Source organism: Haemaphysalis longicornis, unplaced genomic scaffold (assembly GCF_048455015.1).
Source record: "Haemaphysalis longicornis isolate Haplotype H1 unplaced genomic scaffold, Haemaphysalis longicornis Haplotype H1 scaffold_7, whole genome shotgun sequence".
Classification (NCBI taxonomy): domain Eukaryota; kingdom Metazoa; phylum Arthropoda; class Arachnida; order Ixodida; family Ixodidae; genus Haemaphysalis; species Haemaphysalis longicornis.
The window spans coordinates 99,638,628-99,742,355 of record NW_027526422.1 but is presented as its reverse complement, the minus strand read 5'-3'; the positions used below and the strand labels follow the sequence as shown (position 1 = coordinate 99,742,355).

The following is a 103,728-nucleotide window of genomic DNA, read 5'->3' as shown; positions in this document are numbered from 1 at the left end:
AATCACCTCTCCATGCCTTCCCTCACCCCTGTCCTCTCCCACTATTCGTTTCCCGGACCATTTCGCAATCCTAACTTGCCCTCGCCACCCCTCTCTTCTCTATCTTAGGTCCTCCAACTTTGGCACACCTTGTTCTCTTCTCTCCCACGCCACCGGCTCCTCCGATTCCGCTCGTCAGTTCACCCCACATATTTTCCTTTACCCTGTGGCGGCGCACGGGTAGCCCCAAGAGTGATATGGTGCTGGGGCTGAGCCACCATTCATGAGTGCTGGCCGCGCGCAGCTAGTGCGGTGCGAGCCACGAGCCAGAAATAAACGGGGACTCCAGTTTAGGTTCACGTCGGACGAGAGCGTTCGGACGTGTTCCGCCTCGTCTCTCGTCGGCAACCGCGACAACCCAATCGGGCACCTCCGTACGCCTCGCCCACCTATCTCTTCTTTATCACCCCCTTTCTCCTCTCTAATCTTTATATCCCCTCCTCTCCCTCCCCACCGCACTGGGTTGTATCAAAGTCCTTGAATGCTTTGAAGGGACTCTGGTTGTATGCAGGTGAGCCCCCAGTTGGGCTCAATAATATCCCCAGTGCACCTCCTTTCCTTTTCACCCGAACCACATAGTAGTAGTAGCCTCGTCATCTCCATCTCACAATCTAGCTCCCCTTATCCTCAGCCCATGCATTTCTAGACTAGAGGGTGTTGCCCCAGCCCATTTCGCTCCATCTTACAGTGCAGGGGCGCGCTGCCTGACACATCCTGTTCGTCGCACGTAAATTTTCGTGTCTGGCAGTGCGCCTGTGGTCCTCTGCACTTTACGATGTTGAAACACCACCAAATAGCCCCACTTCCAAGCCTTGCATGCTGAATCATTTCGCTCCCTTCGCCTGCCACTCTATATTTACACCACCCCAGCTTAATTACCCCGCCAATCTTTTACTGCTGTTCCTATCCCTGTTCCCCTCCCTCTAGTCTCTTCCTCCCCCTAGATCTATTCCCACACTTTCTATCCTACGACCGGGCTAGAGCGGCGACAGCGCGCGCCTCCGCTCTAGCCCGGCCGTGAGTGAGTGATTTGAATAGGAAGTGGAAAATAAGTGGACTGAGCATATTGAACTCGTCTGACAGCTGGCCGTGACTCAACAGTCCGCTCTTCCGTGCACTTTCTCCTTTCTCTCCGTTTACACTTTGCACTCCCTCTTCCCTGCCAAACACGGCCAGCTCCCCTCCCCAACATGCCGGTCATGCGACCTACCGGTGACGCCTAAGAGGAAGTGCAATATGACATCCCGTTTTGGCCGGGACACTCCCGTTTTTGAGGTCCGCTTCTGCCTTTCCTCGTTTTTGCCCACATAAACAATCATGTACTGTTTTCTCAGGACTGCATGCATAGTTTCAAAATTGGCGCGAAGTGTACGTTGATCTCAACCAAAAGTGTGCCGATTCGCTACAAGTATATTTTACAAGTATGCGTACTAAAACATTTGCCATGACCGAAGAACGCTTTGAATTTCTTGCCAAATTTCTGCTTTGAAGAGGCGTTATTTCACCAGTCGGCCATTGTCAAGCAAAACTTTAAAGAGAAGCTATAGAAGAGTGGGACTCTTCAGGTATTTTAGTATCTGAGATATGGGTGAAAGTTTTTAAAGTGATCCCAACAGGGGATTTACGCAGCGATGAGATTTCTCGCGTCAAACTGGCCCTGTATTTTTTCTGGAATCACGGCGCTGATAGACCGTGAACTCGACGTTTCATTGTGAGCTCGACGTGGACATCAACCATGCTGTCAACATTGCGTGCAATGTTACTTGTGCGCATGCTTGTGCTGTTCGGGTGAACTTTTGCTGAAAGTGCGAACAGTTTTACAATCCAGCCTTGCGCGATAAAGTCCTGCTTAAAAAATGCAATCGGGGTCAAAATACATGTGCACCGAAGCGGGACCTTCGAAATGAACTGCGAGTGGTATTGCTCCCTCCGCCTGAGTATTGCTCCCTCCCCTCCGCTTAGCGCAAAATGTTACGTTCCGAATAAAAGCAGTCGTCGCATTGATGTTTTTTTTTTTGCACCAAATCGGAATTTTCTGTATTTTCTACGCCCCCCCCCCCCTCCGCATCCCCCCCCCCCTCCCCGCTGATGTGCCCCGTTTCCTACCTCCAGGAATATGGCCACAAGCTACGTGCAGCCCTGTGGAGGCTACATTGTTGTCAACAGGGGTGCCTAACGCACCATGAAGGAGGCCCTGAAAGGATATTTCCCTCTCCCCTTTGTGCAGGTGGAACCGCAAAGCCTCGGCGCCTTTTGTCGCTCCCTTCGCGGTGAGTTAGGCGTCCTGAGAGGGCGGACTGCTGACAACAATGCAGCCTCCACAGTGCTGCACGAAGCTCGTGGTATGAACTATAGATATAGGAAGCGAGGATAACAGATGGAGAGGGGGCATATATAATGGAAAAATTGTAGCGGTGAGGGGAGAACTCGGAAGGGAATGGCGATGGGAAAGGGTGAGGCGCGGGCGGGAGATGCAGCATGAGGGGACTAAAGGTGGAAGAGAGGAGTGTAGCAGAAGCGAAGGGGAGAGAGAGGGGATACCGAGATAGAAGCCTGAAGCAAGGCGAGAAGGATAAAATATGTGCAGGGGGAAGGGAGGGGAGATGGGAAAGAGTGTAGGTAAGGGGAGGACTCGGCAAACGAGTAATGTGAACAGGGCCGAGTGATTGCGATTGGAGGGTATGTGGAGGTGAGGATGGAAGAAAGGAAAGAAAATTGGTGACGGCGGGATGAGGGTATGGGAAGAAGTGGGGTTGAGAGAAAGGAAGGCAGGAGGACGAACAAAGAATTGCGGGAGGCGGTGAGTCGTGGAGGAGGTTGGAGCTCGTGGTTGGGTGGGAATGGATGAGAGGAAATTGTGAGGTGGAAGAGGATGTGGGAGAGAAAGGGAAATACGCGGCGATGAATAAATGTAACAAATGAAGGAAGTTCACACTAACGCGTACGAGGTAGGGAAGCGGTGCGCAGCCTTCACGACTGTTGGCCACGCTGAACGGAGACGTTTTTTCGAACTAGCGAATCGCGGCACGTTACACACTCGCATCTCCTCGTGCTCTTCCGGCGCGTCCGGGAAGATCACACGTACGGAGCACTCGAAGGCCCTGCGTGTATTTCTCGTGGTTGCGAATGATTTCATCACCATTATATTAGCGTCAAACCACAGCCTATCGCACACTCGGCACGAAGGTCCAAACTCGACTGAGAGAAACTGACGGTTGAACCTCGCCGTCCCCGCGCGCGCATGCGCAGCCTTGTAGCGATAACCCGCCGCCGTAACGTTAGCGTACGCTAGCCGCTATGCTAAAAGTGTTTATTGTCCAACACGTCCCGTGACGAATTAAACCCAGGCAAAGCTCCCTGCTTTTCAATAAAGATCCTTCTCTTAATGCCTTTCGACTGCACGCTCTAGGCGCGAAAATGGAGCTTCAGTCCTACAAACTCGGTTAAACCGCGTTCAACGACATCAAAATTTTCACCAATTGTTTATTTCTTCACCCGCGCTATTGAAGGTGCCTAACAGCGGGCGAGGATCGAGTTCCGGTCGGTGCTCTTGTTTACGCCCCCCCCCCCCCCCCTACTCCCACCTTGGGGTTGCGTCTAGTTCCGTAGCAACCGCTGAGGCACTCCTCGATAAAATGTCTTATCGAGACAGAAGCGCACCGATAACATTGTACAAACGGGGCTCGTGTGTACCTCGCCAGCGCCGATCGGTTCCCATGCGGCCTCTTTTTCCGCTCAAACGACCAGACGTTGCCTCCCGACTCATCTCTGGAAGTGCGAATTGTAGATCTGTTTCCCAGCAGCCAGAAAAAGGGCTATGACGCGACGAAAAGCGGCTAGTATTTGTGGCGTCGTCCTGACGTTTCTCGCTGTGATCATTCGTGTGACGGCGGGGGCCACGCCGTGCGAGATTGACGGCGGATACAACTACAAGAATCTCTTCACGTGAGTACTCCGGGCGCTTTTCTGATGTTCGTGCGACTCAACTACCTATGGATTTATGGCTCATTATCATTTGTGCAAGTTCAAATAATATCTAAATTCCGTTACTTAGGGTGCGTTCCCATTCGCAGACGACGTGAATAACTGGTTGGGAACGGTATAGAAGGCAAAGCTTGCAAATACTGTAACTGCTTGAAATTCTGGGAATTTAGGGGAAATAGTTGCAGTCACGTGGAATTATGCGCGTTACTTTTAACTGCAAGTGAAAAGAGTATCATGGTGATGGCTCTGACAATATATGTGCGTGAGTGCACACGTGTATGTGTCGTTTGCAAGTCTTGTAACATGATTTTGTTTACTCATTGAATTGAGGTACATGTGGTACCCAGTATGGCAATTCAGTATTCGGTATGGTACCCGCCATCCGTTTCAGTAATATTTGACAGGCCTGCATACATATTCTACCAATATTTTTTTACGATGTCCGCACTGCTGACTTCAGCTCGGTGTCCAGGGCGTTCGTGCTATCTAAACTGAGTATACCGATATCAACTTCATTTATAAAAAGGGAGTCAATGAGCATGACCTCACATGAACGTCATTACAACTTTTTTCGACCTGTTGCGCTGCCCACTTCCTAAAAATATGATTTGCCACCGTGCGGAACTCGCCTCTTTCCGTTTGGGGGTTCGTCATTTTCGTGCCCATCTGCTTTGTATACAATGTGTCCCCCTTGCCGATAATATATCTCGCCCGAGCTAAATTGAACAGGGATGCTGCAGCCGTGAGGTCACCACAAATATTGCGGCACTGCAGCTCACGGAAAGTAACCAAAGTGATCAAACAAACCGTATATGCACACAATACAACGAAAACTGGCAGCTCCAACCTACTCTTTCGAATGCTCTAACGCCAGTAGTTCGCTCTCGTTTGGTAACAAAATACGATTTCCAAAGGTGCCCACCCAAGTGAAAAGAATTTTTTTTTTTTAGCTGGATTACGACGGCATTCCCTGTAGTCGTATTTTTGGTATGTTATCTTCCAAAATCTTGATGCACTACATGAAATGCCTCTTAAATAAGAGTACAGCGGCTACCAAAACCGTTTTTAAAACAATGAATAAAACTCACACCAAGATGCTCACGAAAATAAACTCAGAACATCCCTTTTGATGCACCTCCTCACGCTTCACGCCGGAAATATTAGCGGCCAGGACCATTAACAAAAACTCGAGCCCAGCCCGTGCCCACGGTCTCTCGAGCTCGAGCCTGGCCTGGGCCAGCCGGTAAATGCTTCGAGCGGCCCGGCCCGAACTTTCGGGTCATCCCCAGCCCGTGCAGTGCTCTAATGCAGGGTCCACATGATACATAAGACAAAACGAACATGTGGAACGCTCAATGCATTAAAAGAAATACCAGTGTGTTCAAGTGCGTGCTACCACAAACAGGACGGGAAACAACATATGTGTTAAAAAAGCAACAAAAACAACACGAATTGGAATCTCATTTGAACAAAAAACAAGTGAAGTTTTTTTTTTTTTTTTTTCAAATGTAGATAGAGAGGTGGAGACAATGCGTACGATGCCTTTGCAGGTTGTCCCAATTACCATTCCTCACTTATACGATTCCCCGTAATCTTTTCGGTTCTGTTGGGAAACGAAACATTTTCACCCACGTCTGCTGTGGTATGTGCACAGCAGCACGCGACAACATAGCCTTTTGAGACGCCCACGCCGCCAGACAGCTACTCAAAATCAACACGTGTGGCCGCTGTACAGTGAGTGCGAACAGCAGGGCGAATGACGGCCGACGGCCCCAAAAACCGGTCGGGGCGAGTTGGCGCCTGCATAGAGTTTCATACAATTATTATTGTACGCAACTCCATGGGCCCCTGCAAAGGATGTCTTCACTCTCCTCGGAGCGGGGGTGAAAAAGAACATACAGGCTTACAAGAAAGCCAGTGGGAGCACGAGGACACAAGGCACATTCAATCGCTGTGCTTTGTAGCTGCGCGTGATGAGCAGCTCCATGAGCGTCGCCGTAGGGCCGCCGAAGGGCCTGCGGGCGTCGTCCTCTGGCGTTGTCACGTGCGTCTTCGTCCCGTTCAAGTGGCCGGATGTGGTTAACGCTCCTCATTGCGACCGGGAATGCACGGCTCCCCGTTCGCTCTTCAGGTTAAGCGAGAGCTGCAGATGAGGTGGAGCCACAGTCGTTTGGGAGAAGATGGATCCCTCTTATAACGCAACTTCACAAAGGAGCTGAATATCGTCGTTCTGCTACTCGTTGCTGAGAAGCAGGAAGGCGTACTGCCGCCTGTTATTCAACCCCCGCTCCGTTTACCCAACCCTCCCACTACGTGGCTGGAGGCGACCGGGAGCTCCTTGCAGGAGCTACTGACCGCCACTAAGGCTCAGGATTACCTGGCACGCCTCCCTCACCTGAGGGACACTCGCTAGGACTGAGCCTCGCCATAAATAAAGTTATCTCTCTCTCTCCCACGTTCACGGTGTTGGCGATGAACTGGATGAAGCGCCAGTTGCAGATGATAAGAAAGCAGTGTATTATATGATCCCGCTCCTCAATGCGTTCTTAAGAAGCGGGGTTTTAGTTTTAACATCTGCACTTCACACTTCCTGTTCATGTCCTTCCCCCTCCCTGCTCCACCTTTTTTGGCCAATCGTACCGAAAAGGTATGAGCCCTATCATTTTGGGGCCAGCACATTGGGTTTTCTCCTGCCTCATTGACTTGAATACGGAAATGGCGGTTGTGTGAACGCTATTAATTTTCAATTCTTAAGGCCAGTCTAACTAAGTAGACAGACCTGAAGCCATGGCCAGTCACACTCAGTTCTATTATTACTAAATGGAGAAGAAGAAGAAAAAAAAAGAAGAAGAATGAAGAAATGGAGGCGGCTAGAAAACTGTTTTTGAAGGACCCTATTCAGGGTTTGGGAGTTGGGGTAAAAAATTCGGTGTATCAAAAAAGGGATATATATATTTTCACGAAGCCAATGACGACGCAGTTGTCTTGAAGGAGAAACAAGTTTATTGGAGCGAACTTCTGCTCCCCTAACAACTCAAAAGAATACAGAGGCGGCGAGCAGCGGTAAACAAAGTGACTTGCACAGGCGAGTGTCGTCGAATCGAATGCCGCGGCGTCTGCTCTGCAGGCTTTTATCTTTCGGCGCAAGTGTTTCTGGAACCGTCGATTCACATCCAGAACATTGTAGATCACAGAAGATTATTCTGGGCTAGTGACGTTAGGGCGAAACAGTCTGCTTATCTGAATGTGATAGCCCGTGCGGCCTAAAAGTAAAGAATGTAAGACGCACTTCGTTTGGAACGCAGATAACACAGCCGGGCGTGGTCCGGCAGTAAATACAAACAATAAATAAACAAACCCATACATGGTTCGCGGCAATATAACTGCATTCAAGCTCTCCTTTCCGCTTCAGGTTGCTTGAATTGCTGAGGGGTACTAATTAGTGGGTAATTGCGCTTTTAACCGTAACAAACTCATTTCACGGTGTCTTTCTTTCCGGAAACACTTATTATTTTGAGGTCCTCGCTTATTTAAATAAGCGATTAGCCATGGCCAACCACCGGGTGGGTACGTTTCAAAAAGTTTGAGGCAATCATCACCATCGTCATCAAGTAGAAGAAGAAGCACGTGCCGGTTTTGTCTCCGCCATGTTCTGCGTGCCTTGCCCTCGTCCGATTCGACACACTGGTCTTCGTAGCCCCACAATGGAGGAAGATGGCATCCGCGACAGCGCTACCCGTTCGTCGCTGGAACCATCCAAGAACTCCACGCATCGGGTGCTCTCGACTGAGTTCTCAGGGGCGGATATTTGGCCGATGCCCAACGCATCAATGAGCTCGGTGAGCCTGGAAAGCGGAGCGGGGAGTGTCTCTGATCTCGGTGCAACCGGCGGGCCCACCCGGTCCAGCGCAGTGGGAAAAGGGCTGCCGATGGCGCATCCAGAAAGCTTCAGCAAAGCGGGCAGCTTTGTCGTCTCGGATGATGCCCTGTCGTCCCGCAGCACTGAAGGAGGAGAACTTTCCCTGGTCTCCACCCCTGAGATAAGCTCGAAGGGTGGACCGGGTGGCACCTTCTTCTCGGAGGCAGCCATTGGTCAGGTCCTGTATCCTGGGTACGAAGAAAAGGTGCATCGGGGAATGGACGACAGGTTCACCCCGGTGGAGCTGAGGGCGACGGGCACGCCGGGACGCGGCAAGATCGTTGGGGATCTGAGTGGCGAGGGCGGGCTCGCGTACACCAACGACCACGCGTTCAAAAACAGGAGCTTGTCGCTGGCCCTGGATAGCCCTGCCCCTGCTACCGACCCGAAAGAAAAGACGCCCTCGAGTTTCCACGAGGCCATGCCTGATGACCTGAGGCTGACCAGCACGCCTGTCCGCGGTCGCATCGTGGGCGACGTGGGAAGCGGGCGCGGACACCTGTACAGCAAAGACCTGGAGGAGAAAACAAGCGGGTTGGCCGATCTGTGCAGCCCGGTCCTGACGCAACTTGACTTTGACATTGAGCTCATCCCTGGTGCACACATGGAGGCCTGCCTGTACGCCGGTGCTAGGTCGCATTATGGGGCTCCTGGCTGGGAGCGCAGCCACACCAACGGCCACGCGAAGGATTGCAGCCGATGCGATCAGTCGGACCCCCTCCGGGTAACAAATAAAGGACGTTCGTGCTTTGTTCGCAAGTTGATTTTTTGTCGGGAGAATACAACCAGGACTGTGTAAAAATCGAACCCAGGACCTCCGGAATGCGAGGCGGGCACGTATCCTCGACACCACTATAGTTTTTTACATCTCATTGTATAGTTAGTACACGAATGTGAGATGATAATTATATACTAAAACCTCTTTGTAAGTCACAGTGCTTAGAACACAAAGGGAAATTGGAAAGGTGGAATCACGCTGGCCAATTAAACATTGATACTCTTAGTAAAGTCTAAGGGGCAATGATGACCAGCGAAACCGAATCGGATATGAATCAGCCGTGGAATCATTTTGGCCACAGCAACTTTTAAGGTGAATGATCATTTAACTAAAGTGAGACCTGCATGATACCATTGGTTAAACGTGCCTGTCGAACGTCTGGATTTAAACGCCGTGGTGGCTCAGTGGCTAAGGCGTTGTGCTACTGATCCCGAGGTCGTGGCTTCGGTTCCCAGCCGCGGCGGCCGCTTTTCTGATGGAGGCGAAAAGCAAATGCGCCCATGTATACGAGATTTCAGCGCACGTTGAAGATCCCCAGGGGGTCAAAATTATTCCGGAGCCCTACACTGCGGCGCCCCTAATCGCCAGCGTTGCGTCGGCGCGTTAAACCCAACAATCAATCAATCAATCAATCAATCAATCAATCAATCAATCAATCAATCAATCAATCAATCAATCAATCAATCAATCAATCAATCAATCAATCAACGTGCCCGTTTCTTTTTCATAAAATATTTAGGGCCCTCAATTAAAAAAAAATGTCGTAAGGCCCATCATCGCAAGAAGCTACAAGGTGTCGCAGGCTATGGGGTCTCAAGTCAAAGTACTTTTTGGGGTGTCCTTTGGCCATTATGCCAGAACAGTATAGCTTCTTTGCAGTCAATAAAAAGGTTGTTTCCGGAACACCACTAAGCCGGCAATTCACGGAAGACAAGAAAATATTTCTATTATGCAGTCACGTCTTAATGGGAGGGATGGAGATGAGCTGGGGCCCAGTCGTTTCAGAGAAGATGGATCCCGCTGATAACGCTCTCACGTTGCAGGCGAGGGGATTGACGAAGCAACCTCAAGAAGGAGCTCGGTGTAGTCGTTCTTTTTCTCGTTGCTGAGAAGCAGGATGACGTACTGCCGCCTGTTATTCCCGCGTTCACTGTATTGACGGGGAAGTGGATTAAGCGCCAGTTCCATATGATGAGCAAGGAGTTTGTTGGATGATATTGCTCCTCATTCATTCCTGAGAAGCAGGGTAATTTATTTATAACATCTGGACTTCACCTTTCCTGTTGGTGTCATTTGGGCATCCGGCCACCCTTCCCGTTGTACCTTTTTTGGCCAATCGTACCGCCAAGGTACGAGCCGTATCATTTTGCGGCCACCACAATGGGTTTTCTCGTGCCACTTTGACTTGAGTACAGAAAATACGGCTGCGTGAACGTCATCTGTTACCAATTATAAAGAACATTTGAACTAATTAGACAAACCTCAAGCCATAGCCAATCACCCGCAGTTGGTACGTGCCGTTATTATTGAATGAAGAAGAAGAAGAAGAAGAGGAGGAAGACGAGGCAGCTAGACAACTTCTTTTATAGGAATCTATTGAGCAATTGGGGGTGGGCTCTATTTTATCCCCTTAAAGTACCTGTTGGGGCAACAAATAGGAGGTTTGCAAAAATGACTATAATAATTGCATTCAAGCTTTTCTTCTGCTTCAGGTCGTTTGAATTACTGAACGGTACTAATTAATAGGAAATGGGGGTTTTAATCATTACGAACTTTCATTTCACAGTCTCTTTCTTTCCGGAAATAAATTAGTATTTTGAGGTTCTCACGAATTTCAATGAGTGATTTAGTCCTGGCCAATTCTTCCCGTGTGGGTACGTACCATAAACTTTGAGGGCATCATCATCAATATCAAGAAGAAGAAGAAGCACGTGCCGGTTTTTCGCGTCAGCTTCTGACATACACGAACTGTATGTATTAATGCAGTCATATCTGAATTCTTTAGATTCCTGGTTAGATAGCATCTCTCTCACAATAAATGCCAGCAAATGCTCTGTGCTAGCTTTTCAGTCCACTTTTTCCTTTAATATCACTCTCTGTTACCGTAAGCACATCATACCCCAGATTGATTCTTTAAAATACCTTGGGGTAGTATACACCAGCCAACTTGACTGGAGTCCACATATAGAGCGTATAGCTACTAAAGGAGCACGTGCTGTTGGCATATTGAGGCGCCTCAGCCATAGAAAGAGGGGAATGCGCCGTGAATCTCTTCTGATGATATACCGTATGTACGTGCGGCCTATTTTAGAGTTCGGGTGTGTTCTATTCTCGGGTGCTGCTACGTATAAGCTCCATCGTCTAGTTCTTCTGGAACGCCAGGCTCTTCGCTGCTGTTTAGGGCTACCTAAAAATGCATCTAATGCGTTACTTTATTTGGAAGCCCGAGTTCCCCCTCTGATACGCCGATTTAGAATACTCACTGTGGATACTTTCCTGAGAGCCTATGGCGCGAGGGTTAACAGGGCACAATTTATCTTTGTAGCTGAGCCAGCTGTGTTTTTGGCGGCCCAGTGGCCCAGGTCCTATCGACCGCAAGTTACTCTAGCACAAAGCTTGGTGTCTCCATTAGGCGTTGCGCTCAATAACGTACTTCCATCTCTTGATAGGGGTCATACGATAACGGTCAACTTCCGGAACATCTTTCCCCAAAATGCTAAAATGCTACCTGCCAGACTGCTCAATAGTATCCTACAAGATCATTTGGCCTCAATTCAGCAAGGTACTATCATATATCCAGATGCTTCTCAACGAGATGAAAAATCCGGAGTAGGTATAGTTTCACCTTCCCTAAATTGGTACTTTTCGGTTCGTCTGGTGGATTTTATCCCTATATTCTATGCGGAATTCTTGGCAATTGTCTCGGCAATACGAAAGCTTGACATATCGGTGTCGTCTCCACTTATAATTACAGATTCCCTATCCGCAGGCTTAGCCCTTTCTTCTCCGAAAGACTCACCTCATCTACGGACGTTTCGATCCCTTCTACCACCTCATATTACTAAAATTGACCTTCTTTGGGTCCCTGGGCATGCGGGAATCACCTTTAATGAAACCGCAGACTCACTGGCAAGGGTAGCACTCTCCGAGCCTGTTGTCGATGTCATTGAGACAACGCCTTTATTAGCCGCTGTAAGATTCCGTAGATTGTTGAAGCTGCAAGGGCAGCACGAATCAGTCTTATTGTCAATGCGAGATTTTTCTCATCTAAAATTCTCCTGGAACCCGAATTGGTGCCCCTCACGCGACCTGGAGGCGATTGTAACGAGCCTTCGATGTCGTGTGCCCCAGTTGAACAGATACCTCCACAGGTCTCGTCTGGCGCAGACTGCCATGTGCAGTTACTGTAATGAAGAAGAGTCTGTCGACCATTTCCTTTTGTCATGTCGGCGATTTTCAAGCCTCAGACGTCAGCTCCTTGAGGTGCCACTTCATCGCCTGGGGTTGGTATTATCAGTGCCGGCTCTTTTATCATTTGGGGCTTCAGAAACGGGATATTGCCGCCGGGATGTTTGTTCTGCTCTTCTGCGCTTCATAGAAAATTCGAAAAAATTTACAACCTAATTCGTATCTTGTTCTGGCTCCTCACCTGAGCCCTCCAAAAGCATCCATTTCTGATTTTTTTTAATTCTCCTCCTCTCCCTCCTTCTTCTTCCTCTTCTTATTTTTCTTTATTTAATTATTTATTTAGTTATTTCCTTTTTTTTCAATATTAACCAAATTCCAAACTCAATTCCTCCAACACAAGAAAAAGAAAAGCTTCCAGATTTTTATAATCTTCTTTGAATCATTCTAATTTTCCAATTTTCTTTGAATCTCATTCGAATTAACGACTGATGTTTGGCCGATCCCCTGATTGGGTATGCGCCAATATACAAAGGAACAACAACAACAACAACAACATTTTGAGTCCGCCATTTTTTCCGTGTCTTGCCCTCGTCCGATTCCACGCACTACTCTTGGTAGCCCGATAATGGCGGGAGATGGCAGCCTCGACAGCGCCAGCCGTTCGTCACTGGAACCATCCAAGAACTCTACGCATCGGGGGCTCTCGAGCTAGTTCTTGAGGGCAGACATTTGGTCAATGCCCAACGCATTGACGACGTCGGTAAGCCTGTAAAGCAGAGCGGGGAATGCAATCGCCTCAGATCTCGGGGCGACCGGCGGGCCCACCCGGTCCGGCGGAGTGGAAAAGGAGTCGCCGATGCGGCGTTCAGAAAGCTTCAGCAAAGCGGGGAGCTTTGTCGTTTCGGAGGATGCCCCGTCCCGCAGCACCGAAGAACGACATTTTTCCATGGGCTCCACACCTGAGGTAAGCTCCAAGAGTGGACCTGGTGACAGCTCCTTTTCAGAAGCACCCATCGATGAGGCACTGTCTCCCGGGTACGAAGAGAAGGTGCACCGGGACATGGACGACAGGTTCACCCCGGAGGAGCTGAGCGCGACGGGCACGCCGAGACGTGGCGAGATCGTTAGGGATCTGAGTGGCGAGGGCAGGCTGGTGTACACCAACGACCCGGCGTTCAAGAACAGGAGCTTGGCGTTGGCCCTGCATAGCCCCGCCCCTGCTACCGACCAGAAAGAAAAGACGCTTTCGAGCTTGTTGAGCTGAGGCTAACCAGCGGGCCTGTTCGCGGTCGCATCGTGGGCGATCTGGGAGGCGGGCGCGGACACCTCTACAGCAAAGACTTGGAGGCGAAAACAAGTGAGTCGGCCGATCCGTGCAGCCCAGTCCTGATGTACCTTGACTTTGACACCGAGCTCACCCCTGGTGGCGAGAGGGAGGCCTGCCTATACGCCGGTGCGGAGTCGTATCGTTGAGGGCCCTTACTGGGAGCGCGCCGCAGCAACGGCCACCCGAAGGTTTGCAGCCGATGCGATCAGTCCGACCGCATCTCTGTAACAAACAATAAACGGTATTCGTGCTTTGCCGACGAGTTGATTTTATGTCGGGAGTATGCAACGTGGACTGGGTAAGAATCGGACCCAGGATCTCCGGATTGCGAGGCGCGTACGCATCCTCCAAAACCACTATAGTTTTCTTCTTTCATGTTATAGTTACTACACGACTGTGGGATAATGGTATACCAAAACCTCTTTGTAAGTATTGTACCTCTGGGTCCTCCAGCTGCAGCGCGATGCTCAGGAAGCGGAGCGACACGTCTTAATGCGATTAGGTTTTATTCGAATCTGATAAAAGAAGTGGCGCGAGCCGGTACAGCAACATGAGCATGCGGCAGCTCGTGACAAGCGTAATGAACGATGATGATTTGCGTAGTCTGCTACAAGGAATGACAAAGAGGAAGTCACAACAGTAAGCACAGTGCTTAGCACACGAAGTGAAATAGGAAAGCTGGAATCACGCAAAGCAATTCACGATTCATACTCTATGTAAAGTATAAGGGGGCAATGATGAGCAAAGAAACAGAACAAGATAAGAATGATGTGTATAAGTTTGGGCACAGCAACTTTCCAGATGAATTATCATTTAACTAAACTGAGACCTGCAGGATACCATTGGTTGAACGTGTCTGTCGAACGTGTCAGTTTAAACGCCGCGGTGGCTCGGTGGGTAAGCAATAAAGAAAAATAAGAGTGGTTTGGTGGCTAAGGCGTTGTGCTGCTGAGCACGAGGTCGTGGTTTTGGTTCCCAGACGGGGTGGCTGCTTTCCTGATGGAGGCGAAAAGCAAAAGCGCCCATGTGTACGATATTTCGGTGCACGTTAAAAGTCCCCAGGTGGTCAAAATTGATCCGTAGCCCTACACTGCACGCGCCTCACCGTCTGTATTGCGTCGGCGCGTTAAAACCTACAATCAATCAATCCATGTGCGTGTTTTTTGTTCGTAAAATATGTAGCACCCCCAATTAAAAAAAGGTCGTAAGGCACATAATCGCATGAAGCTACAAGGTGACGCAGGCTAGGGGGTGTCAAGTCAAAGTACTTCTGGAGGTTCTTTTGAAGGTTATCCAAGAACCGCATAGCTTCTTTGCATTCAATAAAAAATGTTTAGTTGTTTCCGGGGCACCACAAAACGGGGGTGCACGGAAGACCCGAAAACATTTCTATTATGCAGTCACGTCCTAACGGGTGAGGTTTCAGCATGCAGCTTGAAAAATAAAGTTTGGTAAACAGAGGCATTTTACAAGCTCCCGGATGAATGTCTGGGTAGACCATTGTAAAGAGATGGAGAGATCGTTCAGGAGGTGCAGGAAAGGAAATTGATATTAAATCCCTGTAGAGCGTTTTCTGTGACGCCCCGCCATGGGGAAAAGTGAGCCAACAAAAATTTCACAGAATTGCATACCTTGAGCATGAATCCGTATGAACATGGCCTTGAAGAAAAGTGACAAGAAAATATAATACTACGGAAAGCATCTACGAAATAATTGACAAAAAGCTCTAGCAACAGGACGAAATCAGTCACGGAAAAATGCAGAGACAATCAAAATGAAAAAAAATTCCCCCGCACCTCCCCGAAGGGAATCGTGCAGAAATGCGAACGCATTGGGTGCACCGATGAGTGTGTTGCGAGTAATGGCGTAATTAATGACGAAAGTGTGAACGTAATCATTTATTCATCAGCACCTGTTTGTGTTATCGTTGTACCTGACGGCCACAATCACTGCCTTGTGATCGCTAAAGTGCACGGTCAAAGGGTCTTTGAGAAGCATACGCACGTCACAGTTTCGCGTAAAGACCAGATCAATGCAACTCCCGTGAATGGTAGTGGGGCACGTGTCGAAGCCGGCAGAGAGACAATGCATAGAGTGCCTGGTCTGCATGTACTCGACCAGCCACTCGCCACTCTTCTTGCGCACGTCAACGTTGAAGTCGCCAACCAAGACTATGGGGTCAGAGGGTTTGGAGCGCACGCGCACACTTTCCATAGCCGCGTCCAGCTGCGCGGCAACGGCGTCTCGAGCGAGGTTGGGCGCGAGGTACACGGTCACCACAAAGACTCCGTCTCCGGTGTAGGCAAGGGTGTACAAGTCCTTGTACGGAGACGTGTCTCGAACGGGAGACGTGGCAACGGCGTGCGATATCAAGTTCCCATACACGTTAGACACGAGACTAACACCGCAGTACTCGCCGTCCTTGCCGCTTCGAGCAAACTAGTGCAGCTCGCTTCAAGCGCATGCGTTCGGCTTTGAGCGCGGAGAGATAACACCTGCGGGCGCACGCCGACGGAGCACGACAACCCCCGACTAAGAAATGCATTCGCATGTACGACGACGACGACGACGAAGGCAGAACTACGAGGCGCGCGCTCACGTGCGCTCGCACTGGAGGAATGCAGGCGCACGCCGCTCGATGGACGCAAGACAACCCCCGACTAATAAATGCATTCGCATTTAAAACAAGTAGATTTCACTTCGAGCTGTGCGATCCTAATGGTAGGTCTTTCGTGATTATGTCTTCTTCTGTCGCGACGAACCTTCGTCATCAGAGCGATATACGTCTGCCGAGTAATCTTCGCGTCCTAACGGTTGCGTTCGTGTTGGCTGGGGATGCTTTCAGCTGCACCGATCGCCTGCCTCTTCGCTGGCCGCGTGGCACTTCTGTGTCCCCTCGTACTTTCTTCTCAGGCGGGTTTGCTGTCTGTAGGCGACCACGTTTCAGAGCTGCTGCGGAGGAATAGACGCAGCAAAGTCCATCGCAGTAAGTACAGCACAGACATACATAAAGAGAGAGAAATTGGCTGGCGAGTACGATACTTCCTAATGCGAAATTTGGGCGCAGCAGCAGTGCGCTGAGGCAGCACGCACTCATGGGTTCTCTCGATGGGGGATATACACGGCAGGCGAGGCGGAAATGTGTCGCTATGTCGTGATAGCTGAGTAGGCTATCTCTAGCTGATCTGGCACCGTGCGAGGGGACGAGGCTGGGGCCGGCTCAGCAGCAGAATGGGCCGCCTCATTACCTCCTAACCCGGCGTGAGCAGGGGTCCAGATCAGCTCCACCTCAGTAGAACTGATCTGGACCCCTGCTCACGCCGGGTTAGGAGGTAATGAGGCGGCCCATTCTGCTGCTCGAGCGTTCACTTTCCGAGCCGGCCCCAGCCTCGTCCCCTCGCACGGTGCCAGATCAGCTAGAGATAGCCTACTCAGCTATCACGACTTAGCGACACATTTCCACCTCGCCCGCCGTGTATATCCCCCTACTCACGTCAGTCTCGACAACGTGCAAGAACGCACGTGGCGCCTTCTGCAGACAGGCAGCCTCCCCTGTCGCGCGCTGCTCCATCGCATTCACCCATCCTTATTTCCCTCCCCGAACTGCCCATCATGCGGCCTTCCCTCCACCTTATCCCACACCATGTGGGCTTGTCCCAGTGATCCTTTTCCCTCCATCACCTGCGATGAGCACTGGGAGAGGGCGCTGGGCAGCTCTAATCCGGAGGTTCAAGCCTCCCTGACGAATCGGGCTGCCATTGTCGCCGCCAGGCTAAAGCCAGCGGCCACCACGCCCCCGTAACAGAGCTTGACTAAATAAAGTTTACCTCCTCCTCCTCGCGATGGCAGCGATGATGAGAATCTGCGCCGGCGGCGCCAAGTGCGTCTCAGGAAGCGACCGCGAACTGCGTCTTAGGAAGCCAACGCACATCATCGTCACGCGCACGCCCCCCTCACGTTTCCCCGAGCATCGCGCCCTCGAGCGCCCCGTGCGGGCACAGCATACTACCCCCTTTCCTCCCCCACCACCCGACCCAGACACAACCTGCAGGACCTGCTGTTCCCGACGGGTCCTGCCAGCTCCCGTCGTCAAGTGTTCAGCCACCTCCTGGCATTCCTCGAGGCCACTGGACTAACCCAGCGCCTGTAGCTGAGGCTACTGAACAAACACTCGCGCCGAACACTCCTGCCGCTGTCGCCTATGTAATTCCCCTCCCCCCCCCCCTCTTTTCTTTTCTTCTCTCTCTCTCTCTCTCTCTCTCTCTCTCTCTCTCTCTCTCTCTCTCTCTCTCGTTTCTTCCTGTCTTTCTCTTTCACACCTTTTCTATTCCACCCCTAACCTCCTCCCAAGTCTTTTATCCCCTCTTCCCCCCCACCGCACTGGGTTGTATGCAGGTGAGCTCCCTACTGAGCTCAATAATATCCCCAGTGCACTTTCCTTTCCTTTCTTCCACCAAATCACTTCTCTCTCTCCCCCACCACTCACTTTCGGAGAGCGCTGGCTCGCACCGCCACGGCGACCCGTTTTACATCCAAATTTCGCGACACTCTCCTCCTTTGCTTTCTTTCACTCGTCGGTCTTGCCTTCGTTCACCCGGCTACGCCGACAACGCGGCTCACCCCAGAGACGGCCGCCAAAGGCCTGCGCCCGAAAACATTATTTTCTCAACAGCCCTAGTCCGGGCCGCAGTGCCACAGTATGAAGAGAGGCGCGTCCAGTGGTGCGATCGTATACGCCTCGAGCTTTGCGATCGCTGCGCCGCCTGTCGCCGCTTCTCTGCGGAGTTGACGGGATTAGCGCTCCGCGGCCCATAGGGGTTCATGCAGTGTTCTGGTTCTCTTTCGCTTCTTTTTGCCGTTCCAATTAAGTGCTAAAAAAGTTATGGTGACGTCTGTAAGTAAACAGTACGTTTAGCCAACAATAGCTATCCGGGAACGCGGCTCTGCGTCCTTTTCGGCCGCTGTTACGGGCGTCGGCGACGGCAGCAGCATACCACCTCCGTCACCTCCAAATACGTCCGGCACAAGTGAATTTTATTGTCGCCTCGTTTAAACCTGATACTGGCACAGTGAGAGGTGTGTTTTGTTTTGTAGCGCGGACAACAAATGCGGCCTCATTACGAATATATACGTCGTAGAAAAATATATTTCGGGGATGCGATTACCCAATACCTGATAATAACTTGTGCCTTTCATAAGAATATAAGCCACACGAAAATGTTAAGTATATTCCAAGGCTCTGCGTCGTGAAAGATGTGCACTCATGCCTTATAGCAAGAACCAAGAAAAGTGAATTAAACCACTGAAAAATTAATGGTCTGCAAGTCCGGAAAAAACAAAATAGCTCGTGCAAAAAGGAAAAAGAAAAAAAAAACTCAGTGCAGCTTCTGAAATGCTAAAGACGTTCGTATAAACTTAAGCCGGGTAGGACTTACGAGACCAACTAGTGTGCGAAATGCGCTGCTATTTCGCGAGACATGGGGAGGGGGAGGAGGACGCTTACGTATTGTTGCGTACGATTGCGGAGCGAAATCAAGGAAAGAACGTTTTAGTAATCAACACACAAACTACTCGTTCACGTCACTCTAGTTTTTAGACTTCAACTAACAGCTGATCCATCGGCGAACGCATTTTTTGAGGTATACAAGTTCAAAACTGATAAAACGTGTCGTTAAAAGAGTGGGATATCTGATAAGGCCTTCTGATTTCCGTTTGTGCTAGATTCTGCAGGCTCCCTGCGTCGTATGACTATGCATCGAAAAACGTTTAGTCGCGAATGGGCATTACTGTGGAAGCCCTTCTTCGGCCTGCTCGCGGAGGATATATGTAACATATATGCATGTTTGCGGCCGCTCAGCTCAGGACAAGACGCCCCAGCATTATTATTTTTTTTTTTGTCGTGCGCTCATCCCGGGTATAATTTTGGATTATCCATCGTACTTAATTCGTAGAATGTTCGTGAAATTTATGTCCAGGGTAGTGATCAATATCTGAGGTATGATATTGGCAAGCATAACTGGCGTGTTGTCAAGTATAATCGCTCCACTATGTTATATAAGCGCACAAAACTGATTTACATCGTAATGTATAGCCATGGCATGACCATCTCGGGAAATTATGCTTACGGAGACACTGTTAGTAAATTTCAGGGCAGTGGAATCACAATCATCTCCATATGCATATCCCTGTTTCGCGACGCCGACCTGTGACGCACACCTGGCGCTTGTACAGAAGATCGCGCCACACACATTTACACTCTCGTGAACACACCACATTTGCGAACAGAGTGACTGCTACAGATAAATATGTATTTTCAACGCCTACAAACGGTAAATCTCCATTGTGAACGGCCCCGAAAGCAACGGTGACAGTGGGGAGCGGGCCGGCGTCTCCCGCGGCTGCTTTCGAAACGGGCCGCTAGGAGGATTTCAGTGGCGCCCCTACAGGCCGCGCTCGAGGCGTATACGTGTCGCTTCGTTATTTTCTGCATGATGATGATGATGATTCCCTTTGAAGTGTTTGGCAAGTACCCTCTAGGGGCACTGGCTGGTGCTAAAGCGCTGACTGTACGTCCTCCGTTTGGAGCTTATAATTCTAATTTAGTTTACAACGAAGAAAATAGGTGTTAAGAAAGGGGCGGGCGAAGAGAAGCAGAGAGGCAGGAGGCCACCGTTCCGAGCAGTTTCTTCTTCTTCTCTTTATTCCTCTACCTCTTTTTCTACATTCTCCCCCCACCAGAAGATGGAGGTCCCATTTCTGGGAAATGAAGTGTCTGCACCGGTCTCTTAATTATCTTCCCATCCTGCGTCTTCAAGCTACAGGCCCGAGTGAGCCCGTCTCATCCAGGAAAAACTTCTGTAACACGGCCCAGCAACCAAAGGCTCCTGGGGGTGCCAGTTGCCTCCACCAAGACCACGTCCCCAACTTGTAAACTTCGGTTGGACGCACTTGGATGATGATGAAAGGACCTCAGCTCAAGGATATACTCTCTTCTCCAGCGATTCCACAAGTGGTCCAAAAGCTTCTGCCGGTACCGAAGCTTGCTAATTGTGGTTTCACGTGTCACCTGGTTGATGTAGGAGTCGTCCTCATTGCCTGGGCCAGGTATGCTCAGCAAGGAAGTTCCAATGAGAAAGTGCGCAGGGCATATAGGCGAGGGCTCCTCCGCACTGGTGTACGTATAAGTAAGAGGCCTTGAATTGATGACAGCTTCTACTTCTGTAAGAAGCGTGGTCAGCTCCTCTGCGCTCAGGCTCGTCTTTCCAAGCACCTTCCGCAAGGCTGACTTTAAGGAGCGAATCAGCCTCTCCCACCAACCTCCCCACCACGGCGCTGCTGGGACTATGAATTTCCACTTAATCCGGTTGGTGGCGAGAAATGAGGATAATGGAGAGGTGCCCATTATCCTCCGTGCCTCTTTGATATCTCTTGAAGCTCTTCTGAATGCGAGCGCGTTGTCGGAGTACAAAGTGCACGGTACCCCTCGGCGCGCCAGGAACCGACGAAAAGCGAGAAGGAAAGCGTCCGAAGAGAGTCCGGTTGTTAACTCCAGGTGCACAGCTCTTGTGGTAGAGCACGTGAACAGCAATACATAAGTCTTTGAAGTAGTTGCGTCCGGGGTGTTTTTCACGTAAAGTGGACCGGCGAAGTCGAGTCCAGTTACCTCAAATGGTTTGGAAGCCAGTAGTATGTCCTCAGGCAGCGGAGCATGTTGTACGTTAACAGGTCTGCTGCTGAATCGTTTACAGAGGAAGCAAGCACGAATCACCTTCTTCGCCTCCTGCCGAGCATGAATAACCCAAAAACGTTGACGTAACTGGGCCATAGTGCTCGCTACGCCACCATGAAATACACGACAGTGGGCTTCAACAACCATTAACCTTGTGAAGGCATGCCGCTTGGGTAGTACGACCGGATGCTTTTCCTCGTAGGCAGCTTTCATTCCCTGAGGACGACCACTTAGACGAAGAACTCGTTTGTTGTCGAAAAATGGGTGGAGGTTATGCAGGACAGATTGTTTGTCGACACAATGGCCACATCGAAGTTGCCCGATCTCTCGGTCGAAAACTTCATTTTGGGTATGCCGTATCCAGAAAATCTCGGCCCTGTCCATCTCCTCGGCGGTGATCGACGCAGGAAACGACCTTCGCGTACGTCGACAACGTTCCATGAATCTGAAGACCTGTGCTGTGATACGCAGCAGCTTTTGCAGACTGCTAAATCTCTCGAGGCATAAAATGGGCTCTGAATTTCCCTGTGTCTGAAGAAGCACCCCTGCAACCTGAGAGACCTTATCACCCGGCTGTGGGGGCACCATCTGCTCCCCGCAAGCGTCTTTCAATCTGCTTGGGTCAGTAGGCCAGTCAGAACGCGGTTTCGGCAGCCATTCTGGGCCTCTCCACCATATTCGACTCTCACGTAGAGTAGTCGCCGACACACCTCTCGTCAACAAATCTGCAGGGTTATCTTCACCTGGGCAATATATCCAGTCCTCTGGTTTGGTTACAGTTGTAATTTCAAGTATTCGGTTCCGGACAAACTGGTTTTGTTTGTTCAGATGCCCTCGGATCCAGTTGAGTACGGTTGTAGAATCCGTCCACATGACAACGCTCAGCGACAACGTATCCCACGATGTTCGCAGGTATTTCACCATTCTCGTTCCTACCACTGCGCCCATCAGTTCCAGTTTCGGAAGAGTCAAGGCTTTCATCGGTGCCACTCGAGATTTGGCCATAATCAAGGAAGTGACAACATGATCATTGGTGTCTGGAGCCTTGAGGTATGCGCACGCTCCATATGCTTTCAAGCTGGCGTCTACGAAAACATGAATGTCAGCAGCTTTCACTACTGTGTCAAGCCCATGTCTCACGCACCGTGGGATCCTAATCGAAACCAGCTGGAGTAAATCGGCGCACCAGGCTTTCCACAACATAGCTACATCGGTGGGTAGCTCAGCATCCCATGACACCTGCCTCATCCACAATTGTTGAAACAGGATCTTAGCTGTGACAGTAAATGGCGCGAGAACTCCAAGTGGATCGAAGATCCTGGCCGCCGTCTTCAGCAAAGAACGCTTCGAGTTAGATGTGACCGAAGCCAAGTACTGGGTTACTGCTTTGGGCGATAAGTCAAAACAATCATGCTCTGTATTCCAAAGCATTCCCAGCACGGTCCCAGAAGTTGATGCTCCGTCAACGTTTTCCTCTTTCTGGTCAAAAACCTTCTGAAGCTGCTTGTTATTAGTTTTCCATTTACGAAGATTCATAGCAGCTTTACTCATTATAGATTTCGATCTCTCGTAAACGTCCAATCCTTCGTTGTATGTGTCCGCTCCTATGAGTAAGTCATCCACGTAAAACGACTTCTTCAGTTTTCTGGCGAAGTCATGGTCGTCCTCGCTCACCGTATCCAGATGATGGTGGATAGTGGCCATGAGCAGAAAGGGACTTGAGGTTGAGCCGAATGGCACTCTCGTCATTCTCCATTCGACCATCTTCTCCGTGGAACTGGTGGGAATGTTCTCAAACCAGAGAAATCTGAAAGCGTCCCGATCCGTTTCTTGCACTTCGATTTGAAGGAATGCCTTTTCTATGTCCGAGTTTATAGCTATGGGATACCACCTGAACCGCAACAGAACCTGAAGTAACTCTGGGTTGAGGTTCGTTCCTTTGTCGAGACAGTCATTGAGGGATGGTACACCTTGTGAATGCGAGGACGCGTCAAAAACAACTCGCAGCTTGGTTGTCAGTGACTCCTCGCGCACGACCTCGCGATGCGGCATGTAGTAAACCACCCGATCGTCAGGAACTACTTCGGGTACGACTTCAGCATGGTTGAGCAACAAGTACTGCCTGATCACTGTGTCGTACCTCTGTAGCAGCCCTTCTTGGTGAGAAAGTCGCTTTACTAATCTCTGCAGCCGGTTCAGTGCGATGTCACGATTGTCCGTCAAGGAATTCTTCCAGCCTTCTTTCCAGGGGAGTGCAACAGTGTACCTTCCGTTGTTCTTCTGAATTGTTTGTTTAAACTGTACCAGGCAATCAGTAGATTGTTCGCTCGAGTCCGCTATGCCCATTGATTCCAGTTGCCAGAAAGCCTGCAAGAGCTCTGACGCGGATTCGTCCTCCGTGACGCTGCTCACCCTCAGAACGCAGACCATGAGGTGAGTTCCCCCATCTAGGAATGCCTTCTGCCGAGACGGACCTTGAAGCGTCCACCCAAAAATAGTGTTTATCGCCGCCAGGCCTTCGATATCCGGGCTCCGAATAACTTCTCCCGTTAGCAAACGCCAAAGGTAGTCGGATCCAATGAGCAGACCGAGGCCGGGCTCTGAATCTACTCCTATGAACATCTGCTGGTCAGCAAAGACCTTGCCCTGCCTTCGCAAATCTTCTACGAAAGAGATATCAGCTGATGGTGCTGATACATCTTGGCAGATGACAGGTACCACTATCGCTTCGATGGAGTGGACATCTGTAGCGTGTTGGCTCCGAAGGGGAACTTGAACGACTTTTCGCTTCTGCGCACACGGAGTAGAAGCATTGCCGAACGTGTTGAATGCGACCGTCGTCTCGTTCACAACCTTCAAACGCAGCTTGGTTGCGAGGTCTTCGGTGATGAACGACCTCTGGCTTCCGCCGTCGAGTATACCTCGAACGAGTCGGCTCCTCCCGTCGTGGCTCAACCATGCTCGGAACGTCTGAAGGTACACCCCATTGTCTTTAGAACGATCGTTCGACTGTTCGTTGCTGCTCTCTCCAGACGCTTGAACCGGGGCCGATACGCAGACCGTTGTTCCCGGTGCACCCTCGGTTGCATTATTGCCTTTGAACGAAGGGTCGCACATGGTGGTTGCATGCCTCCCGTGGCACGACGCGCAACTCAATCTGGCCCTGCAGTTTCTCGCTTGGTGACCCTTGGTCGTGCACCTAAAACATCTTCTGTCCCTTGCGAGATGCTCTTTCTTAGTAGCCAGCGAGAGGTCGGCGGTGCATGAACGCGTGCTGTGCTTCTGGGAATGGCAAAAAAAGCACTCCTCCTTTCGGTCTTTGCGGGCAGTGACGTGTAATGCCGACGCCGTGCCGACGCCGTGAAGGGGCAACTTCGCTGCTTCTCTGGTCGGTTGCCAGCAACTTGTCGCTCGGGCAACTCGCAGCACTGCTCGCGGCTCTCTAGCTCCATCCTCACAAAGGTGAGCAGCTTTTTCAATTCATCGTCCGCTTCAGCTGTCACTGCCAATGAGCGGGCTGGGAGTGCCTCGTCTGCTGGGGAAGGGTTCAGCTCTCCCGATGAATTGGCTGGAGGAGGGCCGTACCCTGGGGAGGAGGTCAGCTCTCGATGCCGCTTCTCTTTAGTAAAATTCAGCACAATATCGTGTGGGAGCGCGTGCTGCAATATATCTACGAGCATGGCAGAGAAGCTGCAGGTGGGCACCTTCAGAGAGTTCAAGCAGCGGCTATGCAGCTGCACCGCATCGTAGAGCTGCCTGAGCCCCCGTATGTCAGCAGACGATTTTACAGGCGACAGATTCCTCAGTGCGGAAAGATGATGCTGCTGAATCCTTCGCTTGTTCCCGTATCGCTGCTTGAGGATTTCTATAGCATCCGCATAACAGGCGTCTGTGGTCGGTAAGGCTGCGATTGCTGCAGCCGCCTCCCCCATCACGTAACGGCGCAGATAATAAAACTTCGACGTGGGCGTCAGAGCGTTGTTGTTGTGGATGGTTTGCTCGAACTGCTCCCAGAAACCCGTCCAAAGCTGAAGCTCATCTCGAAAGACCGGTACGTCCAGCGGCGGAAGCCGAGGTCCCGAGGTCGTGGCCGCACTTTCCTGTCTGAACGGGACCATTTCGTTAACAGCCGGCGAATGTGGGGCGTTCTGAGCGGCTCGTTCAAGAAAGTCGATCTTGCATCGAATTTCCGCCAACGTGTCGAGGGTCCTATCATTGTATTCCTCGGCCGCTTGATACTCGATGTCTTGTTCCTCCGCCGTAAGGAAGGCCTCGAGCTCCTCGCTGATCTTCAAGAGCTCGGCGTGGTTGGCCATGAGTCGATCTTGCAAGCCCGTGAGCTTGGCGATGTCTTGACATCCAGCGTCGAGCAACGAGCGAGCTTCCTTTATAAGCCTCGTATTCTTGGCTCTTCGCGGAGAAATCTTGCTCTTCAGTCGCTCCATTACGCGGTAGGCTGCACCTAATCGTCCCCCCAGCCGTGACGTTCCAGGACCACTTCGTTAAACGATTCCTCCCCCACTCGCAGCGCGAAGGGGCGGAGCAGATGAAAGACGGGCCCTTGAGGTCGTGCGTTGAAGTCAATCGTTGCCGCACGGGGTTTTCGGCACCAAATGTTAAGAAAGGGGCGGGCGAAGAGAAGCAGAGAGGCAGGAGGCCACCGTTCCGAGCAGTTTCTTCTTCTTCTCTTTATTCCTCTACCTCTTTTTCTACAATAGGGATGTGAGATAAAAAAAAGTGCGCTGTAGTGAAGTCCAGAATTACGCCGTAACTATGACTCTCTCAGCAGTTCGAACTCGAGCACTGCACCGGAGTGATTTGTAGGCCCGGGTCCGGTCATTTATTTCTAAGCCTATAGGCGTTCCGTCTGTGCAAGAATAGGCTCGGGCTTAGACGCTCAAAAAAATTGTTCATCATATTTGGTTGAGTGCCCTTCATAACGGGCTATCAAACGGAGGAACTAGTGTGCACAGCACTCATGGATTGAAATGAGAAAAAGAATAGGGTTAAGTAGTGCTCACACCTTAGCTACCACAGTCTTCAGTTCACGTCCCATCGGCGTAATAACCATAGGCGTGCGCAGGGTTCTCGATAAGACTTCGCCACCCCCCCCCCCCCCCCTTCCTCTGGAACTCCCGACCTCCTCCCACTGAAGGCCTAACGGTCAGAACGGCAGTGGAAAGACGATTGTTATAAAATTTTCATTTCAATGAAATGGAATTGCAACACCTACAAATATTTCTGGGAAGAAGTTTTTACTTTCATGTGTAACATCGGCAAAGGCAGCAGGTCCCCAGGGCGGATGCGCCATCAATTTCATACCGCGCTGCCGGAAGAACTTCCATTCTCCCTACAGCACAGAAACATATGGCATGTGCACATCTGTCTTTTGCAACTGCAACGTGGTTCCCGTGCGTACCGCTCAAACGCTAGCTTTGGAAATTCGTAAGAATTTAAGAAGGTAATATTGTCTGTTCTGAAACTCTTTTTACGCGGCTACTTTGTTCAGTACTAGCCACACCATTTGCGAGGAGAAGTAGGAGGAGGACAAGCTCCGCAGTAGCTGCAAATATTAAAATTAAGTGGTAACATGTTTCTCACAGCGACCTGATTTTGGTACCCGCACTTCCGGGGCTGAAAGAAAACAGCCTTTGGAAGGCAACATGAGGCTTCATTGGCTGCCATGATCGTAAAAACACACGCGTGGTCATAACCCTACGGGCAGGTTCGATTGAGTTAAAGGAGCCATGAAGAGAAAATACAACTTCGTTTAGTTTGAAAGAACTAGGATTCAGTATCTCACTCAGCTCCATTAGAGCCACTAAAGATGTTTTTTAACGAAAAAAAAGCAAGAAGTATTTAAAAACTTTCAAATTTTGCGCCACAGTGACGTGTTATGAGCAAGAATGACGTCATACGGGCCAACAATAAAATATACTTTTCAGTGCGTTAACTGCCCGTTAGCATTCAAGTGATGCGGTCAAATGGAACTAGAGGCCCCATTACAGACGTCCAGTCATGTGTCGTCGCGACAAATCAGTTAGGTGGCCGCGAATCGCACAAACAAGGTTCCGTGACGTCATAGAAAAGTTGCGGGAAATTGCCTAGGGGGTCGCTACTGCTTCACACGCTTTCTTTAATATCTCCGTTATTTTTTCGAAGATTGCGATGATATTGGTATCATTGTTATCGGGACTAAGCAGTCTTTCTAATAAACCCAACTTGTATTTTGTCTTCATGGCTCCTTTAAGGCATGGGTCAAATTTGGCGCCCCCCTCCAGATTATTAGGGGGGGCGGCGGCCCCCCTACTCCCCCTGTGCGCACGTACGCCTATGGTAATAACAGCTGGTTTTCTTACGTCAAAGCCACCATCACCTCTGTTGACCAGATTCTTGGCGACATCACGTGGTTGTCTCGGGCACAAGTTGGTATATGGTGAAAATTTTGATGCCGCGTTTCAATCCACCAGTACTGTACGTGCATTGAAATGTTTTACCTGCTGTGGTTGCTTAGTGTTGCTGTTTCTCTTGCCCGCGTGTTCGATTCCCGGCCATGGCAGCCGCAATTCGATGGGTGCGACGCGCGAAACACAGACACAGGGGCAGAGCTTATGTTTTCCGGATTCTTCGCTTCTTCGCTACAGCATTCCCGGTAGTAATATTTTTAAGCAAATCTTTCCACCTCTACCAGCCACAGTTCCTTCGTGGCGTGCGGGAAAAGAAATTCTCTACGCGGCTGCGGAGAGGGAGGGCGGTTTTCACTCATGGAGCACAGTGCAGATGACTGGCGAATGGTCGCCCAGCGTTCAACGCGCTAGTGCCTCCTCGCATCGGCGGACGCGTCGGCGGGACGGCGTTGTCGTCTGTGTTGCTCAGCTTCGCGTCTATTGCGCGCTTCCTCCATGCAGCTTGATTAACTTGTTCGACAGCACCTCCTGGGTAATCTGGACCCGACGGAACTAAGTGGTCGTACGGCAAACATACGTTAAGGGTTGGTTTGCAAGACGGGAAAACAAAATGTAGAGACCACATACAGTCGCTTGAATTGCTTAATGGTAATAATTAATCGGTAATTCGGGTTTTAATCATCACTAAGTTTTATTTTACGGCCTTGATTATTCCGGCAAAAATTCGTATTTTGAGATCCTCGTGAATTTCAGCAATTGAGTTAGCCCTGGCGAATCCCCCCTTGTGGGTACGTGGCAAACATTTTGAGGGTATCATCATCATCGCATACACACATCTGGCCGCAAGACAAACGGTACCTTTTGCGTACTGCTTGCCATGAATGGGACTCCGTTTTTATGTGCGAATGCACTTTATAAGCGACCCTGAATTCCGTTGACCGCCGTCCGTCCACATAGCAACAGCTGCGGGTGCGCGCGCTCCTCGTCTTCCTTGGCAACGGGGGGAGATGGCACATACCCACGTGGGGGATTGGCCAGGAATCTCCTCGTCTCCCTTGGCAACGGGGGGAGATGGGCGCGCGCTGCCTGGCCGCTGACATGGCACATACCCACGTGGGGGATTGGCCAGGAATCGGGCGTGAGAAGGGCTAATGCACCCGCTTAAAGGAGTACTGACACGAAATTTCAAAGCTGAGATCCGCTCTAGCAATCAAGTACAACGACAACACAAATAAGTGTCTGTGCATGGCACATACCCACGTGGGGGATTGGCCAGGAATCGGGCGTGAGAAGGGCTAATGCACCCGCTTAAAGGAGTACTGACACGAAATTTCAAAGCTGAGATCCGCTCTAGCAATCAAGTACAACGACAACACAAATAGGTGTCTGTGAATAAATGCATCTTTCTTTCTTTGTAGTTTTGTGTGTGTGTGTGTGTGTGTGTGTGTGTGTGTGTGTGTGTGTGTGTGTGTGTGTGTGTGTGTGTGTGTGTGTGTGTGTGTGTGTGTGTGTGTGTGTGTGTGTGTGTGTGTGTGTGTGTGTGTGTGTGTGTGTGTGTGTGTGTGTGTGTGTGTGTGTGTGTGTGTGTGTGTGTGTGTGTGTGTGTGTGTGTGTGTGTGTGTGTGTGTGTGTGTGTGTGTGTGTGTGTGTGTGTGTGTGTGTGTGTGTGTGTGTGTGTGTGTGTGTGTGTGTGTGTGTGTGTGTGTGTGTGTGTGTGTGTGTGTGTGTGTGTGTGTGTGTGTGTGTGTGTGTGTGTGTGTGTGTGTGTGTGTGTGTGTGTGTGTGTGTGTGTGTGTGTGTGTGTGTGTGTGTGTGTGTGTGTGTGTGTGTGTGTGTGTGTGTGTGTGTGTGTGTGTGTGTGTGTGTGTGTGTGTGTGTGTGTGTGTGTGTGTGTGTGTGTGTGTGTGTGTGTGTGTGTGTGTGTGTGTGTGTGTGTGTGTGTGTGTGTGTGTGTGTGTGTGTGTGTGTGTGTGTGTGTGTGTGTGTGTGTGTGTGTGTGTGTGTGTGTGTGTGTGTGTGTGTGTGTGTGTGTGTGTGTGTGTGTGTGTGTGTGTGTGTGTGTGTGTGTGTGTGTGTGTGTGTGTGTGTGTGTGTGTGTGTGTGTGTGTGTGTGTGTGTGTGTGTGTGTGTGTGTGTGTGTGTGTGTGTGTGTGTGTGTGTGTGTGTGTGTGTGTGTGTGTGTGTGTGTGTGTGTGTGTGTGTGTGTGTGTGTGTGTGTGTGTGTGTGTGTGTGTGTGTGTGTGTGTGTGTGTGTGTGTGTGTGTGTGTGTGTGTGTGTGTGTGTGTGTGTGTGTGTGTGTGTGTGTGTGTGTGTGTGTGTGTGTGTGTGTGTGTGTGTGTGATCTCTCTTTCGCGAACATTACCGAACCACGCAAATTCAACTCCTGCATTCGCACTTTCACATTCTTCCCCTCGGGGAAATGCGGGGAAATTTTCTAAATTGGTGAACACCAATTCGATTGTGTTTTAAGAGGTATTACCAAAGGTTAAAGGAGCAACTGGTTCTGAAAAATAGCGATTATAAAAGTTCCCTGAGCTTTCTCGCAATTATCAAGCTTACTAAACTAACTAGTTTAAACCGGTGTAAATGGGAATAACTAAGCCAACACGCCTAATTGTTTCGGTGCCTGCGCTTGTGTCGCGCGGTGGTGTATCCCCAAGCTAGCACATCAGGATGGCTAGGTTCCGCTGTCTCACCCTTCGAAAGACCCTCCTCTCCGTTTTCTCTCTCCCGACTCATGGCCCGGCTACAGCGGTGGCGTCCGCCACTCAGCCCGGCCGTGGCCGACGATGCTGCGTTCCGGACGCCGCCGCCGCGAATTCCACGTAACGGCTGACAGAATCTCTGGTTTCACTCTTTGCAGAGTCACGTGTGTAAATTCAAATAATGTCGCATGTATAGCGTATAATTTAACGAATTCCGCACAACACATTCTCCTTCACAAACGCCTTAAATCTGCCTACAGTAGAACGCGATGAGCACCAAATGAAACCAACGAAACTCTCACCACCAGTGTCGACACGGAAACGTAGCTGAAGTTCGAAATAAGATGATTTTTTGTGCGCTCTTGGTGTTCTGAAGATGTTCTGAAGTTCTTGGTGTTCTGAAGATGTTCTTGGTGTTCTGAAGTTCTGAAGATGAAGTTCACTAAAATAGTGGCAAAGGGCAAAACATAGTGTCACTCGTCGTTTTGAATTTTTAGGATTTGGCTACCGCTGGCAGGCGACGACAGGCACTGAAGCCACTTTTAGAAACGGTCACACCATTTTTTAGAAAACACTATTTTTCACAACGTTTTCTATCAGAAAAACATTCTTACCCCTTGTAAGACGTTTTTCTTGAGTGCATGTCTATTTTTGTTCATTATCACTGTCATGCCTAGCGCATTTAATGCCTCTGCGTCCTAGCGTGTTGCACGGCCCGCCCAAATAAGGTCGTTCGGTATCTTAATTCCTTATACACATAATGTCATTTTTCGTGTACGTGTTGCACGGGTATTATATTATCTACTGGGGCAACATATTGGGGGTATGCAAAAAAAGGATATATATAATAGTATTCAAGATTTCCTTTCGGCTTCAGGTCGCTTGAATTGGTGAAGGGTAATAATTGATGGGGAATCGGGGTTTTAATCATTACAAACTTGCATTTTACGGCCTCTTTCTTTCCGGAAATAAATTATTATTTGAGGTCCTCACGAATTTAGATATTTAACCTTACCAGTCCCCCTTGTGGGTATGTTACAAAAACTTCGAGGGCATCATCATCATCATAAAGAACAAGCACGCTCCGGTTTCGTCTCCGCCATTTTCTGCGTGCCTTGCCCTCGTCCGATTCGACACACTGGTCTTTGTAGCCCCACAATGGAGGATGATGGCATCCGCGACAGCGCTACCCGTTCGTCGCTGGAATTTTCCAAAACTACGCACCCGACGCTCTCTAGCGAATTCTCGGGGGCAGACATGTGGTCGATGCCCAACGCATCGACGAGCTCGGTGCACATGAGCCTGGAAACCGGAGCGGGGATTGCACTTGCCTCGGATCTCGACGCCACCGGCGGGCCCACCCGGTCCGGCGGAGTGGGAAAAGGGCCGCCGATGGCGCGTCCAGAAAGCCTCAGCAAAGCGGGCAACTTTGTCGTTTCGGGGGATGTCCCGTCTCATAGCATCGAAGAAGAACTTTCCATGGCCTCCACCCCTGAGATGAGCTCGAAGAGTGGACCGGGTGACAACTTCTTCCCAGAGGCACCCATCGGTCAGGTCCTGTCCCCGGGGTACGAAGAACAGGCGCACCGGGGCATGGACGACAGGTTCACCCCGGTGGAGCTTAGGGCGACGGGCAAGCCTGGACGCGGCGAGATCGTTGGGGATCTGAGTGGCGAGGGCGGGCTCGTGTACACCAACGACCCGGCGTTCAAGAACAGGAGTTTGTCGCTGGCCCTGGATAGCCCTGCCCCCGCGATAGCCCCGTCCCTGCTACGGACCATAAGAAGAAGACCCTCTCGAGCTTCGACGAGGCCACGGCAGGTTATTTCAAGCTGACCAGCACGCCTGTCCGCGGTGGCATCGTGGGCAATCTCGGAGGCGGGCGCGTACACCTGCACAGCAAAGACCTGGAGACGAAAACAAACGCGTTGGCCGATCCGTGCAGCCCGGTCCTGACGCAACTTGACTTTGACACCAAGCTCATCCGTGGTGGGCTGATGGAGGCCTGCCTGTACGACGTTGCGGAATCGCATCAAGGGGGGGGGGGGGGTCATTATGCGAGGCTGGGAGCACGGCCGCAGCAACGGCCACCAAAAGGATTGCAGCTGATACGATCAGTCCAACCCCATGCGTGTTACAAATAAACGACATTCGAGCTTTGTCGGCTAGTTGATTTTTTGGCGGGAGCATGAAACCTGTACTGGGTACGAATCGAACCCTGGACCTCCGGAGTGCAAGGCGGGCATGCGTCCTAACACCACTATTGTTTTTTTTCTTTTATCGTGGTATAGTTAGTACGCATATGTTGGATGATAATGATATACTAAATTTTTTTGTAAGTTACAGTGCTTAGAACACACAGCAAAATAGAGAAGCTGTAATCACGCAAACCGATTAAACATTGATACTCTTAGTAAAGTAAGGCGGCAATAATGAGCATCGAAATGGAAAAGGATGCGAATGAAGTTTACAATCATTTCAGCAACAGCAACTTTTCAGCTGTATCATTATTTAATTATAGTGGGACCTGGAGGATACCATTAGTTCAATGTGTGTTTCGAAGCTGTGCGTCTTTTTTTATAATCCAGGTAGGAACACCAAGAAAAAAAGTGCGTAAGGCACGTCATCGCACGAAGCTACAAGGTGCCGCAAACTATTGGGGGGTCAAGTCAAAGTACTGCTGCCGTGTCCTGTGAAGGTTCTCCCAGAATAGTATAGCTCCTTTGAGGTTAATAAAATTGCTATTTCTTTCCGGAACACCACAAAGCCGGCGATCCCCTGAAGACACGAAAATATTATGTTATGCCGTCACGTCTTTGAGGGAAGTTTTTCAGCATGCAGCCTCAAAAATAAAGCGTAGGTACACAAACAAAGAGGCACTTTACAAACTCCCAGAGGAACATCATGTCCGTGTAGACAATTGTATAGAGACCATTCAGAAATTGCAGGAAAGGGAACTGATAATCAATCCCTGTAGAGCGTTTTGTGTGACACTGCGAATAAAGAGTCTGCCATGGGGAAAAGCGTGCCGACAAAAACTTGAAAGAACTGTATACCTCGTGCATGAATCCCACAAACATGGCCATGAACAAAAAGGATAAGAAAAGAACTGTGGTTGATTCCTCTCTCATCGGAATCGGCAAAACACGAAAGTGAAATGTGCAGCGAAATCTCCAGCGAAATGAGCATGATTTCCGGGTTGGCGGCTGTCTTGTGGGTGTTCTGGGCGAGCGACGTCCTGCTGGCGGGTCGCTTCGGAAAAGGTGTACTGGCGTCATTTTCGTGACGGATATGACGTCACTGAAATCTTGGTGTATCCCGGCATAAAACACTTCTGTGTTAAAATATAAAGCCCGAAAACGAACTTTATCACATACTCTTTAGTACTAAAGGTTGCTTGCCCTCAAGAACACCCTGTGTGCAGGGGTGCACCCTTTACAGGCCGCTTGCTTTGTTTCACCGGTGTCATGGCCTGGTGTCATCCCCACAAACATGGCCGTGAAGATAAGTCATAACAAAATTTAAAAATCATGCACCCCTTTGTCAACGCTGACGATGGTTGAACACGAAGCTTTTACACGATGGATTCTTTGGTTGGCCAATGCTACACTTCGACTATGTGCTAGTCAGTAGGTATGCGCCACTTTTCTAGAATACCCACAGCAACTCTAGGGTGTGCTATCCGTTGGCCTAAGGTGTGGTTTTGGCGTGTACTGCGTGAATCGGTACCTGCTGCTTGGCGTTCAGTGAGCAAATTTTAAAGCGGAGCTTTCAACCTCTTACTGATGATCTACATACTTGAAAACGCACTGGAGAAAAGCCACGTTTTTCTGCCATTCATGATGATCGTGGGTGAAGTGTAGCAAAGTTAGTACTCTTCCCGGCGAAACTCGGCAACGACTCCGTTAGGCGCCCTCCGCTAAAGGTTGATGTGCAGCAGAGGGAGTAGGTGCATGGGGCATGCGTGCGACGGTGCGAATTTTATAGGCCCAACATCATGTTCTGACGTGTACGTCGACAGCCGCTGGTCACAGCTAGCTTGACGTATGGTGAGAATGGCGTTGCCATGTATGCCGTAAGACTGTTGGCTGCAGAAAGTTATGCGTAACGTCACATTTAGAGGTGTAACACCTTGAAACGGCCCCGACTTAAATAAGAGCTCACTGCATGCCAAGCAACAGGTGTCCATTCACTCCGTGGACCCCAAAACCTAACGTTAGGCTTACGGAGGGCACATCCGAGAGTTGCTGTGGTTATTACAAACAACATTTTTTTTTAATTGCGATATTATGCCCTTTGGCATAAAGTCCTAAAGGTACAAGTTGGCACCCGTTTTCCGGAGGAAGTCCAGAAGACAGCGGTGGTGGGGCCCCCACAGCCATCGCTGAATATCGGAGGTCTCCCAGGAAGCAGGTCTGTGCCGCGAAGTTGTCGGGATCTCTCTGCACTCAGGGAAGGGCACGTCCATAGCAGGGGATAGGTGTCAGCGTCTTCGGCAGGAGCCGTACAGAAGGGGCAGTTGTTGGTAAACGGGGCATGGTATCGCGGTGGCCACGCCCGGGTTACCACCGGAGAGAGGGCCACCCCTACTTGAAGTACCTCCTCCCAGCGAGCGAGCCCACTGGGAAGAAGGTCTGTTCACCAGGGTGGGATGAGAGTGCGCGTGGCGCAGCCGGATCTTCATTTACTAAGAGAAATTGTTCATTTGTGTCAGTTTTCAGCAAGAGCAGCGGTCGTGGAACCAACGTAAGGTGGCAGGAACTATCCGCCGCAAAATGAGCGATGATAGTGTTACGCCGGATCCATGACAGTCGGAGGGTAGGAGTACGTGTCCAGTAGTTTATGAATGTCTCTTGAGACAGACGAGTTGGAGGCTATACGGCGCAAATCCCGTACGGCCGCCGTTGAGTCGGTGTAAATTTGTACAGTAAAACTACCAGATTCCAGGGGTTTTAAGAAGTGCCGGTAGTAGCCCTTGGAGTCCGTCCCGGATGGCTGTAAGCTCCGCCAGCATAGAAGGTGTGGGGCGGAGTGTTTCATAAGAGCAGTTTTGGTTCGCTTCTGAATGAGAGGGACATTCGATCGCCGTACTTAAAACGCCATCTTGTGCCCCAGAACTGGTGCTTACCTACAGGGAAACAGACATTCGCTGTGTGGCATTGGCAAACTGAGGAATCCATCAAGAGGAAGATTCGCGTTCAACCATCCTCGTCGTTAGGCGGAGGATCACATGATTTTTGAGTGGGTGCTGGTTTGAGGTGTTCAACCCCCAATATGTGACGTTCGGCCTAACGTCTTGTGGCTAACAGCCTTACGGTACGAAGACCAACGCCATACTTCTCGTGACAGATTCCTTGAAGGTCATGTGAGTTTTCAAAACGCTGCGACAATGGAGCAATCGGATAGATGCCGGCTTCATAATGCGAGAAGCCCAGGTCCGATTCCGGCAACGGGAAGCGTTTTTATTTGATTGATTGATTGATTGATTGATTGATTGATTGATTGATTGATTGATTGATTGATTGATTGATTGATTGATTGATTGATTGATTGATTGATTGATTGATTGATTGATTGTGAGGTTTAACGCGCCGATCCTTCACAGGCGATGAGGCGTGCCGTAGTGGAGGGCTCTGGATTAATTTGGACCACTGGGGATCTTTAACGTGCGCCGAAATCTCGAACACACGGGCGTTTTTGCTTGTCGCCTCCATCAGAAAAGCGCCCGCCGCAGCTTGGGATTAGGCCCGCATCCTTTTGCTCAGCAGCACAACGCCTTAGCCACTGAGCCACCGTGGTGGGCCGTTTTTTTCTTTCACTTCACCCACGATCATGCATCATCATCATTTTTTTTATTGCGATAGTATGCCCGTTGGCATAAATACTGCGTCACAGGTATAGATTAACCCCCGTTTCGCGAAGAAACTCAAGCAGGGAGCGCGGATGGGGTCCCCAAATCTACCGATGAAGGTCAGGTGGTCTGCCAGGGTGGAGGCCTATGCCTCGGAGGTGTCTTGTTCTCGCCGCTTCCAATGAAGGGCAAGTCCACAGCAAATGTTTAGTGTCCGCCTCTTCGGCAGGAGCCGTGCAAAAGGGGCAGTTCTGTGCGAACGGGGCATGGTAACGTGGTGGCCACTCCCTGGTAACGGCGGGAGAGACGGCTACACCAACACGAAGTCTTAGCAGCAAGACCTCCTCCCAGCGAGCGAGTCAGCTAGAGAGGTCCGTTCCACACGGTGGAATAAGAGCTCGTGTGGCGCGACGAAGATCTTCTTTCCTTTGGAGAAACTATTCTGTGGTGTTTAGTGGCAGTAAAGGCAATCGTCGCGGAATAAATGCTGTGTGGCAGGCACCATCCGCCGCAATGTGAGCGGGGAGAGTATTTCGCCGGACCCACGAGAGCCGCAAAGGGCAGGGGTACGTGTCCAGTATGTCGTGAATGGCCCTCGAGACAGCTGAGTTGTTATTTACTCGACGTAAATCACGTAGCCGCCGTGGAGTTTGTGTAAATTTGTAAAGTAGTACCTCCAGGTGCTTGATGAAGTGCAGCAGTTAGTGCTTGCAAGTTGTCCCGGATGGCCGTAAGCTCGGCCACCATAGACGGCAGGGTGCGGCGTGTTTCGTAGAAGCACATTTGACAGGACTCTGGTTAGGAAGGACATTGGAGTGTTGTGGTCACCCCGTCGCCCTTGGCCCCAGCGTCCACAAATGCCTGCACCACCTGGGGTTGAGAATCAGCCGCCAGTTCTTGTGCGACCGGGAACAGCGTGTCAGAATGTCCGTTGGATCGATTGTGCAGTCGCGTTAGTGGCCTGTTGTCGGTCACCTGGTGGTATAGCCAAGGTGGCCTGGTAACGGCGAAGGTTAGAGATGTGGGTAGCGAACGACCCATGTAGTTTCCTAACGCCGCTGCGTCAGCAACAAAGGTGAGTTTAAGCATGCGGGCGGACCGACGCTGATGGACGAGCTCATCCAAGGTGTTAACTTGAGCTTCAGCCTGAAGAGCAGGGATCGGTGTTATCCTAGGGAGGCAGGTAATTGCACTCATTGCGGCTCGGTTAATTGCCTCAAGTCGAGCCGATTCCGCGTGGTTCAGGTGTTGCAATTGGGCCTGGTAAACAAGCCGAGGCTGGAGTACAGTAAATGAATAAGAATAGTAGTATTAGGAGCTGGAGGACGAGGAGAAGAAGGACGAGTAGGAGGCAGATAGATAACTGATTTTAAAGCACCATATTGAGCATTTGGGGTTGACTATTTGTTTCACCCATATATCTGTTGGGGCAACAAAATTGGGGTATACAAAAAGGGATATATATAATTGTATTCAAGCTTTCATTTCTGCTTCAAGTCACATGAATTGCTGAACGGTACTAATTAATAGAGAATTGGGGTTTTGTCGTAACGAACTTTCATTTTACAGCCCCTTTGTCTGTGAGAATAAATTAGTATTCTGAAGTCGCAATGATTATGTTCTGTCCAATCCCCCTTGTGGGAACATGCCAATAAACTTTGAGGGCATCATCATCATCACCATCATCACCATCACCAAGAAGAAGAAGCACGTGCCGGTTTTGCTGCCGCCATTTTCTGCGTGCCTTGCCCTCGTCTGATTCGACGCCCTACTCTTCGTAGGACGATAATGGAGGGTGTTGGCATCCGCGACAGCGCCACCCGTTCGTCGCTGGAATATTCCAAGACTTCTACGCCTCTGGTACTATCGAGGAGTTCTCGGCCCAACGCCCAATGCCCAACGCAATGATGAGCTCGGTAAACCTGGAAAGCGGAGCGGGAAATGCACCCGTCTCAGATCTCAGTGCAACCAGCGGGCCCACCCGGTCCACCGGAGTGGAAAAGGGGTCACCAATGGCACGTCCAGAATGTTTCAGCAAGGCGGCCACCTTTGTAGTTTCGGAGGATGCCCCGTCCCACAGCACTGAAGGAGAACTTTCCCTGGTCTCTACCCCTGACATAAGCTCGAAGAGTGGAGCGGGTGGCAGCAGCAGGGAACAACGACGAGGGTTCAGGGCGAAGCTTTGTCGTTGTGGATTCTTTGGTTGGGCAATCCCACACTGCGAGTATGTGCTCCTCAGGAAGGGAAGGAAGGAAGTAAACTTTATTTTCCTGAGCACCCTTAGCCCAGGGCGCCGTCTTGGGAAGCCGTGGCCATGGCTTCCTCCGCTTTGAACGTCAGCAGGAGCTGTGTCGCAGCGCTGGGGTCAGCCAGACTGGCCTCCCTGGATGCTAGAGCTGGATTCGGAATGGGGGTCAACTTTGGATGTCGATCACAGGCCCATATTGTGTGGAATATGTTTGGGTAACCTCCGCAGAACGAGCAAGTAGGGGTGCCGGGTAAATTTCGAAACCGATGTGTCAGATTGGAGGTGCACACCACTTCACAGCAGCAATCGGGTGTCCCCTCCGTAAACCTAAAGTTTGGGTTTTGGGTGTACGGCGCAAATCTGTGTCTGCTGCCGGTTTGTGTCGGTTTTAAGCATTGAACCCTGAAGATGTGACAGTAGGCCTAACGTCCTAAACCTGAGATTAGGAAGTTAGGCATAACGTCTTGTGGATAACAGCCGTATGACACGCCGAGCAACGCCAATCTTCTCGTGCCGGATTCTTCGGTTGTCGTCTGAGTTTTCTAAACCGATTCGACCACGTAAAAATGGAGCATTCGGATAGACGCTGGCTTCATAACGCGAGGGGCCAAGGTTCGATTCCAAGCACGCGGAAGCGCTTTTTTCTTTCACTTCACCCAAGATAATTCATTATCATCGCTAGAGAAAGTTCGCTTTCCAGGGCGTACAACGGTATCTGTGAGGGCCCTAAAGCTTCGTTTTAATACCAGGGACAGCATGCATCTACAAACCACTTGACAAGGAGCTCTAGCAATACGATGAAATCGGGCACGAAAAATCGAGAGACATTTCAAATACTAAAGCAAAATACTTTTTTTTCAAGCTATGCGATCCTATGATGGTAGGTCTTTCGTGGTTATGCCTTCTTTTGTCGCGACAAGCCTTCGTCATCAGGGCGATATACGTCTGGCGCGTAGTCTTCGCGTCGTAACGGTTGTGTCGGTGCTTGCTGCAGGTGGTTCCAGCTGCAGCGAGCGCCTATGCTCGCCGGGCGACAGTTCCGTGTCCCCGCGCACACTCTTCTGAACCGGGCTTCTGTCTGTAAGCGACCACGTTTCATAGCTGCCGCGAAGGAATCGATGCTGCAAAGTCCATCGCACTGTGGGAAGCAAGAGAGAGAGAGAGAGAAACTTTATTTTCTAAACACCCCGAGTCCAGGCCGTCGTGCCACACTACGAACAGAGACGTGTCCAGTGGTGCGATCGTGTGTGTTGCCTCGTTATTATCAGCATGATGATGATGATGATTCCCTTTGAAGTGTTTCCCAAATACCCACTGGGTCACTGGCTGGTGTTAAAGCGTTGGCTGTGCTCCGTTTGGGGCTTGTTAATCTAATTTAGTTTCCCGCGAAGAAAATAAGGGCGTGAGATAAAAGAGTGCACTGTAGTGTTGTCCGGAATTACGCCCTAACTATGACTATCTCAGCAGTTCGAACTCGAGCACTGCACCGGGGTGATTTGTAGGCCCGGGCCCGGTCATTTATTTCTGAGCTTATATGTGTACCGCACGTCCGTGAACAGGCCCGAGCTTAGACGCTGAAGGGAATTCGTTTATTATATTTGGTTGAGTGCCCTTCATAGCAGACAATCAGTGGTATAGGGCAGTGGCACCCTCCTTCTGAGCGTATGAGTGCTAGGTGCGCCTCTGTGTTGTAAAGTGTTTGATAGATGTCCTTGTCGAAGAACACACGTGTGTAGGCGTGTCGTCGTGGGTCATCCGGAATAAACGGCTGCCGGCCGGTTCAGTCCATTGTTGGGCTCAAGGGGTCGGTCTCACATCCCTTGCTCGTGCCGATGTCTCGAGTACCGGCGTAGGTCGCACACGCTCCAGCGCCGAGCCCTTGTCGTCGGTCACCGCCCGCGACACAACATCATGGCGACGAGGATGTTCTTCGCCTCTGTTCCGGCCGCGGCAAAAACAACCCGTGACTGCGGTTCCGTTACCCCCGCTTCTCTGTGACTTGTCTGGCGGGTTTGGCAGCGCGAGGCCTACCGTCTTTTCTGTGCTGCCTTTCACGAGCTACTACCTATTTTTTTATAGGCCCTCGCCTCTCTCGGGGTCTTCGCCTTCAGCTTCTGCTACCTGTCTGCCTGCTACCTGCTACCTGCCTGCTAGCATGGCCCTTTTCGACCGCCTTTTCGTGTTCCTCGAATTGCCGGGGCCGCCCCCGATTCCGTGGACTAATTGGAAGCGAATGCTTCAGGCCCACCTGGAGGCGGCCGGCGGCAGCATTTCGAGTGACGCTTGGCATGCGCCCGCGCTCGTTAGCGTCTTAAGACGGGAAGGACATCGGAAGTGCTTCGTCGACACAGAACAAGAAGCTCGATCCGAGTCAAGCAACGCGGCGTCCGCGCCCGTGTGTGAACCCTGTTTATTCGTCCCCGCCCGTTTCGAAGTACGCCGAACTCGTCGAGCAACTTTACCGGCCGGCTTTTTGCCGCGTCTACGAACACGCTTGTAGAATGCCACGAGTTCGCAATTTGTCTGAAGCTGCCAGGGGAAAGCTTTTTTGACTACGCGACTGTTCTCAAGGAGAAAGCCGTAGTGTGCAAATTTGGCCTGACGTACACGGAACCGTCCGTGACTACATCATTCATGGGACGTCCAACCCTCATGCAAGGGAGGAGCTCCTTGCATATGGCGATGCTTTATCATTGGAAAAGGAGGACGAAATTGGCCGAAACTTCGAGGCGTTGTCTCTTGCAAATCGAGCGTGCGCTCCCGGGCAACCTCACCCCGTTCAGACTGTAAGGCACGGCGCGCACCATGACGGTGCGAAGAGAAAAATGGCCTGGGCAGTCGGGGAGGCCGGGATGTCACATCACTTCCGGCAAGCCAGGACGTCACTCGATTAACGGGAAGGCAAGATAACCGCCGCCAACCGCAACCGTCCTCAGTATTTACTCCATGGTCTTCAAAGACCCGCCGTACAGTTCTGCAAGAGAAGTCTCCAAGCCACTTCCAGCCTCAACTGTGCGACTGCTGCGGTAGCAGACGGCACTTTTTGGTCATCCCGGGCCCGTGTAGTGCTCTAATGCAGGGTACACCTGATACTTAAGAGAAAACGAACATGTAGAACGCTCAATGCATTAAAATACAAGTATGTTTAAGTGTACATTACCACAAGCAGGACGGGAAACAACATGTTAAGAAAAGCAACTAAAAGCAACATGTTAAGAAAAGCAACTAGAATTGGAATCTCATTTGAACCAAAAACCAATGAAGCTTTTTTCAAATGTACAAACCGAGGTGGGGACAATATGCACGATGCCTTCGTAGGTTGTAACTTACAACTCTTCACTTATAAGATTCACCGGAATCTTTTCGGATCTGTTGAGAAATGAAATATTGTCCACCCATTTCTGGTGTAGTTAGCACGCACCAGCAGTCGGCAACAAGGCATTTTTAGGCGCCAACCGCAGCCAGACAACGACGCAAAATTCACACATGCGGCCGCTGCGCGGTTATTACGTTTCCGCTGCGAAAAGCACAGCGAATGGCGGCAGGTGGCGCTCGGTCGGGACGGGGATTGCGCCAGCATAGAGTTTCATACAATCATTGTTGAATGAAACTCCACGGGCCCCTGCAAAGGATGCCTCCACCCTCCTCGGATCGGCGACGAGAAGTAACATGCAGGCTTACACGCACCATACAATTACGCGGAGGACGGTTGGACTACGAGGACAGGAGGAGCATCTACTGACTGTGCTTTGTAGCTGCCCGTGAGCGCAGCTCCATGAGCGTCGCCGTAGGGCCGCAGAAAGGGGTGCGGGCGACTACACAATGGAGGCTATTCCCCCGACATCCTCATGTGCATCTTGGTCCTATTCAACAGGCCCGATGACGCTCCTCACTGCGAGCGGTAATGCATGGCTCATCGTTCGCCCTTCAGATTAAACGAGAAGTGCAGACCAGGTGGGACCACTCTTGTTTGGGGGGAGATTCCACTTATAACGCTCCGAAGTTGTAAGAGCAAGGATCTTGGCGAAGCCACCCTCACAAAGGAGCTCGGTATCGTACTTCTGCTTCTCGTTGCTGAGAAGGAGGATGGCGTACTGCCGCCTGTTATTCCCGCATCCCCGGTAGTGGCGTGCAACTGGATGAAACGCCAGCTCCAGAGGATGAGCAAGCAGTGGGCTAAAATGAAGCTGGGTAAATCATTTATAACATCTGAACTTCACATTTTCTGTTCGTGCAGTTAGTTATGAACCCACCCTCCTCCTTCCACCTTTTTTGGCCAATCCTCATGAAAAGATATCAGCCGTATCATTTTGGGGCCACCACAGTGAGTTTTCGGTGACTTGTTGATGAATACAAAAAAGACGACTGCGTAAACGTCATTAATTTTCTATTCCAAAGACCATTTTAACTAATCAGACAGACATCAAGGCATGGCCTATCACCCTCAGGGGGTACGTTACTTTATTAATTAATGGAGAAGAACAAGAAGAAAAAGAAGAAGGTGATGATGATGATGAAGCGAAATGGGAGAAATAGGTAGGGGAGGAGGAGGAGGCAGCCCGACAACTGCTTTTGAAGGACCCATTGAGTGTGTGGAGTTGATTCCGTCTGTTCCACATATATTATCTTTTGGGCCAACAAATTTGAGGTATGCAAAACTGGATATATGTAATTGTATTCAATCTGTCTTTTCTGCTTCAGGTCGCTTGAATAGACCCTATGCAAAATGCGCCCCGCCATCTCACGTCGACTCCGGTAACTAGGTCCGCCATTTTGGTACGGTCGTTTGAAACCGAAACCAATTAGCGAAACATAAAAGGCGCCGGGCATTGACCGCTCTTGGTGATGGACTACAATGCCGGAGCATTGCTTCGTGCCGCAGAGCACGCAATGCAGAATTACCGGTTCAAATGGAGAAAAGGTACGTGAAGTTCCACGCTTTTGAATGAACTTTGTGACGCGAACTGTGCCTGGAAAGGTTGCGCGAGCAATCTTTGTGACACGCTGGGCGCGGTGCGCTTGGAGCGAATATTTGTCGTTGGTTCGCTAAGCGCGGGGTTCCGTAGTCGCTGTCCGTATGAAAAATACAGCTGCGTTGGAGTTCTCTTGTCCAGCCTTTGTATTCTAAATGAAGCCTGAGCGTGCGCCGCCTATTCACGCGACTGACAGCGGCGCTCGACCGGGAAAACAGTACCACACGTTGCCAAAATTAGGCTGTTTCTTTACTCGTCCCTGTGGCTCTGCGCCCGCTTCATTTCATTGTTAAATGGTACCGCTTAGCCCCTACACGAGCCTTTATCTTACCTAGGGCTGTGAACAAACTTTTCTTGCCGCACTACGCCGTCGAAAATTTCCTCTGTGGCGGGCGCGCACGGTATGGGAGTGTGTTGTTGGTTTCTTTACGTTGCATTTAGCCGTGTGTCGTTGCAGAAGTGGCGAACGCTGTTTTATGATGATCTAACGGTGGAAAATTCGAGCTTTTGCACTTGGTTCCCGATTTTCCGGGCTGTAAGGTTTGTTGTTACGTCAAGTTAACTTGGTGCCCATTGTCATTCCAGCAACGATGTATTTACTGTCGAATATTTTGCGACTAAAATACACACTCACTCCTCTAGTTTGTCACTCGCTGCATGCATGCCTCCGACGTAATGATAGTGTCCATTGATGTAGGTAGCTGAGACAATTTTCAAGTTTTATTCAAAAAGAAAACGGCCACAGTTGCATCAGGCTGCCGCGCATCAGCTTGAGAGCTTTTGCGTTTTTTGTATCCACAGTGAAAATCCCAGTAAATTAAACTACTTCGCTGATTTATAGCGCGTGCAGTATAGCAAACTGTGGATATAAATGGAACAAAAAGAAGCATTCGCGCACCCCTGCATGTCGCGGTCTAGTAAACGCGACGTTGTCCAGCCTCTGCTGCGTGCTCCTGAATGCTTGCTGGTAGCTCATAGGTGACCCTTCAGGTGCCATGCCAGTCCTTGTTTCTGTCACTGGCGGGGGGGGGGGGGGGGGGGGGGAGGAGGAGGAGCGGGAGGCCAGCACAACTGGGGCAAAAAAATATAATTCCCAAGGCTACCAAGTTTTCTCCCAAGCGCCTGCACGGCACTTCCTGTACTCGACGTGCATCGAACAGACGCATTGGCGAGGGAAGGGAGGGGCCATTTTATCGCGGGCTTCTCCAGTCAATGTTTTGGACACTCGCTGGCTTGATGCCCTGCTGTCTCGGACGTCCCCACTGTTGTGGCAGCTCAGTGCACGCAAGCTTTGGTGGCGCCTCTTAAGACCTTCGGCTAGCAAGAGGGCGAGTAGGTGCACAGCAGCCAGGATGTGACTCCATGCTACACTGCAACCCGCCGGGCAATCGCACGCTGCCTCCCCAATCGCCCCACTGTCCGTCTCAAAGGTGAGGCACACAACTTAGGGCCGGCCACTTTTCTTCTGGGAGCGAAAGCAGCTGCTGAGCACATGGATGAGGCCCAACCTGCAAGAACAGAGAGAGTATAAGTAAATAACACTCAGTGAAGAACAGGACTAGTCCGCTACAGTTTATGGTAAAGAGCAGAAAGAAGTGGCCGCAAGGAACAGACTCAAAATGACCAGATTTTGTGTCTTCCTTAACATTGTTGCAAGGGCAATAATCTACACCTGAAACAGCAATGATGTCAAAATTGTTTGTCAAGTTCGAGCGTGCAAGTATCTCTGCATGCTTTGTTAATGCATTTTTCAAGAGAAGGAAGTTTAACATTTAAAAACCTCAGCGTGGGTAATGATACCAGTACCCGCATAATCGTGTTCGTCATAACTTAAGCAATCAATAATATGATTTTCTGGAACTCACTTCCAGAATCTTTCGAGATAAACAGGTAAACATTCGGGCTATACCGATGACCCATCGAATTAAAAAAAATCTTCTAGTTCAGTGAGTTCGAGCTAACGAGGTTTTACTGTATTATCTATTCGTGCACACCAAAAACATGCGCTTTAAAACAAACACAACCACCCCACCGCCAAAAAAGGAGAAGAAAGACACACAAACAGATTTTTGCGCAGAACATGCGCAATAAATAATGAAAACACACAAAAAGAGAAAATTCAAGGCATATGTGCGCTTTTGTAGTTGACTTCGCCGCAAAGCACGATTGCTTTGCGGCAAACGCGCGGGCGGACGACCGTCACGGAAAACGGCCGCAACCTTTCCGTTAACACCTTCGCCAAAAATCATCCCGTAAATTCGATGTACAGCATTTGAAAATACCTAATCCACCCACTAGCGGTATGGTCTGGCGATTGTCGCTTTCCTCTTTCAGAGTTACTGCAACAGGGTCGCCGCTGCGCATTTGCATGGTAAACAACGGTGAACAAAGTGCCATACAAATGCTCATACCGGTTAACTCGCGTCAAGTAAAAAACAAAGAAGGATTTACTTACTGCGAGTCGCACGTGTTTGTCCGCACCGATGAAGGCGAGCAATGCGCCTCGGTGGCTAGGCGGCATGCCCTGCTCCGCTGCCGCTCGGATGGGTCTTTGGCACGGCACCCCGAGTAGTACGAGTCTTCGGACACAGTCGGCAGCGCAGACAAGTCCTTCGTTCACAATCCGCGGTCGGGAGCCGGAAAACGCCGTCCAGTTTGAGCCATACCGCGTTACCGTCACCTGCTCTTCCACAGTAAACAATACGAGACTTCCCGATCGGCGCCCGTACCAATATGGCCGACGGTCTCGTTTACATCAGTGTTGCTAGATCACCAAGCAATTTCGCATAGGGTCTATTCCTGAATGGTACTAATAATGGGGAATTGGGGTTTTAATCATAACAAACTTTCATTTTACGGCGTTTCTTCGGAAATAAATTAGTATTTTGAGGTCCTCACGAATTTCAAGGAGTGATTTAGCCCTGGCCATCCCCTCTTGTGGGTACGTTCCAAAAATTTTGAGGACACCATCATCATCATCAAGAAAAAGAAGCTCGTGCCGGTTTTGTCTCCGCCATTTTCTGCGTGCCTTGCCCTCGTCCGATTCGACGCACTAGTAGTCTTCGTAGCACGGCGATGGAGGCTGATGGCATCTGCGACAGCGCCAACCGTTCGTCGCTGCAATCTGGCGCTATCGAGTCAGTTCTCGGGGGCAGAAATTTGGTCGATGCCCAACGCATCGATGAGCCAGGTGAGCCTGGAAGGCGGAGCGGCGATTGCACTCGCCTGGGATCTCGGTGCAACCCGCGGGCCCAACCGGTCCGGTGGAGTGGAAAACGGGTCGCCGATGTCGCGCCCAGAAAGCTTGAGCAAGGCGGCCACCTTTGCAGTTTCGAAGGAAGCCCCGTCTCGTACCACCGAAGCAGAACTTTCCACGGTCTCCACCCCTGAAATGTGCTCGAAGTGTGGAGCGGGTGACAGCTTGTTCCCAGAAGCACCCATCGATGAGGTCCTGTCTCCGGGGTACGAAGCAAAGGCGCACCGGGTCATGGACGACAGGTTCACCCCGGTGGAGCTGAGGGCGACGGGCACGCCGGAACGTGGCGAGATCGTTGGGGATCTGAGTGGCGAGGGCGGGCTCGTGTACTCCAACGACTCGGTGCTCAACAACAGGAGCTTGTCGTTGGCCCTGAATAGCCCCGCCACTGCTACCGACCAGAAAGAAAAGACCCTCTCGAGCTTCGACGAGGCCTCGTCTGATGACCTGAGGCTGACCAGCACGCCTGTCCGCGGTCGCATCGTGGGCGATCTGGGAAGCGGGCGCGGACACCTGTACAGAAGAGATCTGGAGGCGAAAACGAGCGCGTCGGCCGATCCGTGCAGGCCGGTCCTGACGCAGCTTGACTTTGACACCGACATCATTCCTGGTGGCGTACATTCCTGTACGCCGTTGCGGGGTCGCGTTGTGAGGGATCCTGGCTGGGAGCGCGGCTGCAGCAACGACCACCCGAAGGATTGCAGCCGATGCGATCAGTCGGACGACATTCGCGTAACAATAAACGACATTCATGCTTTGTCAACGAGTTCATTTTTTGTCGGGAGCATGCAACCTGGCTGGGTAAGAATCGAACCCATAAATTCCCGAATTCGAGGGGGGCACGTATCCCCGACACCACTTTAGCTTTTTCTTTCATGGTATATTTGGTACACGTATGTGGCACGATAATGATATACTAATACATTTGTGTAAGTCACAGTGCTTAGAACAAAGGGATATAGGAAAGCTGGAATCCCGCGAACCAATTAAATATTGATACTCTTAGTAAAGCGTAAGGGGTACATGAGCAGCAAGCAGTGCATTAGATGATACCGCTCCTCATTCCGTTCCTGAGAAGCGGAGTAATTTACTTTTTATAACATCTGAAGGTCACATTTCCTGTTCGTGTCCTTATTTGGGCATGCACCCTCCCCCGTTACCCCCTTTTTTGGCCAATCTTCCGTAAAAGGTATGAGCAGTATCATTTTGGGGAGACAATGGGTTTCCTCGTGCATCGCTGACTCAAATAAATAAATACGGCTGCGTGAACGTCATTATTTTCCATTTCTAAAGAACATTTTAACTAATTATACAACATCAAGCCATGGCCAATCAGCCTCAGTGGTACGTGCCATTATTATTGAATGAAGAAGGAGGAGGAGGAGGGGGAGGAGAAGAAGACGAAGAAGAAGAAGAAGAAGAAGAAGAAGAAGAAGAAGAAGAAGAAGAAGAAGAAGAAGAAAAACAAAGAAGTGAGGAGAAGGAGGTGGAGGGGGCCGCTAGACACCTGCTCTTTAAGACCAATTGAGCGCTTTGGGTTTACTATCTGTTCGACTTACATCGTCTGTTTTGGCAACACATTTGGGGTATTCAAATATTTATGCATAAGTGCATTCCAGCTTTTCTTTCTGCTTCAGGTCGATTGAATTGCTGAAGGGTGCTAAATATGAGGAATTGAAGTTTTAATCAACGATATTTTATTTCATGTTCTCCGACTTTACAGAAACTAATTTTTCGTTTTTTGAGGTCCTCACGAAATTCAACGTGATCTAGCCCTGGCAAATACGACCCTGTGGGTACGTTACAAAAACTTTGAGGGCATCATCCTCATTACAAAGAAGAAGAAGCACGTGCCGCTTTTCTCTCCGCCATTTTCTGCATGATTGCCCTCGTCCGATTCGACACACTAATATTCGCAGCCCAATGATGGAGGGTGTTGGAATTTGATACAGCACCAGCCGTTCGTCCCTGGAATCATCCAAGAACTATACGCGTCTGGCGCTCTCGAGTGAGTTCTCGGGGGCAGACATTTCGTCGATGCCCAGCGCATTGATGAGCTCTGCAAGCCTGGAGAGCGGAGCGGGGAATGCCCTCGTCTCAGATCTCGATACAACCGGCGGGCCCACCCGGTCCGGCGGAGAGGGAAAGGGGTCGCCAATGGCACGTCCAGAAAGCTTCAGCAACGCAGGCACCTTTGTCGTTTCGGAGGACGCCCCGTCTCGCAGCACTGAAGGCGGAGATTGTGCCACGGCCTCTACCTCTGAGATAATCTTGGAGAGTGGAACGGGGGACAGCTTCTTCTCAGAGGCACCCATTGCTCAGGTACTGTCTCCTGGGTACGAAAAGGCACACCGCGGCATGGACAAGTTCACCCCGGTGTAGCTAGTTGTGACGGGCACGCGGGAACGTGGCGACATCCTTCGCTTTAAGTGCGAATGCACTTCTTAAGCGACCCTGAACCTGCGTCCACCGGCGATGTCCGCATCACATACCCACGTGGGGGATTGGCCAGGAATCTCCTCGTCTTCCTTGGCAACGGGGGGAGATGGGCGCGCGCTGCCTGGCCGCTGACATGGCACATACCCACGTGGGGGATTGGCCAGGAATCGGGCGTGAGAAGGGCTAATGCACCCGCTTAAAGGAGTACTGACACGAAATTTCAAAGCTGAGATCCGCTCTAGCAATCAAGTACAACGACAACACAAATAGGTGTCTGTGAATAAATGCATCTTTCTTTCTTTGTAGTTGTGTGTGTGTGTGGTGATCTCTCTTTCGCGAACATTACCGAACCGCGCAAATTCAACTCGTGCATTCGCACTTTCACATTCTTCCCCTCGGGGAAATGCGGGGAATTTTTTCTGAGTCCCTAGGGCTGGCTTGTGTACACAAACGACCCGGCGTTCAAGAACAGGAGCTTGTCGTTGGCCCTGGATAGCCCCGTCCCTGCTAAGGACCACAAGAAGACAACCCTCTCGAGCTTCGACGAGTCCACGCCGGATAATCTCAGGCTGACCAGCAGGCGTGTCCGCGGTCGCATCGTGGGCGATCTGGGAACCGGGCGCGGACACCTGTACAGCAACGACCTGAGGCGAAAAGAAACGGGTTGGCCGATCCGTGCAGCCCGGTCGTGACGTACCTTGACTTTGACAGCAAGCTCATCCCTGGTGGATTGATGAAGGCATGCCTTTACGCCGGTACGGGGTCGCACCGTGGGGGTCGCATCGTGCTGCGGGGCTGGGAGCACGGCCGCAGCAATGGCCACCCAAAGGATTGCAGCCGATGCGATCAGTTCAACCCCATGCGAGTAACAAAGAATAAAAGACATTCGAGCTTTGTCGGCTAGTTGATTTTTTGGCGGGAGCATGCAACCTGCACTGGGTAAGAATCGAACCCTGGACCTCCGGAATGCGAGGCGGGCACGCATCCTTACACCACTATTGTTTTTTTTTTTATTTCGTGGTACGCTTAGCACGCATATGTTGGATGATAATGATATACTAAAACGTTTTTGTAAGTTACAGTGCTTAGAACACACAGCGAAATAGAAAAGCTGGAATCACGCAAACAAATTAAACATTGATACTCTTAGTAAAGTGTAAGGGGGCAATGGTGAGCATCGACACAGAAGAGGATGCGAATGAAGTTTAGAATCATTTCAGCCACAGCAACTTTTCAGCCGCTTCATCATTTAACTATAGTGAGACCTGCAGGATACGATTAGTTCAATGTGTCTTTCGAAGCTGTGCGTCTTTTTTTATAATCCAGGTAGGGCCACCAGAAAAAAAAGGGCGTAAGGCACGCCATCGCAAGAAGCTACATGGTGCCGCAGACTATAGGGTGTCATGTCAAAGTGCTTCTGCCGTGTCCTGTGAAGGTTATCCCAGAATAGTATAGTTTCTTTCAAGTTAATAAAATTGTTTATTTTTTTTCCGGAACACAACAAAGCCGGCAATTCCCTGAAGACACTAAAATATTATATTATGACATCACGTCTATAAGGGAGGGTTTTCAGCATGCAGCCTGAAAAATAAAGTGTAGGTACAGTGTAGGTGTCAGGCACTCTACAAACTCCGAGAGGAAGATCATGTCTGGGTAGACAATTGTACAGAAATCGTTCAGAAAGTGCAGGCAAGGTAACTGATATTCAATCCCTGTAGAGCGTTTTCTGTGCCACTGTGAAAAAAAGTCTGCCATGGGGAAAAGCGAGCCGACAAAAACTTGAGAGAATTGCATAAATCGTGTATGAATCCCCACAAACATGGCCGTTGAGATAAGTGATAAGAAAATGTAAAAATCATATACCCCTTCGTCAATGATGACGATGGTTGAAGACGAAGTTTTTTTTTTTTTATTTACGCAAGTACGCCCTTTGGCATAAACTAGATGTAGTCCAGCAGTCCCGTCTCCACAATGAAGTCGAGGAGGGGCCGGTATTGGGGACCGTGCGTCCAGCGGCGAAGGTCAGGTGGTCGTCCTGGGTGGTACCCAAGGGCCCTCATGTGACGAACTCGTGCTGCCTGGAGGCCCGAGCATGAACCAAGGAGGTGGTCCAGGGTCGCTTCAGTGGCAGGGGTTTTACAGAAGGGGCATGTTTCTAGGGGAACTTGCGTCCTCCATGAGGCCTTTATAGCCGGGGTCAAAGCTGCGCCCACGCGGATTCTCCGAAGCGCCACCTCCTCGCGGCGGGTTAAACCGCCAGGAAGGTCCGACCCACGCGGGGGAAGAAGGGCACGCGTGGAGCGCCGGAGAGACTCCTTGTGAATGATGAGGGTGTCACTCTGCGACAACTGGAGCAGGGGTAGCGGCCCAGTTACCCTCTGGGGATGGCAGGCCGCGTCAGCGTCAGTGTGGGCAGGTGTTGAACGTCTATTCCACAGAACTCGCACGGGACACGGAAAAGAGTTCACAATGCGATGCACATCGCAGGTCAAGTCGAGCGACTTGGCGACGCGTCGGAGTTCCCGGACTGCCTGTGTGGAGTCTGTGTACAGGTGAAGGCACGACGGCGGGTTTATGCGTAATCGAGGCTCTAATGAGGATAACCCATCCCGGATGGCCAGAAGTTCTGCCATGATTGAGGGAAGAGGTGCCTCGGTGAGGTATGAGCAGGTCTGCTGCAATTCTGGATGAGTGGGGCACACAAGGCTGGTGTGTAGGAGATTTGGGGCCATGCCTGCGTCGACGTACACTTGCATTGCCTCGGCTGTGCCATCCGACTCCGAGGGAAAAGGGTTAGGCTGCAGGGACTGATTATGAAAATGGCGTATCCGGGTCAGTGGCCGGCTCCAAGGGGGAAGGTCAGGTGATTTTCGTAATATAACAGGTGACTTGGAATCGAAGTAGTGGGCCAATACCGCAGCAACGGGAATTGTTTGAATTTTCAGGTGACGTGCCCTCCTCCGCTGTTCAACAAGCTCGTCGAGGGTGTTCAGCTGGGCCTCCGCTTGTAGCGTCGGAATTGGGGTCATACGAGGCAGGCCTGTGATAACTCGCATAGCCTCTCGGTTTACACTTTCCAGTAGGTCCCAGTCCCTTCGTGTGAGATGCTGAAACTGAGCTTGGTATATCAGCCGGGGTTGCAAGACAGATCGAACTAGGATACGTGCCATGCGACTACAGGCACCGCCGGTCTTTTGTGAGATCCGTCGGAAGAGATGAAGCGTCTTGGAGGCTTTGCCGCGCACGCAGCGGATCCATGGAGCAGCGGACCCAGAGGCGTCTATTTCTACTCCAAGCACTCGCATTGACTATGCGGGATTGAGGGCACGGCCGTTTAAGGCCATGGAGACGAAGGTTTTTCGCGACGGATTCTTTGGTTGTCCAATCCCACACTACGTGTATATGTTAGTCAGGAGGTATGCGCCAATTTTCTAGAATACCCACCGCTGCTCTCGCCGTGCACTCCGTAGGCCTATGGGTTAGACCTGCTGCTCCGTAGACCTGCTGCTTGGCGTTCAGTCAGGAATTTTTAAAGCGAAGCTTTCCGCCTCTCTCTGATGATCTGCATGCGCGAAAACACACAGCAGGAAATCCAGGTTTTTCTGCTAATTATAACGATCGTGGGTGAAGTGTAGCAAAGTTACTACTCTTCCCGGCGAAGCTTGGCAACACCTCAGTTAGGCGCTCTCCGCTAAAGGTTTATGTGCAGTTAAGGGAGTAGGTGGGGCATGCGTGCGACGGCGCTAATTTTATAGGCCCAACGTCGACAGCCGCTAGTCACAGCTAGCTTGACGTACGATGAGAATGGCGTTGCCATGTATGCCATAAGGCTGTTGGCGGCAGGAAGTTAGGCGTAACGTCATATTTAGAGGTATAACACTTTGAAACGGCACTGACTCTAATAAGAGCTCACTGTACGCCAAGCAACAGGTGTCCATTCACGCCGTAGACCCTCAAACCTAACTTGAGGCTTACGGAGTGCACATCCGGGAGTTGCTGCAGTTATTACAAACAACATTTTTTTTTTAATTTCTAAAGTATGCCCTTTGGCATAAAGTCCTAAATGCACAAGTTGGGACCCGTTTCTGGGAGGATCCAGAAGACAGTGGTGGTGGGGCCCCCACAGCCATCCTTGGAGATCTGAGGGTCTTCCAGGATGCAGGCCCGCGCCGCGAAGGTGTCGGGATCTCGCTGTACTCAGGGAAAGGAATGTTCATGGCAGGTGATTGGTGTCGGCGTCTTCGGCAGGAGAGGCACAGAAGGGGCAGATGTAGGTAAAAGGGGCATGGTATCGCGGTGGCCACGCCCGGGTTACCACCGGAGAGAGGGCCATCCCAACTTGAAGTCTACGCAACAAGACCTCCTTTCAGCGAGCGAGCCCACTGGGAAGGTATGTTCGACACGGTGGGATGAGAACGCGCGAGGCGCGACGCAGATCTTCCTTTAGTTGGACAAATTGGTCACGTGTGTCAGTCGTCAGCAAGAGCAGCGGTCATGGAACCGACGTAATGTGGCAGGAACTATCCACCACAATATGAGCGGTGACAGTATTACGCCGGATCCACGACAGTCGGAGAGGGCAGGGGTACGTGTCCAGCAGTATATATGAATGTCTCTTGAGACAGACGAGTTGGAGGCTACACGGCGCAATTCCCGTACGGCCGCCGTTGAGTCCGTCCTGGATGGCTGTAAGCTCAGCCAGCATAGAAGGCGAGGTGCGGAGTGCTTCATAAGCGCAGTTTTGGTTCTCTTCTGAATGAGAGGGCCATTCGATCACCGTAGTTTACACGCCATCTTGTGCCCCAGAACTGGCGCTTGCCTACAGGGAAAAAGACATTCGCTGTGTGTGATTGGCAAACCAAGGAATCCATTACGAGGAAAATTCGCGTTCAACCATACTCGTCGTTATAGACGGAGTGCATGATTTTTTGAATTGGTGCTTGTTTGAGGTGTTCAACCCCATAGGTGTGACGTTCGGCTTAATGTCCTAAACCTCAAAAAAGAAAGTTAGACCTAACGTCTTGTGGCTAACAGCCTTACGGTACGCAGAGCAACGCCATACTTCTCGTGACAGATTCCTTGGACGTCGTCTGAGTTTTCAAAACCGCTACGACCATGGAGCGATCGTATAGATGCCGGCTTCATAACGCGAGAAGCCCAGGTCCGATTCCGGCGACTGGAGGCGTTTTTTTATTTGTTTGTTTGATTGATTGATTGATTGATTGATTGATTGATTGATTGATTGATTGATTGATTGATTGATTGATTGATTGATTGATTGATTGATTGATTGATTGATTGATTGATTGATTGCGGGGTTTAACTCGCCGACCCTTCACAGGCGATGAGGCGGGCCGTAGTGGAAGGCTCTGGATTAATTTTGACCACCTGGGAACCTTTAACGTGCGCCGAAATCTCGAACACACGGGCGTTTTTGCTTTTCACCACCATCAGAAAAGCAGACGCCGCGGCCGGGTATTGGGCCCGCGTCCTTGTGCTCAGCAGCACAATGCCTTAGCCACTGAGCCACCGGGGCGGTTTGATTTTTTTTTTTACTTTCCATTCACCCACCATAATTCATCATCATCATTCTTCTTCAGCAAATTAAGAATAAGAATAGTAGTAGTAGAAGCAGGAGGACGAGGAGGAGGAGGTGGAGGAGTAGGAGGCAGTTAGACAACTGCTTCAAAAGGACCCTATTGAGCATCTGGGGTTGACTATTTTTTGCACTTATATTTTCTATTTGGGCAACAAAATTGGGGTACAAAAAGGGAGATATATAATTGTATTCAAGCTTTCTTTCTGCGTCAGGTCGCTTGAAATACTGGAGGGTACTAATTAATAGGGAATTGGGGTTTTAATCATCACAAACTTTCATTTTACAGCCCCTTTCTTTGCGGAAATAAATTAGTATTCTGAAGTCCCAACGAATTTCAATAAGTGTTTAAGTTCTGTTCAATCCCCCTTGTGGGTACGTGCCAACAACCTTTGAAGGCATCGTCATTATCATCATCACCAAGAAGAAGATGCCCGTGCCGGTTTTGCCTCCGCCGTTTTCTCCATGCCTTGCCCTCGTCCGATTCGACGCACTGGTCTTCGTAGCCCGTTAATGTAGGGTGTTGGCATCCACGACAGCGCCAACCGTTCGTCGCTTGAATCTTCAAACACTTTACGCATCTGGTGCTCGCGAACGAGTTCTCGAGGGCAGACATTTGGTCGATGCCCAACGCATCGATGAGCTGGGTGAGCCTGAAAAGCAGAGCGGGGATGGCAGTCGTCTCAGATCTCAGTGCAACTCGCGGTCCCAGCCGGTCCGGCGGAGTGGGAAACGAGTCGCCGATGCCGCGTCCAGAAATCTTCAGCAAAGCGGGCAGCTTTGTCGTTTCGGAGGATGCTCCGTCCCCCAGCACTGAAGAATTTTCCATGGCCTCCACTCCTGAGATAAGCTCGAAGGGTGGACCGGGTGGCAGCTTCTTCTCAGAGGCACCCATCGGCCAGGTCCTGTTCCCTGTATACGAAGAACAGGTGCACCGGGGCATGGACGACAGGTTCACCCCGGAGGAGCTGAGCGCGACGGGCACGCCTGCACGTGGCGAGATCGTTGGGTATCTGAGTGGCGAGGGCAGGCTGGTGTACACCAACGACCCGGAGTTCAAGAACAGGAGCTTGGCGTTGGCCCTGCATAGCCCCGCCTCTGCTACCGACCAGAAAGGAAAGACACTCTAGAGCTTCGACGAGACCACGCCTCATGATGTGGGGCTGACCAGCACGGCTGTCCGCAGTCGTATCGTGGGTGATCTGAGAAGCGGGCGCGGACACCTGTACAGCAAGGACCTGGAGGCGAAAACAAGCAGGTCGGCCGATCCATGCACCCCGGTCCTGACGTACCTTGACTTTGACACCGAGCTCATCCCTGGTGGGCTGATGAAGGCCTTCCTCTACGGCGGTGCGGGGTCGCACCATGGGTTATCCTGGCTGGGAGCACGGCCGCAGCAACGGCCACCCAAAGGATTGCAGCTGATGCGATCATCAGACCCCATCCGTGTAACAAGCAATAAATGACATTCGTGCTTTGTCGACGAGTTGATTTTTTCGTCGGGAGCATGTAACATGGACTGGGTAAGGATCGAACCCAGGACCTCCGGAAAGCGGGGCGGGCATGCATCCCCGACCTCAAAATAGCTTTTTCTCCTCTTATGGCATAGTTAGTACACGTATGTGGGATGATATTCATATACTAAAACCTTTTTGTAAGTCACAGTGGTGAAAACATCAAGTGAAATACGAAAGATGGAAGCACGGGAACTGATTAAACATTGATACTCTTAGTAGAATGTAAGGGGGCAATGATGAACATCGAAACAGAAAAGGAAACGAATGAAGTGTAGAATCATTTTGGCCACAGCAACTTTTTCAAATGGGTCATATTTTACCTAAAGTGAGACCTGGAGGTTAAACTGGTTTAACGTGTCTGCCTAACATGTGCATTTTTTCCCCTAATATATGTGGGGTCACCAGACAAAAAAATTCATAAAGCACATCATCTCACGAAGCTACAAGGTGTCGCAGGCCATGGAGGGCCAAGTCAAAGTACTTCTGGAGTGTCGTGTGAAGGTCATCTTCTTCGCAGTCAATAAAAGTATTTTCTTGTTTACGTGACCCCAGAAAGCCAGCAATTCATAGAAGAAACGAAAAAAGTTATATTTAGCAGTCACGTCTTAACGGGAGATGGTTCACCATGCAGCTTGAAAAGGAAAGTTTGTGTACACGGAGAAATAGGCATTCTACAAACTCCCGGGGAAAAGCCAACCTAAACTTGAGATAATTGCATGCCTCGTGCATGAATCCCCCCAAACACGGCCGTGAACAACAGTGACTTTGTAAGAAAATATAATTCTAGGGAGAGCATCTACAAACTATTTGACAAAACCTACTTGACAAAAAGCAGTAGCAATAGGAATTAGACCACTCACGAAAACAATCCAGAGATATTTACAATGCAAAAAAATTACATTTTATTCAAGCTATGCGATCCTGATGGCAGGTCTTTCGTGCTTGTTTCTTCTTGTGCTGCGACAAGTCTTCGTCATCAAGGCGGTATGTGATATATCTTGGCGTCGTAACGGTTACGGTGGTGTTGGCTGGGTGTGGTTTCATCTGCAGCGAGCACTTGCGTTTCACATCTGCCGCTGAGGTATAGACGCTGCTGAGTCCATCGCAGCGAGGACAGCACAGACATACAGACACATGTCCAGCGCTGCGATCGTGTTGTCTCATTATTATCAGCATGGTGATGATGACGATGACGCGCTTTGAAGTGTTTGGGAAATACACACTAGGGGGACTCCTGGTGCTAAAGCGTTGACTGTGCTCCGTTTGGAGATTTAGTTTCCAGCGAAGAAAATAGGAACGTGATACAAAAAAAATTCACTGTAATGAAAACCCTACTTAAGCAATAATTATAACTCTTGGCTATTCAAACAAGCACTGCACCCGGCTGATTTGTAGGCCCGGGCCCGATCATCTATTTCTAAGCCTATAGAGGTACCGCGTGTGCGCGAAGAGGCCCTGCTTAGACACTGATGTAAATTAGTTCATTGTATTTGGTTGAGTGCCCTTAATAGCTGGCAATCAGACGGGGCACCTAGTTTGTACAGCACTCGAGGATTGAAATGAGAAAAATTACGGCTAAGTATATGCACGCACACCGTCTTCAGTTCACGTCACATCGGCGTAATAACAGCTCGTTTTCTTACGTCAAAGCCACCATAACCTCTGTTGACCAGATTCTTGGCGACACCACCTGAACAGTCTCGGGAACAAGTTGTTATGCGGAAAGGTTTGAGGCCACGTTTCAGTGCACCAGTACTGTACGTGCATTGAAATGTTTTACCTGCAGTGGTTGCTAAGCGGTGCTGTCTTTTTAGCACGCGAGTTCGATTTCCTGCCACGCCGGCCACAGTTCTATGGGTGGGACTAGTGAAACACAACTTAGGGGCAGAGTTCCACCTGGTTACCTGAATTAATGTGTTCCCCGCTACGGTGTTCCTTCTAGTATTATCTTCGGTACGATTTCCCAAAATTATATACATTCTTCATGTAGTACATGAAAAGCCTTATTCTAACAGTGCTAAGACGACGGGGACTAAGAAAGAAGGACAAACATGGCGCCCCCTATCAAGTAAAATTTATTTAAAGGAAAACAACATTTATATACGCGTACATCTGGTCACGTGCAATGACTGCGAGCATCGATAAAAACAGCTGCAAGATTTTCCATTCGCCCTTTTCCAGTCACAACCCTCACACCAGCAAACCAACTTCCTCGTATGACAGTGATAAGGATGGGTTTCTTCTGCAGTCCTCTGCAATTCCCTAATGTGGATAGCTTCCACCGCTTCTCTTGTTAGTACAGTATACAGTATCGTTGTGTGATTGAAGGACGCGGTACAGTTGCATTTTTTGCAATGAAGTGACAAATGGCTGCAGGGCCTACATTTTAGAGACGAAAGATGCTCTCGGAGTCTGGTATTTACACATTTCCCCGACTTCCCCACGTACACGCGATCACAATTCACGATCACGATTGTTTCTGCTTCTTTCTTTGCCCCTGTAGACTTAGCGCTGTTAGCAACCATACGAGCTAGCTGGACTTTCATTGCTGCTACAGTCCATAAAATGCCATTGAAATAAGAGAACAGTGATTATCAGACCTAGTAAAATATGTTTTTAAAGCTATGCTTACATCAAGAGAACCGCGTGGAAGTAAACATTCTTTTCAATGCTATTTTCTACACTTCACGTCGGAAATATCGTTACGCAGCAATATTCTAGCAATACCAACGGCTCAGGCAAGACCGAACGCAGCCTGGGCCCACGGCTTCAAACCCGAGATCCTCCTGGGCCCGCGTCACTGAGCCTGGGCGAGCCTTGTGCCCGCCGATAAGCGCTTCGGGCTGCCCGGCCGGTCCCGGGCTTTCGGTTCAGCACGGGCCCGTGCAATGCTATAGCTGAGTGTATAGCAGAGCGGCTTAAACATTTATCTGGTAATTAATGGGAATGCCTGCTAATTTGCCGCTGCTGTTTAGGTCCCGTTGTTTCATACTCCGTGTAACTGCATTGGCTACAATGCTGAACTGACTGCAAGGGGGACGTCCCAGCGCACTGCTCTTTCCCGCTCTCCCTTTCCAGTACCATATGGCTCGTGGACATCAGGAGCGGCGCCCACTGCGTGACGCCGGGGGCCGCCAACTGCAGCTGGAGCTTCCGCTTTTGCGGTGACGACTCCCACCAACCGTTGTGTGGCAAGGACACCGCCTGCGAGACGTATTCTCCCGGACATTACACCCGCTTTGGCCGGTTCAGGACGCTCATGCCAAACGGTATGCAACATTATGCGTTAGCAGCTTTGTCAAGCCGCTTATACAGCGGAACTGCTTACCTCCTGCCACTGTATGCATCCCCGATTTTTTTCGAGGGGTGGGCGAGAATTAGACTTGAGGGAGAGGGTGGAGACAGTGTGGTGTCGGTACTTGGCGCTGCATTAGAGCGGAGGAGATGGGGAAATGGTGCGGTGCAGCAGCAGCGAAACGCGGGCGAGGGCGGAGAAAGTGTGGCGTCGAACGAGACACAGCCGCTCCCTACCGGCAATCACGTGGACAACACCTGCCGACAAGACGCAGCAGTTTCGCGCACTCATTACGACTGCGCCCCTCTAACCTGCGTGTTGTTTTATGAATATGTACCACCCAATAAAGCCGAAACCGCTTCACTGGGTAATTCGCCACTATATAAATGGTTCAGCCACCAGTACCCTAATCCGAGCGGAGGGAGCACTGCGCGGGAATGGACCTCTCCCGGGGTACGTCACGCGGCGGCCGTGACGTCACGGCGAGCTCACGTGCTGGGTGTGGGCGGGAGGGTGGTTGGCAAAACATTCGGACCCGCGCGCGGCGCGTATGCAGTGAGGCTGCATTAGACGCGCGCAAAAGTGGGATTTGTGTTTATGTGTTGGGTTTTCTGATGCCGGTGGGTTGCTGTGCTCTCGGCTAAGCAAACCGTGCGAGCAAAATCAGCGGCATCACGCTTTGCCGCGTCCCCAAACAGGTAAATTCGGCAGGTATTGTGGATGCGCGCAATGCGCCGAAGAGGCGAGCAGCCCAAGCAGCGACATCGTCCGCTCTTACTCATAGCAACGTTTCTCATTCTCGAACTTCTGCTGTTCTTCAAAGCGCAGTCATATCGTCTACATTGGCAGTCCGCGCTGATTACTGCCATGAAATGATGCTGTTTATTAATCATCTGCTAGAGAGAGAGAGAGAGAGAGAAAGACTTTATTTGAGGCCAGCAGGGAGTGGGAGGTCGGGATGCGCAGAGCCTCCACATCCCACCCACGTTCACGACGTCCTCGGGACTAGGCCCCGCCGGTGTCGGCGTGAGCGGTGCGCGAAAGGTACTCGGGAGTTCGTCCCTTTCCCCCCCGTCTGCGACTCGCTCCGCTTCTGCCTGGCGAGAGCAGCCTCGAGCTGCTGGACGGCTAGAGTTTGTGCGTTCAGGTCCGTCGAATAGACGGCACTCGTTATGGTGTCCGGCAGCCGGCCGTAGAGGTCGGCAGCTTCCACGGGGTGCACTGCACAGTCCCACAGGATGTGGGCCAGAGTTGCGCGATGTTGCCCGCACACACTACACACGTCACTGGCGTACACGTCCGGGCACACGTGACGCGCGAGCGCCGGCGTGATCACTGACTGTGTTTGTAGTTGGCGTAGTAGCACTGCCTGCTGTCGTGTTAGTTCCGGGTGGGGCGCCGGAGCAGTGCGCCGGCCGAGCCGGTACCACTCCAGCACCTCCCCGTACGTGAGGAGGGGCTCCGGGTCCCACTCCACGTCGTCGTTGTCGTCTTCGTCATCGTTGTCTTCGCGATGGCCTCCCTCTGTCGCGGAGCTCGGCATCATGCAGCACCAGCAGAAATAGTACCGGGGGTTAGGGTCAGATGGAAACCTTCTTGCTGGGAAATATTGTCATGTTTTGATGAGATAGAGTACTGTATTAAAAATACAATGAATGCCTGACCCCCTGACCTGCTTAGCTACGCGAAATAAATGTTTCGAAGAAGTATCCGCGATTGCCGCCTGCCGCCAAATCGACCACGACAAGTTTGTTCGTATGGGGAGATCTGTTCAAGACGAACGAAATTCATTGCTTGTAAATGCAATACAGTTTTACCTTGATCAAAGATATTATGCCTTGAGGACGCGGCAAAACTGATATGCTTGCCGTGCTCACATGCATGTAGCATCATGCCTTCGGCGTGAGATGGGCCGCTCACGCGTCTCGAAAAAACTCGTTATCTGTTGGCCCTAAGCGAACGAACTCATTGAATGTATTCTTTTGTTGCGGCCTCCCGACGCCGGCGAATTCAGCGGGTGTACAAGGACACTAGCTTTAACTATCATGAAATAATGAGTACCGATAATTATGTCAGTGCCACTGGCGAAAGCTATACGCACTAACAATATGTGGCTGCACGAACTGCTAGGCATAGCACGTCCCTCGTTCCCGCTGCTGTACGAGGGTTCCTCTCACTGCCGGCAAGCCAGCGCAAGCCTCTGCCCCGTGGCAGAGAGGAATCCCTAGAGCTGTGTCGCTCGTATGCACGCCTCCTTCTGACAAGTGCCCCCTAGTCTCCTCCACGCCCCGCCATGTACTATAAGTCTATATTATTCTCTCTGTGTCCTTGCGTGTTCTCTTCCTGCGTTTCGTGTATGTCCCTACAATCTCTCTGCTGTCACTTTTTGTCTCTGTTGTCGTCTTCTTTTCGTTTGTTTGTTTTTCTTTCCAATCCTTGTCTATTTATTCAACGCGTTTTACGCTCCCTCTACCCACTCAGTGGCGGGCTAGCAGGCGCACCTGCGTAAGGGTCTCTACCTTTCTGCCTAGCCGTGCACGCCACTGGGTGGGCACACTGACTCTGCAAATAAAATTATTATTATTATTATTACTCTCACAATGGCAATGAGCCGTTTCGCGATTTTACTGGGGAAAAATGTAATAAAGCAATCGGTCACCTACGTAGAGCACGACATCATCGCGATAATTTTATTTGAATAATTTTTTGGTTTTTGCTCTTTATATGTTTGTTTCGTTGCTGCTAATTTTACTTTTTATCTTTTCATGCTTTACCTTTCCTTTCCCCCCTCAACATGAAATAGTTCGTAAGCCACTGTATCCGGGCGACGCAGAGATACCAAGAAGGGAGCGTATACGCTGCCTGAGGCATCGCGCTCAGCTTAAGCGGACCTCGAAAACAACAATGGATGAGCTTTCCTTGGTATGTGTCCTAACATAAAGCATCATAACAAAACATTCTTGGAACGCGTCGCAAACGCACCAATCTTCAGAATGACTCGTTAATGTTGTTCTGTCACGCACTGATTATCCGAAAGCGTCACTCGTCATATACGAAAGTGTTGCGGAGGTTGTTGGTGCAGAAAGCTACATGGAGGTGCGACGTCCACAGCTAGGATAGCTAGATCCCCACCTGTAACGTAGGCAGCCAGCGACGGGGCGACGGCCCGAACCATCGGCACATCATTCCTTTCGGGCACCGCGCAGCCAGGCCGGGCCGGCGGCGCAGGCGCGTTCTGCCAACCGAAGCCGCATTTCGCGGCCGCCAGCAGGCGCCACCCGTCGCGCACGTGCGCTTCGTGACGTCACGGTGTTTACATACAGGGAGAGGTTCATTCAGTTGGTGCTTGCAAACTTAAAAATATGGGTCTTTTTAGGAGTGCTTATTCTGCCGTTTATATCTCACTCATCAATGTAAAATCGTTTAGCATAATTATAGTTTCTGGCATAAGTGAAGACTTAGCTTCTTGCTCCGGCTCGAAGTGAGGAACACCTAGTTTATTGGCTCCGGTTTACTTATAGGTGTCACAGTAGAATACCAGAGAATTATGCGCGAGCACAATGCTTCTTCTATGATTATGCGTCAGACAATGTGTTACCAAGAAGAAAGGAAGGAAGGAAGGAAGGAAGGAAGGAAGGAAGGAAGGAAGGAACAGTACAGGAAAGGCAGGGAGGTTAACCAGGATACTGTCCGGTTAGATACCCTACCCAGGGAGGAGGGGATACGGGAAATGAAAGGAAAAGAAATTACAGTGGTGCACATTAAAGCAGAAAATGAGAGGAAGAAAATTAGGCAAAACACAAGGTGTGACCATGGCAACTACAAAGGCAGTACAAAGGACGCAGACGAAACCAGAAAATGCACAAAATTAAGGCGGTACACTGATGAAATTGGCGAACTAACGGCACTGCACTGTAGTAATGTCCCTACAATCGTTCAGGTAGGCCCACGTCCTTCAAAAAGAAAAGTAAGGCTTTTGTAGCCTTTCGGCCTGTGACGTACAACGCCGATGACACAAAATTGTCTGTGCTGTAAAGGGGTGGTCGTCGAGTCGGCGAAGTGTGGTGAAGAACTATTTCCTCGGCGTTATGAATCGGTCACAATGGCACAGAATGTGTTCAATAGTCTCGTCGGTGGCGCACACATCACAAGCAGGGCTGTTGGCCATTGCAATGGGGTAGGAGTAAGCACCGGTGAAGGCAACACCTAGCCACAGGCGACAAAGTAAGGTGACGTCAGAGCGTGGCACGTTATTAGGTGGCGCTGCAAATCGGGGTCGAGCGAGTAAAGGCGAGCGTTCCAGAACTCTGGTGTGTTCCATTTAGCGAGAGTGACTTCGCGGGCAATGGACCGCAGCGACCTTGCTGCATCAGTGCGTGTTAGAGGGATGCAGGCAATCTTGCACTTTTGCGGGCGCCATAAGCTGCTCTATCCGCATGTTCGTTCCCAGTAATGCCACGGTGGCTTCGGAGCCACTGGAAAACAATATCATGCCCATGCCTGACTACTGCGTCTACACGGAAGGATCGGTAACCACGTCCAGTTCTGCCGGTGCTGTTATAATACCACAAATGTCAATCGACATTCATTTTAAGCTTTCAAACTTGACGACGTCAACCGCTGCTGAATTGACAGCTATTCGGGAGGCCCTTCTATTCTTCCAGCGGGAATCGCCAGAAAAATCTGTTGTTCTATGGGACTCGAGGACTGCTCTTTAGTGCATCCAGTCTTCCCTCCGCCGCGGCCCATACGAACAACTTGTGGCTGAAATCCGGGGCTTATATATGATGTTACCAGGGGTACTAGGGGGTACCGTGCCAAGCGAATGCGATTCGTCAACTTAAACCACTACAACGTAACATGCGGTATGGCCCTTTATACGCCGTGGTAGTACGAATCCTTTTGCGAGCATTTAAACTTTCCCACAAAAGTATTGAACTCTATGGCACCGGCAATCGTTCTTTCTTAAAGGGACAGACAACCGATTTTTGTAGCGTATATGTTCTCTAGCTCATATGAAAGCCAGCGTTTTATATAGTCCGGTAACCACAAGCAATTTCTAAACTAATTGGCGGAAATAAATTTAATTTGGCAGCAAACTTCCTGAAATCAGAAGGGTGGCGTTTCGTAGTGTAGAAACCTGGCACTACAATACGTGTCCCTGTCACGTGACCTACAAACCTAGCAGCTACTGTAACTGCTGAAACGTTTATTTACATATTGAAAACCTTTTAACACAAGTATTTGTACAATGTTAAATTGTATATGTATTTTTAAACATTATTTTGAAAATTTTAATCAGTGTGGCTGCGTTCAACGGCAGCCTTCAGCGGCAGCGTTCAGTAAACAGAGCCCGTGAAGGAGCTTTGACGATTCTGCCTGAGTCAGGGGGGTTTGTTCTGCCAAAATATTTGATTTCAGTTCTCAAATACGCCAACGGCAGCTTAAAAAAAAAAACACGTCGCGCCCAAGGAGAATCGAACTTCCCACCTCCACAACGTGAAGCCAGATTCTACCTATCGTCTATCCCAACAGATGGCGCATTCGTGCACAATAGACCGTTGCATTAAACAACACATAACGGAACAGAAAAGCCTGCGATTCAAACTTTTTTAGCTGGGGACAAGTTTTTAAATATCGTTTTTCATTTCGCATACGGACAAAAGTATGTTACCGAACTACTCTACACACAGAACACAAATAAGCCGGAATGGGAGTAAATGGCTTGTGTCATAACTCAGTGCCAATTCGGAGTTTTCAAAACTCCTTCCAATGGGAGTTTCGCATTACTCCCATTATTTCGGCAGTTTTTTCAGTAGCATATGGGAGTTTCATTTTACTGCCACTACAATGGGAGTTTCCAGGGGTACCATTGGGAGTGTATTGTTTCCTCCAACTGGGAGTTTTCAGGGGGAGCATTGGGAGCAGTGTTGACCTGCATTCGAGGTTTTTTTTGTGTGTGTGTTTTTGTGCGCTTCATATATATGCGCTGCAGTGGAATTTATTACTTCATTTGGGAGTTCTTAATAAGGGCACAGGCCGCATTTTTATTTTTCGTTGGGGATCACGTAGTTTCTAGTCTTTTTCCGCTTCAAACGTTGAATGGCGAAACGTGAAAAGTTTGTTTTCTGCACAGTCAATTTATTGCATAAAAATTACATGAATACGATATACGTGTGAACACGTTAATAAGACAATAAAAACACTGAATCAACAAAACACCTACATCGAGAACACAAGGTATCTTGGTAAGAACTTTATCTATTACAACACTCCTCAACGAAAAAAATTTAAGCCATTTGCAAACAATGAGGTCAGCATGTCGTCGGTGCGCTGTTTGCTTCCACCTGCCTCCCAAACGCTGACGTTGCCGCACCCCCTGGCACGTTCTTCTGGAAGCCACAGCAGCACATTCATTAGAGGGATAGCAAAACGCTTTAAATCTGCGGTAACAAATACATAAGCATATTGGGCATCTGACCTGAAAAAAAAGAAAAGAAACGGCACTGTAAAGACGCTGAACTTGTCACTCTTGTGTCCAACTTTCCGTAATGTCTGACTGTTTGTTTAAAGCTACGCAAAATTGCACTTCTGTCCGAGACACCTGCGCTCACTAGTTCGTCAAAACGAAGTGTTCTGCTGTTCAAAAAGGTGCGCGACCCTTGTGGCGACCAACTTCTCAAAACGCTTCCTTTCCCTCTTTTCCTTGCGTGTAGTGTTCTGGGAACGAGCTCCAGGTTTTACCTCCCGCACTGCCCCCTCCCCCCTCACCGAAAGTTAAGGAAAAATTTCGGACGGTGTGATGCCTGCGCGTGCCCCCCTTCAAAAAAAAAAATAATAAATAAATAAAATAAGCAGTCGTCTGTCGACTCTACAGAATGCTCTCTCGAATGGCGTTTGCTGGTTATAGTTACACGCGCCTAGCGTACGGAGAGCTCCCACGGGGCCCCGACCTTCTCCCTTTCCAGTGAAAGCAATTAATCGCCGGCTGCACGCGGCAGTCACCCTCCTCGTAGCAGGCGCGGCTGGCACCACACCTACTTCTCAAGAAAAGCGGCCGTCCTGCGACGTTTGACCGGCCAACTTCACCCTCGCTTGCCAGTAAGCCAGAGACACAGCCTAACAAAAACACCTAACAGCCGTCCAGAGTTCGGACAGTTTTCATTCTGCTTGCGAGTGTGAATGAGTGAGTGTTCTGCTCGAGACCCGCGCGAATACGCATTGCTTTCACACCGTTCGGCCTCCCCAATGACGTTCCGGGCATGGTGCCGTCTTTCACGCACAACGCTCACCTCCAGTGGCGGAGAGAGAATCGCCTGTGCAGTGGCGCGGGAAACACGTTGAGTTTATTTGACGCTAGAAGGGGCACAAGTCTCCCAAAATGTTGCGTACAATAAAAAACGTGAAAATCTTACCTTCAACCACCTCGCAGAGGCACAACCGCGTTGTTTTTAACGAGCCACTCTCAGCGATCACTGCATTTAGGCCTCGCGTCGGCTCGCTGGCGTATTCCGTCGGCTCGAAGGTCGGTGACACGGAGGCGACGTTGCAGTCCGTCGCACGTCAGTCCAGGCTGGTTCCACAATGTTCGCAACGAGCTTCGGTTGTTGGGAAGCACTTCACATCCGTTGGTCCGGCCGCAAGTTAACACTGGCAATAAATTTCCGGGGACGCTGGAGCTCACACGACACACGACACCAACTGGCAGCCATTTTGCAAGGACGCGTAGAGGAGGAAGGGGTGAAGGAGGAGGAGAAGGAAATGGAAGTGGCGTGGGAGTTTTTAATACTCCCATTAGGACAAACGCAGTAATCACAGCCAGATACTGCGTTTTGTGAAGAGGTACAACCGTGGTAAATGCGCTTATTTACGACGGCTTGTGGCCCCCGGTGTAAACTGGCAGTTTTTCCACCATCATACTACCACACGTGGGAGCAGGCCGCTTGTCGTGAGGAGTTTAAAAGACGTATTCCAACCAAGAAACTCCCATTCAGGCTAACTTGTGTTTTGTGTGTATGTCATGGTTGTCAGCATCATTTTTTCGGAGGGACACATACGGCTCGCAGATCTAAAAATTTCGATTTAAAAAGTTCTAGGGCGTTATCAGCAAAACCGCTTCTCGTCAAGGTGCTTTAAGTGATGCCCTTTCATTTGGGATAGAGAATATATACTCGACAAAAATCGGTTGTCTGTCCATTCAAAGCACAATTGCCGCGCGCATTGCGGGCAGCATGAAAGGGCTCATTTAACTTTTTTGCGCTGTCTAGCGTTCTAGTTTTCAGAATTTTGACGAAGAAGCTACCTTCACCAGTGAGGCACACTCGTGTCTGTTGGCATGCGTTTTACTTTCCCATTAACGTGGGGAATAAATCAGGCAGAGAGGTGATCCGGCTCCCCAAAACGGGAAGTAAGCGCGGAAGCAGAATGACACACTAGTGCTCTTCTTGACCGTCGTGCTACGTCCTTCCCTTCCCATCGAAGTGCCAATGGTGTGTCTTGAATAGATCTAACTACCTCTTCATCATACCGGATATTCTTACCAATTCCTCGAGAAGAAAAATACACCGCGAATTCCTTTTTCCCCCTGTCTTTCTCCATCTGCCTCCAGGGGACAACGGTTTCCTCGCGAAATTCGAGGAGCCGGCGTCCAAAGAACTCAAGTGCAGCGATACGTCGAAGACATTGAAGACGCACGTGATCTTCGTTTGCGACCATGACAAGCGCATCCCCATTGGGCCAGGATCCGTGGTGACTTCCCTCCGCTACAGCCACATTGAGAGTGGAGACCCGTGCCAGGTACAAAGCGCACAAAGTTTGCAGGGAGTGGGTGTGGTAGGAGTCAGTCAATCGATGAAATGTATTGGCATGCATCTAGTTAACCTCCCGTCAATTTTATCCCAGTCTTTTGGAAGCAGGAGGACGAATGAACACGTGTGAAAAACAAACAGATGACTGGTGAGGGCCATACCCTGCAGTAAAAGCAGCGCAGTGTAGAGTAAAAGTTACGCACTACCCTTCTTTTCTGATTTTGCAGTCACAACTCTAGAAGCCAGTACTGAAACTGCCCGTTTTCATGGCCTCGGTCAAATAATTATAATCATTGACATCATAACAACCCTCATCATCGTTAATGGAAAGCCACTGCAGAAGAACTGTAGGCGACCGCTCGTAGAAGCCCTCACCCTGCAGGATGCACTAAACATGAGTTCAGAAAGGCAGTTGAAAAAATGCTTACGTGTGCAAATGCGAAATTTTTTCGCGGGTGCAACTGAAGTTGACACTGTAGGATGAATTATACACACTCACGCATGCGCTGCAAGCGCACTGAGGAGGCGAGAGACCATTTGCTCTTTTTTAAATGAAGCGCTACTTTCCCACAGTCAGCATGCTTCGTAACTGAGCTGTGCCTGTTCCACTCACTTGTTGTCACTTGCAGCTGTCACGCGAGCTGACGTTGGAGTTGCACCCACTATAGGCTTTCTTCGCCACAGCCAACGTGCTGATTTAGCAAGGGTTTGACGCGCTCGGATAAACTCTGGAGAACCGGGTCCGACTCCCATACGAACCCCATCTAATTTCATCTTCAAAAAAACTCATCTACTATATCGAAGTGAATCCACATACGCACTTCAGTACAAATTATGACATCCTCGGAAGTGTGTTTTACTGTTTCCAGATGTGGCCAATTTCTGTACCAGACGGCGCTAATGCCGGTTTTTCTGTCAATGGGGAATTTAATGCTTCCGAAAAACTCGCCTTTTACAGCGCCTTTGAAACGTGCGAGTGCCATAGCATGTATATGTGTGGGTGGGTAGCTGGGCAGCTTGGTGGGTGGGCAGCTCACGTACTAACAAGTCACGGACTAACTGAAGTGTATATACACACCTGTCACAGCGGGAGAGGGGTGTGTGCAGTTGAAACCTGGTAAGAACAAATCATTAAATAGAGGGAAGAAGAAAGAAAGAAGGTAAAAAGATGGAACAGTTGAAGCAAATAAAGGGGAAGAAAAAAGAAATAAAAAAGAGGGGAAAGGTCTATAACTACTTGAGATGGAGGAGGGGGCCCTTCATCAAAACGTTAATCTGATGACCGGATGATGAAATTTGTAACCCTATAGATGATTAAGATTATTAGCTGTATTTAACAGAACACGTTGGCCATAGGCCGGTATTGGTAAAGTCGTGCAAATATATCAAAGTTTTGTCTGCAAATCGAATACAAAAGTGAAAGCTGACAGCGAATTAAATAGAACAAATTTCTAATGACAATCACATAAGATTACGATAGTGGGTATAAAGGTCATTAAACTGAGCTACAAAAAAATGTCAGCTAAGGTGGTCCGAACTAAACACATCTGAGTGTTCATGTAGTAGTACTTGATAAGAAAATGGTACAGAAAATCAAAAATATTACTTGGGCGTAAATTGATTTCCGATGAAATTGTGCTTACCTTAACATGCCTTGATGCAGAAAGTAAGCATTGTACTGGTCCTTTTAGTCGTCGAAAAGAGACTATAAGCTATTGGACCTTACTGCAAGCCGGCCAGTAATAACTGTTGATCCCTAACTCATGCCACTATATTTACAAGAAACTTCGGTTTATAAATTTTACTTAATTGACGTTCCATTGGACCTAGCATACACCAGAGTACTCGTTTCCCGCAATATTCGCCAGTGTTAAGCTTTATTGCAAAGCTTTTCTGTCGTGCTAAAAAGCCAACCTAAAAAAATCAAGCCATGCAGTGAAGCTTGAGTCTGCATGACGTGCAACAGAGCCAACCTCCATGGCTCAGTATGAGTAAATTTGAATAATTCGAACACTGCAGTGCGTTTAACGGTATAACTGCACTGCAAATCGAATAATATATAGCAAAAGTTATTCGCGAAGCACTTGAAGTTTCGGGTACGCGCACACCTCCATGCCCATCAGTATGAGGTTACGTGGTGGAGCTATAATGATGTGGGAACTCCTCATTCCTGCGCAGCGCAACCTGACCGTGCCATACGACGGCGCCTGCGCACACGTTGCAGCGGCTGCCCAGGCGCCACCGGGCGGCCTCAGCGTTGGATCGGTGCTACTCATCCTGTGAGTGAAGCTCTCTGTGTCTCACTGACTGTGTTCGATCATCGACGTCGCGCCAGAACGCATTGTGGGAAAGCCAACTTTCCCTGTGGTCTTCACAAAATGATGATGATGATAAGCGACGGCACATCAAGCGCCACCCCCGCAAAAAAACACTTCCCGTGGTCGGAATCGAATATGGGTCCTTTGCCTGACGTGTATCCGATTGCGCCATATCCGACATGGTCGAACGAGTTCGGATATTAAAGCGAAGCTTTCATGGTCTCTCTGATGGCGACCATGCCTTCAAAAAACTCTGTGAACCCCTACAAACCCAATGACAGTGGACGAATCCCTCATGAGAAATCTTAGCGTTGCAACCATCGTTATCCTTAGACGAACCGGAGTTTGATTTATTTTTATTCCATGGTGTTTCATTCGCACATATAGAATGATACATACAAGAACTAGTTACAAATCATGGCGCCTAAAATACAAAACGAAATGGGCAATCTCGAATTCGGAGGACAATAGCATTGACAAGAATTCGCGCTATTAAAGGGGCAATGATACACACCAGTGCAGAACTCCTGTGAGTGAACTCATATCACCCTTAACACAATGAAGCATTGATTATAACACACCGGTTCGAAAAACTTTGAAAAAGGCTCTTTTAACTGTGGAGGAGCACAGATAGATAGAGAGAGAGGGGAATAACTTTATTGTGAGAAGCTAGTGATCCTAGGCGTCGGCAAAGAGCCATTGGGCTCTAGCAGCGCCCTCGGCCAGCTGGGTGGCCCAGACTTGATCCACTGGGTCGGAGATGAGCAAGACGGTCTACCATTGTTCCCCCTGAGTGATTCTGCGCGCCGGTGTAGCCGCCTGCGGGCAAGGTCACAGCATATATTTGCCCTGTCCGTACATTTGTGGCATTCGTAAGAATATTGCAACCGGCAGCAGTAGCTGTACGTAACCGGGTTTGGTACGAATTCGTCTAAAGAAGCCGCCATACGACGGATTGCCTCTTATTGAGTGACGGGTGAGCGGAGATAAGCGAGCTTGTTCTAGACGGTAGTGATTTGCAATGTGCTTGTGGGAAGGAGATTCAGCCTTTTATATTATTAGATCTGTAGCATACGTAGTAAAATTGGGATGGGATATACATCAAGGCGAAAATATTTATTATTGCCTTGAGATTGGTAGAGTAGATAGATACTGATTTATAGTTATCTTTAAAATGAATGCTGCAAACTGCAACCCTTTCTTGCGGAGTTGGCTTTCCTTTTCTAAACGTTAATTCAGCCAGCCTTTCATCTCTTTTTGAGTACTTAAGAATTAAATTTAAATAAACTCACACGCACGTATGCATACATATTAACTAAACTACGTAGTGCGATTTCGTGAGCGATAAAGCATAGGGACACCTCGACATGACAGATTGAGATTTAAGTCTATCGAGCACCTCCATGGCGGTGAAATAGCTAGATGGTGGCTGAGAGGGAGGGGGGCAATAATAAACCCCGAATGTAGCACCATCAAGCTTACACTGCGTGTTATCCTTCTCGTTGCTTCCCACTATGCTACATGGTGTCCACTGCACCACGTGATATCCACCGCACACCCGCCGTGGTAGCTGTGTGGCTAACGTGTTGTGCTGCTGAGTGGCAAGGACGCGGGTTCGATTCCCGGCCGCGGCTACTGCTTTTATGATGAGGCGAAAAACGAAAACGCCCACGTGTTCGAGATTTCGGCGTACGTTAAAGGAGCCATGAAGACAAAATAAAAGTTTGGTTTATTAGAAAGGCTGCTTTGTCCTGATAAAAATGATACCGATTTCATCGCAAACTTCTAAAAAATAACGGAGATATTAAAGAAAACGTGTGGACCTGTGGCGACTCGGTAGCCCGTTTCCATCAACTTTTCTATGACGTCACAGAATCTTGTTTGAACGATTGACGGCGGCCGAACTAATCAATCGCCAGGACAAATGACTGGACGATTGTAGTGGGGCCGCTAGTTCCGTTTGATCGAATCACTTGAATGCTAACATGCGCCTAACCCACTGAAAATTGTTTTTAGTGCTGGACCATATGACGTCACTCGCGCCGATGACACGTCACTGTGGAGCGAAATTTGAAAGTTCTTAAGTATTTCTTGCGTTTTTATTGGTTAAAAAACGTCTTTCGGGGCCGGAATGGAGCTTAGTGAGGTACTGAAGCCGAACTCTTTAAAGTTAAACAAAGTTGTATTTTCTCTTCATGGACCCTTTAAAGATCCCCAGGTTGTGAAGATACCCAGGTGGTCAAAATTAATTCGAAGCCGTCCAATGCGGTGCGCCTCATCACCTGTGTAGCGTCGGAGCGGTAAACCTCACAATCAATCAATCAATCAATCAATCAATCGATCAATCAATCAATCAATCAATCAATCAATCAATCAATCAATCAATCAATCAATCAATCAATCAATCAATCAATCCACCAAACCATTCGCCCCCTCCAACACACACACTACAGGAGTCATTCTGCCGCTGTTCTTTGCGCTGAATGCGTCACGTTGGCAGCAGGGTCATTGACGACGAAGCCACAATGACTAGGAACCTTGAAAAATGACATCTATGCCCGACTACTTGATCATGAATATCACTTAAGGGGCATCACAGAACACATTTTGGAGGTGATTAGTCCGTTATAGTGTCGAAGAAATTCACGAAACGTAGCCGTTACCTGTGGATCTTCGTTCACGTTCTGCTCCACCGGGCTACTGTCGAATAAAAAAATTCTTCCACCAGGCCACTGCGGCTTGGTATAGGAGAAAAATTTCACGAGAGATTGAGCATAGTTCATGTTTATGTGGGAACGTTTGTGCCGAACTGACTTGCGAACTTCATGTTCATTTGCGCATAGTTTTCCTTTTAAACTTTCCTTTGATGTCCTGCAGTTCCGCACTTCAGTGTTTTCTTTTTTTAATCTTCAAATTGGCTTTTCCGCAAAAATGTTTAGTTGGCTTTTAGCCATATTTGTTATTTTAAATTGGCTTTAAATTTGTCTTGGCCTAGCTGGAGCAGGTCTCGCTCCCCACATTTTTGTTTTCTTTTCTTTTTTCTTCACGAAGCGTGGGAAGGGGTGGGGGGAACATCGAATTGGAATTGGTTGAAGTCGTCAGGGAGTTACCATGTACTATCAAAAGGATCCGGACGCTCTGCTTTGCTTCCACCTTGTCGAAATCATCTGGCTTGTATCAATGATTGTACGGACATTCCCACCACAGAGCACCTTGCATTTGCAAATGGTGGCATTTCGCCTCATTTTTTTCACTCTTTCCTTTGTTAAGCCCTGCTGTTGTCTTCACTGTTTCTGTTTTTATTTTAGTGCGTGTACCCTTTCTTTATACTTTAATTCCCCAATGATTCCTTGGACATATGTGTAGGGATTCTAACCGAAAATCTTCTCTGGGTAGTAATGCAGCCTTTTCTGCATTGCTTTGTTCTAGCTGTTATCCCCAGGTTCAAATGCATCTAAGTGACCCCCGAGACATGTCATCACCGCCGTGACGTCCGCTTATCTATCTCCCCACAGCTTCTTCCTGGGCGTGTTCCTCTACCTGGTAGGCGGCATTGTGATCAACCGAAGGAATGGAGCCCATGGCTGGGAGGTGATTCCTCACCTGCTCTTCTGGACTGCGCTGCCTTCGCTCGTGATGGTTCGTATGCGTACATGTCTACCTCCTCTTTCCGAACGATGGTGTTGTTGACTGCTGGGTGTCGTGTTTAGAAACGGGCAAGACTGGTTTTGCGCGAATGTACCGAAAATTGATTCCCCTTGACAACTTTAGTCCGTCGTTTTGTTGCAAGCAATAGATGGGGCACGTTGGCAAAATTTTCCAGTTGGTTGCTTCGCTCTGTCAGATAACGAGTGAAGAAAGCAGAGAACTGTAGAGAGAACTGGCTTCGAGAGTGGACAGGGCGACGTTGCCAAAGGGAAAGCAACTCTCCACCTGGCTCTGTCAATAGGACGGCTCAGTCACGCTGCGTCTTGGCCCTGTGGCTTCGATTCTTGTACCGACTCGAGCGTGTAGCCAGCGCAGGGGGCATAACAAGAAATGAGAATGGCAGCGACACAATGCCAATGCTGCTGGACAACAAAGGAGCGATAGGAAGCGAACGCCACCGCTAAAGCAAGCAAATGTGATCAGTGATAAGGTTAGAGCGGGGTACGTGAGACGTACGAGAAATGTCGCATTGCAGCATTTCTCCAACACGTGTGCATCGGACATAGTCTCAAGTTCGCGAAGAGAGGGACAAGATGCTCAGGCATTGTTAAAGGTCTACCGGTAGATTTTTCATTATTATTTTTTCTCGTCCTCATTCTTTAGCCGCATCAAAGCGATTCATTGAATGTCATTTGCTGTGAGCCCGTTGTCTCTTTCGCCTGCATCAACATGGCACTGGCTGTGGCTTATTGCCATTGTAATAAGCCACAGCAAGTGTCATGAACTGCATGCGCAGTTAAAAAGCAGGCCTTGGCAGAATTTTTTATTCTGAGTGATACACAAACCGCATAATCTTTATTACATGTCCTGTATTAATACGTTAGCCCGTGTGAATTCCTTAGCAGAGAAGTAAACAAGCAACTTGGCTCCACACATCCTGAAGGTAGAAAGCACCCAGTAGCACGAGGGGAGTCACAATGAAGAAAACGCAGATTACACTCGTTACACCCTTCTCAAAAACCCCACTACGCTGGATGGGGGGGACAAACAAAAACGCCCGTGTGTTGAGATTTTGGCACGTGCCATAGATTCTCAGGTGATCTTTAATAACCCGTAGCCCTTCACCACGGTGCACCTTGGCATAGTCCGATGCCCATCCTGATGTGGCAGATCGGGCCTGAAGGGGATCAGACTTCGATGTATCAGATAAAAAAAAACTCGCTGTCCCCGTTCCCTACTTGACTCCCATAAGCCCCTCTCGTCTTCCCCACAACACAACCCCTCCCGCTACATTTCAGGAAAGATCGGGGGATGTCTCAGCAGGTCCGCTGTCCTGGCTGTGGTGTGCCTTAAATAGCACCCTTTTATTTTATCCCCGCCCTTCGGCAGTAAACCTCATTTGCCGTTTGGCCAATGCGCCAATGCATTTATTTTAAAATTGGGTTAAGCCGGCGATACGTATATGGTACCGGCGAGGCAATTTTGTTTACTTTTATTTAACAAGCTACATTACATTACTATAGCTTCGGTACATAAAACCCCCATATCTTGTTGAGATCCACTGAACTCTGCTCAGATTGCGTACCATTACTCCCGGCACCCAGTATGCCCCAACCGCATACTGCATACATGCCCTCTCGACAAGGCCACCTACTTATCGGTACTATAAGTCATGCACCGCCAACAAGCATATTTATAGTCTCTGCAGCCACCATACTGAGACATATGCACAGCTACCTGTCAGAGTGAAGACTAAAATGCTATGTTACATTACTTAAACCAACTACGAAATGTATTGCGGGCTTAATTTAAAGCTTTTAAGTAAACACATGAACTGAACCCTAGTCGTTATTCTATTCCGTTTGCAGCAGAAGAGTCTAGTTTATATATTTACCGCAGCTACAAGAAAGCGCTGAGGTTCTGAATAGGCATAAGACAGGATGCGTAAGAATAGGCATAATACAGGTGTGTACGCAGGGACGTAGCGAATTTTGTCGGGTCACCATCATTATTCTCTATTTTTCCCTTAAGAACCCTTTTCGCAGCATTACATAATTAAGGATTGGGCATGGTCAACAAAGAAGACAGTAAAACGCGATTATAAAATAATGCACACATGATTGGCAAGATTTGCTAACAGCTTCTTTTTAGTACTTATTCCCACCCATATTTGTTGAGATATAGTACGTATTTATAGTTTGATTAAATGACTGACAGTACATACCATACCTATCATCGTCGCTTTCTTTTTTCTTTCCGAGTTGATCGTGTCAGTCTTTCCCCATTGAAGCTTTCGGAGGGCCTCGCAAACACGGAATGTTGTTCTTAGTAACATATGCGCCACTGCTCTGGGTACAATGAATAGTGTTTATTGAATGTCGTACTGCAGTCGAAAATGCTGATGTATCTCTTCTTCATCTTCTCATGCAGGAAGGGACCATTTTCTTCTTCAAGATCATCACTTGCCAAGCCACGCGTAGACCTCCCTACGAGGACATATGAAGGCACACGACATCAAATTTGCTTCGGAGTTTATTGCGCGCAAACCTGGCGGTGCGCCCGTCGTTGCACTATTTTTTTAATTTTATATTGAATTCTGTCATTCAATCATCTACGGCGTGGAAATTTCCCTAATGAATACTTACAAATTAACAAAGTTTGCAAGACATTTTGGCGGTTCAAAAGCACCTTATTGCTATTTTTACAGGGTGGAAAGCCGGGCTAGCTGAAAATGGTTCATGGCTGCAACTGCGCCGGAAAACAGGATCAAAGAAGAGAGCACATGCAACGAGAAGAGAACACGCACACTGCGTTGTGTGTGTTCTCTTCTCTGGCCCCGTTTTGCTGTTTGTGCGCAGTTGCAGTCATGAACCATTTTTACAGCACTGTTACATCAGTAAATTCTTGGAGTGTTACGCTGGACAGAATGGCAAATAATTTTTTACGACTGATTAAAATGTAAGATTCTTTCAACAAAGGAAGTTGAAGAATACCGGATGTTCTTGACCTCAGATGTGAAAATGGGAGACGAGATGTGACAGAAATGTGTCACTTTAGAGGAGTAAATGATGACACTACCTGTTTCCCTCTCCCCCATTCCTGCGAGCTCATTTAAAGTTTCGGGTTCGACACAGAAATCAGCGAATTAAGCCATTCAAATGTTGAGCTGCCAAGTTCATTCTGCTTTAAAGAAGTGGTAATTTGGCCGACTCCAGTGTCATTTCTATTATCCTGCTCATTCGACCAAGGGAACAAATAAAAGCAATGCCCCACAAGCTCAGAAAAGAAGTGTGATGTCTGTGGTCAAAAAGACAGCTTATGGGGCGTTTCACCGTTCAAATCTTGGTAAGATAAGGACATTCTCTGGTCTCTATTGCACACACGCAGTGATGTCATTCTGTCGACTGTGCAATTGTGGCTTTTCTATTGCAATCCAAGTATAAAATGGCTGCTCGTGAAAAGGTCAACAGTTAATTGCATTTTTGGGCTGCACATGTGGGTGTGCTCCCGTTCAGAACAATTGTGGTGCCGGAAAATGTGCAACACTATTAAAGGGAAGCTTTCACATCGCCTTCCCCTTTTGGTTTTTTTTTTTTTTTTCTAGAAAATAATGCCCGAGTTTCATCTCCTGGCTATTTTTTGTAATAACTGTGGCTATAAAGACGAGCAAAAACGTATCTGTCCTTTGGCTATATGATCACTCAATGCAAAGGCCTTCTTTCGTATGAGAGGCGTTAAGGTGAGCTGAAAGCAGCAGCTGTATATCCTCTTTCCTGGTTTGTAGTATGATCGTATGAGATGCTTCCTTGTCTAACGTGTGTGTCTGTCCAATAAATAAAATAAGAAAACCATCCAAGCACTCGTTCGAGCGACTTCGATCATTGGGGTTGAATTCTGCAATTTTCATACGAGTGGCAAAGGGCTATTGTCTGCTCACAGGAGCACCATAGCAAGCGAACATGCACTTACTCGAGAGATGCATCTCAAAGAACTTTTCGAAATTCGTCACTTTAAAACAAAGTTTTTTGGCGTGACGCTCTAATGCGTGACACCTATTTGGAGTCCATGACACAACTGTGATTGCTTTCAAGTACTTACTAGTAACTTCTAGTTATTTTCTTTATTGGATTCTTGGGCATGCCATAATGAGATCTTTTTCCAGATACAGTACGTACACGTCTAGCCCGCACGCAATGCATGGGGTAAAACGGCTACCTTACGGGAATCTCAGGTCCAATTCCTGCAACTTACCACGTAATGCCCTTTTTTTCCTTTTTTTTCGGTAGTTTCATTTTTGCTTTTTTTTCACAATTCCGCTAGCCGGCCTTTGTCTCAGCGCGTCAAGCCCAAATGTGAAAATGTGAAACGGCTTTGTCAGTAGCACACCAGCCCAGTATGCGCGGTACTATAGCCTGCTGTTCAGTTGAAAGGTCCACTTTCTTGAAAAAAAATGTATTGCACCCAAGGAGGAGTACAGTACTTACAGCAATGACATAGAAAGCTGGCGAAGTAGCTATACAAGCGCTCCATATAAAATAGCTCGTTTTTTGCACACCGACACCTTCCGTGGCTAGATTTAACCTGTTTGCATTTAAAATACAAATAAATTACGATTTAACGATTTTCTATTTAAGGGGGACTCACTTGATCACATTCCTATGGGACTTTCTGCTTCGTGACCCACGGGCTTAAGAACCATTGGGCACCAATACGAAAAGTTTTACAAATTCATAGAAACGTGCACAACGACCTAGTTTGCTTATTTTAGAAATATGTCACATCTGCACTTAAAAAAAAATAAACTCTCTCATGGCAGACAGATAGCGCCATCTAATGAAAACTAGATAAACTGAAACGCATTTCTGGTTTATTTTTTATTTCAGTAAAGAGCTGCTATATATCTAAAAGAAGCAAACTAGGCCGTTAGGAACATTGTCATGGATTTGCAAAACATTTCATATTAGTACACGATGATTTCTAAACCCGTGGGTTTAGAAATGATTTAATTTCAGAATTTATGTCCCCAAGATGACCCCTCAGATCGTGGAAAGTCTAGTTGATTTTTTTTCTATTTGTTGTATTTCTGGTTTTCCGAAATTTCGGTGACTATCCTCCTCCTCCTTCTCCTCCTCCTCCTCCTAATGGCGTAATATGGACAGGAGTGATGTACTATGGGGCATCACGTACATGGCTATCAGCGGGTTAACTGTCACCATACAAGTGATATGACCAGACAGAACTCACCAAACAGACCAAACAGAACTACAATGGCCAGTCGTGTTTCTTGGCGGTGGCTATCGCACAAACAAGATTCTGTGACGTCATGAAGAAATGACCGGGAAATGGTTAGGCAGTCACCACTCCTTCGTCTGATTTCTTTATTACCTCAATTATTTTCCTGAAGTTTGTGATAAAACTGGTATCATTGCTACCGAGACGAGCAGTTTTTTAATGAATCAATTTTGCATTTTCTCTTCACTTCACGGCCTCTTTTAATGTGTAAAAAAATGCAAGTAAATGTACTCTTCAGCTTCATGCCACAATCATTTAGAACCTCCTTGTAAAACTATTGGCCGCGACGGCAACCACTGGAGAGACCGGCGCTGTGACCATTTTGACGTCACTGGTAAGTCATCCGCCCATACCCAGCTGTGGTGCTGAGTCAGTACACAGTTGTTTTGCTCTAATCACACTTAATATATATTATTTTCCCATTCATTCTCAGTGTGCGAAGCATACAATTTAACCCCCACGGGCCTTTGTGACTGCGTCAACATGTTCCTGGTTAACCCGAAGTATAAATACGGCATCTGCAGTTTCAGTCTTTAAAATGCGGATAAGCAAAATAATGTCGGTTCAGGCAGGCATTGCATCTTCATTGTATTAAGCACTGCAACGTCTGTGCGCTGCTGCATCATATGTTTAGCACTTCAACGTAGAAGTTTGGAAAAAACAGCATAAAAAAGAGGTGGACGGTAAAAAGCACGTGGGTGCCCTGATATACAATGATAATAATTATGCATGTAACAGGATCCAGAGGTCTACCGAGAGGTGGGTGAATTCGACCCAATAAAGGGGAACGTTACACTTGGCGCAGCCAACAATTCCGGACAATGTGGGTGTCGTTCAAGCTGACCCAGCGTGAAGATGGTCGTCTAATAATCAACTATTACCAAGAGGACGGAGATGATGCGACCGTGATCCTCCCAGGAAAGGTCAGCACACCTGACTTCATATCTTTCCTTGCCACGAAAGCTAAACTGACGCTAGACGAGTTTACGTTGAAGAGCAACATCAAGGTGAACATGCGGGCAGCCGATTTTCAAGCTTGTGTGCTTAAGCCAAGTGAATCATTGAACGAAAAGTCAGGCCATCCAGAGGGACTCACGCGTATCATGGAAAACATTTTGCGTTTGCAAGAACAACTTCAGCAGCAACAGCAATTTTTCATAGAATTGAGTCGTCATCCGTTCCGGTACAGGCGGGAAGTTAAGCCTGATTGTTTTGATGGTACCACTTGTGGGCATTATCCTATCCTATCCTTAATCCTTTCCATTAAGGAATAGAATAACAATAATAGAATAACGCGCCGTCGTTATTCTCACTGCTCTCGCGCAGTACCGAACTTGCGCTGCCGAGAGACTCTGCCCACAACGGGTTCGAGAGCGAGCCACGACTCTCGCCGCGAGTGTACGTTGTCAGTCACTTCACATGGAAGCGATACATTTCATAGTACAGGGGTTTATTACGCGGGAAACCACGATACAAACGCTACACTGCACTACGCACCTAGCCCCTGGGCATATACACCCGCCAGCGTGTGCCCAGCCCGTATTCGGGCAGCAGTTAGCGTCCGCCGGCGTTGGCCGGCCGCAACGCTCGCTGACATAGGGGAAGGGGGCTCTCCGTGGCCGCTACACATTTCCAAGCCACTGGACTCGATCGGGCGGCATCGGCGCTCGTCCGCGGACCCCGTCACACCGCGGACGCGGGGGCAACCCACCAAGAAGTGGAATATGCCCGCGGAGACTCGCCGGGCATCCTAGATAAACGCACTGACGCAAATCGAGGCATGCGCTAATCGACACGGTGGGTGCCGTGACCCACGGAAGTGGGAAACAACGGTCAATGCAAGAAACGGCCAGAAGTGGCCGAAGGGCATTTACGTACCGTGCGATCTCTGCGCGTCCCAAGGGCGGTCTCCCCGGGAGTCTCCTGCGCGCATCCCCCGTCGCCTCGTAGGGAGAGGAGGGAAGCGCGCGAGGATCGCCCTCGCCCCACCAAGGAGGAGGACGTCGCTAGCGCCTCCTCGCCCCGATATGAGGGCTTGGCCCCCACATCCCCCTCTCCTTAAATGCCCCCCTGACAGTCGGAAAGCCGGCCATCAGGTACTCATCCAAAAAGAACAATCTTAATGTAAGTTAAACAAAGCTAGTGCCCACCAGCCTCTACTCCAGCCCTTAAACAAACACTGCATTAACAACACACGCTATACATACTTAAGATATACATGCAAACTATGAACAAGGTGGGAAACAAGAAATGTACACTGTAAACAATACTCTACTCACTTGGTGAGGGAACTAATGTTACGCTATACAGAGGAGGTCAACTAAGGTTGCACTATGTACACTATACTACACGAACACCGTTGTTACTTATATTACACAACCTACGGTTAATTATAATGCACTAAGAACACTTAATTACATTACGTACACTTCATTACATTACACTAGATACACAGGTGTAGAAAGATACACAGAGGTGGAAATATTGCACTAAGTCCGCAAAGGGTTGCAGTGGTAATCACGGGGCTACGCATTGTTCGGCAGTACGGGGCACAAAGAGGCGAAAAGATCCCACCGCTGTCAGCGTTCGTTGTCGTCACTTAGGGGGGGGGCACGAGGCTCACCATGGAGTCTGTCATCGCCGAGTTCTCGAGGGGCGCAGATAATGGGCGGACGCGCAGGCGCGATTCCACCGTTGCGTCGAGCCGTGGATGGCGGGGCGAGGAAGCAGCGGGTGAGCCGACGACCCACCAGGAAGGCACCTCAGCACGTGCAACGGCAGGAAGCCAGGAGTCGGGATGGGCACCTGAACGGGGCAGCAGCCAGAGAGGGGAGCGGCCCGAGCTTCAGCCCCACGCAAGGAAGGAGGGGGGTTAAGCTGAGTCGAAGGCAGCCCAAGGTCAGCTCGGCCATTCAAGGCGCCCGCATTCCTGGAGACGAAGGGCACCTCTGCGCTCGGTCGGCGTCCCTGGCCGCAGCGAGCCAGCCGAAGAGGCCGCGATGCCGGCACACACCACAAAACATGGCGCGCTCTCCGCAGACACGCACCACCAGCGGGGTGTACTGTTCGGCCGAATGAAGCTGGCACACACACGCGCGCACTCACACACGCCAGTCTGCGGTGTTGCACGCGAGGATGGAACGCGGGGGCGGAAACAACCACCGGAAGCACACTTGTCCCCCTCTGCCGACGCGCACACACGTCACATTCATCAAGGCGGCAGAAGCACAAGACTAGCCGCGGCGAACGGACGAGGCCTCCGACGAAAGTTCGCTCACAGCAGACGCTGAAGAAAGCGCGCGCGCGCGTACACACACCCCACCGCCTGGGCCGAGAACACGCAACAAAACAACAGCATCCGCAGTCCCCCGCGGGTCAGGCCTGCGAAAATCGTCCTAACGGCCGAGAAGACGCGGAGAACGAACCGATGGGCAGTAACTCACTCACTCCACACACAAAATGAACACACACACAACAGATGAGACAACGAAAGCTACCGCCAACCCCTGCAAAACGTCGCCGCCGATCTCCCCTCCCTCGTCCACGCAAGGACGAGCCGGACCGCGGCGGCGACAAGAAACGAGGGGCCGAGGGAAACCAGAGTACAGACTCGCCCAAGCAAGGGGGCCACCACCCTCTCTAACCCAACGTTACTGCTCTAACCCGCGTCTCGTTGCCGCGCATGGAGGAAGAAAAAGTTCCATGTTGCCGCGGAGCAACCGAAAGCAAAATACAAACTAAACCACCCCCGGAATTTCCAAGAACCGAAATAGGGCACAGAGAGGGCCTAGCAACAGCCCGGAGTTCCCCCCTCCACGGCGAAGGCGAAAGCCATTACGCTTCTGTTTTTTTTTTTTTTTTTTCATCTCCTCAACACTGGCAAAACTAAGTCTCTTTTACACTTCTCTATACAGGTTGCTTGGGACTAGTCAAAGAGATGCACAATTCTTATCACAACCATACGAGCACTACCATGGAAAGCTGCAAGCATGTACACACAGCGCAAACGCTAACAATACACAGCAAAGAATTGCGTTCTCTCACTTACATAGCGGGCTGGAGAAAGGGTCAACTGGCTCACCAGGAATCGCCTCGGGAGGATAGTTGACAGGCTGGTGTGCGCGTGCGGGGTCATCAATCGGCTATAACCGTCATCCGACCAGGCGACTCCACAAAGGTGATGTCGGCAGAAACGGTACAATGTGTCCGCCCAAAACAGTCGGACATACCGAAGGTGCTCGGGCCACGCCGCGGATAAGCCGGGCGCGGTATTGCGACGTGCTCTAGGAATAATCCAGGTGCACAATTTCCACACTATGCTGGCGGCACATGATTAAGGTCATCACAGGCCAGGTATCTCCCAACAATGGAAAACCCAATTAAATAACTAAAACACGTCCCACTTCACACCTGCCAGTGACACTGCGGCTGATCATTTACAAGATCTTCGAGCCTACCAGACTGTATGGCCAAGGTGAGCCAAGACAATAGCGAGTTTTAGCAGTACGTATGCTCCGGCCGTTCCGTTCGTTACGTTGCTACCGGGTTTACCGGGACCCGACTGCGCATGCGCCATTTGTTCCGTACGCGGCCGGCGTCTCCCCCGCGCTCTGCTTCCGTGCATCGCCTCCTCCGTGTTACCGTATCCGGAGCCCGCAACCGGCTTGCTCAGGTGTTGGAAACTTTAGGCTTAACGTCCTGGCGAATATTTGATCGCCGCTATCTGTGCAACTGCGAATGACACTCCGTAACACAACGTTTCACCTCACTATCATCCCCTTTCTCGCATGTGAAACTTTATTTGAGCTACAACTGCCGTGAGCGATCGGTGACCGAGACATCTGCGTAGCCTGTTTCGATGCTTCCGCGCAGGTATCGCCATCCGCGCGCCGCGGCATCCACGTCCGGTCAGCATAAGCTTGCATCGCGGCAGATATATCTGATCGCCGCTTTTAAAATAAGCCCTGAGAACAATCCCTCGCACAATTTTTCACCACACTAACACCTACTTTCTCGCAGGTGGAACTTCGTTTTAGTGGTCAGATTGATTCGGAAGAGCAGCGACAAGTGGTTGCTACCGTGGTCTGCGCCGGTTCGAGCCGCTGAGTGTGCCGAGCTGGCAGGCGCGACCGGCGTGTGCGCGGACTGTTTCCGATGCAGAAAACGCTTCACGATTGCCTGCTTTATCGATTTCTTGCGTACAAACGCGTGGAATCTACAAATTCAGCTCAGCGATCGTCGTAGTTGACCATGGAGCAAAAACAGTGGGCGGAGGGGCGCCGACGAGGCGCACACCCGCATCGGGCCATGTGTCTCAAATTCACGCGTACGACTAGTCGTGGTGACAGTCGTAACGATCACTCGCATACGAATCGCGTGTACCAATCGTACAGGTGTCTAGCGCTTCAATCGGGCAAGGCCAAGGCCATTCCTCCACGTGAACGGCGCGCGACCATGTCGTCACCTGCGCCAACACTCGAGCTTGAGAGGTAATGGATGAGAGCCAGAGTTTATAGTCAGTTTCGTATCTCGGAACATCAAACTTACAGTGTTACGGTAACTTCATGGTTATGGCCGTAAAATATCACAAACAGAGAGAAATTTTTGTTAGAAGTTTTTTCTAACACTGTTAATGCATAGTATCAGACGCAACGTTTACGCTGCCCCATGGAGTGATGTTGACAGGGCAGCGGCCCAGTCAACATCACGTGACTTCCGCTCCATTATTCCGGAAGTAAGCCCAAATAATTTTGTCCCGACTCCCGACTTGAGACAACGAAGAGCGAGTTGCGCAATCCTCCCTGTTCCGTGGCTGAGCCGGCTGAGCTGCTGACCCTGGCGCGCGCGCCTTTCCATTGCGAAGTTTGCGTGCTCACGGGGATAAGTCGGTGTTCACAACGGGTGCTGCGTGTGCGACACTCTTTTTTGCCACCTGACAACGAAGTTGCGAGTACCGCTGCCGTTCTTATAAGTTGTCACCGAGTATAGTACGATCAAGTCACAGAAGTTCAGAGTTACTACCTTTGAAGAGCAGATACAGTGAGATACTATACAACGACCTTGTGTCCACACAGGCACGCGTACTATGCAAGGGGGGGGGGGGAGGGGGGGGGACGAGGTAACAAACAAAACAACGTATTGGACGACGCCAAAACACTCATGTGTGCGACTACTTGCAGGGGTGTACCGCCACATCTGTCCCTTACGTTCAGCTTGCTTTCCTACTCCTCAATCAGGTAGATACCTGCGACAAAACCAAGAAAACTGCGCCGACAGCACTAACCGCTACTACGTACGCTGGCCGGCGTGAACAGAGTTACTCAATATAGACAGTTGCGAAACTCCGCTTCAGAATCCGGGCGGCGCTAGCCCCCCCACTCCGTGGAAGCTGAGGGGCAAGTCGACGCGCGCGGCACCTAGGAGATAAAAACGGAACTTTGCTAAACTATTATTATTCAAAATTCTTCTGTAAAATAAAGATTGCTTTTTAAATTAAAACACAATAATTACGTAAAATTTACTTGTGTTTTTGCGGCTTTTCTTTTTATGACTTACGGCAGCAGCCGCAAGCACTTGAGTACTGCTTCAACGTCCTGCCGACAGACGACAGGCTAGTCAACTTGCCCCGTGCTTGCCCCGGCGCAGGGGGGCAACCGAAGACCGGCTTTCGATACATGGGGCCTATGGGGAGTTTCGCAACTGTCTATATCCAGTAACTCTGGGCGTGAATGGGCGCGGCACAGTCGTACTACACACCGGCGAGGTCACTTTTCCGACAGCTGAGGAACAGCTCCACCTCACTCCTTGAAAGCCCGCCGTGACTTTTGGCTACCAAAACACCGTTTTTGGGCGTATTGGTAGCGCCGCCGTTAGCAGATCGCACTTTTTTTTTTTTTCGACAGCACACGATCACAACCGAAACCGCCGAAACCTCGAGCAGACGGCGTTGCCTCGAGCTTGCGAGGTAGCGGATGAGAGCCAGAGTTTATAGTCAGTTTCGTATCTAGGAACATCAAAGTTACAGTGTTACGGTAACTTCATAGTTATGGCCATAAAATATCATAAACAGAGAGAAATTTTTGTTAGAATATTTCCTAACACTGTTAATGCATAGTATCAGACGCAACGTTTACGCTGCCCCATGGAGTGATGTTGACGGGGAAGCGGCCCAGTCAACATCACGTGACTTCCGCTCCGTTATTCCGGAAGTAAGCCCAAATAATTTTGTCCCGACTTGAGACAACGAAGAGCGAGTTGCGCAATCCTCCCTGTTCCGTGGCTGAGCCGGCTGAGCTGCTGACCGCGGCGCGCGCCTTCCCATTGCGAAGTTTGCGTGCTCACGGGGATAAGTCGGTGTTCACAACGGGTGCTGCGTGTGCGACACTCTTCTTTGCCACCTGACAACGGAGTTGCGAGTACTCATGAGGCTGAAGACATATCATTGGTGGACTTGGAAGATATACATGCTGTCGCGAAGCGGAGGTCTGATGATGTTTACAAGTTGCCGTTTTCTCCGTTTAATAAGTTTTTAGCTGTTTCTTTGTGTTGTGTTCCAAGTTGGAACGAATGTGCGGATCTTGTTTAAGTACGTGAGACGAGTAGGGCTGTTTTGAACGAGTTAGGCTGAATCCAGAAATGTTGTGTCGAGTAAAGTGCCCAACAGTGGCTGAAGGGCGCAGATTTCCACTTGTGCGTGGGTTCAATACGGCGAGCCCTTGTATATAATTTTTTTTTCTGTTTTATAGTGCCTTCTTATGAAAGGTTTGTAATTCTATCCCGTAGGGCACTGAGTATTTCGTGGCGATCGCTGAGTGGCGACCGCTGAGACTGCGTTTCTGTTTTCTTATTCGCTGATTACTTTTAGTTGGCCAGCGAGTTACTTTGCGTCATGTTTATGCGATCTGTTATCAAGGACAGATTATTGCTTTCGTGCCATAATCCCCAGAACTCAGTACATGGGCTGGCTAGCGGAACTGCTTTTACAATGTCGATTTCTTTAAGATGTAACTGTTACAGTGTGTATGCTTATTCCTGTGTTATTCACAGTGCCCGTGTTGTTATTTTCTTGTTCGTATATGTAAATGGAACGTTTTCTCCTGTGTTTGACAAGAGACTGTGCGTGCATGAAGTGAGAACGGGACTCCACTATAAGTGACCGCGTGTGCATTGACTGATTCAGCGGAGACGGTTGTCGACTCTTGTGTTAGAAAGTGTTTCATTTCCTCGAGTCCGCATGCCATGAATTTCAGTTATCGCTGTCGGGTTGTGAAAATGTTTTCTTATGTTTTAAACTTTGTGCAAGAGTGAGGGCACTCTTTTTTCCGTCGGGGAAGGTGTCGCGAAGCGGAGGTCTGATGATGTTTTCTAGTTGTTTTTAGTTCTGTGCCGCCGCCGGGGGCTCTTCCTCCAAAGTGTTGTGTGTAAAAGCGCTTCGGACGCGGCTCGGCCACCGAGGCCCCGCTTTTCTAAGAAACGTGTTGCCGAGTGTGTCTGCCCGTCGGCCGACCGGGAGACGACGGCTGCTGGGGGAAGCGAACCCTCGCCTCGGCTTGTATTACCGCGGCCGCGGCGTTCCATTCCCCCTGTGGCGTGTGCGCTGCTCGCCTTCGGGCTCCGTGTTCTTCAGACGACCTTCCCTTTTCCCCTGTTTACTTTAGTGTGTTTTGTCTAACTACTTGCTCTACGCCCGTAATTCTCCGAGTGCGCGCTTTCGAGTCGAAACCTTGTGTCTGTGTTTTTGGTCATTTTCACGTTGGCGGGGACATGTCTGATTGGAGCTAAGAAGCGTCTTCCTGATTGGCTGCGGGTGTGCCTTAGCCTTTTCCCACCCGGTCCGCACACGCCAGGATGCGCTTTTTCCCCCAATGCGTCCCCCCAAAGCAAATATAACGCGGCCCCTCTGGGGAGCGAGGGAGAGCAGCGAGCAACACCAGGAGAGCCGCACTCTGCCGCTCGTCGTCGTGCCCTCCCGCCGGGAGCCATTCGCCCGCCAACTATGTCCCGCTAAGTACTCTGAATCTTTGACTGTCTTTCTAATCTATGTAACAAGTGTATTCATTCTAATTCATATGTGCTAAATGTCACCAATGTCACCTGTAAAGTAAACAAGTTATCCTTTAAAACCTCTTCGACGTCTCGACTTTTCCCTTCCGATCTTCATGCTACAGTAGCGGCAGTATGTGAACCAAAATACTACGTTACAAAAGTGGTGATAGGTGCGGGGTACCGAAGACCCCCTCTACCATCATGGGCTCCCCCCACTCATCTTTCATCTTCCTGCTGCTCATCGCCAAGCTCTTCATCCAGTGCACCGGACAAAACTCATCTCACTTCGCTTCATTCTTCCGGGCACCATGGGCGTTCAAGGCAAGCGACATGTGCGACAGCGCAAAAGACTGTCTAACTCCACGATCGTCACCGCGCTACCAGCCCGAGGCAAGCCGGGCCCCTCAGGCTCGCCACCGGCTCCTGCGAGGAAGAGCCCCGGCGGCGGCACAGAACTAAAAACAACTAGAAAACATCATCAGACCTCCGCTTCGCGACAATGCCAATATAGTTGGCCGGAAGCGTTCCACAAGTGAACTTTGCTTTGAGTTTCCGTGTAACACCCGCATTCATTCTATAGAAGTTGCTGGAATACTAGGACTTTACAAAAATACCTATATCCTCTTAATTCAAGGAGTAACTTCTCCTCGAGACCTCCAATCCCCCAGATTGTATTAGCTTCACCTTGTCTTCAAAGGGTGGCGGGTGAGGTTTGATTATTGATGTGTTGAAGGCTGTTCTGCTTCTCCGAGAGAGATTACTTCGAAATGCACACACTTAGCTACAGTTCGTGTGAAAAGTTTGGCCTGTTGACGTGTGATAACAAGCGTTTATTTAAAAAAAATGGCTCCAATCAACGCCGTGGTTGGACTGCGAAGCTGTAAACGCACCCACACCGATGACACACGGGGCTCTACAAAGACTAAGCCAGAGACTGGAAAATGCGCACAATGGTGCCAGTGTTATAATTTCGTTTGGGTTGTTTATTGTGAATGTTGCCGTGAAGTTTGCCTTCTGTTCTGTTCACTTTCTTTTGTGAGAACCGTGTTTTAGCATAACCGTGTTTTAAAATATTGTAAATAAATTTTAAACTGCACAAAACAAATACTTTTTATTGTAAAAGTTGGTTGCAAGCTAAAATTTACAATTCACCATGATTAGTGCACCCTGAACGTAAAAGCAGAATAACTGGAGTTGCGCTTGCCTGCATTGCACACAGCTGCTTGTTTTTCTGTTATTCAGCCTGCGATTATTGTTGCACCTCACCATTTGAGCTGTAACAAACAAAACAACGTATTGGACGACGCCAAAACACTCATGTGTGCGACTACTTGCAGGGGTGTACCGCCCCATCTGTCCCTTACGTTTAGCTTGCTTTCCTACTCCTCAGTCAGGTAGATACCTGCGATAAAAGCAAGAAAACTGCGCCGACAGCACTAACCGCAACTACGCTGACCGGCGTGAATGGGCGCGGCACAGTCGTACGTACTACACACCGGCGAGGACACTTTTCCGACAGCTGAGGAACAGCTCCACCTCATTCCTTGAAAGCCCGCCGTGACTTTTGGCTACCAAAACACCTTTTTTTTTTTTTTTTTTGGGGGGGGGGGGGGGGGGCGTATTCGTAGCGCCTAAAAAGGCCCGTTCACACTGCGACGAAAGCGACGTGAATCCTGTCGCTTTGTCGCGCGACAAGAATTGGTCCCGACCATTCGCCAAAAACGGTCGTCGCGCGACAAAGCGACGGAATTCCCGTCGCTTTCGCTCGCTTTCGTCGCTAGTGTGAACGGGCCTTTAGCCGGTCGCACTTTTTTTTTTCGACAGCACACGATCACAACCGAAACCGCCGAAACCTCGAGCAGACGGCGTTGCCTCGAGCAACGCTGCCTGCGCTCCATGGAGGAAAGAAAAGCTTTTTTTTCCTCCATGCTGCGCTCGCTCTGGTGCCGTCGCCGCCGCCGCAGCCCCTGCCTCCACAATGCGTCCGGCCGAGCGCAATTTATTTTAGATTTGCAATGCTTTAGGGGAAACTGCGTTGTTTATTTACGTATTTTTAGAGTGTGGATTTTTGCAACAACTCGGCTAATCAGCCGTCACACGGAACGAACGGTACGACGCTACGGAGTGTTAAAACACGTTTTCCGTCTCACTCCACGGAAAGAACCCGGTACGTACGCGCACGAACGGACTGCTATAGCAGTACGTATGCTCCGTTCGTTACGTTCGTTACGTTGCTACCGGGTTTACCGGGACCCGACTGCGCATGCGCCATTTGTTCCGTACGCGACCGGCGTCTCTCCCGGCGCTCTGCTTCCGTGTTACTATGGTCCCTAGAACTAGGGACCATAGTGTTACCGTATCCGGAGCCCGCAACCGGCTTGCTCGGGTGTTAGAAACTTTAGGCTTAGCGTCCTGGCGAACATTTGATCGCCGCTATCTGTGAAACTGCGAATGACACTCCGTAACACAACGTTTCACCTCACTATCATCCCCTTTCTCGCATGTGAAACTTTATTTGAGCTACAACTGCCGTGAGCGACCGGTGACCGAGACATCTGCGTAGCCTGTTTCGATGCTTCCGAGGCAGGTATCGCCATCTCTCGGCCACTCGCCGCACCGCGCGCCGCGGCATCCATGGCCGGTCAGCATATGCTTGCATCGCGGCAGATATATCTGATCGCCGCTTTTAAAATAAGCCCCGAGAACAATCCCTAGCACAATTTTTCACCACACTAACACCTACTTTCTCGCAGGTGGAACTTCGTTTTAGTGATCAGATTGATTTGGAAGAACAGCGACAAGCGGTTGCTACCGTGGTCTGCGCCGGTTCGAGCCGCTGAGTGTGCCGAGCTGGCAGGCGCGACCGGCGTGTGCGCGGACTGTTTCCGATGCAGAAAACGCTTCACGATTGCCTGCTTTATCCATTTCTTGCGTACAAACCCGCAGAATCTACAAATTCAGCTCAGCGATCGTCGTAGTTGACCATGGTGCAAAAACAGTGGGCGGAGCGGCGCCGACGAGGCATCGCACACCCGCATCGGGCCATGTGTCTCAAATTCACGCGTACGACTAGTTGTGGTGACAGTCGTAACGATCAGTCGCATACAAATCGCGTGTACCAATTGTACATGTGTCTAGCGCTTCAATCGGGCAAGGCCAAGGCCATTCCTCCACGTGAACGGCGCGCGACCATGTCGTCACCTGCGCTCGCTCTGGTGCCGTCGCCGCCACCGCAGCCCCTGCCTCACAATGCGTCCGGCCGAGCGCGATTTATTTTAGATTTGCAATGCTTTAGGGGAAACTGCGTTGTTTATTTACGTATTTTTAGCGTGCGGATTTTTGCAACTACTCGGCTAATCAGCCGTCACACGGAACGAACGGTACGACGCTACGGAGTGCTAAAACACGTTTTCCGTCTCACTCTACGGAAAGAACCCGGTACGTACGCGCGCATGCGCAGTCGGGTCCCGGTAAACCCGGTAGCAACGGAACGAACGTAACGAACGTAACGAACGTACTGCTAAAACTACGCAACAATACGCATATCTGACTTTTCGGGACTTCCGCCTTTAATCGCTCATAACGGTGGCGATGTATTACACCACGAGCCACCAGTCGGCCTAGCGCGACACTCATCCCCGGAACCACCAGCAATACAAGCTGGTCCCTGTCCCCAGCGCCCGTTGCAAAGCAAGTCAACGTCACGGCGCTCCGCCTACCAAAGGCGGCCGAGAAACTGCTCGGAAAAAGGAATCGTTCCGCCAAAACCGTGGCTAGCTCTTCGGGGTGAATACGTGCGGTGCATGGCATCCCCACAAAGGGAACCGGTCGCATTAATCCGTATAGATACGAGGTTAAGCACTAGCTTGGATACTCTGCGTTGTGGAATGAAATTACTCGAATTCAAGAATTCTCCTTTTAGCACCCGAGCATGGGTTGCGTCAAAATCAACCTTAAAGACGAACACAGCACAAAAGCCCTATGTTCTCATGCTCGAAGCAAGGAAAACCTCGCGCTCTCGAGCTCCGCCGGCATCCACAAAACCAGGAGCCGGTCCGGCCGGCGGCCCGATGCGGGCTCTCACCGGAACGTACACTGCACGCAACTAGCGTGCCTGGCGCGGCCAGCCAATTGCACAAGCAAAGCTCGCTACGGTATGGCAGCAAATGAGCAATCAAACGCTGCCCCACGTTGGGAGCCAGAAATGTGGGCATTATCCTATCCTATCCTTAATCCTTTCCATTAAGGAATAGAATAACAATAATAGAATAACGCGCCGTCGTTATTCTCACTGCTCTCGCGCAGTACCGAACTTGCGCTGCCGAGAGACTCTGCCCACAACGGGTTCGAGAGCGAGCCACGACTCTCGCCGCGAGTGTACGTTGTCAGTCACTTCACATGGAAGCGATACATTTCATAGTACAGGGGTTTATTACGCGGGAAACCACGATACAAACGCTACACTGCACTACGCACCTAGCCCCTGGGCATATACACCCGCCAGCGTGTGCCCAGCCCGTATTCGGGCAGCAGTTAGCGTCCGCCGGCGTTGGCCGGCCGCAACGCTCGCTGACATAGGGGAAGGGGGCTCTCCGTGGCCGCTACACATTTCCAAGCCACTGGACTCGATCGGGCGGCATCGGCGCTCGTCCGCGGACCCCGTCACACCGCGGACGCGGGGGCAACCCACCAAGAAGTGGAATATGCCCGCGGAGACTCGCCGGGCATCCTAGATAAACGCACTGACGCAAATCGAGGCATGCGCTAATCGACACGGTGGGTGCCGTGACCCACGGAAGTGGGAAACAACGGTCAATGCAAGAAACGGCCAGAAGTGGCCGAAGGGCATTTACGTACCGTGCGATCTCTGCGCGTCCCAAGGGCGGTCTCCCCGGGAGTCTCCTGCGCGCATCCCCCGTCGCCTCGTAGGGAGAGGAGGGAAGCGCGCGAGGATCGCCCTCGCCCCACCAAGGAGGAGGACGTCGCTAGCGCCTCCTCGCCCCGATATGAGGGCTTGGCCCCCACACACTTCAAGTCCATCGGCATGGATTCAGTTCTACGAATACGCGTGCTCCCACAATCACTGGATAACAGACTCATATCGGGTAAATAACCTGCGAGTACACCTTTCGGGGAACGCGAAGTGGTATGAATTGCGGATGGAAGGGAACGCTGACAAACCCTGGGCCGACTGGCGAGCCAGCTTCATCCGCGCATTTGACTTGAACCCCGTTGCGTGTTGGGATCAGGCCACCTTCTAAAAATATAAGGAGGGGACGTTGGTGGATTACTTCTGCGAGAAGCGAAGACTCCTGCAGCTTGCCGATCCTAATCTCCGCGAGTCGCCCATTGTACCACGCATCAGCCATGGTATGACGAAAACTTTCCGAAGCCAGGTTCTTCCAATGGCTCCTAGAACTCCTCCATGCGCTGAGGGATGTCTGCGTCGACCTTCTGCCACCAATAGGCCAGTCACAACAGTACGACACTGCTTGGAATGCCGTAGTATCGGTCGGCACTCCTAGTGGCGGTCGTCGGTCCCGCCCAAAGACCCCAAGCGAGACTGTGTGCTTAGCTAAAGCTGAATCCAATTTGCTGTACGCACCAGTGTATGTCAGCAGACGATTGGAAAACGTTTAGTGGACACCGGAGCATCAGTGAGCATCATGAGTACAGAACTTGCCTCGCCAGATGACATATTTCCTGGTAGGGTTGTCCAGGTACATGGCTACGCTGGGACTGTAGGGTGCTTGATAAGTAGTCGCGCGTCGACGTTGAGAACCAAGGGAAGTGAAGTGCTCGTAGAAACATTACTAATAGACGACACCAAGTTTAATTTCATCCTAGCCCGTCCTGACACGAAGAGATTGAGGCTCAACCTTTCTTGGAAGGATGAGGTGCTCGTTGACCATCACATTGAGAGGACATGCGCGCAGACAAAGCCGCCCATCAGGCTGGTCACGGATAGCGAGAACGTCTGTTCACAATATCCCGAACTTTTGTGTGTATGTCATGCCGCAGCAGTCATGGAAGTGTCGTTTCAACTGCGCGATGTTACTACTGTATGAAAAAAAAAAAAACATATGGCATGTCCTACGAAAAAAAAAAAAAGAACTGGCTAATAGCTGAACTGCAAAGTATGCTGGAGTTTCGTATTATCCGACCATCTGTATCATTTGCGTCACCTATCACCACGGTTCTCAAGGACGATGGTACATATAGGCTGTGCACTGACTACAGGCTTGAGAATCGCCAGACTGACGTGTTCACATATCCAATGCAAGAATAGACATCATCAATGAAATAGGCGGTTGCTCTTGGTTCTCTCGAGTCGATCTGTGAAAAGGGTATTGGAAAGTGCCGCTTCAGAAGCACTTCAATGCACTCGTGACCCCTTTGGTACGTATGAGTACAGCAGACTCCCCTTCGGATGGAAGAATTCTGGAGCATGGTTCCAGAAAATGATGGACGCCATCCTACAAGACTTCATTGGAAAATTTTGTGGCGTGTACGTCGACGATATTGGCGGTGAGCGCGACCACAGGCGGCGCTGCGAAGCGCGCCTTTGTGATGTCGGCTTAGGGATTCTCGCATTTGTCGTCTGCTTCACTCGGGCTTGCTCTCCCTGCTGTTCCTTTGCGCTCGATTGACGTCTGATGCTTATCCGCAACAGATTTTTGGTGTGCGTAACTTTTTATCATAATAATAGACTTAAACTCGCATACACTAGCTCAAGGCGTGAGCTAAAGTATAGTTTAGGATACCGCTACGGAAGAAACATTGCCGTCGTCGCCCCATTCCTTGCGAAGCCGGTCCTGTGCGGAGCGCAAAGAGTCGGAGCTAGGCGTCAGCTTCTGTATTAAGCAATCTTTCGGACTAAGAGAACAGCCAGTTGCTAGTAACTGACAACAGCGAAAATACAAGGCCAAAACAAATTCCAGGCCTTCGGTGCTGTTGGCTTTGGCAGAAGACGTTACGATTCTCGGTAATCATATATAGTGTAAAACAGTTTTTGCAACTTTGCCGAACGCTCGAAAGTAGTGTATCACATCACCTTGCGTTGTCATGCCATGAAAGTATACCGACATGCACTATGGGCAGCAAAAACTGTAGGTTGAGTTCCAAATAACCCACTCTGTGCATAGGCGCGTGCTGCTTTTATACCAGGTTTCTAACCAGTATAAAGGTGTATTGAGAGCAAAACGATCACATCTACGGTAAAGGTACCGTTACATTATTTTAGTTCAGACCTGGAGGGATATTTCGGTACATTTCCCACACCCATATCTTCACAATATTGTGATATACTTTACAGGATAACTGCGCTCAAAAGTAAGAGTAGTAGGAGGAGAAAACTTTATTTAACAGTAAAATCGAGCTGACTAGTGGCCCGGGTCCTCATTCCAGGACAAGAGAGTAACAGTAATTTTCTTCAATTCATATACCGCCCTCCCGAGTTGATCAGAATATGGACGGGTTGGAAAACAACAAAGAATATAAATCGGTTTTGATTCTTGTAGTAAATGATACTACTTATAGCGTTGGTTAGCGAGCACATCAAGCCTTCAACACCATAATCATGTCAAATTGCTCTGGTTAAGAGTACTTCATTATGATAACGATGGTTACGATAGAAATTCCGGGAACAAAAGCCGTCTTCGAGTACTCTGGACAACGTTGTCTGGGGTGCGATCGCGGTGGCGTAGCACAAACCTTCTCATTGCATTTGCATTTGAATAAACAAAGCACGCTGCGGATATGCACCTTCTTGCACACAGCCATAAAAAAGCCAATTTGTGAAGAAGGGAATGTATGCCATACAGCCTGAAGAAAATATCCACACGGCCTTTGTGAGCCTCTCGGACATCCCTAAACTATACTAATAAGGCATTTGGACGATGCAGAAAAATAATTCATTGAGCACAGAAAAAAAAAACGTCTTATACAAGTCAACAACAATGAAATAAATAGAAGACAGCCGATTTATTTCCTGCATGCGATGTACGTGTAGGGTCCCGCTGCTTACACAACTCAGAAGACTGAGTCTTCTGAGTTGAGTCTTCATAAGAGCCTATCAAAAAACTGTAGGGAAGCGTATACGCATTTTGAATACTTATCGAGGAGCTCTAAGCGCTGAACCTCGTGAATAAGCTAGAAAGGACGAGTTACATACGATATTATGGCCCATTCGCGTGTTACAAACTTGTGGGGAATACAGCTTCAAATTATTTAGATGCGTCAGAAGCTGGCAAAAATAATCGAATTACTAGAAATACTCATTTTAATGCACTAAAGCGTCGAAACGGGTGATTTCTAGCACAGGCGCTGCTGCCCCTCACAAGCAGAGTGTAGCAGACGACAGCGGCGCGAGTCCCTAAGCCGACGTCAGAGACAGGGGACGCCACTCAAACATCTCACCACCAATACCAATCTATTCCAGGAGCAGAGATGAGCACATATCACACCTCTCACAGGTGCTAGACGCTCTTAGTAAAGCTAAACTCAAGATTAATTTCAATAACAGGAAGTTGTTATTAAAATTCTGTTGTTTTTTCTGAGACGAGTCTTTGATGGCAAAAGGAAAAGCACGAAAGAGGAATCCGTGAAGCGAATTTCACAGCTACGCAAGCCTCATGACGTGCATTCTCTACGCGTCTTCCCAGGACTCGCCGGCCACTTCAGAGCATTTATCAAGGATTACACCACTAAGTCGAAATGCCTCACAGCATTGACGCAGAAAGAGGTTTCCTTTGAATGGACCAAGGAATGCGACAACGCTTATCAGGAGCTTACAAAGATAATATCGTCGGAACCAGTGTAGACGCTCCCAGATTTCACAAAACCGTTTGAACTGACCACAGAGGCATCGCGTTACGGATCCGAGGCGATTTTGTACCAAAGAGATGACAAGGAATCACGCAGAAGACAGATCAGTTATTCCTACATATTTACCAAGGCAGAGATTAATTATTCTACGACCCAAAAAGAGGGCGTGGCGGTGGTGATGGCGATACGTTACTTCCGAACGCACTTGGACGGTCGACGCTTCAGATTGTTGACAGACACTCAAGCCTTGACATATGTACTGACTTCGTCCCAACCAAAAGGGTGGCTGGCCAGGTGGGTTAGTGAACTGCAGCTCACATTTGACATCATCGCTCACAGACAAGGTGAAAAGCTACCGGACGCCGATGCCATGTCACGACTCCACATAACTGCCCCAAGTGATGATCACAACGTGAGCGCGCTCTTATGGGAAGGCACAGAGGCGATGTCGCTGAAAGATGGTCGCTTACAGGTACCGAAGGCTAGTGTACCAAAAATCTCCGTTATTTACCATGATTCACCTCATTCTGGTGGACATGACGGATTCGGCGCACATACTGGAAAATCAAGCAAAGATTTCATTGGAACACCATGAAGCAAGACATATACGGACCTGCCACCAGTGTCAAATCTGCGAGGCCAATTTTAAGCCCAGAGGTAGTGCCATGGTCATCGCAGAACTTTCCAAAGAACCATTCGCAACGACCCACCTTGACTTCGTGGAGCTCAGGAAAAAGGGAGAGGGAAGAGGCAGCACGCAAGCGCTCAGTAGTCGATGAGCGCACGCGAATGGTCTCGTGTAAAGCCTGAAGGGAAGATGCAAGGAGTCTCATCGCTTTCTTGAACCGGGATATGTTAAAGACACCAAAACAATTGTGGCCGACAACGGGCCAGCCTTTCGGAGCGAGCAGTTGAAGAATTGGGCTCTCCAGCGCAATGTGAAGCTGTGTTTCTCACCGCCGTACCAGCCTGAAGCCAGCGGGTTAGCTGAGAGAGCCATACGTGACATCAAGCAGTTCATTTCCCTCTATCCATATTTCCAATGGTGTTGGAAATGTGCCATAAAAGCCGCTGTTGCACACCACAACCCCTCGCACACAGAAGCTTTGCATATCATGGAAAATCTGAGTGGCTGCTTGCCGATCACCTTCTGGGAATTAACGATTTAATAGTACTTCGTCAACAAGAAAGGTCAGAGAGGGAAAATGAAAGGTACCGGATCGCAATGAAAAAGCATTACGACCGTCTTCACACAGGCACGGTTCCTGAAATTGGCGTTGGGGATTATGTCATTGTCTGGAAAGGCTTGCAGGATTCAAAGGCTCCTTTTTCAGGGCCCTACATGGCTTTGAAGACTGCTCGCAAAGAAGAAATTTTGAAGTACTTATGCTACAATGGACCTAACAACATCCTGGAATCTACGTCTATGTGCAGCATAGTGTCGTATCAACCAAGGAGGGTTGACGACAGAGGTGCGGCCTGTGAAGAGGAAGAGCAGGAGGTCGACCGAAAGGTGGGCAGCAGGAGGAAGTGAAAGAAGAGGAGGAAGAGGAAGGGAAAGGACAATAACCATACCGTTGTAATTGTCTTCTTCGTGAATTCGACCCAATAAAGGGAAACGTTGCAATACACAAGTCGACACAATGAACCTGCGAAAAATTTAGCTTTGTTTTAACTTTTTATATGCAAATGAAAAGTAGTATCACGTGATTTTGCCATAACTTCACTTCCTACAGTGGCTGCCAGACCAACGATTAGCCTTGGGGCATTTCATGCTGAACTCTACTTCATTCTTTGCCTTATACACCATCCTTCAGCGACCCATGAATTTATTTGCCAAAAAATGACCCTTTAAAGGCCGAGCACTAAAATTTCACTTCGGCCAAATTTGTTTTGAACGTACAGTACGTATACGCTACCCTACATGACTGGTAGCCCCATGAAATGCCTTGTCAATCAGCTGGAAACGTTTGAAATAGCTTCGTCGCTGACGGCGCTGCACCTGCAGGCGGATCGTGTCGACAGCCTTAAAAGCAAAGTAGCATGCCGGCAGGCCTGGTGCTTAGTCCGCCTGCCAGCTAGGTTGAACTCCAATGGGCACGCTTCTGGTGCGGTCGAGCACACGAAGCGGTTGCGCGCAGGTTTGCTCCGGGCGGCCAGCCGGCCTCTTGCTCGCCAGCTGCGGCGTCACTTTAACCCGTCACCGGCGATGAAATGACTTAATTTTATGTCACCTCAGCCTGGATGTATGATTTTTTGATTGTATGGTTTAACGCGTCGACCGACGCAACGCAGGCGATAAGGCGCGCCATATAGTGGATGGCTCCGGATTAATTTTGACCACCTGGGCCCGGATCTTTAACGTACGCCGACATCTCGAACACACGGGCGTTTTTGCTTTTCGCCTCCATCAGAACAGCGACCGCCGCGGCCGGGAAGCGAACCCGCGTCCATGTGGTCAGCATGGCTGTAATCAAATCAATCAGCATGGCTGTAGTTTGAGTATCAAAATCACCAGTTTTTGCTGGTCGTTTGCGACGTGCATGCGCCTATTTCAGCTGTGATATTTTTCATCTTGCGTGTTTTTAGAATGACCATATAGGGTTTTCGAGATGTCTAAATTGTCACTGCAGTTGGCCCCGGAAGTACGAAATGTAAATTTGAAAATAAAATTAAAAAAAGACACGCGTCCGTAACCTAAACAGACCCGGAGTGACCGCGACCAAGCATCAGCCTTTTGTTATGTGGTTACCGGTTCCGAAAGCACTGCAAACATTCATCATACAAGTGGGGTACCAAGGATTCCATTTCAGCCACAAGCCGGTCGTGATTTCAGCCGTAGCAGCTAGGAGTACTTTGGTCGATGTCTTATTGTATGAGTCGTTATTTTCTTGCACTGCGGGTGTCATTAGACGATCATCAGGCTGCTTGTTTGTGTCATGTGCATTAAACCCAAGCAGGGAGCATGCGCGAAGGCCACAACAAGAGGCACGTTGTCGCGCAAGCGCACAAAATGCGGCGCGCTAGCAGACGACATAGCCGAGAATCCTACCGGCGACGTCGTTTATACACCATTTTCCTTGCTAGAGGTGGGCGCCGCCATTTGCTTTTTCTGACCGGACGCTAGTGCCGTCTATGAAGCGACCGCCGAAACCTCCGCGCTGGGCTGTTAAGTGCTCCGTTCTGTCCGTGCGTCGACTCGGTACCCGTGCATTACCGAGTGAACCGTAGTGGTTTGGCGTTAAGTTAGCGGTTGCAGTGCTTGTGTGTGTGTGTGTTCTGTTTTGTGTTCACCATCTGCTGACGGATTTTAGGTCCTAATTTGCTGCCAGAGCGGAAAATGCCGACCCCGGCTGTTGCGAGCAGCAGCTAGCAGTGTGGTGGTGGTGCCGGTGGTGCTCCGCAGTTCCGCGATGCAAACGTACCGGTATGGCACCGACTGACATAGAAATCAATATCGGGGAGTAAATATGTGTTTTCAATGCCACTGTGCTTGTTATGTTCACCGATTAGTTATGTTTACGGAAGCGCGGACGTCGAATGCGGAGCGCGCACAGCATATGTGGGTCACGGTGATCCGTGCTCGCGATGGACTTTCGACGAGGCGATTGCTACGCTGTTGACATTGCAATAAAATATAATCTTTCTTAACTAGACGTATGGCGGGTACTGACGAAAAGAAATTACCTGGGCGGAAAAATAACACGACCGCACAACCAGTCAAATTACTATTCGAAGGTTGAGCAGAAGGGTCGACGTTCGGGCGAGTAAATATTGGTTGATCATGATTGTGATCATGATTGACCTAACTCTACGCAGCGCATGTGGCCTGTCGCTCGGAGCCCACCTTTGTGAAACCGCTGCTTGTACCACAAACGCTTTACGCGACCAGCAGTAACTGTTTTGTAATTGTAATACTTTAGATTCTGTGACAACGCAAACGGATTAGAAGTTTTTCCTTTGACCGCGTTGTGAACAGGTTGAGCTATTTTCCAAATGCAGCGTTCACGCGTATCTCGAGCTGCGTTTCCACATTGGGCTGCCTGCTTATCTAGCTATCGGCCAGCTGTGTGCGATGGAGAAAGTTATCCTTTCATAGTGTTTACTTTCATAGAAAATAAGTAAACAAAACGCCGTGACTTTAAAGGTTAGATTAGATGAAAAGGGGATTGTTTAATGCCAATCGGATGTAATGACCAAACAATATATGGTATTTTAAATTGACTACAAGGAACCAAAAGTTATTGTAATGTTGTATTCTATCGGCGCTCGTGAAATATCCCCAGGTGGTCAAAATTAACCCGCACCCCTCCACTACGGCGCGCCTCATCACCCATGAAGCATCGGGGCGTTAAACACCATAATGAATCAATTAATCAATCAACCAATCAATCACTGCTGTATTTATAAAGTTGCTTCTGACATTTCAGTGGGTTCCGTTCTCTGACGCATCTTTGCGTGTGATAAATGGATTTTGCTCCGTCTGGTTGCCGTCCAAGCTTGCACCCAACAAACCCTGGAGTTAGTCGTTGGTACAAAGTCGTTGCGATTTATCAACGGCATCCACTGATATCTCAACTCAGTTTGCGTTGGGAAGCGATGCAGCAAAAACACGCCGCAACCGCACTGCATTTTCTCCAGGCAGTGTCGTGCACATGCGTGCTGTCAGCCACTGTTTCTCGCTTTCTTTGGTTGTTCAATGGCCCACCACCGCGCAGTGCTGACAAAGCGACGTTTGCGCCTTGAACGGCATCGCAGCATTGGCTAAAACAGTTGAAAGTTCCGCAAAAACTAAGCACACGGTGCGAAATACTCCTGAACTACGCAGCGGAGCACACCGCGCCGAGCGATGTTAACCATGGAGGAAAGAAAAGTTTAGGAGGGAGCGTCACGTGACAACCGTGAAGCCTAGTCATAAAAAATAAAAATGAAAGACTGATGGGAGGTGTTCTATTCACGTGACAGGCAAGCGGTAGTTCTTTGCGCCTCATGTGGCCCTTCGCCGACGCTGCGTGCGTCTATCCGTTTGGTTGCCGGGCCGTCCGCGTATTCGAGTTTCGGCGACGAGTCGTTGCGCGCAGCTCTGCCTGCAACCCGAAACGCGCAGCGGCCTGATCGCGCGGGCTAAGTGGTCGGACGGGAGAGGCAGAAAACATCTTTGTTTACTGAGCTTTCGGACCCGTCGAAGTTCACGCCGCAGTCGGAGAGTTTTGTGCCGCCGCCGCGTGCAGAAGTGGAGATGATCTTTTCAACTTTGCCGCTCAGGCAAAGTTGAAAATAAGATCAACCATTTCAACCCTTTCTTCGACCATTTATTGCCAAGGCGCAGTCAGTCCACTATTCAGCAAGGTCCCTCCCAGGCGTAATCTAGCATTCGTTTTTTTTTTTTTTTTCCCCATATACGGCACCGATCGAGCGGTCCTCAGCGGACAAACAGCCGGCGTACTGCTTGCGACGTGAGGTGGTCACACCCAACATAAGGGTTCTGAACCCTTTGTTTTCCAGTGCACTGAAGTAACGTACCACCACGCCAGAGCACCGAAAAGGCGAACGTATGCAAAAGCGCGCGCGAGCGAAACCAAAGCTAGTCTCACCACCTCCCCGCCGACACGACACTCGTTACGCGCGATAACTCAGCAGAATGCCAAACGCAAACGTCACAGCACACCTGCAAACACCACGCAGCTGTAGGCCGCTACATGCTTGTGAATGTTTACGGCGGCGCGTTCGAGCGATCCAACGTCAGAAGTGAAACGTGCCACCATGCCGGAGCACCGATAAGGCGAATGTATGCAAATGCGCACGAGAGCGAAACCAAAGCTTCTCGCACAACCTCTCAGCTGATGGGACACTCGTTACAGCTCTATGATGTAAAGGAAAGGTGGCGCGATAACTCCTAGCAAAATTGGAAACGCAATCGTCAAAGCACACCTGGCAAACACCACGCACCCGTAGGCCGCTCCGTGCTTGCGAATGTTTACAGCGGCGCATTCAAGCAAATGCGGTCGTGGTTCCAGCGGTAAGCGTCAAATTCGGCTCGCAGCTCGTGAAGGTGCTCCGTGAGCATGGGATCTACGTATCGTATCGCTTTTAACAGCGACAGTACTTCCACAATACGAGGGTGGGAGCGCAACGCTGGCGATAAATCGCTTACGGCGCCTTCGGCAACGCCACTTGCCTCCTCCTTCACCGGCAGCCAGCCGGAGCCACTAAATGCTACCGCGGGCCTTAGAGTGGTGCTTCTTCCATAATGCATTGCGCGGGAGGAGCCCGAGGAGAGGAGAATGCGGCGTCAGATGAGGTTGGCTTGCCAAAGCTGT

The 103,728-nt window shown here is 49.8% G+C and overlaps 1 protein-coding gene across 1 annotated transcript; it reads left to right on the top strand.

Moving 5' to 3' along the window:
- Nucleotides 1-3,720: 3,720 nt before the first annotated feature.
- Nucleotides 3,721-77,843, top strand: LOC144146170 (uncharacterized). The gene is made up of 6 exons (XM_077678136.1): nucleotides 3,721-3,984; nucleotides 59,256-59,446; nucleotides 68,081-68,268; nucleotides 70,458-70,558; nucleotides 74,113-74,236; nucleotides 76,676-77,843. The coding sequence occupies exons 1-6, from the start codon at nucleotides 3,857-3,859 to the stop codon at nucleotides 76,745-76,747; spliced, it is 804 nt and encodes a 267-aa protein (XP_077534262.1). The 5' UTR covers nucleotides 3,721-3,856; the 3' UTR covers nucleotides 76,748-77,843.
- Nucleotides 77,844-103,728: the final 25,885 nt, after the last annotated feature.

Bases quoted from the DNA above. Each gene is read 5' to 3' on its own strand.
- LOC144146170 (XM_077678136.1), top strand. From the start codon at position 3,857: ATGACGCGACGAAAAGCGGCTAGTATTTGTGGCGTCGTCCTGACGTTT. The intron at 3,985-59,255 runs GTGAGTACTCCG...CTCCCTTTCCAG, and splicing joins AACTACAAGAATCTCTTCAC to TACCATATGGCTCGTGGACA. The intron at 59,447-68,080 runs GTATGCAACATT...ATCTGCCTCCAG, and splicing joins CAGGACGCTCATGCCAAACG to GGGACAACGGTTTCCTCGCG.